The sequence below is a fragment of the Cynocephalus volans genome, chromosome 1 (genome assembly GCF_027409185.1).
Source record: "Cynocephalus volans isolate mCynVol1 chromosome 1, mCynVol1.pri, whole genome shotgun sequence".
NCBI classification, from domain to species: domain Eukaryota; kingdom Metazoa; phylum Chordata; class Mammalia; order Dermoptera; family Cynocephalidae; genus Cynocephalus; species Cynocephalus volans.
The window spans coordinates 122926254-123070432 of record NC_084460.1 but is presented as its reverse complement, the minus strand read 5'-3'; the positions used below and the strand labels follow the sequence as shown (position 1 = coordinate 123070432).

The window sequence follows — 144179 nt, the reverse complement described above, 5'->3', positions numbered from 1 at the left end:
ATATCTAAAATGAAAATTTTTGAAAATCTATACTTGATGGAATTGTGATATTTCAGGAGCTGTATGTGATGCCATTTCTTAAGCTGGACAATATGTGGTTTATCAGTGATAATATTTTATAAATTTATATGTTGTATGAGTGTATAGTAAAAGGTCCAAGAGATTTCAAACCTTGTATTCAGAATTGACAGCCATGAAAGTTTTGTGTTATAGTGTAGTAAATTTATTCTCTAAAGTAGTTTTAAAATTCAAGTGCTAAATTTAGGCAAAGTTTGTTTGGAATATCTGACTATATCTGTTTTGGTTTAGAGAACTTCTTCATTTATAATAAAAGTAGACTTTTAATCAGAAAAAAAAAAAAGTTGCATGACTGATTCCTAAATAAACAAAGGTACCTATATGATTTTGCTATGCATATACACACACACACAAGCAAACATTCATATACATATTAAGCAATACTTTTTCCTTCCCTCTCTTATCCTCTTATATAACATAAGTTGTATTGACTTTACATCACAGTATTTAAGTACTGTTAACTTTACATCATTGTATTTAAGTTACAAGATATCAAGGACAGGAATGAACATCGCCCAGTGACTGTGCATCCTCTTCTGAGGAAAGGCTTAATGCATTTTCAGCTGCATGCAAGAATGTTGTACCATCTTAGGTGGAGGTACAACTTTGTTATTGTCTTTGGGACTAAGTAAGGATATGTGTATGGATGACAAATTGCCAAAAAGTACAGTGTGATGATTGATTTCGTGTGCCAACTTAACTAGGTCATGGTACCCAGGTATTTGGTCAAACACTAGTCTAGATATTTTTTAGATGTGAAGTGTATTTTTTAGATATGATTAATATTTAAATCAGTAGATGTGAGTCAAACAGATTGCCCCCCATAATGTGGGTTGGCATCATACAATCAGCTGAAGGCCCTAAGAGCCTTCAGAGGCTTTCTGAATAAAAAGGAATTCAGCCAAGACAGAAACATCATCTCACACCTGAATTTCCAGCCTGCCAGCTTGCCCTACAGATTTCAGGCTTGCCAGCTCCCAATCACGTGAACCACTTCCTTAAAATAAATCAATCTCTCTCACTCCCTCTCTCTCATTGGGTGTTTTTCTCTGGACAACCCTGATTAATACAGTCTATAAATCACTTCATATTCATTTAACACCCACTTTTTTAAAAATTGGAAACTTTCTGAAGAGGCTAAAAGAATTCACCACAAAATGATAGTGTTTTATAATGGCTATATCTATTCCAAAGGGAATTAACTCCAAAAGAAAACTGGCTCATATAAACTGGAGATCTATAAAGTGAAGTAAAGAAAAAACTATAAAATACCATGTATAATATGCCACCATTTGAAAAAAAAAAAGATGAGAAGAGAACGTTTCTTTAACACACAAAAGTTCTCAAAAAGAATAAATTAGAATCAAGTAACAATAGCTGCCACTGGAAAAAATATTAGTTGACTGAGGTAGAAGGAACATTTTTCTTCTTTAAAAAAATCATATATATAATGTATATGATCTATTTTTAAACTGCATAATTAATTAGACTGGTGCTGTAGATTGGATGCCCTCCCCCAACCTCAATTAAGCTTAAATTCCCACTGTAACTGTTGAGGGTGGGAAATCATATTATGGTAATTCAAAAGTGGGGCCTTGAAGAGGTGATTAGGTTGTAGGACTATGCCACAGTGAATGGATTAAAAATGGTGGTCATAGGTGTGGTTCTGAGAGCTTTATAAGAAGAGCACATGAGAAGTTAGTCTCTTTCCACTCCAGCATTTTCTACTGTGTGAAACCCCTGGGTCACTGTTGCCAAGACCCTCACCAGATGTGTTCCCTGGACTTTAAACATCCCAGCCTCCAAAAATGTAAGTAATAAATTTCATTTTCTTACAAATTATCCAGTTCTGTGTATTTTGTTATAAGCAACAGAAATAGACAAATACAACAGGAAATGCAGACAGGTTGATTGATTTAAATAGAGCATCATTTTTATCTCTTTATGTAACCTCAAAAAAGTTACAAAATGGTTTACGACAGAAAATTCCAGTAGTTCTCGGGCCAAGCCCGTGGCGCACTTGGTAGAGTGCTGCGCTGGCAGCGCTGCGACGCTCCCGCCGCGGGTTCGGATCCTATATAGGACTGACCGGTGTACTCACTGGCTGAGTGCCGGTCACGAAAAAACGACAAAAAAAAAAAAAAAAAGAAAAGAAAATTCCAGTAGTTCTAACAGAGAGTCAATTTTTTTAAAGTCATTTAAACATGCCAATTTTATAACTGAAATGAATAAAAATCATAATTTCCTTTAAAGTATCACTTGTTATTCAACTTCTAAGAAATAATTTTGTTAATTTTGTTTAACTGCACATTATCTGAAAAATAATAAACATTTAATGAACCACAAGATTAAGTATGTGGCTTCTTTTCAAAAATGAAATGCCAAGTACTTTTTGTAGCCATCTAACCTTTTTTTGAACTCAAGAAAAGATCTACATCTCATGTCTTCATGACAAAAACACTATTTTACTTACTGGTGCCATCTCCATATTATTGATCTGGGCCTCATGAAAGCCTCCATCTGACATAACTTCTTCTTCTGTTTCTTCTTGTGCTGTAGCAACATTTCTTCGCTTGAATAACTGAAAAATAAGAGACTGTTAGTAATCTAACAGTAACATGAGAGTTTAACATCCAAACACTAGGAACCCCATTTAAAAAGCAATAGGAATGGAACACTCTGAAAATCATTTTAAAAATTCTAAAGCACATGCTGTCTTTAGCCTTTCCTAATAAGGAACTACTTTGAATTTCCCCATAGTCTTATGATCTAATATGGTGAACTATTACAATATGCTATAACCAATACTTGATAAGGTCAAACTTACTAAGAGAGGCCTGACATTACATGGCATAAAAAAGGTAAGGTTGGAAAAGGGAGCTGGGGCATGTTCAGCCACTTCCCTCATCACTTTATGTGAAGTAGGCAAAAGGACAGTGTTAACAATATAACAGGGAAAATCAAAATAAAAACTATGTCATATATTGGGAAAGACAAAAGATCTAAAATTAGTCACCTAATCAATCACTTTAGGAAACCAGAGAGCCTAGAAATAGTAAAATGATCTTTGACAAAGCAGCAAAGGAAAGACAATGGAACAAAGGTGGTCTTTTTAACAAATGATGCTGGATATCAACAAATAGTAGCAAACCAAATTCAAAACACATTAAAAGAATCATTCACCATGATCAACTGAGATTTATCCCAGAAGGCAAGGATGGTTCAACATATACAAATCTAAAAATGTGACACACCACATTAACAGAATGAAGAACAAAAACCATATAATCATCTTGAAAGATGCAGAAAAAGCATCTGACAAATTTCAACATCTTTTCATTATAAAAATAACTTTCAACAAATTAGTTATAGAAAGAATCTACCTTAACACAATAAAGGCCATATATGACAAGCCCACAGCTAACATCATATTAAAAGTGAAAAGTTGCAAGCTTTTCCTCTAAGATCAGGAACAAGACAAGGATGCCCACTCTTGCCACCCCTTTCAACATAGCACTATAAGTCCTAGCCAGAGCAATTAGGCAAGAAAAAGAAATAAAACGCATCCAAACTAGAAAGGAAGAAGTTAAACTGTCCCTGTTTGCAGAAGACATGATCTTATATATGGAAAACCCTAAAGACTCCACCAAATAATTCTTAGAATAAATGAATTCAGTAAAGTTGCAGGATACAAAAATTTACATGAAAAAATCAGTAGTAGCGCTTCTACATGCTAATGATGAACTATTCAAAACTGAAATTAAGAAAACAATCCCATTTAAAGCACATACAAAAAAATAAAATACTTAGGAATATATTTAACCAAGGAAATGAAAGACATACAGTGAAAACCATAAAACACTGATGAAAGAAATGGAAGACAAAAATAAATGGAACAATCTCCCATGTTCATGCATAGAAAGAAGTAATATTATTAAAATATCCATACTACCTGAAGCAATCTACAAATTCAGTGCAATCCTTATCAAAATTCCAATGACATTTTTCACAGAAATAGAAAAAAAAAAATTCTAAAATTCATATGAAACCACAAAGGATCCCAAATACCCAAAGCAATCTTGACTATTTTAGAACAAAGCTAGAAGAAGCATCACACCACCCAACTTCAAAGCTATAGTAATCAAAACAGCATGTTACTGGCATAAAAAGAGACACACAGACCAAAGGAACATAATAAAGAACCCAGAAACAAATCCACGCATTTGCAATCAATTTACTTTCAACAAAGGTGCTGAAAACACACAGTAGGGAAAGGATAGTCTCTTCAATAAATAGTCTTGGGAAAACTGGATATCCACAAGCAGAAGAATGAAACTGAACCCTTATCTCACACAATATATGAAAAAAAAATCAACTCAATATGGATTGAAGACTTAAACATAAGACCTGAAACTGAAAAACTACCAGAAGAAGACATAGAGAAAAACTTCTTGACACACCGGTCTAGGCAATCATTTTTTGGGTAAGATCCCAAAAGCACAGACAACAAAATCAAAGACAAATTGGATTACATCAAACTAAAAAGCCTCTACACTAAAAGGAATCAAGACAGTGAAGAGACAACCTACAGTAGGGGAGAAAACATTTGCAAACCATACACCCAGTAAGGGGTTAATACCCAAAATATATAAGAAACTCAACTCAATAGTAAGAAAACAAGAAGCCTAATTTTAAAAAAGGACAAAGGCCCTGAAAAGACTTTTCTCAAAAGAAGACATACAAATGGCCAACAGGTATATGAAAAAGTGCTTGACATCACTAATAATCAGTGAAACGCAAATTAAAACAACGAGATATCACCTCACACCTCTCAGAATGGCTATTATCAAAAAGACAAAAGAGATCAAGTGTTGGTGAGAATGTGGAGAAACAGGAACCCTTGCAAACTGTTGGTAGGAATATAAACCACTACAGCCATTATGGAAAACAGTATGAATGTTCCTCAAAAAATTTTAAAAAGAATTACCATATGATCCAGCAATCCCACTACTTGGTATACATCTAAAGGAAATGAAATCAATATGTCAAAGAGATATCCACACACCCAGGTTCATTGCAGCATTACTCACAATAGCCAAGATACTCATCAATGTGTACATGGATAAAGAAAATGTGATATATATACACAATGAAATAATATTCAGCCTTGAAAAAGAAGAAAATCTTGTCATTTGCAATAACATAGATGAACATGGATGACATTACATTAAGTGAAATAAGCCAGGCATGTAAAGACAAATATCCCGTGTTATCACTTATATGTGGAATCTGAAAAAATCAAACACACAATAGCAGAGAGCAGAATGGTGATTACCAAGGGCAAGGAGCTAGACAGGGTTGGGAAGATGTTGGTCAAAAGATACAAAATTCTAGTTAAACAGAAAAAATGAATTCAGGAGATCTACTGTACAACATGGTGACTATAGTTAATAACGATGTACTGCATACTTGAAAATCCCCATGAGAATAGATTTTAAGTGTTCTTACCACAAAAATAAGTATGTGAATTAGTTCAATTTATCCATTCCACAATGTTTACATATTTCAAAACATCATGTTGTATACCATAAATATATACAATTTTTATTTCTCAATTTTTGAAAAATGGCCCAAAGAGGGGTGGAAAATGGTGCTAGAATATATGCAAAAAAATGAATCTAGACACAGAACTTACACCCTTCACCAAATTTAACTCAAATGGATCACAGACCTAAATGTAAAAGGCAAAAGTAAAAACCTCCTAGGAGATAACACAGGAGAAATTCTAGATGACCTTGGGTTGGTGGTAACTTTTTAGCTATGACACTAAAGGCACAATCCATAAAAGAGTTGATAAGTTAGATTTCACTAAAATTAAACATTGTGGGGAGTTCTGGTCAAGAGGGCAGAATGGATGGTCCCCAGAGTCACTCTCTTCCACAAATCAATTTACAACTATAAAAATGTAACAACAGACAAGCTGGGGCCACTGGAACTCAGGGGAAGAGGAGGAGAGACCTACGGAGTTCATGAAGGCAGGAGAAACCACAATGAGAGAAAGAAAAAACTGCTTGGAGCGTTTTGGGCCACAGACACTTTAGGGCTGGAACTGCTGAGTGGACAGAGCAGCAGCTGGTAAAAGACACAGCTGTGCCCTTCAGATGGAATTGCTTGGAGGCAGCAGGGGAGAAGAGGGCCTTGGTGGTCCCCAGGACAGCAAGACCACTGATAGGGTTCCCATGGACCAGCAGGAGTGAGAAGCCAGAACACAGCTGAAAAAGGGGAGCCATTCAGAAGCTGGTGAGTCATTCCAAGGGACCGGCACATGGCACAGGGCCTGTCCCATGGGAAGTGTTTGGAGCACGGGTGGTGGGGGAGATGGGCCCACCAGGAGAACACAGGGACACAAAAAGGACAGCTGATCTGCCCCCAACACAGCGCAGGACCACCAGAGGAGACTGGTCGGGAATGCAGAATTGCATGTGGTGCAATTCGATGAAAATGCTCAGGCCCAGATCAGAGTTTCTACACAACCCAGGTGCACCAGGTCTCTAGAGAGCCAGAAGTACCTATAAGGTCAACCATTAAACCCTCAGCTGTACAAACAGCCTTCCCTAGGGAAACATCAGCAAAGGAACAATTTAGCTCAACCCGACAGCTCAAGTATTGGTTTCCACAGGAAGTTCTCCCATTTTAGAAGCAAGCAAAGGACAAAAATTAGTTCCAGACCAGGCACACCACCAGTGCCTCAGAGCCCATCAGGGGACCTGAGGCATGGAGCCCAGGACTGGACCCCACACCCACAACCAGGCACACCACCAGCACCTCAGGGCCCCGGCCCAGGGGCCCAGGGCTGGAGTCAAGGACTAGACACCTTGGAGCCTGCCAGGGAACCAGAGGCATGGAGCCCAGGACTGGACTGCTCGCCCACAACCAGGCATACTGCCAGCGCCTCAGGGCCCTGCCCAGGGCATGGAGCTTGGGACCAGACCCCCCCATCCATATCCAGGCACAGCGCCAGCACCCCAGGGCCCTGCCTGGGAGCCTGGGGCATGGAGCCGAGGACTGGACCCCCTGAACACCAGGCACACCGCCAGTGCCTTGGGGCCCCACCTGGGGAACTGGGGCATGGAGCCCAGGACTGGACCCCCCACCCACACCCAGGTATACTGCTAGCACCTTGGGGCCTGCCCAGGGTCCTAAGGCATAGAGCCAGGGACTGGACCCCACCCCCCACAACCAGGCACACCTACAGCGCCAAGGAGCATGCCCAAAACATCACCTCCATGTGGGTGGCCCACCACAGCTTCCACAGTAACCACGGCTGCCGCAAAAGTGGCTAGACATCACAACCACCACACAGATGGTCCACCAGCCACTGGAGTGCACTGACACAAGGAGAGTCACCAGCAGAGACCAAAAAAAAGAAGAGGATGTCTCTCTCCACAAAACCCATTCCAGAGTGACAGAAGAAGCACTGCTCTATGATAATATTGGGGGACCTGAACACACCTGTCAGCATTGGACAGAGCATCTAGGCAGCAAATCAAGAGTAACCATTACTGTTCCAGAGAGAGAGAGAAGAAGTCTAGGGTTATAAGTGGTGGGAGGGGGGATGGCGAGGGCGATAGGGAGAGATTGGACAAGGGACATAAAGAATAATTACAATTTGTAACAATATACATACTGGTAATATTGATTTGATTAACATATGTCAACAAAGAATCCCAAAAATATGTACAATCAATTACAATTCAATCAATCAATAAAAAGAAATTAAACATTGTGCTGTGTGAAAGACACTATCAAGAAAATGAAAAGTTAAGCTACAGACTGGGAGAAAATATTTGCAAAATATCTTGATAAAGGACTGGTTTCCAAAATATACAAAGAACTTTTAAAACTCAGTAAGAAACAACCCAATTAAAAATGAGCCAAAGACCTTAACAGACACCTCACCAAGGAAGACATAGAGATGGCAAATAAGCATAGGGAGAGTTGCTTCACATTATATAGGTCATCAAGAAAATGCAAATCGAAAAATGACATATCACCACATACCTAAGTAGAACAGCCAAAATCAGAACACTGATAACACCAAATCCTGGAGCAACAGGAACTTTCATTCCTTGCTAGTGGGAAGGCAAAATGGTACAGCTATTTTGGAAGACAGTTTGGAGGTTTGTTACAAAATTAAACTTCTCTTACCACAAGATCCAGTAATCCCACTCCTTGGTATTTACCCAAAGGAGGTGAGAACTTATGTCCACACAAAAACCTGCATAAGGATTTATACTGCAGGTTTATCCATAACTGCCCAAACTTGGAAGCAATCAAGATATCCTTCAGTAGGTGAATGTATAAATAAACCGCAGTACATCGACAATGAAATATTATTCAGTACAAAAAATGAAATGAGCTATCAAGCCATGAAAAGATGTACAGGAAAATTAAATACATATTACTGAGTGAAAGACCACAATCTGAAAGGCATAGATACTGAATGATTCCAACTATACAGTTGGAATGTTCCCCCAAAACTCACTGAAACTTAATCCCCACTGTGACAGTGATAAGAGGGTGGGAAATCTTACTACAGTAATTGAAAGCTGGGCCTTTTAATAGGTGATTAGATTGCAAGGACTATACCTTTGTGAACAGACTAATCCATTCATGGAGTAATGGGTGTGGTTCTGATGGCTTTAAAAGGAGTTTGAGTGAGAAGTTAGCTCTCACTTGCTCAGCCATTTTGCCATGTGATACCCTGTGTCTGTATGAGGAGACACCACCCACCAACAAGGCCCTCATCAGATGTGTTCCCTGGACTTTGGATCTCCTGGCCTCTGAAACTGTTAAGGAATAACATTTCTTTATAAATTACCTAGTTTTAGGTATTTCTGTTATAAGCAATGGAAATGGACTAATGACATTCTGGAAAAGGCAAAATGGAGATAGTGAAGACATTAGTGGCTGCCAAGGGGTGGTAGGGGTGACTAGGCAGAGCACAGAAAATTTTTAGGACAGGTAAACTACTTTGTATGATACTCTGTATGATAATGGTGAATACATGTCATTATACATTTGTCCAAACTCACAGAATGTATAACACCAGGAGTGAACCCTAATGTATACTATGAACTCTGGGTGATGATGAGGTATCAATAAAGATTCATCAATTGTAACAAACCACCCATGGGGGATGTTACTAATGGGGGAGGCTATAGAGGTGTGGGGGCAGGGGGCATAAGCTAAATCTCTGAACCTCCAGCTCAATTTTGGAGTGAACCAAAAATTGCTCAATAAAAATAATAGGGTGAAAGACTTTTTCCAGACATACAAAAACTAAATGATAATGAACTGTATTGGGTGACTGGGTGTTGATAATTCTATGAAGAATACAGAAAGTGAAGGGAACAGGGCTGTTTCATGTAGGAAAGTTAAAAAAACAAACAAACAAAAATACCCAAAAACTGAATGAATTTATTACCAACCAGCTCTGTAAGAAAATGTTAAAGTATGTTCTTAAGAAAACAATACTAGATGAAATACAGATCTTCAAAAAGGAATGAAGAGCACCAGAAATAGTGTGAAATCTTAAAAAACTTTCCTCATTAAAAAATCTTTAAAAGATGGTCGACCACTTAACACCCAATAGGATAATTATAATAAAAAGGATAATAACAAGTGTTGGCAATGATAAGGAGAAATTGGAATCCTCATACATTGTTGATGGCAGTATAAAATGGTGCATCTTTTTAAAAAACAGGTTGGCAGTCCCACAGAATATTAAATATAAAGTTACCATATGATCCAGCAATTCTACTCCTAGTACATATACATCCATACAAAAACTTGTGCAAGAATGTTCAAAGCAGCATTATTCACGATAGTAAAAAAGTAAAAACAACTCAAATGTTCATCAACAGAACAAATAAAAAGTGATATATCCACACAACAGAATATTATTTGATAGTAAACGGGAATGGAGTACTGACACGTTACAACATAGATGGATCTCGAAAACATTCTGCAAAGTGAAAGAAGCCAGTCACAAAAAACCATACATTATTGTGTGACTCTGTTTATATGAACTGTTCAGAACAGGTAAATCTATAAAGACAAAAAGTAAATTAGGGTTGAGAGACAGAAAGGGGTGGGGGGAGCAGCATTAATGGAGAGTGACTGCTAATTGGCATAAGGCTTCTTTTTGGAGTGATCAAAATGTTCTAAAGATTGGTTGTGGTGATAGTCGTATAGCTCTGTGAATATACTAAAAACCATTAAATTGCACACTTTAAATAAATGAATTGTATAGTATGTGAGTTATATAAGAACAAAGCTGTTTTAAAAATACAATGGACAATTTAAAGAAAAAGTAATATTAGACTAAGGGTTTACTAACACAGACTTAGAAATAAAATCCATGAAACATGATGTGGTATATAACATTAGCAAAAGGTATATGGTGATAAATTAAAAATATGTAGTATAAACACTAAAACAACCATTAAAAAAATACATATACCTAATAAACCATATGCTACCTATGAGAAACATAATTCAAATATAAAGACACAAATATGTTAAAAGTAAAAAAGTGGAAAAAGATAACTATGCCAATGCCAGTTAACAGAAAGCTGGAGTGACTGGATTAAATATCAGACAAAGTTGAATTCAGAGAAACAATATTATCAGAAATAAAGAAGGTAAAATGCCATAATGATAAAGGAATCAATCAAGAAGACATAAGAATCCTAAACATTTACATACCTATTTAACTAGGAACAGAAGGAACTTCCTTGTCCTCATAAAGGGAATATATGAAAAACCTATAACTAACATCATAGGTAATGAAAGACCAATTTTTCATCTAAGGTTAGTAATAAGATAGTTATGTTGACTTTCATTATTTCTATTCAACATTGAACTGTAGGTTCTACTCAATGCTATCGGGCAAGTGAAAGAAGTAAAAGGCATACAGATTGAAAAGGAATAAGGAAAACCAATTTTATCTGTAGATGATATAATTGTCCATGTAGAAAACTCAATGGAATCTACAAAAAGAGCTATTAGAACTATTAGGTGAGTTTAGCAAGCTTCAGGAGAATATCAGTATACAAAAATAAACTGTATTCCTATATACTAACAATGAACAATTAAAAACTGAAATTTAAAAAATATCATTAACAGTAGCATTAAAAAAATGAAATACTTAGGGGAAAATCTGATAAAAGATGTGTAAGACCTATACACTAAAACCCAAAAATTGCTGAGAGAAAGACGTAAATAAATGGAGAGATATACTGTGCTCATGGGTCAGAGGACCGCATAATGTTAAGGTATCAATTCTCCAAGCTGACTTATAGTTTCAACACAATCCCAATTGAATTCCTAACAGGCGTCCATGTACAAATTGAATAGCTGATTCTAAAAAGGACTGACAATAGACAAAGCAATTTTGAAAAAGAAGAATAAAGTTGGAGGGCTAACACTATCTGATTTGAAACTCATTATAAAAACTACAGTTATCAAAACAGTGTGGTATTTAAGATAGATAAACAGACCAACAGAACAAAGTAGAGGTCCAAAAACAGACTCATGCAGATATGGTCAACCATAAATGTTTCCAAAGCAATTCAATGAGGGGGAAATAATCTTTACAATAAATGGCACCTGAACAACTGGACAGTCATATGCAAAAAGTGATTCCTTAACACGTATCTTACATCATGAGCAAAAACTAAATGTAAATGGATTACAAACCGAAACTTAAGCTAAAGCGATACAACTTCCTAAAGAAAACACAGGAGAAAATCTTAGTGACCTTAGATTTGGCAAAGATTCTTCAATATAACACACAAAAGCACATTCAAAAAAAAAAAAACTGAAAAATGAAACTTAAAAATCAAAAACTTTTGCTCTTCAAAAAACACTTCTGTAAATGAAAAGGCTAGCCACCAACTGGGAGAAAATATATCATATTTCCCAGACATATATCCAGAAAAGAACTTCTATACAGAAAACAAATAATAACAAAATGAGGAAAATATTTAAATAGACTTCATTAAAGTAAATACACAGATGGCAAACAAGCACGTGAAAGGATGCTCACTAGTGATCTATGGACCAGCATGGTGACTATAGTTAATAATAATGCATTGTATTATTTCAAAACAATCTAAAAGAGTGTATTCTAAATATTCTCACCACAAAGCAATGATAAATATGTGAGGTGACATACAAGGTTACTTCAAAAAGTTTGTGAAAAAATTGAATTAAAAGATAATAGGGATCTTTCCATGAACTTTTTGAAGACTTGTGCGCACGCTTGTGTTTGAAAAATTGTACACTTTCTTGTAAGTCAATTATACTGTCATGAAGCTGTTTTTAAAGACAGAAAAGAGTAATTAGCTAAAATAAATTAAAACACATCTATTATGTTAAAATCTATGAGTTACTAATGATATTAAAGGATACTCACCCTTTTTTGTCCCTTCAGAGAATATTAAGAAACCAACTTATCATTGTGAAAACAAAAGGATTTCTCTTTCTTATGTGAACAGCAACTCAGGAAAACCAAAAACTTGATGAGGGATAGCACTTCTTTCTAGTGACCACCAAGCTAATAAAAGCAGAAGGAATGATCACTGTAACTTCAATTAGAATGGAGAGGGATTGGGCTGACAATACCAGAATATAAGGATCTGTCTAAATACCACAAAAAGAAACAGAGTGTATGTTCTTCCTGATGTGATGCTATAGGAAGTACACAGTACCACCTATAATCTTCTTGTAAAAAAATAAATCCAGATTGGGAAGCTCCACAGGAGAAATAATCTTCCCTCTCAACACCACCTCTTCCAAAGAAGAAATTACAAAACCGAAAAATGGAGGCAGAAACTATTAATTAAAAATGACTTTAGGGCTCACCAGTTAGCTCACTTGGTTAGAGTGTGGTGCTGATAACACCAAGGTCAAGGGTTCGGATCCCTGTACCAGCTAGCAACCAAAAATAATAAAATTTAATAAAAATTAATAAAATAAAATAGACTTAAGATCCTCAACAAATGGTGCCGGGAAAACTGGATATCCACTTGTAAAAAGAATGAACCCTTACCATACACCATGTATAAAAATTAACTGAAAATGGATTGAAGACCTAAACAGTAGTACCTAAAATAATAAAACTTTTGAAAGAAAACAGGGGAAAATCTTTACGACATTGAATTTGGCAATGATTTCTCAGATATGACAACAAAAGCACAGGCAAAAAAGCAAAAGTAAACAAAAAAAACTATATCAAGCTTTAAAGCTTCTGCATATTAAACAACAAAGTGAAAAAGCAACCTAAAGAATGGAAGAAAATGACTGGAAATCATATATCTGATAAGGAGTTAATAGCCAGAATATATAAAGAACTCCTACAACTCAGCAACAAAAAAAACCAAGTAACCCAATTAAAAAATAGGCAAAAGACCTGAATAAACATTTCTCCAAAAAATAAATACAAATGGCAACAAGCATAGGAAAAGATGATCAACATCACTTATCTTAGACAAATGGAAATCAACAACACAATGAGATTATCACCTCATACAAATTAGAAGGGCCACTATCAAAAAGCAGAAAATAACAAGTGTTGACAAATATGTGGAGAAATTGGAACACATGTGCATTGCTGGTTGAAACAAAATGTGCAACTCCTATGGAAAACAGTATAGAGCCTTCTGAAAAAAATTTAAAATAGAATTACCATTTGATCCAGCAGTCTCCCTTCTGGGTATATGAGGGTACTTCAAAAAACTCATGGAAAGATTCATATTATCTTTCAATTCTATTTTCTATGAACTTTTTGAAGAACGCTTGTATATCCAAAAGAATTCAAAGCAGAATCTCAAAGAGATATTTGTACACTCATGCTCACTGCAACATTATTTATTATATCCAAGAGATGAAAGCAGCCCAAATGTCCATCAACAGACTAATGGATAAAGAAAATGCAGTAATACACACAATGGAATATAATTCAATCTTTAAAAGGTAGCAATCTGTCAAAAGCTATAACTTGGATAAACCGTGAGGACATCATATTAAGTAAAATAAACCAGTCACAAAAGGACAAAGTGCACAATTCTACTTACATGAGATATCTAGAAAAGTCAAAATCATGGAAACAGAAAGTAGAATGATGGTTGTCAGGGGCTGATAAGAGGAGAAAATGGGGAGTGTAACTGTTCAATGTGGTACAGAGTTTCAATTTTGCAAGACAAAAAAGTTCTGTCACACAACAATGTAAATATAGTTTACAGAACTGTACACTTGAAAATGGGTAAAAGGGTAAATTTTACGTACTTTTTTTTTTTTTTTTGCCACAGTTAAAAAAATTTTAAGAGTTAAAAGAGACTGCACCAAATGCAATGTATGAATCCTTGTTTGGACTGTGACTCTAAGAAACCAATCTTAAAAAAGATTATGAGACAATGTAAGAAATTTAAATGTTGATTAGATACTTGACATTAAGAAACTGTTAACTTTTTAGGTATGATACCTCTACTCTGGTTTAAGCTTAAAAGTCTTTATCCTGTAGAGATATATACTGGATTATTTACAAATGAAATAATTTGACGTCTGGGATTTGCTTCAAAGTAATCCAGAGCATTATTTTACTTCTGCCTAAAGATGCCCTTCAACACTGTCTGTAGTGCAGGTCAGGTGATGATAAATTCTTTTAGTTTTTGTATGGCTGAACATATCTTTATTTCACTACCATTTCTCAAAAATACCTTTGCCAGGAACAGAATTCTAAGTCAACAGTTTTTTTCTTTAAAGGTGTTTCTCCACAGTCTTTGGGTTTGCATTATTGCCAACAGAAAATGTGATGTCACCTTTATATTTGTTCCCCTGTATGTAACATGTCTGTTTCCTCTGGGTGTTTTTAAGACTTTCTGTTTATTATTGGTTTTGAGTAATTTGGTTATAATGTGCCATGGTATCCTTTTTTTTTTTTCCCCCATGTTTCTCATGATAGGAATTCACTGAGTTTCTTCGATCAGTGGATTTATACTTTTCATTAATAAATTTTAAAGCCATTATTATTTTTAATATTTTTTTTCTCATCCACCTGTCTCTTCTCCTTTGGCAACTCCAACTGTCCGTATATTAGGTTTCTTGAAGCTGTCCCTAAGTTCACTTATGGCTTTTTTATTTCTTTGTGTATGTGTGTTCTTTTACCTCCCTTTTTCATTTTGGATAGTTTCTACTCCTATGCCTTGAAGTTCACTGATCTTTTCTTCTGAAGTTTCTAATTTGGCATTGATCCCACCTGTGTATTTTTCATCTCAGACATCATAGTTTTCATCCCCAAAGTTCAACTTGAGTCTTTATTTCATCTTCCATGTCTCTAACTTAACTTTTTGAATATATAGAATACAGTTATAATAACCATTCTAATGTCCTTCTCTGATAACTTTAACATCTGTGTCAGTTCTGGATCAGTTTCAACTTATCATTCTCATTATGGGTCATGTCTTCATGCTTCTTCGTATACCTGGTAATCTTTATTTGGATGCCAGACATCATAACTTTTACCTTGTTGGATACTGAATGTTTCTGTATTCCTAAAAAAATTTTGGTGTCTGTTCTGATATACAGCTAGGTTATACGGAAACAGTCTGATCCTTTTGGATCTTGCTTTTGTAATTTGTTAGGTAGGTCTGGAGCAGTGCTAAGTCTACAGCTAAACTTTCATGACTACTTTACCTATTTCCCCATGAATTATGAGTTTTTCCAGGCTGGCTAGTGGGAACAGGCACTACTCCCAGCCCTGTGTAAGTGCTAGGCACTGTTCCTTCTAATTCTTTTAGATGGCATTTTCTCTAACCTTGGGTAGTTTCCTCAGCACCTGCACTGATCAGTACTATGCTTGATATTCAAGGAAACCCTCTGAGGATCTTCAGGCTTCTATCCATATACAGGTCCCTCCTCTCTGATATTCCATCCTATGAATTCTATTTGCCTTGGTTTCCTTAGACTCTAAGCTCTTTCTCAACTCAGGAAGGCTATGGGCTCTGCCTTAGCTCCTCTCCCTGCATTGCAACCTAGAAACTTAAGGCAGTAAGCTGAGGCAAAGAACTTACCACATTTGTTTCCCATTTCTAGAGAGCACTACCCTTCACTGCTTGATGTCTGGTGTCTTAAACTGTCGTTTCATGTAACTTATATGTTTCTTGGTTGTTTCAGGCAGGAATAAATCCAGGCCTGCTTCTCCATTTTGGCCAGCAGCAGAAGTCCATAGTAGTACCCTTTCTGATACTCAAAATACTCCATTCTTCCCTAATGGGAGCACATTAAAGTTAGCTCCTGAGTTTTTTCTTTTCTTTCTTTTTTTTAAAAAGATGACCAGTAAGGGGATCTTAAACCTTGACTTTGTGTTGTCAGTACCACGCTCTCCCAAGTGAGCTAACCAGCCATCCCTATATAGAGGTCCGAACCTGTGGACTTGGTGTTATCAGCAGCACACTCTACCGAGTGAGCCACCGGCCGGCCCAAGAAGCCTGATTTGAGAAAAATTATAAACACCACAATCTCAGGATACTAGAAGTGCTTGCTGCTACAAGTAATTTACTACTTCTAGGTCTTTTCAGGACAAAGCTGGTGTTTTGTTTTGTTTTGTTTTACAGAAAATACATTGTGATTTCCCAGCAATATTGCCAATTCAAATACTTAACTTCTTTGAATTTAAATTTCTGTATTTTTTAAGCTAAAAAATCCAGGTTCCTAATATTAACATAAATATGTATTTGCTTTACCCATATACAAATATAATAATAATATTATATGTAGTTTAATAATAACTCTCAATTTTATGATTACCAAAAGCAGCTGAAGGTTTGTTTACATTTCTTTTTGTCCTTAAGATATATACCAATATAGATAATTAACCAAATTTCCATAGTTTAAAATATATTAAAATAATTCCTCTCTGTGTGGCTTAGCCACAAGCATAACACACAGTTACAGTCATTTATTTCCTTTATTTTTAGGATTTCTTCCCTCGTTTTTAATTTTGTCTTATAATTATTTAAAACATCTACATGATCCTCAAATCATATCTAATCACTAAAATTACATCTACTGGTGTCGTGGATTGAATTATGTCCCCCCAAAACTCGTTGAAGCTTGAATTGTATCCCCCATGTTTTAGGTATTAGAAACTTAGCCCCTACTGTGACTGTTAAGAGGATGGGAAATCCTATTATGGTAATTGCAACATGGAGACTTAAAGAGGTGATTAGATTGTAGGACCATGCAGTAGTGAATGGATTAAAAATGGTGTTCAGGGATGTGGTTCTGAGGGCTTTAAAAGAGGAGAGTCTGTCTTCCTCTCTCTGCTCTCTCTGTATCCACCATCTTGCAATGTGAGATCCCTGGGTCACTGTTGTCACCATTAGATGGACTTTGGACTTCCCAGCCTCAGATACTGTAAGCAATAAATTTCATTTTCTTTATAAATTACCCAGTTCCAAGTATTTTGTTATAAGCAACAGGAACAGACTAATACAACTGGTATTACAATGTTTATAGCCACAGGCAGTGTCTTTACTATAATATGGTACAGAAGGATACTATTAGTGATCTTGAATTACTATAGGTCCTGAAAAATACAATTGCTGGTCTGATAATTGACTCAGAACAGAAAAGCTATGTCAACAATATTCAAAACTGCTGGGAAAAAGTCTAGTTATAGAAAATAAAATATTTTAAAAATATATACAACTACATTCAGGATATGTAAAATGTTATTAATGCAGTGATAAAAACTGAAGCACCAGTTGATTAAATTATAAGTGAAACAAAGTGAAAAGCTGACCAAAATGCAGTTACATTGCCAGCTAAAAGCACAAACAAAAACAGGTTTGATGAAAGTGAAAGAAAAACATTGAATGGGGTACTGAATTTGTCAGTCAATTTATAAAGCAGTAAGAGGCTGAAAACATACAAATTATGCAAGTGCTCAAGTGAAAAAATCCCAGCAGGATGGATAACTGTGAAAATTATTAAAATCACATTTAATGAAATAATTCTAAAATTGTAATTGGGGTCATACAGAATAAGAGATGTACTACCTGTCTCCATTTAATATTTAGTAGTTTTAAGGGGTGGGCAAATCTTTCAAAACAATGCCTTGACCTTCAAATTCTAAATATGCCTTCTTTCTTAGCCTGCACTATAAAATAAAAAAAAAAGATTTGTGTCACAGTGTGCCAGCAAACAACTTTCATCAGGTGGACCTAATGCTCCATGATCCTGTGGGAAGAGCACTAATCCAGATGAAAAAGAATCTTGGTTCTATGAATCTACTACATAATCTTGGATAAATCACTCAAACTCAGTTTTGTTACAGAGTAGATTACATACATCTGCATTGTTTAGCAGAAATATAAGAGCCGCAAATGAAATTTTAAAGATTTCTACTAGCCACATTTAAAAAAAGGAAAAAGGGGGCTGGCCAGTTAGCTCAGTTGGTTAGAGCACGGTCAAGAGTTTGGATCCCTACACCGGCCAGCCAAGCACCCCTCCCCCCAAAAAGGAAAAAGAAATAGATAAAACTGATTTTAATAATATATTTTGTTTAAATCAACATACCCAGAATATTGTTTCAACATGTAGTCAATACAAGTAAATATGAGATATTTCACATTCTTTTTTCATACTAAAATCCAGTGTATGTTTTATACTTTTACAACATCTCTATTTGAACTAGCCATGTATTAAAAGCTCAATCACTATACGTGGCTAGTGGCTACCATATTGAACAGCACAGCTCAACAGTTTTCAAACTTTTCCCAAGAAAATACAAGTAGATGTAGCATGAGACACAACCCAGAACCCCAAAGCTCCAGAGAACAAATTTGAACATTACTGGTCTAGATGATTTCAAAGGTTCCTTCCAGTGACAAAGGCCATTATTCTTTAGCCATTTCCAATGAATAGCTGCAACCATTTAGATCAGCTAAAGGATTAGTAATGCAATGAACAAATCTTTCCTTTTCAGTGTTTTTTTAATATACATATTATACTTTGTCTTGCCCAGGATCGTACAGATACTTAAAGGCATTCACTATTATAGCATAAGTATAATATATCAGAAAACAATAAAACAATAACTTACCTTAGAATTTGGTTGAGAGGATTAGAGAAGTCAGTCATAAAGTGCTTAGAATAGTGCCTGACGTAGCAAATACTCAATAGCTAACAGCTCTCTTTTCACAAAAGAATTGAAATATCTCATATTTTCAGTTTTTCTTCCCAAAGTCAATAAAATTTTCATGCCAGTTGTAAACTAATCACTATAATATTTTATGATGAGACATGGCATAGATTAAAAGCAGCACAGTCAGGCCTTTCCATCCCCTTATCCTTATCCTCAGAAATACCACCCCACAATGATAAAAGGGACAAGAAATAAAAACACACTCATCTCATTGAAATTAGAAGACATATGTAACCCTAACCATATCTATGACAATGGAAAGCAAACTGAGAAATGATATATGAGTTAGAGTGGAGAAAGATTAAACCTAAGAGCCTACAAAGGGAAATATTGTTAAGAAGCAAGCCAATAAACCATACAGAGCCATGGAAAGGTTCAGGAATTTTTAAGAAACTAAAGGCTGTGGGGAGGCACTGGACTGAAAACAAGGATATGGTTTGAAAAATAGAAAAGAGAAAATTAAGAAGATCACCCTAGGAAATTCAACTTTTGTCTTATAGGATGTGAGGTAGGAAGGAGCTTCACAATGAATACAGGAAAATTCCCAAGAACACAATCTCTAGATTGAAAGTGTCCTCTAAAAGCCCATCATAATGAATGAAAAATAATAAAATACCAAGACATATCAACATGAAATTTTAAAACAAGGAATAAACATCCGAAAAGCTTTCCAGAAGGAAAAAATAATGAAGTTATGAAGAACCTGTAGAATCATTTGAAGCTAGATGCAAGAAAACAAGTTTCAAAATTCTGAGGGAAATAATTTCTAGCACAGACTTCCATCACAGACAAACTATCAATCAAGTACCAATGTAGAATAATGGCATTTTCAGCCACACAACATCTCAAAAAATGTGTGTTCTACATGCCCTTTTCCAGAAAGCTACTAAAGGATGGGTTTTAACAAAAAGAAAGAATAAACCTAAAAAGAGAAAAACATGGGATTAGGGAGTAGATGAACACCACAAGAAAAAAAGATGAAAAAATCCCAGCAAAAGAAGTCACAGGACTACAGCTAACCAACAAAGCCAAAGGATAAGCAATACTAATTGGAAGAGGACAGAAAATGCAGGGTGGAGGTCTCCAGAGGAAAAAAATGGAACTGATAAATTATCTGAGAAGTTTAACAGATAGAAATAAGACAAAAAAATAATTTGAAAGAGCTGTATGAGAAAATGAAAGGACAGCCAGAAATTTGAAGAAAGCCAAGCAGATTAAAAAAAGAGAGAAAGAGAGAGACAACTCCAGAAAAAACAATGTACAAGAAAGGAAATATTACTCAGCTCAGCAATGAATATTGCATACATACTATAATAGAGGATAGATTTAAGGAAAGAGTGATATAAGAACTTACATCTTCATCTACCACAACAGAGCATCAATAGAAAATATTTTAAATTGATAAAGATGTACAGTAAAAGACAAATATTACTTAGAAACATAGCAGTATAAACCACATTGAATGCTGAAGAGTTGAAAGTGGTTTACTCAGGAATGAAACCAGGAAAACTGCTGGTTTAGTTTCAAGTATTTTAGCACTATTTGACTTTTCAACTATGTACATGCATTACCGAGATAAAAATAAATTTTTGAAAAGAAAAAACAACTGCCAAGACAATCATGATGTACAGACTATCTTTTTATAGACTCCAGGTTGCCTGGACTTGTCAGCCAACTTAATCCATGGGAAACATTGACTGTCTATAAATTTATCAACTTTGTCACTCCAGAGGGTATTTCTTGCAGCTAACAATATCAAGCAAGCCTCCACTCTTCATCACTATGATTTTTGCAAACTTTTTAGCAACACTATGTTACCTACTCACAATGAGTTAGTAGGAGTACTTAATTTAAAATATTTTAACAGCAAAAAAGTGTTCATCTTTCTATACATGAAAAATTACAAGTACTAGCTCAATCAGAATGACATCAACTAGTAAACTTTTGTCAAAAATAAACTTTAGTTGGGTCTGTCACTATCAACTGAAGAGAAATCATTTATACAGTGCTACCTAGATAATAGATATCAAGTGCTAGTCTGCTAAAAGGATGGCCCTAAAGATGCAGATATCTTTTGTGTATTTGGCATCAACTCCTGTACTACTCTCAAATCCTGCTGGTCAGCTGGCATAAGCCAGTGACTTTTCCAGATAGATGAAACAAGTACTGTTGTGATGTCAGAAAGCCTGATTAGTGTTTCACCAGTTCTCCCAACCCAAGATGGCACATATGAAATGACACAAATTAAGATTTTTAAATAGAGTAATATTCCAAAAGCTTATTAATGCCCTAGCACAATTTCAGATCTCATACAATGAAGCTGGTAAAATTCCAACTACAAATGTTTTTAGTCAGATATGTAAGGCCACACTTTCCTCCTGATATACTAAAGATATAGAGAATCTGCCTTCAGGCAGGTAACTGAATATGAAATATTTGACATAAATTTTACAATAAAGTTTAATTACATGAAATCATCAGTCATCAAGAATATAAAGAATAAAATGAACACTATGATAATGACAGAGTGCCATTACTACATCTTCCAATAGCTTTATGCCAAATATGATCTCCAGGCTGGTGGTTATATTCAGATCTATACCTGTGTTCCCAAGAGTACATACATACACGTATTCACATATTATATGAACATATTATATGTGAATAAAATTATGTAACAATGTTGTTGTAATTTCTGAGAATAAAAGGAAGTAAAATGTACCCCAGAAATAGAAGCTAATGAAAAAGCCCCAAAGGATCCTTTCCAGTGAGACATAGACATGAATAAGGAGGCAACAAGACACTAAGAGAAACTCATCCTTTTATGAATAAAGTGGTTACTTTCAAAGATGATACAGCAGAATGCCAAGAATTCATAACAATTTTCTGCACTCATGATAAAGTCTATTACAATATTACAAACTAAACTTGATAATAATAATAATAATGATAATGATAACATGTCTGATTCAAACACCTACAATCTTAACAAATAAAACACTAAGGTTGTAATGTACTCTTGGACTTCACCTAAACTGTATTACATGGTGCAGTGTTCCTCAAAAGAAAAGTGTAAAAGAAAAATGTTGAGAGTATTTCCCTATAATTGCAAAATATTTATGATGAAGTACACATTATTTTGTAGTACGGGGGTCAATGGTCCTTCCAGACTCAAAAATCTCTCCTTAGCAAAAAAAATAAAAGAAAAGAAAAGCCACAAAAGCCTTACGTCTTTAAATTTCTTTGCCAAAAGTGATGGACCATTTGTCCCAAGTATTTTTAAAGAAAAGTAAAGTGAGAGTAGTCCCAAGTGCTCCTACAGATAGATATTCTCAGGTTAAAATACTTAAAAAAAAAAAACAATGTCCTAAATGTCCTTATGAGTAATGCATAATTATTATTCAAGACTGAAAAGACATATTCTCTGAAATTTTCCTTAAAATGCTTAATAATGAAGAAATGTAGAGATAGACTGAAGGAAGTGTGGCAAATTATTGACAATTACAGAATCTAAAGGATGGGTTTATGAGGTGCATTATCCTTTATTTTTGTATATGTTTACAAATTTCCAAATTAAAGTTTAAAATGAAAAGCAGTGTTTTGTTGGTCATTTGAAAATTCATCAAAAACATGCACAAAAGGAATCTGCAACTTCAGAAAACTAAAATACACTAAAAATAGGGGCTGGCTGGTTAGCTCAGCTTGTTAAGAGCACAGCCTTATACCACCAAGATCACAGGTTCAGATCCTGGTACTGGCTAGCAACCAAAACAAAAAAACAAGACACAAATAGGCCAAAATAGTAAACGGTGCTTATATCAGGAAAATGGGATCCTGAGAGATTTCTCCAATCTTGTATTTCATTTTTCAGTACCTCCTCTCTCCTACCACCAAAAAGTTTGATTTCACAGTGGTGGAAAGGGAATATACATATGTGTGTGTGTATATATATATATTTATATGTAAAATATCATTAAAATAAAATTACTAAAGGAAGGTGGTTTCAGGCTTAAAGCAGAACACTAAGTTCCTTACAAGAAACGAATAAAGAAAAAGAACCTACCTGCTCTTCTCTTTTCTGCTTGCGTAACTGCAGTCCTTCTTCCTCTCTTCTTCTGCGCATCTCATCAGGATTCAGAGATTTGTTCTTATAACTTTTCAGGCGAAAGTTCTCTTTTCCCGGGGTGGTCATGATTTCTATAAGAATAAGAGGGGGGAGCTTACTGAAAAGAGCTCTGTTATTCTAGAAGCTCAGCCTTTTAAACATATAAAATGCCCAGACTCACCCTATAGGAACACCAGAAATAGTTCCTTTATTTTTAACAGCTTTATTAAAATGTACAATTCAACTGTTTTTAGTACATTTTAGTATTCACAGCTATGTGCAACCATCACCACAGTGAATTTTATAGCATTTTCATCACCTCCAAAAGAAATCTTGTATCATTTATCTACCACCCCTATTCTGGACATTTCATATGAACACTCAATATGCAATCTTTTGTGACTGGCTTCTTTCACTGAACATAATGTTTTCAAGGTTCTTTCACATTGTAGTAAATATCAGTACCCTATTTCTTTTTACAGCTGAATAATATTCCATTGTATGTGTATCCCAATTATACTTATCTGTTCATTGGCTGATGGACATTTGGGGTACTTCCACCTTTCGGTTCTATAAACATTATGGACAAGTTTTTGTGTAGACATGTTTTATTTCTCTTGCGTACATACCCAGGAGTGGAATTGCTGGGTCATATGCAAACTCTATATTTAATCACTTGAGGAGCTGCCCAACTATTTTCCCAATGTGTCTCCACCATTTTGTATTTCCATCAGCAGCATACAAGCATTGCCATGTCTCCACATTGTCACCAACACTTTGCTATTACAACTTTTTGATTCGAACCACACTAATGAATGTGAAGTGATGTCATGGTTTTGATTTGCATTCCCCTGATGACTGATGAAGTTCAGCACCTTTTCACATATTTACTTGCTAACTGTACAAGTATATCTCCCATTTAAAAAAAAAAAAAGTCTATTCAAATCCTTTGCCCATTTTTAAATTATTTGCTCTTTTATTATTGAGTTGTAAGAGTTCATACATTCCTGATAAAAGCCTCTTATCAGATATATGATTTGCAAATTCCTATTCTTAATGGTATCCTTTGAAGTACAAGCTTTTAATTCTTGATAAAGTCCAAATTAATCCATTTTTTTTTTCTTGATCATGTTTTTGGTGTCATATTTAAGAGTCCTTAACCCTATGTTTCCTTCTAAGAGTTTTATATAGTTTTACCTCTTACATTTAGGTCTCTGATCCATTTTGACTAAAATTTTGTATATGGTATGAGGTAAGAGTCCATCATCCTTTTGCATGTGGCTATCCAATTATCCCAATCCTACTTGTTGAATGGTCTTGGCCCTTGCTATAGACTGAATGTTTGTGTCTCCCTGCCAAAATTACTATGTTAAATCCTAACTCCCAATATGACGGTGTTTGGAAACGGAGCCTTTGCAGGGTGGGTAAGTCATGAGAGTGGAGCCCTAATAAATGGAATTAGTGCCCTTATGAAAGATACTTCAGAAATCTCCCTTAGCCCCTTCTGCCATGTTAGAACAAGGTGAAAAGACAGCCATCTATGAGCTAGGAAGCAGGCTCTCAACAGGCACCAAATCTGCCATCGCCTTGATCTTGGAATTCCCAGCCTCCAGGACTGTGAGAAATAAATTTCTGTTGTTTATGAACCAGTTGGTTTATGGTATGCTGTTGTAACAGAACAAACTACAACAGCACCCTTGTTGATGACCAGTTGACCTACACACATATGGTCTTATTCTTGACTCTCAATTCTATTTCACTGATGTATATGTGTATCCCTATGCCAATTCCACAGTCTTGATTACCACTGCTTTGTAATAAGCTGTGAAATGAAGAAGTGTGAATCTTTTGGCTTTTGTGATTTTTCAAGATTCTTTTGGCTATACAGACCCTGTGCGATTCCATGTGAATTTTAGAATCAGTTTGTCAATTTCTACAAAAGAATAAGCTGGGATTCTGATAGGGACTGCACTAAATGTATAAGTCAATTTGCAGAGTACTGCCACCTTAACAATGTTAAATCTTCTAATTCATTAAAATTGGGTTTTTTAAATTTAGATCTTTAATTTCTTTCAACAATGTTTTGTAGTTTTTGAAGTATAAATTTTACACTTTTGTTAAATTTATTCCTAAATATTTTCTTTTTTATGCCATTGTAAATAAAAAGCCATTTAATTTACTGAGATATAACTGTTCACAGAACTGCTTCATAATCCATTTCATTTTTGTAAGGTCACAAGTAATGTCCCCTCTTTCATTTCTGATTCCAATAATTTGAGTCCTCTTTTTCTTGGTCAACCGAGCTAAAAGTTTGTTAATGCTATTGATATTTTCAAGGAACTTTTTGCTTTCATTAATTTTCACTATTGTTTTCCTAGTCTCTATCTCACTAATTTCTATTCTAATATTTATTATTTGTTTCCACTTGCGTTAGGTTTATTCTGCTCTTTTTTTTTCAATGAATTAAAATGGAAGGTTAGGTTGACTTGAGATCATTCTTCTTTCTTAATACAGGCATTTACAACTACAAGTTTCCCTTTGAGCACTGCTTTAGCTGTATCTGTAAGCTTTCTTATGTGATATCTTCTTTTTTCATTTATCTCAAGGTATTTTCTGATTTCCCTTTTGGTTTCTTCTTTAACCCATTGGTTATTTAGGAGTATGTTCTTTTACACATATTTGTGAGTTTTCCAATTTCTTTCTGTTATTAATTTCTGATTTTTTTCCATTGGGGTCAAAGAACATGCTTTGTATTGTTTCAATCCTTTAAAATTTATCTAGGTTTGTTTTGTAGCCTAACATATGGTCCATCCTGGAAAATGTTTCATGTGTACTGAAAATAGTACATATTCTGCTAATGCTGGCTGGTGGCATGCTCTATACATATGTTAAACTTAGTTGGTTTACACTGTTATTTCTTTGTTGACCTGCCCAGCTGTTCTGTCTACTATTAAAACAGGGTTAAGTCCCCCAACAATTATTATTGAATTATCATTTCTCCCTTCATTTCTGTCAGTTTTTGCTTCTTCCTTCCTTCTTCACATATTGTATGCCCGAGGACAATTTTCAGAGGCTTTACACAGTTGTTTTTAAGATAATTTTCCCCAGTTTTACTGGGGAGTGGGTCAGAAGAGGCTCCTTATTGTTATGCTGGAAGGTGAAGAAACAATTTTTTGGTGAACAAAGTTAATATATTTTAGTCTGTAATTTTAAAAAATTTCTAATATTTTTATTTTTTCTTTATTGTAACATTAATCTGTGGGGTACATCACTAAATATCAATACCCGTGTACAATACGTGATGCGCAAATCAGTATAATGAGTATATTCAACATTACACAATATAATCATTTTTTGTGACCTTTATCAGTTTCTCATTAAACACCCACCCGTTCCCCACATCTGGTGGCCTCAGAGCTGTTCTCTCCTTTTGAAAATTCAATGAATTATTGTGATTGCTATACGTTTCTTTTTATTTTTTTTTAAGCTCCCACTTATGAGTGAGGACATGTGGTATTTCTCTCTCTGTGCCTGGCTTATTTCACTTACCATAATTTTCTCCCAGTTCATCCACATTGTTGAGAAAGGCAGAATTTCATTCTTTTTTATGGCAGAGTAGTAATCCATTGTGTATATATACCACATTTTCCTTATCCAGTCATCTGATGATGGACATTTAGGTTGGTTCCAAATCCTGGCTATTGTAAACAGAGCTGCAATAAACATGGGAGTGCAGGTATCCCTTCCACATGATGATTTCCATTCCTGTGGGTATATACCCAGCAGTAGGATTTCTCGATTGTATGGCAGTTCTATCTGCAGTTGTCTGAGGAACCTCCACACTATTTTTCATAACAGCTGCACTAGTTTACAGTCCCACCAACAGTGTAGGAGGGCTCCCCATTCTCTGCATCCTCACCAGCATCTGTTATTGTCTTTTTGATAATGACCAGTCTAACTGGTTTTGATTTGGATTTCCTAGATGCTCAGTGATATTGAGCATTTTTTCATGTGTCTGTTGGCTATTTGTTTATCTTCTTCTGAGAAATGCCTATTCAGCTCCTTTGTCCATTTTTTAATTGGTTTACTTGTTTTTTTACTGTTAAATTGTTTGAATTCCTGGTAAAATCTGGATATTAATCCCTTGTTGGATGCATAATTTGCAAATATTTTCACTCATTCAGTAAGTTGTCTTTCACTGTTTCTTTTGCTGTGCAGAAGCTTTATAGTTTGATATAATCCCATTTGTTTTTTTCTTTTGTTGCCTGTGCTTTGCAATCTTACTCATAAAGTCATCACCCAGTCCTACTTCCTGAAGTGTCTCCCTTTGTGTCTTCTATTAGGAGCTTTATAGTTTCAGGTCTTAAATATTTAAGACTTTAACCCATTTTGAGTTGATTTTGGTACTGGTGATAGGTATGGGTCTAGTATCATTCCTCTACATATATTTCATTCTTCTAAATATGGATGCCTAGTCTTCCTAGCACCACTGATTAAAGAGGCAGTCTCTTCCCCAATGTATGTTCTTGGTGCCTTTGTCAAAGTTCAGTTGGCTGTAAGCATGTGGGTTGATTTCTAGGTTCTCTATTCTGTTCCACTGGTCCAAGTGTCTGTTTTTATGCCAGTCCAATGCTGTTATGGTTATTACAGCTTTGTAGCATAATCTGAAGGCAGGTAGTGAAATGCCTCCCGCTTTATTTATTTATTTATTTTTGCTCAGGATTGCTTTGGGTATTCAGTCTTCTGTTGTTCCATATCAATGTTAGAATTGTTTTTTTTTTTTTTCTATTTCTGTGAAGAATATCATTGGTATTTTGATGGGGATTACACTGAATCTGTAGATCACTTTGGGTAGTATGGACATTTTCACAGTGTTAATTCTTCCAATCCAAAAGCATACAATGTCTTTCCATCTTTTCTGTCCACTTTAATTTCTTTCAGCAGTGATCTGTAGTTCTTGTTGTAGAGATCTTTCACCTCCTTGGTTAAATTGGTTCCTGGGAATTTTATTTTTCTAGTGACTATTGTAAATGGGTATGCTTTCTTGATTTCTTTTTCAGCTAGTTCGTCATTGGAGTATAAAAATGCTGATTTGTGTTTGTTGATTTTATATCCTGCAACTTTACTGAAATCATTTATGAGTTCTAAGAGGGTTTTTTTTTTTTTTTTGTAGAATCTACAGGTTTTTCTATATATAGGATCATATCATCTACAAACAGGGACAGTTAGACTTTGTCTTTTCCAGTCTGGATGCCCTTTCTTTCCCTTGCCTGACTGCTCTGACTAGTACTTCTAATATTGTTAAATATAAATAGGATTGGGGAGAGTGGGCATCCTTGTCATGTTCCTAGCTTAAGGGGAAAGGTTTCAGCTTTATCCCATTCAGAATGATACTGTTGGTGGGTTTGTCATATATGGCTTTTACTGTGTTGAGATGCTTTCCTTCCATACTTAATTTGCTGAGGGTCTTTATCACAAAGAGATGCAGAATTTTGTCAACTGCTTTTTCTTCATCTATTAAGATAATCATATGGGTTTTGTCCTTGATTTTGCTGATTGGTGTATCACATTTACTGACTTGCATATGTGGAACCATCCTTGCATTCCTGGGATGAATCCCACTTGATCACAGTGTACAATCTTTTTAATGTGTTACTGTATTGTTTGCTAACATTTTGTTGAGGATTTTTGCATCTACATTCATTGGAGACATTGGCCTACAGTTTTCTTTTTTTGTTAAATCTTTGGTTTGGGTTTCAGGGTAATGATGGCCTCATAGAATGAATATGGGAAAATGGCTTGTTTCAATATTTTAGAATAGTCTGAAATGGATTGGTATTAATTCCTCTTTAAATGTTTGGTAGAATTCAGCAGTAAAACCATCTGGTCCTGGGCTTTCTCTGCTGATTACTGTTTCAATCTCATTGCTTGTTATCAGTCTGTTCAGGTTTTCTATTTCTTCTTGGTTCAGTCTTGGTAGTTTGTATGTGTCCAGAAATTTATCCATTTCCTACAGATTTTCAAATTTGTTGGCATACAGTTATATGTAATGGTCTCTAATTATTCTTTGTATTTCTGTGGTATCAGTTCTAATGTCTCCTTTTTCATTTCTGATTTTTTATTTGGGTATTCTGGGTTTTTTAGTCAGCCTATAAAATGGGTTGTGTATTTTATCTATCTTCTCAAAAAAACAACTTTTTTTCCACTGATCTTTTGTATCGTTTTTTGGGTCTCTATTTTCATTTAGTTCTGCTCTGATCTTAATTCTTTCTTTCCATCTACTAATGCTGGGATTGGATAGTTCTTGTTTTTCTAGTTCTTTGAGATGTAGCATTAAGTTGTTTATTTGAAATCTTTCTATTCTTTTGATGTAAGCACTTAATGCAATAAAATTTCCTCTTAGTACTGCTTTTGCTGTATCCCATGGGTTTTGGCATAATATGTCTTTATTTTCACTAGTTTCAAGAAATTTTTTGATTTCCTGTTTGATTTCTTCTTGGACCCATAGGTTGTTCAGGAGTAAGGTATTTAATTTCAATGTATTTGTATAGTTTCCAGAGTTTTGCTTGTTACTGATTTCTAGTTTTAATTCATTGTGGTCTGAAATGATACCTAAAATAATTTCCATTTTTCTCAATTTGTTGTAACCTAACATGTGCTCTATCCTAGAGAATGTTCCATGTACTGATGAGACGAAATGTATATTCTGTGGTTGTTGGCAAAATGTTCTGTAGATATCTTGCAAGGTCCAACTGGTCTAAAGTATAGTTTAAATCCTGTGTTTTTCTGTTGATTCGTTGCCTAGATGATCTGTCCGATGCTGAGAGGGGTGTTCAGGTCCCCAACTATTAAAGTATTGGGGTCTACCTCTTTCTTTACATCTAATAGTGTTTGCTTTATATATCCTGGTGCTCCAGTGTTGGGTGCATATGTATTTATGGTTGTTATGACTTCTTGCTGGACAGATCCCTTTAACATTATATAATGTCCTTCTTTGTCTGCTTTGATGGTTGCTGGTTTAAAGTCTTTCATCCAATATAAGAATAGCTACTCCTGGTCATTTTGGATTTCCATTTGCATGGTATATCTTTTTCCATCTTTTCATTATTAGTCTGTGTGTGTCTTTATAGGTCAGGTGAGTCTCTTGTAGACAGCACATAGCTGTATGTAGCTTGTTCATCCAGTCAGTCAGTGTCTTCTGAGTGGGGAATTTAATCCACCTACATTTAGGATTGTTATTGAACAATCCTGTCTTATTCCTAGCATTTTACCAATTTTCATTTGGATGTATTAAATATCTTCCATTCCTAAACATTTTATTGTTTGTCTTCAGTGTTTGTTGGTTTTTGATATGGTAAGGTATAGTTTCTCTTTTTTGTTTGCATTTGCACCTACCAGTGGGTTTTGTTCTTTCCCGTGTATTCATGGTAGTAATTATCATTTTTTGGATTCTAGATGCAGGACTCCCTTGAGGATATCTAGTAGGGCTGGTTGCGTTGTGAACTCCTGCAGTTTTGTCTGGAAAACATGCAATTTCTCCTTCATTCCTGAATGACAGCCTTGCTAGGTACAATATTCTTGGCTGGCATGGGTGGTTTTTTTTGGTATTTTGAACATATCATCCCACTGTCTCTGGCTTATAGACTTTCTTTTTTTTTTTTACATTCTATGATGTTGTTGCAGAACATTTGGGAGGCAGAGGGAGAGGGGAAAGGGGGAGATGTAATGGAAGAAGGAGGAAAGAAGAGGGGCAGTATTGAAGCCTGTGGCATCCCCCACATTCCCACAGGGGAGACTGGGGGGGGAGGGTTCCAGCAGTGGCTTGGTCATTGTCTGGCCTCAACTTTCTGTTGAGAAGTCTGCTGTTAGTATGATGGGGACTTCCTATACATGACTTCATGCTTTTCTCTTGCTATTTTTAGGATTCCCTCTTCATCTTTGAGTCTTGCCAGTTTGAGTATGTCTCTGAGAGAATCTTTTTGGGGTGAACCTGTTTGGGGGATCTTTGAGCCTTCTGGATCTGAATGTCCTTGTATCTCCCTATATCTGGGAAGATTTCTGCTATTATTTCATTGAAAAGGTTTTCAACACATTTTCTTCTCCCTTTCTGGAACACCCATGATTCAGACGTTTGTGCGCTTAAGGTCGTCTGCTAGCTCTCTTAGATTTTCTTCACTTTTTAAATTCTTTTTTCCCTTTATTTTTTCTTGGTCCACCTGGGTTATTTCAAACAAGCTGTCTTCAAGATCAGAAATTCCTTGTCTACTTGCTCAAACATGCTCCTTAAGCTCTTAGGTTTTATCTATTTAGTTGAATAAATCCTTCAGTTCCAAGAGTTCTGCTACATTCTTTTTTAAGGTATTAATCTCTTTGTAAATTTCCTCCTACATATCCTGGATAGGTTTTCGCATTTTGTTGTATAGTCTGAGTCTTCTAGTATCTCGATGAGTTTCTTTAAGATTGTTGCCCGGAATTCCTTTTCAGTCATTTCAAGGGTTTTCTCCTCTGTGGGGTCTGGTACTTGAGAATTATTGTATTCCTTTGGTGATGTCATATTTTCTTATTTTTTCATATTTCTAGTATCTCTATGTCTGGTCATGTGGTAGAGCACATGCTTCTTCTATTACTCTGGAGGGGGCTTTGAAGAGAGACTCCCTCCTGCAGATGTAGTCTATATTGATTATTGAGTAGGATGTTTTAGAATTGGTTCCAGGTAGAAAGAGAAGTGTAGTCTGTGTGGATACTTTGGCCGTATTCAATGTCAGAGTTGTGTGTGAGTGCCTCCATGGCCTAGGCACTCAGGTACTTAGTGATTCCTTGCTGAGGTTAGTGACACTGCATTGGGTTGTCGAGGAAATTGGCAAGCTCTGTATGCCTGTAGCTCTCTGGCTAGAATGGGTGACCCTGAACGGGCTTGTTGGCAACCCCCAGCTAGCATCCTGTGTCCTTGATGGGTGCACTGGGGTATACTGGAACTCCTCAGTTTGAATGGGTGATCCTGGACAGGGGGTTTCTCTTTCCTCTTTCCTACAGGCAGAGGCTCCTCCTTGGTCCTTGCTTCCTCCAGTTGAGGGAATGGTTGGTGATGACTGGGAATTTTTTTCCTTACTCTATTTTGGTATTCTGGGTTTCTGCACTCTCTTTGAGAGGAATTTTAAGGAGATGATTTTGATGCAAGCCTAGGATAAAAATCACTGATGTATGATGTGCTGCTATATCCTCTATTTTACTTGGATCTCTTAACAAACCTACAGGGCAAGAATTATTCTCGCTTTTTACAGGTAAGGAATCAAGAGGCTCACAGAGGTTAAGTGCCTTGGCCAGGGTTACACACTTAAGACACAACAGAGACAGGATACGAACCCACATCTCCCGGTTATAAGCTCAGTGCTCTACTGTTATATAGTGATTAGTATTCCCCCCAAAATTCTTATGTTAAAGCCCTAACCCCAATGTGATTGCATTTGAACATAGGGCCTTTAAAAAGGAGATAAAATTAAAGGAAGTCATTAAGGGTAGGGCCCTAACTTGATAGGACAGCTGTTCTTATAAGAAAGAGTATAAGACACCAGAGATTTCTCTCTCCAAAACACACAGAAATACACAGAGAAAGGCCATGTGAGAAGACAGCAAGAACACAGCTGTCTGCAAACCAGAAAGAGAGGCCTCCTCAGAAATCAACCCTGCCAGCACCTTGATCTTGGTTTCTAGCCTATGCAACTGTGAGAAAATGAATTTCTGTTGTTTAAGTCACCCAGTCAGTAGTATTTCGTTATGACAGCCTGAACTGACATACATCTACTCCATGGTATTTTGTCAGACTGAGCTTTACCAGCCTAAAAGTTAGGTGCAATACAAATGAGAATTTGTCAATAATTCTAAAGAAATCATTTAAAGGTGCTGAGAAATGACATACAGAAAAGCACTGGTTTCCTGAAGCAGGCAGCATTTTGGCTGTGAAATATCAAAATATAGCATTAAGATTGGTGTTTCAATGATGATCCAAATTCGAGAACATAAATTTTAGATCAAAGGAGGGGAAAAGCTCACAGTAACCAGGCTTGGATCACAGTAACTGGATCAGGTTTGACAAGACCAAAAACCAATTAGACTAAAGAAAGTAATTGGAAGCCTGTATTTAATGTGGAGCTGGAAAGGCAAGCAATTAAGGAAAAGGCAGTACTGGAAATACACATACATATATAGAAAATAAACAATAGAGTAATGAGGTAAAAGGTAAAATGAACAATTAGGGAATGTAGATGAAGAGGTATCCAGGAGGTCTTGTACATTTCTTGAAACCTTTCTGTAAGTTTTTTAAGGAAAGAAATGTTTACACAAAAATTGACTATTCATTTGCTTTTCGTTCAAATGTCAAAAGAAGCAAGTTCAGAGATGAAGCCTGGCCTAGAAGCCATGTCTTAAAATTTACTTAGCACATAGAGGAAGATACTAGACTTCTATGATTCGTGGTTTCCTCTTTTGTACAATGGAGATGATACCTTATAAAATGAAGAGAAGTGACATGTGAAAGCATACTTCCCACTCTGGCCCATATATAACTTACTCTTGAAGAAACAGCTATAAATAACTCTAAGTGTTCAAAAAAAGAGATCTTTGGGCTGGCTGGTTACCTCAGCTGGTCAGAGCGCAGTGTTAAAACATCGAGGTCAAGGGATCAGATCCCCATACTGGCCAGCCGCATGCATGTATGCATGAATGAATGAATGAATAAATAAATAAAAACAAAAAAAGATCTCTTCTAAGGTGATCAGGGATGGCTTCACAGAGAAGATGGGAGTTTCAGCTAGGCTGTGAAGGATAGACAGGATTTCAGCAGTTGAGGCTGAAAGAGAAAATCCCATGAAACAGTAGTACAAAATAAAAGCACAGAAGTTAGAAAGTGTGATTGATGAAGAACAGCAGTAAGTCCCATTTTATGAGAGTGGTCATTCTTTAAAAGGAGTAGGTAGACAAAAGAAAACTAAGAAATGCCAGGAACCCTTGATTTTCTTTTTCTTTCTTATTTTTTTGTTAAATTGTGGAAGCCAAGAACTCAGAAATGCCTCCAACACTAAGAATTTCTATCATCCATACAGTGCACTTGTGCCCATGAAATTTTCTTCCCTTTTAAATAATAAAAAGGCTCAGAATTTAAAAAAAAAAAAAAAAAAAAATCCAGGCTGACTGGTTAGTTCAGTTGGTCAGAGCATGGTACAGGACCAGGGTCGAAGGTTTCATCCTTGTACCAGCCAGCTGCCAAAAGAAAAAAGAAAAAAAGAACCCCTACCCCCCAAAAAAGAACCAAACAATATGGAATATGGAAGGGAATAAAAAGAAATAGAAAAGTGTTTCTCCTCTGGTTTCCAAAGGTAATTACTATCAAGCTCTGGTTATAAAAACTGGTTATACAAATATACATACATCCTTTTGTTTTTTATCATACTCTGATGGGATAATTATACATGCAGTTCCGCATTTTGCTTTCTTTGGACAACTTTCCATATCAATGCCTATAAAGCTAAATCATCTTTTAACTAATACAGTAACTGATTTTTATATCATAATAATCTATGAATGACTGACAATTGTCTCCAATTTTCTATCACAAATAACACCGCAAATATTCTTTCTCATATATTTATGTATATTTGTGCAATTATATACACGAATAAATTCCAACAATAGATCCTCAAGGGCAAAAGATATCTGCATTTAAAATTTTGATATTGTCCAACTACTCTCTAAAATGTTGCACCATAGAGTGCTGCCTTGTAACACCAAGGTCAAGGGTTTGGATCCCCTTACTCTCCAGCCGCCAGAAAACAAAAAATAAATAAAATGTTGCACCAATGCATCACTGTGTATGAGTGTACCAGTCACTCCCAACACAGGACTTACTCAACTTCTTCCGTATCTGACAACATGACATGTGAGAAAAATGCTTCTCATGACAATTATTTTCATAATACTAAGATGTTACATATGCCTTTTCCACTTTCATTCTCTCCCAAGTTTTTCAGGAACTTCAAGACGTGATGACATCATCTCTCTGATGCCTAAAAAAATGTGTGCTTCTGTATTCCTGTGTTTTAAAATTTTCTGTTTTAATTTCTAATACAGTAAGTATTAACAGATACAACACACAATAACACAAGCAAAAGCTCTTTGGGGTCTTCGGTAAGTTAAGAGTGTTGAAAAGTTCTAAGACCAAAAAATTTGAGAACCACTGGTTCAGATAATCTCTGTCTTGTCAAGGAAAAAAACTGTCCTCTCATATTCAGACAACACTCAACTCATAAATTAAGAAAACATTTTTACAGTATTGTGTCTTCTTGTCAAGAATTAAATACGTATTTCAATTTTTTTATTTCTTTTATCTTTTTTTGTTGTAATGACAAACAAACTTTTTTCCCTTTATATTCTAATTATCTGCTGCCTATATATACACGAAAATTACTCATTACTTTGCATTAACTTTTTAAACCAGCCACAGAATTAAATCAACTACTAAATTGTTTCTGATACTTTCAGTTGACTCTTGATATTATCTTCAAAGAATAACCTTCTTTGCCTTCTCCATCCTAATGTTTATATCCCATTTCCCTCACCTTTTTAAAAATACTAACTCATACTTCCAGAACAATGTTAAGCAACAAAGGTTAAAGTTGGCATTTTTGCCTCATTTCTAATTTTGAGCTGTCTAGTGTTTTGCCACTAAGCATGATACTGACATTCTTTTAAAGGCCTAAAATATTGAGGTATAATTTACATACAGTAAAATGTACCATTTAAGTGAAGAGTTCTTTGACAAACACGTAGTCAAATAAACACTACAATTAAGATATAGAACATTTTTATCACTCCAAAAAGTTCTATCAGACCCTTTTTTAGTAAAAACCCACTTTTCCCCAACCCCAAGCAATCACTGACTTATTTTTTGTCCATCATACTACCTTCAGAGATATCTGGGAGATCTGTCTGTGAAGCCTCCTGCTTGTGAGCAGTGTGAATCAGCTTGTTTCTTACTGACTTCTCCATTTACAGGTGTTTAGGCTGTGCTACTAAAATATTATTTGACCATTTGTTTTACAGCTTCTAAAATGATTTTGACATCATCTGTGTTTCTCTCCTTTCCTGTTCTCTCCATCCAAAAAAGTTTTGCATTTTCCAGAAATGTCACAACACACAGCCTTTTGAGTGTGGATTCTTTGACTTACTATAACACATCTGATATCTATCCATGTTGCTGCATGTATCAGTAATTCATTCCTTTTATTGTTGAATAGTATTGCATTCTATGTTTGCTCCACATTTCATCTACTCAGCAGTTAATGTACATTTGAGTTGTTTGAGAGCTCTAGGTGTGTTGCATCTACTATTCTGAAATACCGTACTTTTTAAAAAAATCACATCTAGGTACCACCCATCCTATCTAGTTTACTAAAGTTTCTAAAATCTGAAATGTGTGTTGAATTGTATTATATGCTTCTTCTCAGGTGGTAGTAGATCCTTTTAAAACATTTTAGTAAAAATTAGGGAAGAAAAATAAAATTATTTTTAACAAAAAGTTACCCATTCTTTTCTTGTAAAACTGTTAAGGGAGTGCCTTTACTTCAGTAACAGCATCCCAGTGTTCAAAGGGAGCAACGTTTGAAAAGCTCTGCAATAAGTCTCTCTTTTCAAAAGTCAATGCCACAGACATAGGTGTTCCTCTATGGTCACATTTTCTAGCTCTAACCCCTTCAATCCAATGAAAGTCCATATTTTCTTTAATGGCTCAGCTTCAGACATTTTTCCTTTAAGAGTTGACTATAACCTTTAACCCTGAATTCTGATCCCATCTTCTAGTATCTATAGATTCCCAAACTGGGAGGTTTCCCAAAGATGTTCTCAATATCAAAACATTTAAAGAAAAATATTTACCAAGAATTTGGGGAATTCAAACCCTCAGATTCAGTAACTGTACTTTTGGAACGTACACAAGGGAAATAAAATCAGCAGTATGTATTAGAATATTCACTGCAATGTGATTATTACAGTGAAAAACTATAAACAACCTAAAAAATCCAAAATGAGGGCTTGATTATAGGAAATGATCACAATATAACTGAGAAATAAGAAAAATGGAACACTGATATATGAAAAATCTGAGTGCTGGGAATAAAAAACCAAGTTACATTATTCTCTATACTTACAAAAAATAGTTCATAACAAATACAAAATTTGTATGTGGAAATTAATATTATTTTTATCTTCCAAATTTTCTATAGTAAGCAGTATACTAATTAAACAATTAGAAAAACTTTCCAAACTTTCAAAAACAGAGCTGAAAGCACTTATTTACTACAATAAAACTTCCCAACCTATCTAAAACACTGAATTTCTTCAACTAGAATTTTATCAACTCAACATGCTGTTATTTCAGCACAGGTTCCAATTGAATACTTTAGGTCTTTATGAAAGAGCAAAAGTATCTCTTACCTAATGGACAGTTTTTGCTTTTTTTTTTTTTTCTTCAGACAAATCTTCTCAAAGATAGCATAAAGGGTTCCTTCACGGTAAAAAAAATTTTAATTGTTTTAGATCGCAAAATCTTGCCTTTGTCCAATTCATATTCATTACTGAATTTAACAAATACTGTAATACACCTGTTTTATGTACTTGTAAGAGCTTTCAAAATTCAAATTAAGAATTAGCACATACAGAATGTACTTTTCCTCCCAAATCAATTCAAAGCCAGAAATTTAATTTTAATCTTCAATACTAAGCACACAGCAGTCATTCAAATGCTGTGGGAAAAATGAACAGACCAGAAAGTAAAAGTTTATGTAAAGAAATAAAATGGTGGACATGGCAGAATACTAACATTATAAGAAACATATTTTTTAAAAGGAATGAACCACAGGATAGAGAACAGGAAAGGAAAGAAACACAGATAATGTCAAAACCTTTTTAGATGCTGTAAAATAGTCAAATGATATTTCACTAGCACAGCAGAGAACTCTGAAGCCTAAACACCTGCAAATGGAGAAGTCAGTAAGAAACAAGATGATTCACACTGCTCACAAGCAGGAGGCTTCACAGACAGAAGACCCCCCCAGAGAGCTCTGAAACTTAAGTGAAAAGGGAGGCTAAAAACCAGAAGGTTAGGTGAAAGTCTACAAAACAGCCATCATACCCAAATCTCCTCCTCCATTCTTCATAGCCAGGCAACCATTCCTTCCCAACCTCTTCAGATGTTGAGAGAATTACTTTGAAGAAACTGAAATAAGAGAGACTCTAAAATGGGTGCTACAGTGCAGGTGAGGGTGGGGGTGAGGTGCCATATTGAAAACAGGATTACATAAACACAATTAACAGTAAGAACCCTAGCTCCTTTCCTAAAATGAGTTCTCAAAACATGGCAGCTAGATGTATATTCTCCAGGCAAAGGACTGAAGGTTCTCTTTCTCAGGGAAACCAACCATCTCTAGAGAAGACCTGTAAGTACATCCCCTCCTCCTTCCAAAAAATGGCCACCAGCTACTGTACCCTGTCCATCCTTCAACAAACCACACCTGCAGAGCTTCCAATTCAGTTTTGAGCACTACACTCTTAAATATGAACAGACACAAAATAAAATTAAATTAATAAATACAAAAAAATAGAAATGAATGGACAGCCATAAGATCATCAGACATCTGGGGAAAGCCTCTATAGAGAAAAGATAACAATGGAAACAAAGAAACTTGGAAAAACCAGAACAACGAAGAGAACAAAACAAAAAAACTATCATTAATGCCTTCGGAAGGATTATAGCATCCATGAAACGATATAAAGTTACTTTTATTTATTTATTTTTTTAAAAGATGACCAGTAAGGGGATCTTAACCCTTGACTTGGTGTTGTCAGCACCACTCTCTCCCAAGTGAGTCATAGGCCGGCTCTTAAAGATACTTTAACATAAGAATGAGCTCTAAGAAATTGAAAATATGGACAGAAATTAAAAATTCAAATGAAGGGCTAGAAGATAACACTGAGGAAATCTCTCAGGAAACAGAACAAAAGACTAAAGGATGGAAAATAGGAGGGGAAAGAAAAAAAATTAAAACAACCTAAGAGTTCCAATACCTAAATAAAATACAAATCCCAAAAAGAGAAAACAAAAAGTTGAGGAGGAAGAGATTATGAAAGAAACAATGCATCAAACGTAGAATATATGTTCAATGAAAAACACCATGGACAAAATTAACAGAAAGATGACAAGCTGAGAGAAGACATTTTCCAAATCTAAAATCAACAGGCCATTTAAATCTCACTTCCACAAGGAACTTCTACAAACCAAAAAAAAAGATTGGAACCCCAAAGGAAAGATAGGCAAAGGAAAAAATAGATGATTATCAAAAACGAAAATCTGAATGGATCCAAGAGATGCTTAAATTCATTAGTCATCAGAGAACTGAAACAATTAGATACTATTTATACCCATCAGATGAACAAAAAATAGAAAGTTAGATGAAACCAAGTATGTACAGGCAAAGATGTGGCCAAACACGAACCCTCCTGCACTTATAGTAGACATATAAACCAATTCTCCCATTCTATGCCCCAAGAATCATATTCGGCATATAAATATCCCAGAAAACTTCTTACACTGGTCCATAAAGATATACAAGTGTCAGAATATTTACCACAGGGTATTTTGTGATGGCAGAAAGGCAAGTCAGGTGTCAATTATTAGGAAATTAAAAGTAATATGTGACAGATGCACATTACGGAATTCTACATTAGATACAACCATATGTACATACAACAAAACAGAGAGGTCCCAAAAAATGTTGAGTAAAAACGTAAGAAACAAGACAAGGTCAATAACACAATACATAAACTAAATACATATGCACACCCCACTACATATTTCAAAATGATCTATATATAATCAAGGAACGTATCAACTACCACACTACTGGAAGGGGTAATGAAAGTAGGGATCAGAAATTTAAAAGAAAAATTTACGGAATCTTGTATAATCTGATGAGTGTGTCAAGAACTGAGAACCATAATTAACTCTAAAACTCTTTTTACCTAAGGCCCCCCCCATAATAATAATAAAAAAAATAATAATAAAAGAAATTTCCCAGTACTAAAGGACATGAATTCCCCGCTTGTAAGATCGGCTTAAACGAAAAAGACCCACACCTAGGCACATTATCATGGAATTTCAAGGGTTAAAAATAATACTCTAAAAGCTTCTAGAGATTGGGGGACAGAAGTGGAAGGTCACATACAAACCAGGAAGAATCAGAATGGCTTTGGACTTCAACAGCAACATTGGAAGGAAGAAAACAATAGAGCTACGACTTCCAAACTTGGAGTAACAATGATTTTCAGCCTAGAAGTTTATACCCAACCAAATCATTGATCAAATGTGAAGTGAGAATAAAGGTTTTTTTCAGTCATGTAAGATCTCAGAACGTGTTTATGTCCCTTGTACCATTTCTCAGGAAGCTACTAGAAGATGTACTCCAAGGAAATGAGTAAACCAAGAAAGAAAATACAGGAAACAGGGGATCTAATGCTAGAGAGAGGTAAAGAGAATTTTAAGTATGATATATAAAGAGAAGTCCCAGGATAACAGCTGTGAAGTAGGCCTAGAAAGTAACCAGTCCAGATCACATTAAGAGGATAGAGGCTTCCAGGATAATAGCTGTCTCAGGAAAGGAAGGACACACACACAAAAAAGTATTAACTCCTGGAAAAACAAAAAAATTAGTTAAAAGAGGAAATGCTATCATAGTACTCTACATGGTTCAGCTGTGAATATTTACATAATTATAATATTGTAAACACTAGGGTTGGCCAGATAGCTCAGCTGGCTAGAGCGCAGTATTGTAATACCAAGGTCAAGAGTTCGGATCCCCATACCCACCAGCTGCCAAAACACACACCCACACCCACACCCCCCACACACACCCCACTGAATATTGACTTAATAAACACCTGTGTTAACTATATTGAGAGGATGAAACAGGCAGTGAATGTACGCGTTGGGTGAGGTGGATATGTACAGAACACTAAAAAACATCTCGCTTAGAGGAAAGTCAACAAAAATTGCTGTATCAGTAAATAGCAAGAACAGTTATAAATATGAAAGTAGACACAAGAGGAAACAGCTAAGAGAAAGAAAATGGTAGTGTCTAAAGTGCATAGGCTGCGAAAGGGGACAGCTGTTTTCAGATATTATTCTAATTTAAAAATGTATTCTTCTTAATAATAAAACAAGGACCTTGAACAATCTTTCAGTTATCAGTAAATTAGATCTTCACAATATCTTCTATGATGTTAAACAAACTAAATCTAGTTTGTTTCACTGGTCAGAATGAACTGCTAATAAAACCAAGCTTTCATGATTGATGTGAACATAGTACAAACAGCCCAATGTTTGATCCCAACTCCACCACTTACTTTGTGAAATAGGGCAAATTACCTAATCACCCTGTACATGGAATCACCTCCTCAAAGTGGTTTTGCAAGGATAATTAAGTGAAAGCACCTGATGCAGAGCTTGACCTATCAATAGATGTTAGTACTTTCTGCTGGTCTTTCTGTTCCCTAGCCACAAACCCCCATTCTGACCCCAAGCTGCCTTGTTGGTCACAGAGTATAGAGACTGATGGACAACTCAGCACAAATCCCTCCTCATGATGGAAAATCAATCATGATGAGTAAGCAGACTTATCTTTGTATATGAAGGGCAGCATTATTCTCATTATATGAAGGAGATTATCCCCATTATCCACATTCTGGATTACTGCCTACTTTCAAGAACTGTCCCAATTAGTCTACAACACTAGGACAGAACCATTTTTTCACTTAGGTCTGTTTCATAGGGTTGCAACATCTTTAAAAAAAAAAACAAAAAACTGTAAATTCCATCAGTCTTCACCCCTGCTCTTTAAATGCACAACCTCAAAATTTTCTAATGCAGGCCCTTTCTGGCCCCCAGTTGGCCTGAGGCCACCTTCTGCTTAATGCAGCAAGAAAAGAGAAATCAGCCCAAATGAGCTAACTGAGTTGTTTATCATTTCCAATGTTTTCTTCCATTCCTATGGCTAAATTCATACTACCCTGCAACATACAAAGATATCTCTGTAAACAAAGAAAGTAATATTATCTTTATCACTGTTAGTCATCTTTACTTACAGGACCAATCAAAGGTTTTAATTGACTTTACACACAGTACTCATACGTACTTCTAAAAACAATCTAACAGACTTAAAATTAAAGGTACAGTCATCGTAAATCATTAAGACTTTATTTTACCTTTAATTCAATAAACACTGCTAAAACATTGGCAATGAAAAGAATTATAATCCTATTCTCAAATGTAAGGGAAAAGAAAAAAGGACAAAATAATAGAGAGCAACAGAGAACAAAGAAAATAGTTCAGGAACAAGTGAGCAATTCCAGACTATCTGGGATAAAATACTTCATAACCTAGTTGAGACAAAAGAAAATTACAAAAATATAACACAGCAGTGAGCCTCCTGAGTCAAAGTGGAAAAAGAAACTCGACGACCTTTAAATCAAAAATAAACTAATAAAAAACAATTATTTGTTTTTTAAAAATAAAAAGGCAAAAGAAGAAGAGAAAAACTCCTAGCTCTAGGGCCTTAAGAAGAATGTCTCTGACATCTGTATTTTATAAGGATCAATAAATAAATTAGAAATGGTGTCTTGGAGAGCAATAAAGAAAAGAGTCTGTTTCATGGCTCCTTTGGTATGTATCAATCCTAGATAAAAGTCAAGGTACATAAAATCAGAGTTCTGTGAAGAAACTTCTATGAGGACCGCCTCCTAAAGTAACAATGCAAGTATACTGATTTCAGGTGATACATTTGTCATTTACTTTATTCTAGGTTTTTATAAATCTATGTTTTGTTTCCCTACAGGACTGTTAGCTCAAGGATTATGTCCTCTGCTTTCATTTGAACTTCCTTTGCTATTTACTAAACTGCATTACAGTTTCTGCTCAATTATAATGACCGATAATATGTCAAGCATATCTGTATTAACTATACATTAGTCTTCCCTGCTACACTATAAATTCCATGACCACTGGGACAATGTGTTTTTATCACAAGTATATCCCCAGTTTCAGGCACATGATCACCCTCAAGTCTTCGCTGAATAAATGGGTTAAATAAAGAAAACACAAACAAGAAGTATGAAAGGGGAGGAGAAATCATTCTTAAAATGGCAGTGACTTTGGGTCCCAACAAGAGCTGGGTGACCTTAGGTAAGTTACTTAACTGTTCTGATCTTCAATGCTTTCATCTGTAAAACAGGAAAAATTAACATATACTTCAGAGTTACTGTAAGCATTAAATGATTTCATAGAGGACAATACCTGGAAAGGGACTCAATAAATGTTAATTACTATACTTTCTTTCGTGTCCTCCATCTTAAAATCACGTATACACATAAAACAGTGACTTCCAATAATAAATCATTAAAGTAAAAATACAACAGAGCTCTTTCTCACTTTCCTTTGAAAAATTAAATTTTCATTTCTTCAATCTTTAAAATGGACGGGAAAATAACTTGTGGATTACTTTCAAAATATTACAAATAGAAGAGCAACCTAAGGAAAAAACAATGTCAAGAACGAGCCTTGAATCAACAACAAGGGGGGGGGACAAAAATCACCTACTCATCCACTGCTAACAGAGGTTTTGAAGGAACCGTTTACTTAAGGAGAAAAGCATGGGAAAACAATATTATTTAACAATATGTTTTAGAAAAAATACTTCGCAATTGTTTACTGAGTTTAAACCTTAAAAATCAATTACTTTGAAACCTTTCAGTTAAAAGTGGAAAATGAAGCACTTCTCTAAACACTAAAACATTCCTTCATGACGACTTCCCTAACTCCAGTCATCTTTCAGTTTTCTCCTCCCATTTGAGCTTAATCTAATACTTCACTGTTTCCCTCGCATCACCACTTACACACGCTGTGTGCAGACGAAGTTCTGTCATTCCTATAATTACCACACCCCTGTCAGCCACTTCAGGCCCATGTTGTTATGACATCTGTAAACTACAGTCGTCCGTCTCCACCCCCCGCTCCCCCTCACCCGCCTCCAAATCACCGGCTCCGGTCCGGGCTGTAACTTGTGAATTCCCAAGAAGGTCCCTTCCTGCCTTGGTTAGGATTTTTACACGCCACCCCTGCTCTTCCCTGCCTGTCGCAGCACTCTGCGCGGCCCACCCCCGCCCGCTCGCGCCCGGCCAGGGAGTCGGCTCCGCGCTCGCCTCCTCTCCGCCCGCTGCCTCGGCGCCCCGCAGTCCCCGGCGCCGCTTCCAGCCCGCCGCCGCGCCGCGCCGCCCCGCCCCGCCTTGACCGGCGGCGTTCCTAATGGCGATCACACTAGCACTCCCCACCCCCACCCTCCCCTCTGCCGGCCGCACGGCCGTTAGGACAGCCGGGCCCGTGACGCACGGACTAGCCGCGAGCGGCCGGGCCCAGGCTCCAGAGCTCGAGCCACAGCAGGCACCCGCCCTCGCCCAGGGGCCTCTCCCGGATCCCGCCGAGGACAGCCCTGATCTGCCGGCGGGAGGGGGAGGGGCCGAGGCCTCGGGGCCCCCGCACTCACCAGGCTCTAGGCAACCGATCCCGGTGCCACTGCTGAGGTGAGCCGCTCGCTCTCTCGTCCGCTCGCCGTCCTCTCCCGCGCACAACACCAAACAGCCGACCCACGCCGCTGCGGTGCTCTCCAGGCCTCGCTCTCCGCCACCGCGCACCAAGCAGCGAGACCCAGCTCAGCCGGCTTTCGCAGTGCGCCTGCGTGCGGGCACCGGCCCTCGCGCCTGCGCGCGCCCCTCCGCCGCCCGCTGCAGAGACTGCCGGGAGACGTAGTCTTCCAAGCGGCTTCACTGCACGCGGCTCGCGTTTCCAGTCCAACCAGGGAACAGTCAGGTTTAGAGAGGGTATCGCTGAGAAGGAGGTTGGCAATCCGTGGCAAAGGCTGGAGAAAGTTACGTCTACGAACCTGTCCTCCCTAAGCTCTTCCAGGGCGGATCGATCCTGACACCTCTTTATATCTAGCCTCTAACATGGTAGGTACCTAATACAGGTATTGAACGAATGATGGAATGATTGAAGGCGTATTACAAAAGTGGTAAGTCAGCCCCCAAAGTGTTCACATGCAGCACGTTAGCAGGAAGCTTCTAGGTATTCCTTTTTAGTTCCCTCCATTTCCCTTTGCCTGATAATGTGTAAGTAGTATCACAAATCATTAAGAAATTAAATGAAACACAAATACTTGTTTTAATCTCAATAAGTGCTCTCAAACGAAAATTTGGGGCAAATGATTGCTACTGTTAAATTTGATGGAATTCTTCTTTGTGGGGAACAACTGGAGGAATGGCTTCAGAAGAAGAAAAACTGAAGCCAGCCAAGCAGAGGTCATGAAATAGAAAAATCTCTCATATGACATGGTTTACCAAATTCATTTAAAACACATCCCAGAAGCAAGATGAAAGAGATGGGATAGAGTAATACATTTATAAGTGTGGGATGGAGGGGGAGAGAGGACCACACTACGTGCATCCTAGGTTATGCAATGTTCATTTGTCCTGGATCTCCCTCTGCTTCATCAGCATTCCCCCACTGAACTTGTGTTTAATTGACTCAGTGTTGAGTTTGATCAAGGGAGCTGGGGAAAGAAAAAGGTGTTCTATGGCAGAGACTTTGGGGCACGTATGCCTGACCACAACTAGGCTGAGGACAGATCACCATATTCCAATCTGTAGCTGGGATTGATTATTCAGAGCTGGACTTTACTCTTCGTGAAAGCAAATTTATTTCCAGTTCACCCTTATTATTCCTACCTAGGGTATAGTCCTTGAGGGTCCCAACCAAAAGTCTGGGGTATTTACTAGAGCCTCTCCTCTTTGGCAGGCCACCTCAGCTTCATGACATAGCCAAAAGCTCTGCTCGGTTTTTCAGCCACTGCTTTCAGAATCAGCAATCACCTCAGGTTTGGAAAAGTTATGGCAAGTGTCAGGCTCCCTTCTCATGGCTTCCCTTTTCTTCCAGATCTTGCACTCACAAATTCTCACTGCCTTGGTACTCTTCAGTGCATTAATGTTTTCTATATTTTGTCCAGTTGTTCTAAGTGGTGGAAGGGTTTTTCCAAAACAACAATAGGCTATTGCTGGAAGCAGAATTCCTATATATGTTACTTTTACAAAAATGTTGTACCAAACTCGGTGTTTTATAAGCCGATGTCTCTCTTACTGTATCTTTTTGTGTTTTGTGAAATTTAAAAATTATAGAACAATATTTTTGCTATCACAAACAATACTGCTATGATTATTTTTATACATCTCTACTATATTCAGAGAAACTGCTAGATCCTAGGATATGCGTCTTTAACATTACTAGACATGGTAGGCAGAATTCTAAGATGGCCCGCATGACCTCTGCCCCTTAGTGTTTGCCCTGTATAATCCCCATCCCGCAAGGGTGGGTGGAACCTTTGACTTACTTCTAGCCAATAGAATACCGCAAAGGTGATGGGATGTCACTCTCATGATTATGTTTCATTATATAAGACTCTGTCTTACCAGACTAGAGCCAGAGACTCTCTTGCTGGGCTTGAGGAAGCAAGCTGTCATGTTGTGAACTGCCTCTGGAGAAGGCTACATGGCAGAGAACATTAGATGGCTTCGAGGACCCAACTGCAGCCTCCAACTGACAACGAATAAGAAACCAGGGCCCTCAGTCATACACCCACAAGGAAATGAATTGTGCCAACAACCTGAGAGAGCTTGGAGATAGATTTTTCCCCACTCAAGCTTCCAGATGAGAAGATAGCCTGACTTATACCTTGGTTGCAGCTTTATGAGACCCTGAACAGCTAAGCTGTGCCTGGACTCCTGGCCCACAGAAACTGTGAGATAATAAATGTGTTTTAAGCCACTAAGTTTATAGTAATTTGTCACACAGCAATAGAAAACTTAATACACTAGATATTGCTAGATTATTTCACAAAGTGGTTGAACCAATTTATACTCAACAGTGTATAAGACTCTCCTTACTACACATCCTTGTTAACATTTAGAAATGTTCATCTTCTTTATTTTTGCCAATCTAATAGGTGTGAAAATAAATAATAATAATGTAAATTATATACATGTTATTACTTGAACATAAAAGCATGAAAAGTAGGTATTTACTTGAAATTATATATTCTGTGATCTTTTTGCTGCACAACTGCTATTACTTAAACAAAATAGCAGTAGGACTAGTTAAAAGTGGCTGCTATTAATAATTAATAGAAGGACTAATGAAGCAAATAATATGTGTGAGAAAAATACAACAATATTTTTATAATATTTCTGTCCTCTGGTAGAGCAATTTATTTTAACCCTTTATTGCATATTTAAACTTTGTCGGCTATATTATTCTATATTCTTAAGATACATAAATGTAAGAATTTTTTAAAGAATCAAAATACAACAGAATTAAAGAGATATTACCTATATTAAATAAAAAATAATGACATTTCTTTCTGTCCCGTGGTACAGTGAGATATTTTTGTTCTTTCTGTTTCCTTTTCTGTTAATAGTTCTCAGAACTGCCTGGAGCATTTTGGACGGTTTCTTTTCTTTATGTAAGGGTAAACTGAATATAGTGAAACATAAAATTAATTTTAACTTGCAACTCTGCTCTTCTGACCGCATTGCACTGATTCCTGTTGTCAGTGCAAAGTAATGACCTCACGCTAAATACCTTCCCAACAAAAGTGTTTGAGCATAGAATACTTAGGATTTTATTTACTAGCACAGAAGGTTTTTTAAATTGTAGGAATTCGTTTCCGGCTCTCCAAAATGTTCATTCACTTTGTATCTACAGGCTTGCTTTGGTAAATCAGCTATTTTTCTGTCAATCAGGTCCTTTGCATCTATTAATTAACCATGTAGGCTCTCCCTGTGTGAAATGACCATCATTTTTAAAATACTCTGAGGCACATTCGATTCATCGTAAGTTAAACATCTGTTCCCCAGGGAAAATGGTCTTAAAGCACAGATGTAATTTGAACTTGTGAAATTGAAGTTAGATTTCAAATAAATTTATAGTTTTAGTAAAGAAATTCAGAAAGTTCTGTTTAACTTGGTTGCCGTTTTCTGGAGACATTTTTTAAGGTTCTGAAACAATGTTGTTTCCAAAAGATTAGTCGTCTTTTTTTTTGTTGGAGTGTTTGTTGCAACCTACATTTTTGGGGATAGGTGGTTGCGGGGGTCGGAGAGGCTGGCCAGTTCAGGGATCCAAATCCTTGACCTTGGCGTTATAACACCATGCTGTAACACAGCTAATCTCACCAGCCAACCTGCAGCCTACATTTAACATTGAACAACTCAAGTTAGTCAATTCATCCTTTTCTAGGCTCCTTATGGCCTCTTCAAGGATTATCAGACAGTTTTGGAGAACCAGCATGTTTAGTTCTGTTTCACTGTAATCTTTCTCTCCATTCTCATCCTCAGTGTATTTCCAAATTGGATCAGGACATTCTCCTTGTTCCACTCTTAAAGATAGATTTTATGGTAGGCCAATATTTTAACATCTTTTCTATGGCCAGCAACAATGATTGCCATCTTGTAGGTACATGTTTACAGAAGCTATCTCCTTCCATTTCTATAAAATCAAAATTTTCATTATGTGCTTCTGCACATTTGGAGGAAACTAAAATGACCACTTTAGTTATGAAAGCCTTCATATCACAGGTAATCAAATCATAGCCCTCTTTTAGTAATGTTTAGCAGATGAGATCTTTTCATTTTCTTTGGTTAGAAGTTTAGAGACTGAATAGAATTTGTCAAAATTAACATTTGCCGGCCAGTTGCCAAAAAACAACATCCCCCCCCAAGAATAATTAATTAATTAACATTTGCACCGAAAGCAGATAAATGAGCCATGTCTAGTTTGTATTTGGACAGAAATAACACCTTTTGTTTTATGTTTTTGTAGTTTCATTAAAATCTTAATAGACAACAAGATGACAATTTGAAACTCCATTTTCAAGTCAAAGTACCTATGAGCTAAAGGGAACATTTTTTTGAATCAGGAAATATAACCTTACATAGTTTCATAGAGCAATCAAAAATACAACAATATAATGCATGTTGATTCGTGTGATATGCCTAAGCTAATTCAGCGGCCTCTATTCTCTTTTTCTTTTTTTTTTTCCCCTTCGACACACTCCTCTCTCTCTCTCATCTCTGGGTCCCTAATCCTCATTGTGATGGTATTTGGGGGTAGGGCCTTTGGGAGATAATTAGGATTGGATTAGGTCATGAGAGTGAGTCACTCATGATGGAATTAATGCCCTTATAAAAAGAAGAAGACACATAAGAGCTCCCACTCTCTGCCATGTGAGGACACATCAAAAAGGCAGCTGTCTGAAAACCAGGAAGAGGGCCTTCACCAAACACAGAATCTACCTGATTTTGGACTTCTCAGTGTCCAGAACTATGAGAAATAAATGCTTGTTGTTTAAGCCACACAGTCTGTGGTATTCCGTTACAGCAGACCAAACTAACAAATTCTTATAATTATGTGAAGGAGCAAGTCTGAATTTGGTGCTAACAGGCCTCTAACACCTTCTAATGTTTGTTAATCTCCTTTTGTAATAAGATAATTCAGACCTTAGGCTCAGAGCCAAAGGCCCCAGATAAAATGAAATAGCTTTATTTTATTTTTGTTAAATTTACTTTTAGTTACTTACTATTTATGGCAGGATGAAACTGATTCTCCATTTGAGGTAATGCTAAATGTTTTCTTTTCTAAAAAACTGTAAGCCGTAAAATTCACCATTTGTGGTGTGCTGTGGATTTTGACAAATGCATAATCATTCAATCACTACCATGATAGCAACCACTATTTTCAACTGAGTATTGATGTCTTTGGGGGAAACAAAAAATTTTTGATTAATTTTGAAGTACTTATCTGTCTCATCTCAGACTTGTAAGATTCAGTCTCTATATGATCTTTCACATCCCCTTCTCTGTCATACCCAATCCCAAATTATTTTCTGCGTATATTGTAATATGCTCTGTTTTGGCTAATTACTTTCCTAACCCAGTTATATTGTCCTTCCATCTGTCATTAACATTATACATTTGTTTAGCTTTCTTTTTTGGTGATGACTGGGTCGTGCTGGTGTTGGTATTATAATTGTTCTCATTTTTATTATCTTCACTCTTACAAAACATGGTCACAGTATTCACAATGCTAAAAATTCAGCTTATATATTCTGGATAATTAGCCCCTTGTCTGATGTGTAGTTGGCATTCACTTTCTCCCATTCTGTAGTTGTCTCTTCAGTTTGTTGACATTGTCCCTAGCTGTGCAGAAGCTTTTTAGTTTGATGTAGTCCCATTTATGTATTTTTGCTTTAGTTGCCTGTGCCTTTGTAGTCTGGCTCAAAAAAGTGCTTCCCACTCCCATTTCGTGTAGTGTTTCCTCTGTTTTCTTCTAGTGCTTTCGGAGTTTTGGGTCTTAAATTTAGGTCTTTGATCCATTTTGAGTTGATGTTTGTGTATGGTGAGATAGGGGTCTAGTTTCAATTTTCTACATGTGGATGTATAAGGAACTTACATGACTCAACAGCAAAAAAACAAACAACCCAATTAAAAAATGGGTGAAGGACCTGAACAGACATTTCTCAAAAGAAGACATACAAATGGCCAACAGGCACATGAAAAAATGCTCAACATCACTAATAGTCAGGGAAATGCAAATTAAAACCACAATGAGATATCATTTCACTGCAATCAGAATGGCTATGATCAACAACTCAGAAAATAACAAATGCTGGCAAGGATGCAGAGAAAAAGGAACTCTTCTACATTGGGAGTGTGGAAACTAGTATGGAGTTTCCTCAGAGAACTAAAAATAGATCTATCCTATGACCCAGCTATCTCACTACTGGGTATATACCCAAAGGAAATTAAATCAATATATCAAAAGACACTTGCACTCCCATGTTCATCACAACACTATTCACAATAGCCAAGAGATGTAATCAACCTAAATGTCCATCAACGGATGAAAGGATAAAAAAACAGTGATGTATATACACAATGGAATTCTACTTATCTGTTAAAAAAAAGTGACATCCTATCATTTGTAGCACCATGGATGGAACTCAAAACCATAATGTTAAGTGAAGTAAGTCAGTCACAAAAAGACAAACACCACATGGTATCACTCACACGTGGTGTCTTAAAAACAAGAAAAGAAAAAAAGGGGTTCTCATAGTAGAGAGTAGAATAATGGTTACTGTCAGTGGGGTAAGGGGGAGGAAAAATGATGGTGGGTACAAAACTATGCTATCTACTGTAAGTGAATCATTGTGCCACATATGTATGTATTGAAACAACACACTGTACCCCACAAATATGTACAAGTAAATGTTAAAATATTTTGAATAAATAATTCAGCTTATACAAGACACAACAGTTAATCCACAAAACCAAAGATGGACTATTGATGCTTATGATTACAATTTATCTAAATTGCACACTCAAGTCATATCCTTCAGAGAGATGCAAAAATGGATGATCAATATTGTGAACTACAAATCATGGTTGCCAACATCAGCAGGCTCAGGAAAAAAACAACGGTGACTACAGAAGGTGAATCATCTATGCTATATCCATTTGACACTAAAAGCAGTGTTGCTTTCAGCCCCTATTTGGGGGGTATCATCTGGATTTTGTACTTTTCCTCCAACCTTCTACACCCACATTGCAGAAAACCAGGACTTTTTTGTGTCCTGGGAATTTCAGTACTAAAATCTGGAAGGTCAGGCAAATGGGGAGAGTTGATCACTCTTCCCCACATCTCGTTCATCTGGCCAGGACACCCATTCCTTTACCTGCCGTGAGTGCTGGCTGGTAACTCTCTGCTGACCCCTTCTCTGAAGAAATGCCTGAGGCCTAACAGGAACCACCTTGCTAGAAGGCTTCCACTTTCACCCCGCAGCGGGCAGGCCTAGACTAATAACTGACAGCAGGGTTCAAAAGGCCAACCTTTGTTGCAGGGTCGTGCTCTAGAGCTTCCCATTGGAATCAGACTTAAGCTAATCTTCCGCTGAGACTACGTTCTTACTAGCTATGCCCCCTGCCTTGTGTTGTCTCCCTTATTCCCATATTCCTGAGAGCACTCCCCCAATAAGTCACTTGGACCTGAATCCCCATCTCAAGCTCTGCTTCTAGGGAATCCCACCTATGACAAGATATAAATTTATCATTTTTCCTTTCCCTTAACCAGTCATTCAAGACCATTTATTGAGAGTGGTTCATTGTTTACCCAGTGATCTGCAATTTTACCTCTGTCATTCAAATACACATACACATACACGAAGAGACACACACACTCGCATTTTCTTAGAGCTCTACATTAAGAAAAGTATGCACATAGTCTCATGATACTCAGAAAATAAAAAGAAGAACCAGTGAACAAAAACGCAAGCATCAAATGGCAGGGATTTTTGGTTTTGTCGTTTTTTCGTGACTGGCACTCAGCCAGTGAGTGCACCGGTCATTCCTACATAGGATCCGAACCCGCGGCGGGAGCGTCGCCGCGCTCCCAGCGCCGCACTCTCCCGAGTGCGCCATGGGTTTGGCCCCAAATGGCAGTTTTTGACTTGAGCATGGAAACCTGAGTAAGAAATATGTTGTATTCTTTATCATATAAATTTGACTTTTAAATGGTACTTAGCTTCTAATTGAAAATATTTGCTGGCAAATTTTAAGTGTACCATAAAAATATTGGTACCATTAAACCTGCAATGTGAAAAGGTGTATCATAAATATTGCAGAATATTTATATACATTTATATAATTTATATATTATATATAATATAAACTTAAGCAATACATGTATCTCAAATATATATAAATACATATAGATAGATACATATACATATGTGAGATATTTATTTGGTATATATTGTTAAAAGAAAAACTTTAGACAAATTAAATTTAGCAGAGTTCATTTGAACAAAGAATGATTCATAAATCAGGCAGCACTCAGAACCAGTAGAAGTTCAGAGAGCTCCACCCAGCAACCATGGGGAGACAGTATTTATAGACAGAAAAAGGAAGTGACATATAAATGCTTGATTGGTTACAGCCCCGGCATATGCCTTATTTGGGGATGGTGTAATAAGGCATTTGCCTTATGTGGACATGGTCTGATCAATTGGCAGCCTTTGATAGGCTGGAGCTTGGCTGTTATGATTGGCTAAGACTCAGCTACTCATTACAAGAATATATACTCTTAAATGAGGTTGCAGTTTGTTTACATACAAAGTTAGGTTGCAGTTTGCTACCTGCAGAGGCAGCTTTAGGTCATATTTAATTTGATTTAACAATATGTATATTCCAGATACATATATTGCTCAAGCTTCCATATCAGCACAGATCTGTTTTGGAGCTTTCTATTGTATTCAATTGGTCTGCTCTCTATCTATTCAGTTGTCTGTCTCTGCACCAATAATACATTATTGTATTTGTATAATGTCATGATATGTTGTAAGTCAATCAAGTCACTTCCACTTTTTTTTTCTTCTTTAAAATTGCCTTGGATATTCTGGGGCCTTTTTCTTTCATATAAATTTTATAATTACTCCATTAATTTCTGTGAAGAAAATCTGTTATTATTTTGATTGAAATTGCATTGAATTAATAGATTAATTTTTGGAGAATAGACTCATTTATTATATTGAGTCTTCTCAAGGAGGATATGGTATATCTCCATTTATTTAGGTCTTTAATGCCTTAATGGTGTTTTGTACTTTTTTTCATTTTGTTTTTGTACATCTTTTGTTAAACTTATTTCTCATTACTTTATTTTTGGCTGTTGCTATTGTAAATGGTGAAAAATAAAAGTCATCATTTACTCTTTCCCATGTATAGGAATGCAATTGATTTATGTATAACTTCTATTTAGAATCTTGCAGAATGCTCTTGTTCATTTTAATTATCTGTATCCAGGTTTTATTGGATTTTCTATGCCCCTGATAATGTCTATGATTAATGACATTTTTATTTTTCCGTTTTTTGTCTTTTTGTCAACCGTGTTGGTCAGGACCTCTAATTGAGTGCTGAAGATAAGTGGTGATAAGAAGCATCCATTGTCTCATTTCTGATTTTATAAGGAATCATTCTGTTTAACCATGAAATATAATGCTTGCTCTAGGTTTATGGTAAATATCCTTTTATGAATTATCAAGTGATTTTTTCTATATATTGAGATGAGCATACCATTTAATATATTTATATGGTGAGTTACATTAATAGATTCTCTAAAGTTAAATTATCCTTGCATTTCTGAGGTTAACCCAACTTGATCATGATTTATTTATTTATACAGAGCCAAGTTACTTTTGTTAATATTTTGTTTAGGATTTGTATCTCTATATATAAATGAATTCATCTTTAATTTTCCTACTTACACTGTTCTCTCTTTTTTTTTTTTTGTCTTTTTTCGTGACCGTGCACCGGCCATTCCTATATAGGATCCGAACCCGCGGCGGGAGCGTCGCCGCGCACCCAGCGCCGCACCCTACCAAGTGCACCATGGGCTCGGCCCTCTATTTTTCATTTCAAGTTTATACTAGCCCTGAAAATTTTGCGGGGGAGAGTTCTCCATATTTCTGCTCTCTAGAAGATTTTATATAAGATTGAATATGTAGTAGAACTCATTAGTAAAATCAAAATCATCTTAGCCTGTTGTATTTAGTTGTTTGCTTGGTAGGTAAATTTTTAATTACTGATTCAGTTTATTTAATAGGTATTAGAAAATCCAGGATTTCTAGTTATTCTTCAATTTTAGTAAGTTATATTTTTCTAAGAAAATGTATGTTTTGTCTAAATTTTCAACTTATTAGCACAAAATTGTTTCTAGTATTATCATACTACTTTTAGATCTCTTATACATCTCAGTTACGTCCTCTTTTTATTCCTAAAATTCTTTATTTGTACATGTTCTCATCTATCTTGAACAATCTTACCAAAGGTTTGTCTATTTCTTTAACCTTTACAAAAAAACTATCGACTTTATTACCCTCTTTATTGGATGTTTTTGTTTCTATTTCATTATTTTCTATTTTTATTCTTTCTTTCAAGTTTATTCTTATTTTTTCATACCTTAAGTTGAATGCCTAACTCAATTTCTGTTATTACTTTTTCTTAATATAAGCTTTAAGGTTATGAATAATTTAAGCACTATTTTAGCTTTATGTTGTAAGCTGTATTTGTAATATTTTTATTATTTAGCTCTAAATATTTTCTAATTTATGTTACACTTTCATGACCCATGAGATATTATTTTGAAGACGATATCTAATTTCCAAATATATTTATTTTTAAGCTATCTTTTTTTTTTTTTTTTATTTCTGAGTTAATTACATAATGGATGATGGGCAGAGAACATGGCCCAACTGAGAATGTGGTTAAAATTGTTGAATTTAGAATATGGTCACTATACATAATTGTTAGGTGTATACTTGAAAAGAATATGTGTTCTCTAATTGTTGGGTGGAAGGTTCTATACGTGTACATTAGATAAAATCTGTGTTGTTCAAATCTTCTATATTCCTACAATTTTTTTACTGTCATCTACTCATTACTGAGAAAGCTACTTTAAAAAACTTTAGTGATTAGATTGGGCCCACCTGGATAATCTTTCCATCTGAAGGTAATCTTAATTACACCTGCAGAGTCCCTTTTGCCCAGTAAGGTTACATATTCACAGGTTCAGGGGATTAAGGTGTGGACATATTTGCAGGCTGGTGAGGAGGACATTATTCTGCCTACCACAAAAAGTATGCTGTCAGTCTAATTGTCTTTCCTTTGTAGATGATTTGGCTGTTCTCTCTCTGGCTGCTTTTAAGGTCACCTCTTTGGTGGTATACAGTTTCACTATGTTTCTTGATTTATTTTTACTTATCCTTGTGAACATTGCCTCTCCTCCATTCTCTTTTAAAATTCCTACTAAACATAAGCTAGGTCTTTCAATCTCAGCTCTGCACGCCAGGCCTCATGTGCACGTGTGTGAACACCTCAGCCCCCATGTTCAAACCCCATCCCTGCAAATGGTCCTCCCTTGGCCTTTCCTGATGCAGACTATGGCATAATTCACCCTCAGGAAGATGGACCCAAGAATGAGACAAAATCAGGCCCGGGGAGTGGTCTCAGAGCTGCTTGAGCTGTTTGGGGGTTCCAGGTAACTGGGTCTTAGAAGTGAGGAGTGCAGGCTCCAGATGTATCCATTTTTTTGGCCCTGTGGTCTCCTCACTATGTGAAGATAGGCATAGCTGGAGGAGGGCTAGAATGGAACCTTCTCAAGCAAGGGGCCCAAGGCAGGAGAACTCTCAAGACAGGGGTAAAGGCAGGGCCCTTCTTGCCCAGACCCAAGGGCAGTACCATAGGAAGCAATAATCATGCTTCTTTCAAGAGTGAGAATGCTGGTTAAGGTAAGAGGAGGAAGAGGAAGTGTCTGTGCAAGAGGCTGAGGATGTGAGGTCAGGAGTTTGGAAATACACAGAAACATGGATTTGAAAGTAGGCAAGAGATGCATGGTGAGATTAGCAGGTCTTTACATTGCAAGTAGAACTCTGAAGTCGAATTTGGGCACAGTCACAGTGGATTCAGCCTTTTAAATAGCTATTCTCTCTGCATAAAGTACACTACTCGCTCCCTGGTTTGCTACATCCCTATGGTCTCAGCTTGAATTCCACTTTCTTGAGGAGGCCTTTCCCCAACCCCTGATTAATTTATCCCTCTCTCTCTTACAACTTTCCAAAGGTTCTTTAATTCCTCCTTTATTATACCTGATCACACTTGTTAAGTTGTCCATAGCTGCCTTTTTAATTATTCAAGCTAAAAGGTTTGTGAGAACATTTGTCCAGCATCATATCTGTAGCACTGAAACACATCTGGTGGTCAATAAATATTTGGTGAATTAATAATTTGGCCTCATGGTGTTTGAGTGGTACTGTTTGAGATGGCCAAATCCAAATAGAATATCAGCCTTCTGAAGTCCTTCCACTTCAAATTATTTCATTTTAGACATAATTTTTCAGAACCGGTTACTCAGACAAAAGTGACTTATTTCAATATCTAAAGCACTTTATAAGATTCTCTGGAAAATCTAAAATCGTTCTGCTGTCCTAATATTTTATACTATAATCCTTTTATAAAATAAAAGGCTTGGGTTATATAATAGAAAAATTTCTTTATTACATGTAAAACATTTTTGCTGTTACCTATGGTAAAGGAGATAAAAGAACAACTGCAAGGAAAAGGAACAGTCCTGAGAGTGCTTTAGTTGATATCTACCCACCCAACCCCAAGAGAAAAAGATAAAGATGAAGGCACTAAGATGCTAGTATGTGGCTAGTCTCTTCACTAACCCAATCAGTCCAAACAGATAACCCATTTGACATATTCAAACAACTCTTTGAGTCACTGATAATCATTATTTGATTAGTTCCCCCAAAGCAAGACCATGCCAATTGTTAAAATGATGTGGAGATTAATCAACAGAGCTGCCACTTGACAATTTCCCCCAAGGTGGCTGTGAAGAGGACATTATTGGTTGTGATGAGTAATCCTGTGTCTTTACATAATCCCAGGTGCAAGTCCACAAATACTGAGGCATAGCCTGTATGCCACTAAAAATAGCAAAGGTTTCAGGGCTGGAGACATTGTCAACCACGCTGTCATGACCATCTATGGCTCCAGGACTCAGTGGTGGGGGAACAATATTTAACTGATGACCCTGGCAGAAGGAGCCTGTGAGTACTTCAGCCTCAAACACATAGATCAGCTTATGTGTTGTGGACGTTTTCTTGACCTCGTCTGCTAGGTTTTTGAGGTTCTTGGTAAAGTATATGCCAGCTCCATATTTTGGGTCTGATAAAAGAAAGAAATAAAAAAGATTATTATGATCTAGTAAATGATATTGCCTATTTGGGTACTAATATGTATCTCTTTCTAGTCCTCCAAATAATCACCTTCACCTGGTCCCGAGTTCCTATGTCTGTAGCAAAGGCACTCAAAGTTGTTCCCTCGAGACAAATTATCACTGATATCATCAACATGATAATAGTTTACATTCGAATATAACATTAGAGTTTATAGATACGTCAGTAGTTTTCAAAGCATTTTTATATTGATTAGATTCAATTAATCTGTGGTTTGGGTAAGATGAAAAATCTGAGATTCAGAGAGGTTAATATTCAAGTCAACATTATCAACTAAGCAGCCGACAGAGAAAGTATAATGGAAGGAAGGTTGTTTCTCTTAGAACATTGACCAACTTCTGCAAGTTACAAACAGGGATAAAACTCTAGTACTCTTAAGAACACAGCTTGAAGGGCTGGCCAGTTAGCTCAGTTGTTTAGAACACGGTCCTATAACACCAAGGTCAGGGGTTCGGATCCCCATGCTGGCCAGCCACCAAAAACCAAACAAACAAAAGAATACAGCTTGAAAATAGCATCTAATAAGAAAAGGCAGAGTATCTCCTAAACTCATGAACAGAATTATAAGAAAAATATGTCAAAATAAGGGGAATTTGAGCATATAAAATGTCATTGTGCCTGCTTCATTATTTGGAAAGAGCAACCATGGATTTGGAGAAATATACATTTTGGTCACTAGGGGAGTATTCTGTATGTGGGGCAGGAATAGGTTGTCAGTTCTCACCATGGTCCGCCACAATACCTCACAAAGAATCTCCACATACTTTTAATCTAGGTCCATGCTCACCAGGCAATTTTTCACCCGTCAGGCATTCTGGGGACTGTGATACTAAGGAGGATGTGCCCTATTCCAACCACTGGAAATGAATATTCTCCATTCTGGCATATTGTTTATGATCTGTATTATCTTCTTTAGAGTATTAAAAACATTCAGGAGGCTGAGGGCCAAATTCTGGACCTGAAGGAATCCCTGTTCAATGTCCTTTCTAATCTAACTTAGAGGGGAAAAAAAATGAAAACTTATTTGAGATCATATGCTCCATTCTTTTCTTCCTTTCTTTCTTCTTTCCTTCCCTCCCTCTTTCTTTACATTTACGTGGTACTTAACCAACACTGTTTTAGGCTCTAGAGTAGCACTAAATAGTAGAAATGCAACATGAGCCACATTGGTAATTTTAAATTTTCTAGTGGTCATATTTAAAAAGGTACAAAGAAACAGGTGAGATTAATATATTTATTTAACCCATTAGATTCAAAATGTCACTTCAACATGTAATAAATATAAAAATTATTAGAGATTTTACATTTTTTCCTTTTACAGTAGGTCTTTGAAATCCAGTGTGTATTTTATACTTAACAGCACATCTCAATTCAGATTAGCTGCACTTCAAGCACTCAGAAGCCACATGTGGCTTGTGGCTACTGTGTCGAATGGTGCAGCTCTAAAGATTCAAAAATGACTAAGATATGATCCCTGTTCTCAAAAGTTCACAAAAGGAACTCCCCAGATGGAAACAGAGAAGATATAGTACAATTTTATGTGGCAAGGTAATATTTTGAGATAAAAATCAAAAATTTTCTTTCCCAGGAATTTCTTCTTGCTCTTTGTTCCTCCACCCCTTCAGTTCTTGCTACTTTATTACCTCAAGGGCAAAAAAGATAAAGATTAGAACAAATCCAATTGAATATACATACATACACATATCTATAATATATGTATGTATAATATATATGTGAATATGTATACGTGTGTGAATATACACTAGGGTACTTCAAAAAGTTCATGGAAAAATTTGTGTTATCACTCAATTCTGTTTTCTCACAAACTTTTGAAGTATCCTTGTATATATGATATATATGATGTATATTATTATCTAATATATGATATATAATTATTAAATTCAGAAAAAGAGAATATGGTCTTGAAATTCTAGCTTTTAGAGTAAGGTTTTATGAGAGGTAAAGGGCTTTTTGAACTTAAAGCTAAAAGCCTGAAGGATTCAGAGTATGGAGTTTTTACCATAAATGATAGAGGAGAAAATAAGATATTGTAAGAGAAAATAAGATATCTAGCACAGGGCCTAATCATAGAATGCGCTTAATAAATACTTGTTGAATGAATGAATGAACCCAATAAGAAACTGCAAGTATGTAGGCTCCTTCCTGCTGCATTCAACCAAGTCCTACAAGCAAGAAATTAAGTCAGAGCTGGCTAGAATGCAAACTTAGATAGAAAATAGAAGATAAAGTTTTGTTAACGGAAGCCTGCTCTTCCTGTGAGTGGCCATCTAAATTGACTTAGAAAACTTCTTAAAGAAAACACAGGAGAAACACTTCAGGAAATAGGACTGGGCACAGACTTCATGAATACGACCCCAAAAGCACGGGCAACCAAAGGAAAAATAAACAAATGGGATTATATCAAACTAAAAAGCTTCTGCACAGCAAAAGAAACAATTAAAAGAGTTAAAAGACAACCAACAGAGTGGGAGAAAATATTTGCAAAATATACATCTGACAAAGGATTAATATCCAGAATATATAAGGAACTCAAACAACTTTACAAGAAGAAAACAAGCAACCCAATTAAAAAATGGGCAAAAGAGCTAAGTAGGCATTTCTCTAAGGAAGATATACAAATGGCCAACAGACATATGAAAAAATGCTCAACATCACTCAGCATCCGGGAAATGCAAATCAAAACCACATTGAGATACCATCTAACCCCAGTTAGGATGGCTAAAATCCAAAAGACTATGAACGATAAATGCTGGCGAGGCTGCGGAGAAAAAGGAACTCTCATACATTGTTGGTGGGACTGCAAAATGGTGCAGCCTCTATGGAAAATGGTATGGAGGTTCCTTAAACAATTGCAAATAGATCTACCATACGACCCAGCCATCCCACTGTTGGGAATATACCCAGAGGAATGGAAATCATCAAGTCGAAGGTATACCTGTTCCCCAATGTTCATCGCAGCACTCTTTACAATAGCCAAGAGTTGGAACCAGCCCAAATGCCCATCATCAGATGAGTGGATACGGAAAATGTGGTACATCTACACAATGGAATACTACTCAGCTATAAAAACGAATGAAATACTGCCATTTGCAACAACATGGATGGACCTTGAGAGAATTATATTAAGTGAAACAAGTCAGGCACAGAAAGAGAAATACCACATGTTCTCACTTATTGGAGGGAGCTAAAAATTAATATATAAATTCACACACACACACACATACACACACACACACACACAAACCGGGGGGGGGGGGAGAAGATATAACAACCACAATTATTTGAAGTTGATACGACAAGCAAACAGAAAGGACATTGTTGGGGGGGAGGGGGGGAGGGAGAAGGGAGGGAGGTTTTGGTGATGGGGAGCAATAATCAGCTACAATGTATATCGACAAAATAAAATTAAAAAAAAATAAATAAATCCATATAAAAAAAAATAAAAATAAAAAAATTTAAAAAAAAAAAAAAAAAAAAGAAGACTTAGATTCCTAAGATTTGGGACACTGCAGGGCTGAAAAAGCCAAGAACTTTGATACTCCAAATGAAGAGAGCTTCAATGGTGATGATAGTACTGGTGTCTCCTGGGCTTGTCTAGCACGGTCTGTTGACAGTTCTCACCAGCTCACAGTGTGAGTCCATTGGCAAAGTTCACACTACGGGTAGTGTTCCCCACTGAGTCTATTGTCTGAACTGCCTCAAGGCAGTGGCTGTTAAGCTAAGGATAGGGAGATGGGCAGAGCCCAGAGGCCAGTAGGTAAAAGACCAAAATCTTGAGGCTTAAAAACTTTATGGAGACAAGACCTTTGACTGGGTTATAAAGACACAAACTTGACCAGATGCAAATAGGCCTCATGCCTGGTGAGTTTTTTATGAAACTGTATTACTACAGAAACCACAAATTTGGCTACAACGGCCCAAGTGCATGCTAGCCTGTAAGGCAATCCATGGCACCCTGGTAAGGCAGTGGGCCTAGAAATGGCCAAGGGCCTCAGTACATGTAGAAGATTTTCCCAGAGCGCAAAGCAAGTGTTACTCCACTCGCAGAATAGGGAGTTCTCATTATCCAGCAGCATGTGATGAGTGGTGTGGACCAATGACTATTGTGTGTTTTCCTTTTCCCCTTTCAAAACCGGAATCTGGATTGCAGTTTTCCTGCTCCTTCTCATATCACTATTTAATGAGTATGTTGGGGCCATGCCTTGCCTTTAAGCTTTAAGAGAAAACTGTCTGAACTTGAGGCTGATGATGAGACTGGATAAGACTTTGAGGCTGTCTTCCTTGGGAGGATGGTGTGTGAATAGATGTTTTGGGAAGAAAGATGTTTATAGATGTTGGGTAGGCAATTAGTAGTGTCTGCCCCAAGACTGAAAAGAAGGTAATTGCTAGATTTGGAAAATAGTAGGATAGTAATGCTCTTAGTGAGAGTAGTTTAAGTGGGTGTGGATTACAGAGAAGCCAGTTTAGGAGCAAATGAAAGTTGTAGATTTTTAAGACTTTGCTAAGGAAGGGACCATACTGATCATCACTTTACTGGTGATGCACCCTTGGGAATTCATTTATCTATTTTTACCCCTAGAAATTGTATATGTTCAATTTTTACAAGTATTACCTATGTTCTCACTGGGACAAAGAAAAGATGATTTCCAGACCCTTTGCTTTCTAGAAACCAAGAGTACTGGAGCTGGCTCCACAGCAAGGATCATTCTACATATTTTGAAACATAAAGATCAAGAGCCACATAGTTAATGGATTAGGTCAAATCAAGCTGCACTGCTAGGAACCCCTCCATGATTGTTACTTAACTCCTTAGCATCCTTTGGAGAGATCTACAGCCAGAATTTTTCATCGGTGATTGAAGAGGAAAGGGGACAATATAGCAATTAAGTATGCAATATTTTTGTACAACCGAAAAGAGACATGAAAGCTACACTTAGCACTCCTATGGCTGAGAAGAATCTTAAGACGTTATACACTTTACCTGCCAGATCATACCTAATTCATTCACTAACAGACTACAGGAAATAAAGAAGATGGAAGAGGAAAAAACTTTCTTAAATTTAGGAAAATGCTGTTTTAATTAAGGGATGAGGATGGTTTGGTGGTATTGGTGATAATTTTGTTGAAATAAGGGGGGAGGGGGAAGCCCCAAGGTGCACTCTGCAGATAAGACACAGAAACACAGAAATGAGAAAAACAGTGAACTGTATATCTTACTGCTCACACTTTCATCAACATAAAACACAACATCAACAAAATATATGGGGTTGGCCAGTTCACGCAATCAGTTAGAGTGCAGGTCAAGGGTTCAGATTCCCTTTTTTTTCAGCTGCCACCCCCCTTCCCACCAAAAAAGAAAAAGAAAAAATGCAACCCTTTCCAAAAGACTTTACCTCTAAATCCTGGTCACAAATAATCTTCTCCCCATAGCAGCAACAAATGCTATTCATGAGCCATTTGCTGATATCTAGTCACCAATTCCCACATAGAGCCCCAGATGATGAGGGGCTGACACCTACCACAGGGCACTGAGTACATTCTTTGAAAGCCAACTCTGCATACCACGTTGCAGAACTGGTGTGGGACTTGTTGAAACAACCTGCGGCTCACAGGTTCCCTACACGATCTCCCTTCCATCATTTTCTTCTTTCTTTGGAAGGCAGCCAAGAGAATCGCATTGTCTATCTTCTCCACCTATAACCAAGGAAGAGAAAACTGAAAAAGAGACTGGAGAACTGCTTCATAAATTTTTTGTTACACTGTTTCAAAACTAAAAGTGCTTATCTGCACATTACTTTGCATACAACTTGTTTTTCATAAAAAGTTGCATAAGAGTCTCTCATGCCCTTAATACTCCCCTAGTTTGACTTCCATCTCTTCAAAATTCCCTGCCCCTCCTTTGATAAATTCATTTAATAAAAATTCACTGAGAAATCACTATGTGCCAGGCACTGGTAACACAGATGTAGTCTTAACCCATTTAAAGCTCAGTTTAGTGAAAGATAAAAATAGGTAAACAATTGCAATACAGTGTGACAAATGCTATTCCATTTCTTTTCTTTTGCTCTGAGATGGGCAGATAGCTCTTTCCTGGATCTTGAATCTGTGCCTCTGTACATCCTGACATCATTTCTACCTCCTGATTCCAAATGTGCCCCTTGTGCCTACCCTTCCCTGCCCTCCTTGCAGTCTTACTCCTCGGATTCCAGGTCAATGCGCAGTTGGCTTCGAGTCATCAGGAAGTGAGCCTTTTCTTTTTTTTTTAGCTGTAAAACTAAATTAATAGTAAGATGAGCCTCCCCTTAATTCAGTATACCTTTATAACCCGCAAACCACATTTCGCAAATTGTTTCTCTTGATCCTGAAGTTCTTGACTTAAAGGCACTGTACATTTCAGAAATGTGATATTTTGTTTCATTTCATCCTGGTTTTTTGGTTGCTGATAAGTCCATTGTCCTAAAAATGAGAAACACAAAACTTTGCCTCAATGCCCTGTAAGAGGGGGAAAGTTTGTAAAGAAATTTAATGAAGCAAATTCTAGAAATTTGGAGGAAGAGATTAGCCAGTTTAAATTGTATGCTTCATATTGTTTAGGACATGCAAGTAGCGCTCTAATACTATGAGAAGTCATGGGATAAAATAGAGGGGTAATAAATTTGTCTCCAAATGATTTGGATCATGACACTGAGGGCATGTGAGAAAAAAAGATACACACACACACACACACACACACACGCCCTCCCCTACAATCAATAGTGTAATGATGATATACAATTGTGTTGCGCATAGGAAATGTTTGTATTTTTAGCCAGGATATGCCTATCAACAAAAAGAGATTGGCACAGAAAACATTAAGGGATGCTGGAAAACAATATGTCATTTATACAACATTTAAGAATTTCCAAAGAGATTTGTCATCTCTATCTCATTTGATCATTACAGCACCACCACCGAAATAATATAATTTTACAAATAAAGAAATTGAAGTTCAGAGAAGTTAAGTAACTTTCCCAATATCACATAGCTAGTAAGTAAAGATCTAAGATTATAAATCTGGCTTTTACCAGTGCTTTCTGTAAGGGGACAAGGCAAATACTGGAACAACTATCACTCATATAACACCCAACCGAGAAGAACAAAATTTGGAGATTAAGAGTCCATGGTGTCTTGTCTTTCCTCCATCCCTCCTTTCCTTTCCTTCCTTCTTTCCTTCTCTCCTTCCTCCCTTCCTTTTTTAAATTCAGGGGGCAACCTGTTTTTGTCCAAGGGATCTCCTTATTGGACTAAATATACAGATGGACAAGTGGAAACCCAAAATAGGCTTGTTTTCTCTTGGTTTCTTCTCAGTTTGACTTAAGACCAAGTAAGTATATTAAAATGACTTAACCTCCAGTACATTATATAATTAAGTGGGCTCAATTTAACCACAAAAAGCAGATTATAACTGTTGGTGGAAATGTAAACTACTGAAAACAGTGTGGAGATTCCTCAAAAACTTAAAAACAGAATTCCCATATGATCCACCAACCCTACTACTGGGTATATATTCAAAGGAAATGAAATCAGTATGTCAAAGAGATATCTGTGCACCCATGTTTACTGCAGCACTATTCACTGTAGCCAACATGTGGAATCAACCTAAGTATCCATCAACAGATGAATGGATAAAGAAAATGTGGTATATTTATACAATGGAATACTATTTACCCATAAAAATGAATTAAATCCTTTCATTTGCAGCAACATGGATGGAACTGGAAGTCATGTGTTAAGTGAAATAAGCCAGGAACAGAAAGATAAACACTGCATGATCTCACTCATTTGTGGAATCTAAAAAAGTTGATTTTACTGAAGTAGAGAGTAGAATAATGGCTACCAGAGACTGGGAAGGGTAGGAGGGGAGAGGAGGATGGGGAGAGGTTGGTCAGTGGGTACAAAATTACAGTTAGGTACGAGGAATAAGTTATAGTGTTCCATTACACCATAGGGTGACTATAGTTCACAATAATTACTGTACATTTCAAAATAGCAAGAAGATTGTGAATGTTCTTAACACAAAGAAATGACAAATATCTGAGGTTATGAATATGCCAATTACCTTAATTTCATTATTATACACTGTATACCACGTATTAAAACATCACACTGTACCCCATAAGTATGAACAATATTATGTGTCAATTAAAAATAAATGAATTTTTTTTTTTTTTTTTGTCTTTTTCGTGACCGATACTCAGCCAGTGAGTGCACCGGCCATTCCTATATAGGATCCGAACCCGCGGCGGGAGCGTCGCTGCGCTCCCAGCGCCGCACTCTCCCGAGTACGCCATGGGGTCGGCCCCAAAAAATAAATGAATTTTTTAAAAAAAGAAATGAGAGTAGAATAGGTTACCAGAGACTGGGAAAGGAGAGGGGGTTGAGGAGAGGTTGATAAAAAGATACAAAATCACAAAGTTACAGTTAGATAGGAAGAATAAGTTCTGGTGCTCTAGGTTGACTACAGCTAATAATATTGTGTTTTATATTTCAACATAGCCAGAAAAGAGGATCTTGAATGTTATAACCATGAAGAAATGCATTAGATAGGCTAACTATTCTGATTGGATCATTATACAATATATGCATGTATTGAACAACAAACTGTACCCCATAAAAATGTACAATTTAAAAAATAAATAAATTCATTAAAAAAAAAAGGGCAGGTGATAAATCCAGAGAAACTCACTAGAGGACCCAGTAAATCTGAGAAAGCAGGAAGGACAAAATTCCATAGCAGATGAGCTCCAAAGTCAGGAAACTTCAAAGGAAGAGACTAAATTAAATTTGGAGAGCAATAGCTCACATTTATAAGGTATAATATTAGAGTTCAGTTCACATGAGTTCAACAAACATTTACTGAGCTCCTACTATATGCCAGCACTGGGCTGGGCAATGGAGACCCAAAAGTCCACCAACTTCTGCTGTCAGAAGTACTCACCAGGAAGGATAAAAGAGCAGCATAAAAGGGAGATATGCCTAACTTCTATATTTTTTAAATTTTATTGTTCTGATGGATATTTGATGTTCCCTATAATAATGCATTTCAAAATTATCCATTTTGTTGTTAATAAAGATAGTAACCGATTAAGAGAGGGTGAGTTTGCGTGAAACTCTGAAACACTGCTGTGGAATAATATGCTTAGTCATCAACTACCAAAAATGCCATCTTTCAGTGGTACAAGGGACCTACGAGACTATAAATTTCCAATAGCTGGGAGAATGGGTCAACCTTATGAATGCAGTTAAAGTCACAAACTCTATAGGAGATCAATGTTTCTTTGTCTCCTGTTCTCCTCCTGAGCTGACTCTGGTGTGTTTAAATATCCACATTCATGACAGTTCAAAAACTAAGTAGAAATCGTAATCTTGGTTCTCATGTTTATGTATTATTTTTACCCAGGTTTTTTGACACTGGGTTTTCTGTGGAATGTGGCTACAACATTTGTTGCAAACTCCCACTCACTTTGACTATTTCTTCCTGAATTATTTTTGTAAACACATGATGAAAATAAGTTGTCCTTGAAAATTTGCATTCGAATTTTTGGACCTCTTAATAAACCCATTCTCCACATTACAACCAGGGATCTTTCTAAAACACAAGTCTGATCTTATCTTTGCTTAAAATCCTTCAAGGTTCCCTATTTGTTTTAATAAAAATTCTGACGTCTTGCATAATTATGAAAATCTCTTTCTATGACTGGCTAACTTCCACTTGTTAGTCAGTTCTCCATTTATGACACCTCCTGTGAGAAGCCTTCCCTGACCTTGCAAGTCTAGGTCAGGGGTCTCTCCTAGGTGCTCCCACAGTACTTTTACTCTCCTCTATCATAACTAACCTGCTTGCTTGTCAGTATTCCCAATTAGACTTTGAGCAGGAACAATGTCCATCTTGTTTATCACTGTATCCCCTGGACCTAGCACAATGCTTGACACATATCACGGGTGCAATATGCATTAGTTGAACAAATGAATGACATAATACTCTGTCTCCCATGGTAGCATTTTGAATGGTGTAATTTCCTAGTTAGCTCTAGGGCTCTGTTAAAGGGATCTCTCCAGACCCAGATTTCCAGTTATCCTGATGAGTTTAGCCCCACTGAATGGGAGACACTTGAGTGTACCTCAGGGTACCAGTGAATAATTTCTTTGGTGAGAGGCTCATAGTAATTGTAGGGTTCCTAATGCTGTCAGCAGCAAATAAATGCACTGAGCAAATAAAACTCAGTAAAAGAAATAAATCAGGTGGAAAGTGTCTACATTTGAATGCTCCATCTGTAGAATTAAAGATGTACTTTTGTGTTTTTTCCCCAGGGCCTGGGCTTGGGTTTTACCCTAAGTTTTCCATGTAATTGCCTTTTTTAAGCAATCTATATCATCATAAGTAAATCCAATCAAGTGTGTGTGTGTGCGTATGTATTTTCACTTACTGATAAATAACCCTGATGGCAGAAAGAGAGCCAAAAATAGTTCATAAAAGTGTATGACAACACAGAACGAGAATGGTTTGCCCTCTCCTCTCCCATTTTATCTCTTACCAACATACATGCGTGCATGCTCATACCCAAAAGAAGGAAGAGTTGGGAGAGCTGGTTTTTTAACTTAACAGAAAGTTACTCACCTGACAAGATCCAAAGGGCTCGCTCCCTTTTTCCTGCCACTTCCTCCTGAACTTCACACAGCATATATTCAATGTTCATAACCACCTCAAGGAGGTCAGCACGGGCTCCTTTAATCTCTAAATTTGCCTTTCCCGGACTGATATTCTCTGAGATCAAGACACTTGAGGTTTCCTGAAGCTGAGACAAAATGTCATGTTCCTTTTTCCCAAGGTAGAGAATATGATTATTCTCAATGATGTGGTGGTCCTGGAGGGTCAGTATCCTTTGGATCCATGCACTGGCCTCACACATCTCTTCTTTGTTGAGTCCTATCAGGTTGATGGCAGGTGATCCATCTTCAAGCCCATTTTCCCTTTTCTCCTCTTTTATCCACTGGGGGACTGAAACAACTATCATAAGCAACCACAGAAGGCTGGTGGGTTTTAAAACAGTGCAGAACAAAACACCATGACCAGTTTACTCCAAGGATATTGTCACTGTTATCAGTAGTAGCAGCTCCAATTAAGTACCTATCTCTGAGAAGTGTGCTGGGTATAAATGCACGGTTTACATTCTCCTTGGGCACGTACAGTTTAGCTTAAAAGGGGTTGGCTTTATTATATCTTGCCTCTGCTGTGTTGCCTTTGTCAATTCACAGATGAGTTCACCTTGTGATCTCACCCTGGATGTTAACCGTTATTTCCTGCTGAAAGGGATTTTCCTTAACCTCTTGTTACTACTAGCAACAAACATCCCTGAAAGCCATAGAGCTTAAAGAGTGAAAATTCTTTTTACAAAAAAACAAACATATATTTCTAATTACAAAGATAATACATGTTTACTATTGAAAAATTGGAAAATTATCAAAGTAAACAAAAGGAAGAAATACCCATAATTCTACTACCTGGGATTCCTTATTATATCTTGTCTGTGTGTGACAGGACATTATGGATCTCTTACTGTTTAAAGGATAGATCTGGGCATCACCCCTCCCCATCTTCACAACAAGCATTTTGGAGCTTAGTTGATGCTGCTGCTGCTGCTGTTGCTGCTGGGACACAGTATATCCTAGCAGAAAAGAAAATGGGACCCAGTTCCAACCTACCCACATGTGCCCCACTCCACAAGAGGTAAAGATGTTATATAAATATATAAAATAAAAGAAGAAAACTCCCTGATGAATTAGGGTGACTCTGAACCCAAACTGCAAAACAAGGGGCAGTGGACCAGGTAAGAAAGAATTCATAGGTGAAGTAATATCTAAAATATATAAAGAATTCCCTCAAATAATTAAGAAAAAAAAAAAGCCAACCCAGTTGGGAAAAAAAATTCACAGAAAAGGAAACAAATGACCCATATATCTGTGAAAAGATGTTTATCTTCATTGGTAATCAGGGAAATGAAAAATCACCCACCAGATTGGCAAAAATTCTTAAGTCTGACAATATCAAGTGTTGGAAAGGATGCAGAGCAACTGGAAACCCTATATATTCATGACAGATATAAAACTAGAACAACCACTTGTATAATTCAAAGAAGCTTTCGCACTTGTACATCAGGAGATGTGTACAAGAATGTTCAAATTCTTGTTGGTGACAGCAAAAAACTGGAAATAACCCAAATATCCTTCAACAATGGACAATTATTGTAGCAATGAAAAGGAATAAACTTGGACTCATGAATGAGTCTCAGAAACATATTTTGAGGGGAAAAAGTAAGTTGAGAACTTGTGTTCTAGGCAGTGTTCCAAGTGCTTTACATGTATTATTTTATTCAATCCTCACAACCCTAAGAGATAGGTACTGATAGTACTCCCATCTTATACATGAGGAAATTGATTCAGAGAATCATGGTTATAGGACTAGTAAGTGGTGGCTGTGAAGCTAACAGGTGTGGGTGTCTAACTGCATCCAGTGCTCACACAGTCTGCCTCTCAGTAGTGATCCCAGGACAATAGTGGTAATTAGCATCTTTCTCCTGATATTGTAGTTGGGTGGTACCAGGAGCTATGAAACAGTACAAGGACACACCTAGTAATAAGAGGGGAAGGATGGTCTCCCTTTGAGTAAAACTAAAAGCCAATGTTTTGGGCAACAGTAAGAAGTGACAGGGGGTTTTTAACTGGAGCATACTTTTTTTTTTCCCCTTTAACTCTTGTTCTGCCTAGAAGCTTAGATTACTTTTTAGGAGAAAATAAAAACAACACATGGTGATATTTCATTTATCCATCATTACCAGGAGAGAATAACTGTTCTTCTTGATAACTCAATTGTTCAAATCACTAAAGGATACTCTTCTAGCACCAAAACACACTTAATTTGAGCTAGTTATTAGCTAAATATTTCTAGTGGGAATACACTTCTCTGCCTTCCTAAATAGTTTAACCTTTCCTCAATAATCTGAGATGATCATCATTAATCATTATTAATGTCAATTATTGTCCTGTGCTATATAATTCCTTTACAAAGGTACTCAAGAATTACTAAAGTAAATAGTGACACTTGCCCCTAATATTTCAGATTAATGACATATAGACCTTTGTATGCTCCTTTTCTATATTATCCTCACCTAAAACTCTTACCTAGCTTACCTTATCTAGCTACCTGTACTCCTTGCAGTTCCCCAAACACACACTGCATTTGTTTGCTCCTATGGGTTTTCTTCACCGTGGGTGCCCCTCACACACACATACCAGCTCTGACTATTGAAGATCTTGCCATCCTCAAAGTCCAGCTTGGAACCATTTTCATCCATGAAGCCATTCTTGACCCCTTCCAGTCAGAAGGAATCTCTCCCTCCTCTGGGCCACCTGGGGAGTTTGTTCATCCTCATTCACTATTTATCTCCTAGCATTTGATTAATGCTTTGCAATTACAGAACATCTTTACATATAAAATCTCCAATTATCCTCACAATGGACTGTTATTATCATTTTTACAAATAAATAAACAGGCTCATAAGAAACACAGTCCCAGACCAGAACTTTTAAAGTTCCCCGTTCTTCATTTCCAGCACTTCTGTGCCACTGGACATTCCATCTCAGTCCACTCAAACCCTACTAAAAGGAATGGATTATAGAACAAACTCAATCCTTCTCCAACCCCCAACAACCAGAACTGGTTTAGTCCAGTGATCCCAAACCTGGCTCAGTAGCAAAAGTGACTAGGTAGCATTAAAAATAGCCAAACCCAGAGTTCCTTTATCACAATCCGTAGAGTTGTGGCCTATGCACATCTGTGTATTTGTGTTTGTTTTTTAAAATTTCCATCATGATCAAGTGATTACTCAGGCTTGAGTAGCATTGGGTTAACCCATTTATCTAGGATTACTGACATGTGTTTTCTATAATTACTAATGAGTAACCCCAGTTATATTTTCAGAGCAGAAAGGGTGCTTGGCTTAGCCATCTTATGGAGGGCAGAGCTTTAAAAAAAAAAATGTATAGACATGTATTTGTGAATGAACTACCCATACTGTGGATTATCTACTGCAACTTAGTCTCCCTCTGTTATATCACCAAACTGGACTGAGCAAGAATAATATCAGGGTCAGGTATAGAGCAGGTTGGTATCCAAACAGGGGCACAATGAACTATATTTGGCTTATTTATTCCGTTAATTCAGATGATCGAGAACAGAATGAACCTATGCTGGAAGCCTCTACATGTAGGCCTGTGAATTTCTTACTTACAACTCTTATTGTTGAGATTCAGCATCTTGGACTTCTTTACCATTTCAGCACTGAAAGCCTACCAGAAGCAAAAACATAGCAGAGAGTTATAAGCAAGGCTTATAGCCATTATCAAAATCTCTCTATCTGCACACACAGCACTTGACCTCAGCCATCCACTCTGTCAGTCCCCATTCCCACTGCCACAAATATAAAGCAACCTTTAGGAAAGTCCTAGGGTAGAGTATCACAATCTATTAGACTATGTAGGGGAAACAAGTATAGGAAAAAAGAAAAAAAATCTGATATTTACAAAAAGAACACTATATTTCAAGGCAAAATATAATCTTCATTCATTCAACAAATATTAATGCCCTGACTATTGCATGTTAGGCACTGAACTAAACCTGTGGATATGTCACTAAAGAAGACAAATATAGGCAGATGCTCTTGTAATTAATAAAACACAAATTCATTTTAAAAAGATATACACACACCAAACTTTGGAGATTGAATAAATTATCTGTTTTTATGAGTTAAAGTGCTTAAAATTGTACCTGGCACATAGTAAGCATTCTGTATATGTTAGCCATTGTAATTACTATACGAAAGTCTATAGACAAAGATTGTGCATATGGCCATTCAAATCCTTTAACATAGTGTCTATTGGAAATAACACATCTCTCCTAGGGTTTGGAACCAACACATGCATTTCTCTTCTTTGTTCACAGTTGATACAACTGGCAGTACAAACAGTCCCTGACTGATACATTCAATAGAAACTTGCAATTGGAATTTTGAATTTCAGTCTTTCCCCATTCTGTTGATATGCAGTACTGTCCTCTCTCCTGATGTGGGGCAGTGGAAGCAAGCCACACCTCCCAGTCAGCCGTGCAATCATGAGGGTAAACAACTGATACTGTACACTACAGTATACTGTATTCAATAAATCACATAAGAACATGAGATATTCGATACTTTATTGTAAAATAGGCTTTGTAGTAGATGATTTTCCCCCAATTGTAGGCTAATGTAAGGTTCTGAGCACATTTAAGTTAGGCTAGGCTAAGCTATGATATTTAGTAGGTTAGGTGTACTGAATGTATATTCAGCTTAGGATATTTTCAACTTATGATGAGGTTATTGGGACATAACCCCATCGTAAGTTAAGGAGCATCTATAATTACTTCGTTGAAAAGACAGTAATTAATGAGGTAAAGACTAGATTTTGCTTTGCACTTGAACTTTAACAACAGGATATTTTCTTCACAAATTGCATTTGCAGCTGATATTTCCAGAGCAAAAAGTGCTCGATCTTACTACCATATTTAGTACGTGGAGAGATCATGACAGGATAATTCCCTACCCTGCATATCCAAGAACTTGGAAATAAAACAAATGAGATAACATTATCTGCTGATAAATAAACTAATAAGAACTGTCATATCTAATGCATAAAAATCAGCTGTCTCCAGAAGTCACTTTAAAAGACAAGATGTGTTACAAGGTTAGAAATCATTAGGCAGGCATTTGAGTTAAATGTGGAAAAAAACTAAACCAGTAGCAATAACACTGAAGACAAAACGTGTGGATAACAAGCAGGTAGTCTCCAAGGAGTTTGAAAAAGTGGACCCAAATGGTAAGAATTTGGCAGTGTTTTTCCATCTCTGTCCATGAGTGACCAACATCTCATCTGAGAGATGTCAGTAATGTGTCCTAGAGAAGGTGTTCCTTATTCTGAGACATAAAGCCTGGCACAAGGTAGATATATAACAAATATTTGTTAAATAGCAATCCATCCCCTTTTATAGATACTCAACTCCACCCAGGACCCTTATCATCATGAAATACTGGTGAACACAAGTACTCCAGTCAGCTGGAGAATCATTTACTCACTGTCAATTCTGAATTGGAAAATATGAGTATGAATATAAATATCACTTTACTATATATTTAATGTAAGTTGGTCTTCTGGAGTCAGGTCAACTCTGGATGTCTGACAAATCCATTTCGTGAGGACTTATGTAAGCTGCCCTTTGACCTTTCTGTACCCACCTCTCTCATTGCAAGACTTATTTAGGAAGAAAAGATGTGCTTGTTAGAACAGAGGGGTGTTCATATGCATGCACACACATCATACCTTCATGTGGATATAATACAGTATTAATGTTGAAAAAGCCTGAAGGAATGGTCAATGTTCACCATGTAATGTAAGTTACTATGTGAGATAATTCTCTCCTTTGAGTTACAGAACTGAAAGATGTATCATTTCTCAAGTTATTTTGGGTTGGCTGGTTAGCTCAGTTGCTTAGAGCACAGCCTTGTAACACTAAGGTCAAGGTTCGGATCCCTGTACCAGCCAACCAGAAAAAAAGGAAATATTTTTTCTGTGTTTTGTTTAATGGTTCAGAACACAGGCTTTAGGGGCACAGACAGACCCAGGTTAGAATCTTGGTCTGGCCACTTGACTGGCTGTGTGCATATTAACCTCTGGGTTATATTTTCGCATTTCTGAAATGGAAATGACAACAGTGGCTTCATCACAGGATGAAGGGAGAATGAAATGAGACAGCTTCTTGTAAGTACAGTGCCCAGCAGATGCAATCAATACATGACAGCTATTTCTATTATTAGCCCCTAAGGGAGCCCTCAGACTGTGGTTGATCTTTCCACTTTTCTAGAACTGCTGTGTACTTTTTGTTTCTATGATGGAGAGAATGAACCTTCTTTTCTAGACATGGTTGATTCCTCTTGTAAGGATATGGTGCTTCATAACCATATGAAGGGGCTGGCGGGTTAGCTCAGCTGGTTAGAGCACAGCCTTGTTACACCAAGGTCAAGGGTTAAGATCCCCATACCAGCCAGCCACCAAAAAAAAGCAAACAAGCATAAAATGATATTAAAAACAACAACAATAACAACAAATAGCCAGTTCAGGGATATGCTTTGGTCATGGCACCTATCTGGGTCCAGTGACTGTCGTTTGCTTGGGGAAAACTGGTGAACTTTATTCAAAAGACAGGATGATTCATTTTCTCAAGAAGGTGAGCTCCTTCATTGGGTCATTCACCATCCTCTTGCCAGTTAGTTGTGGATGACACACAGTGGTGTACTGGAGTTGGCTTATGTTGGATCACGAGAGCCCACTGTGAACATCTCTTCCAACTCCGCCTTCAGTGATGTCACACTGACATCTTGAAAGCAGCCATGGAAATGAGCAAACGCTACAAATCTCCCTTTCTAGTCGGGTAGCAGAATAAGGATTTTTAAACTTGTTCCAGGAAAGAGCAAGCTGGAACAAGTATAAATTCATTTCCTTGTGGGGAGAGATGAAATGGTAACCACGTACATGGAGTAGGCCACGAGGTAGGAGGACGAGCAGCAGAGAGCTAATGTTTGCAGCCACTCTGCCAGGCACTGAGCAAGTATCACTAGCAGCTGGATGTTGCTGTCGGCAGAATCAGAAACCTATGTCTTGAAAACCTATCTTAAGGTGCTGTATCTTATTTCATTTTCTTTTTATTCTTCCTTAACATCATTATTGTCTTTTTTGAAAATGCCAGCTAAGCAAGGATAAAGCAAAGAGATGGTTGGCACTTTAAGGGCAGAAAAGCACAGCAACATATACTAATTCTGCTGAATATATCAGAGACTTATTAACATATTAGGAACTCAGCTTGATCTGTCCACTCTAAAACAAAAAGCTGAGATGAAGTGAAAACTAAAGAAGCTGGACACGCAGATTTCTGCACCCAGACACAGTACCCTATACACATGTCCCTCCATTTTGTTAGAACACCACTGATTTCCCTCTGAGGTCACCTACAGATGAGTTAATAAAGAACGGACTGAATTTGAGGATGGTAGTACAGGGGTATGGCAAAAGTAGCCAGACACACCCCTGCTGTCAAAGACCTTATCATTGGAAAGAAAAGAGGAACAATTCACTTGATTTAGTAATAACTCAGCACGCAGTGAACTACAGCTCATTGCAGTTGATATAATAACAGCTAACCTTCATGGAGGGCTTACTGTGTACCAGGTATTGTTCTAAGTGTTTTAAACATATATTACCTAATTTAATCTTCACAACAGCTCCATCAGATGATAGTTACTGTTCCCATTTTAAAGATGAGAAAAGTGAAGCACAGATAAGTAAACCAACCTGCCCAAAGTCACACAGCCAGTAAAAGGCAAAGCTGAGATTGATGGAGATTTTAGAGGGGAAATTGATTGACTGACTGATTGATTGACTGAAGAGAAGACAGAGAATTTGTTTTAAATACATTGGATTTGAGATGACAGGTATCCAAGTGGTAATGAGAGGATTAGAGATGCAGGTCTGAAGTTGGTTCAGAAGACAGGAATTTACAAAAGTTATGGCAGAAGTCCTAAGAATGGTTGTGTTTTTGGAGAAAGAGAGGAGAGAGAGGAGCGGAGGACCCAACGTGGAAACTAGGAGGTTGCTTACTTTTTAGGAGCAGAGGGAAAAATAAATGCCAGCAAATGAAAAGAGAGAAGCTAGGCAGTGGAGTAAATATGGCTTCTATAATGAAATTCTTTACTAGGGCAGAGGTGGGCAAATTATAAAAATTAAATTTCACTAAGTTAGAATACCACCACAATGTAAAGCACCTAGCCCCGTGTCTTACATTGGAGATAATAAACAGATGTTGAATGAATGAATGAACAAACTGTATTTCTAAGATACTAACTTACCTTATATATTTCCGGTTCTTGTGGGAAAATCACAAACTTTATGACTAAGTGTTTTTTCGAATGGGCTTTGGCAAATGTTAAAACTTCATCAAACATAATATCTGCTGCTGTATCCTTCGCTATGTTAATGCATCCAGTCCCAAGGGCAGGAAAGGATATGGAAGTTACGTTTAGCTCAATACATTTTTCCAAACACTTCTTCACTGCATCTCTCAATATCTGTAGGAGAAATACAAATTTAAGATCAGACTTTGAGTTAAAAGTAAGACTTCACTTTCCCCTTGAGCCTGTCTATATTTTACAATGCCAACTTCCACTCTCCCTCAGTCATGTCCATGCTTCCTCAGCAGGCAGAGAGGTTTCATTCCATAGGGAACCCACTAGAGCTATCAGGTAGATGATGAAGAATGAAAGGGCTAAGGAACTGAAGTAACTGAGTGGCCCATTTTGTGCTATTCAGGACAGTGGGATTGTGATTCCTACCAGTTTATGTGGCCTTGCTCATCTCCCAAGTTCAGAGAGTCAACCATCAGTTTATCCCTACTCACCTGCCACTTCCAGGTCAACATACAGAGCTCTTGAAAGCTTAGAAAGGGGACAGAGATTAAAATAAGAAAGCATCTATTCAAGGTCATTAAGATCTATCATGTAAGTTCTCCTGGAGAAGTTCTAATATTTCTGGCAGACTTAAACTTCCATCAACTTTTCAACATCAAATTGAATACGAATATAGGAAGGATTTTTCTGTGGAAGGACCTTGGAAAACTGAGGGATAGAGAGTGACTGGAGGGCCAATTTGGGATTAGAGAGCTCTCTAGACAAGAGAAGACAAGAAATGGTGAAGAAAAAAGACAAGGGCAGAGAAGGGGACTGACTTTCCTCTTTCCACATCTGAGTGGGTTCCCCCTGTTCTTTAATGCTTATATTTTATGTGCCTCAGGTGAAGAGTCAGCTAGAGAGCCAATCTCCACTGCAGGCACGAGTGGGAAGAGACAACAGGTAACAGATTTGACTGGAATGGTGCTGGAAGGGAAATGCCAACTCATCCTGGGATTTGACACATGGAAAGAAATATGGAGAAGCTGAATCCCCCGCCTTAGGAAAAGGCTTACAGGGTCACTGGTGTAATGAGATGAACAGGTGTACAGACTGAGGGCGCTCTGATGTTTCGGTGCCCATTTGCAGTATACCCACTTGAAATAGACATACTGTATTAGTTCATTTCTGTTGCTTATCACAAAATGCATGGAACTGGGTAATTTATAAAGAAAACAAAGTTTATCGCTCACAGTTTTGGAGGCTGGGAAATCCAAAGTTCAGGGAACACATGTGGTGAGGGTCTTGGTGGTGGCGACAGTGACCCAGGGTTCTCACATTGCAAGACAGTGGAAGCAGAGAGAGCAAACTTCTCATGTGGTATTCTCTTTTTAAATCCCTTAGAAACATGCCCGTGACCACCATTTTTAATCCATTCACAAGGGCATGGTCCTACAATCTAATCTTCACTTCAAGGCCCCACTTTTCGATTACCATAATAGGACTTCCCACCCTCTTTATACTGTCACAGTGAGGACTAAGTTTTGGGGGGACATTCAACCCAAGGCACAGGGGTTAGGTAACATTTTAAATTAAACTTCGTAAGATAAATTGTGGCAACTATACTTGTTCAGTGTTTCAGGTATTTACAGGGGTAAATATTCCATAAATGTAATGAAACAATGCAAATTTAACAAAGACTGGATAGATTACGGAGCTACATAAAGATAAATTTATTTTGAACTTACCAGATGTTTAGAGTAGCTTGATTGCCACAATACATGGTATATATATTTACAGGGCAATTTAAATCCTTTCGTGACCAGTACCAACTGGGAACCTAGAAACAGCTTACAACTTTTGTCAAATTCTCTTTCCAATTCATCTCCTGCATGTTGTAGAATTGATTTTGACACAGGTCCAACTTTAAGACCAGATGGGCTTACAGAATTAACAATTACATCTGTCTGAAAAGGGAAGAAAAGAAAAAATTCACTGTTAAATTCCTTCTTCTTAAGTGACGAATTTAAATCTTTATTTTCCTGATGAGCTTTGAAAAAATCTTTTTGAAGATCCTAAATCCAAAAAAGTTCACTTAATAATGGGTAGAAATTTCCAAAGTGATCATTTGATTGCCATGAGCTATTTGTTCTATTCAGAAATTATATAAAGAAATGATGATATCATTTTTATTGCAAATATCTGCTAGCCCTGTGCTGAATTATACCACGCATATTTCTAGAATCTCAGCATTCCCTGTGATTTGTTTTAAGCTGTAGCAATATATGGTTTCATTCTCCACCATCACTTTTTGCTATTTCTGTGTGGGTTCTTTGTTTTGTTTTAAATAGACAGGAAATAAAATTTCTCAGGAAATTTCTACCTCATAATGTTTTAAGGTAAGTAGTACATGGTTAAAGAAAGTCCAAATGAGACAAAAATGTCTTCAATGAAAATAGGCCTCCTCTTGGTGGGGTCCCAGATCCCCTATTTACCCACCCATCCTACAGGCAACCACTTTTACCAGTTCTTCATCTATCTTTTCAGAAACAGACTGTACATATACATGGGTTGTATTTTAAGTAATATCATCTCCTAATTAGCCCTTAGAACTGTGCTAAAGGAGGTTGTGTCCTTCCTTCCCTCATGCCCAAATACCCCTGATCATCCTATGGCTTTGGCTTCCTTTGGGGGTAACTTAAGTACTTCTCATGGATGTTCATGAATGCTTCACTTTGAAAGTGCAATCAAAAATTGCAATTTTGGGGCACTGGCACCCTTTAAAAATTTTAACGCTTCTAATGTTGTTGGCATAAATACTATAAAATATTTTGTATTAGGTATAAATACAATAAAATTTCAGTTAAAGGGATAAGTTATTCAATTAGGATGTTTCCACTGTAATTTTAAATTGGTATATTAACAACTTCTCAAATAAATATTTCATTTCATGGGGTCCCCTCAATTTTCTCTCTAATTGTCTTATGGCAATAAGTGGTATTTTTACAGATGATTAAATCTATTTTTTTGGCCACAGGAGAGTCAGAAGTATGACATCACTGATCCAGAAAAAAAAGAATATAGCTTTATATTCTTTCTCTCTCTCTGCTGCAGTTCCAGCTCCCTGCAGCCCCATCTTCTTATTTATCATTAATTTGCTGAACACCTAGATGCATCCCCAGACCAGGCCCTGGAGCTACAGAGATGAACAAGCCATGATCCTCCAACACCATGATCCTCAAGGTGTTCTCTGCCTAGCAGGGGAGCTGCACCAACTCAGAAACATCTAGGGTCACTGTTACCCTGATTCCCGGCCCTCCCTGCCAGGACACTCGCCTTTGTGCCCAATGAACCCCAGCTAAGTGCTAAGTCACACGCTGCACTCTCCACAGCCCCTGGCACAGAGCTATACTCACAGAATGTGACTTACAGCTCCACCTGGGTCTCCTGACTCTACTCAAGCCCATTATTATCTGTCTGTCAGTTCCTCTGTGTCTCTCTGATCAAGTTACTCTAACTACCCAGAAAGCTTCCCCTCCTGCCAATTCATACCACCATAACTTGAGATCAGATTCAAAACTCACATCTTCTGAAGTAATCTTTCTTGGTCTACTACATTCCACTCATCACAAATTTACATACTCTTAAATAAAGTTTTGTTTACTATTAATAAGTTGCTTCAGAAATGTTGAGATGGTTTGTCTCCCCAGTGAGATTTTTCAAATAAAGAATCTTTTTTACATAAAAAGAATATAATGGATTTTAAGTTCCTTGGGATCAAAGATTGTTCTATTTCCTCATAAAGCCTAAGAATAGCAATAGTAATAATAATTACATTTATAATGTGCCAAGCACTATTCTAAGCATTTTATGTGTATCAATTCCAGCTCTATAAAGTACTATTATTATCCTTATTTTACAGATGAGGAAACTGAAGACCAAAAGACAAAGTTAACATACTTCAGGTCACCCAGTTAGCACACGGCAAATCTGGTATTCAAATTCAGATGGGCTAGCTCTGGAGACTATACTCTTAACCCTAACAAGATGCTTTCTACAGAGTGTTGCATAGTATATAGTCAAAACACTTAATAGGAAATTAACAATTCAGGGATCCTCTTTGGCAGTGCAAGAGAACAGAAACGAAGACTTACCTTCTGCATTTCAATGTGGCCCTGGACAATCTGGAGCATGAGGTTGTTCGTGACCCTAATACTGAAAGGATGGGTGGTGGCTTCTTGATTCATCCAGGATCCTAATTTATTCTTCCCAAGGATGAGTTCTGAAGTGGTTTTAAAGGCAGCAACAGTAGGGTCCTCATTGCTCACCAGGTGAATTTCTTTCAAATTACTGGCCACTTGCTTCTCTTGGAAATAAGTCTTGATAGTTTTTACAATGGTCTGTGTACACAAATCCAGAGGGAATTGGAAAATCCCTGAGCTCACAGCTGGAATCGCTACTGTCTTAATGTCATGGTTATGACCAACATAATTCAGAATACTTACAATGGCCTTTTGCAGCTTATGGATACATCCCTGTCTATCCCTCTCCACCCACCGAGGCCCAACAGCATGGATAATCAGTTTGCAGGGAAGCTTCCCTGCTCGCGTGATAGCTATCTCACCAACTGGTATTTTACCAAATTTGGCAACAAATCTTCCACTCTCCTCTTGGATTTCAAGGCCACCAGCCTTCACCAGGGCCAGAGCCAGGCCTCCCCCATGTAGAAGTTCTTCATTGGCTGCATTCACCACAGCATCAACAGCATGTCTGGTGAGGTCATCCTTCCAGACAGATAACTCTAACTCAGGAGTCAGCATTGTACTGAAGACTTGCAGGGACTTGGTGTTACTTTCCAGGACTGGAGAGACCAGCGTAGAGATACAGCCAAACTTATTCTGGAGGACTTCACACAGCAGACTCTCATTATTTTTTAAAATTCTGAAGTCACTGTGATTAATGGGAATTTTCCAACTATAGTTTTCTCCAAGAGCATCAGTCCCTGGAAAAGGAGAGAAGATTAAAAAATAAAGAAATGAGCCGGGGTTACTTTGAGAAGGCTGTAATTCCACCTCATGCCAGGAGACTGCATTTTCTATGTGCAAAAGAGAGATGAACTTCCTCTAGCCCCCTTCCTGATTCTCCTTCTCACCTATCCATGTAACTACACCAAGGATATCCAAGAGTTTTCAACGTAGGTCACCTATAAAGTGCCTGGCATATAATAAATACTCCATAAGTGATAGTTACTGTGATACAGATGATGAGAAAACTGTGTATAGGGGTTCATGAATATTTCTAATTTATGTAAAAATGGTCAGTTTGGGAAGACTCATGCTTTAGGCACACGTTTGGAAAGGACTAAATTATGAGTCAAAAATATGTGGAGGCTTTATTCATAACTTTTTTGCTTTTGTCAGTGTCTTAGTTTGGGGTCTCTTAGAAGTGACCTTGAGATAAAAATTTGTGTGTAAGTAGTTTATTTCGGAGGTGATCCTAGAAAACAGCAGGGACTCGGGGTGGGGAGAGTAGGATGGCAAAGTAAGACACAGGAAAGGAATAAAGGGTGTGTTCCTAAGCAAATGAAGCTCAACTCCACTGGTGGCCATGTGCCTCAGAGTTATACCACTGGAGGGGTCATTATAGGAGCTAGGATATTTATCCAACTTCTATTGGTCACTGGTCAAAGCTGCTTCTTGGTGGGAAGGGGTGGGGAGAACATTGGACCAGCAAATGGGAGAGAGAGCACTGACAGTGTCTGCTACAGTAAATAATTCTTTATGATACTCTAGTTTCACGGCACAGTTTTGGTGGAATTAAACCTAATTAAAAATTTACTATATGTGGCAGTCAAGAAGATTGCTGCTCAGTTCCCCTTCAATTTGGTTATGAAATGAGTAATATGGTTAGCCGACAGCCTCTGGCTATTAGCCCCTCAGCCAACATAATGCTATTCTCAGGGTGGTCTCCATCAAAGGCTGAGCAAGGCCATTTATGGCCAATGTGGGACTCCTCTAGAGGGCAATCTCAGGCTGGCAGAGGCTCAGGTTTTCATTACAGTCTGACGGCTCCACCTGCCCAATCTGGTCTCCTCTCTTCACAGTGAACCTTTTGCACTCCTACGACATCTCAGCTTCTGCTTCCTGGAGAACCTAACCTGTGACACTGTATTTCATGGAATCTAAGACATTGTAATTGTATACCTCTGAGAAAATAAAAATGATGACAATTAAACTGTGGCACACCATCAACTGATGAAAGGTAGCCTTATTTTGGAGATGGTAAAATGTTAACAGAATGTGTGTATGCTAAAATAAACAAAATGTTGTGATTATTTATATTTTACTTCAACTTCCATTTCTAATCTGAGCCCCCTAGAAAGAAGACCTCTGGTGGCCTCAATTACCAAAAAGAAGCAGCAAAAGAGTAGTCATGCCTGAGCTTTGGTTGAAAATCTCAAATGGGCCACTCCTAGGATTAAACAGGTACCATTTGGCTCTTACAGCTCTTGTTGAGCAAGGGGCAATGAGTTGGTCACCCCTTCCAGCCAATTTCAGCTGTAGGGTTGTGGTCAGAAGGGTTTCACATCTTGTGGACAAAGGAACCATCAATGGATACAGTAAGAGAACACACTGCTGGTGTCACAGGCCTCTGATGCATGTTCTGGGTCTCCGCGGTCACGCATCTGAGCACTCAAGGGAAAGATAATCTTCTGTATTCCCCTTTCTCCACTGTGGAAAGATCTGACCAAAGATTTTCTGAAACAAGAATGAGAACGAGGTGATCCTACCTGATTTTTCATTGTAAGCTGCTGCTCCAGCACCCTGTAAAAAGTGAGAATGGCGTTTTAAAAAATTGAAGCTGAATGACTATAGATTACTGGTAACAAATACATCCTAATAAACCCAAAGCAACAGAAACCTTGCTCAAAATACTGGGTTTGGGGGAGGGGGGAGCACATGTGTTGTGGTCGTTTTTTATCTGCATGCCTGAAACACTTAAAATACCAAATGTTCTAGCAAACATTGACCCTACTCCACTTCCCTAGAGGCCAGTGCACTTCTAATTCAGGATGAGATGAAGGACTGGAGATAAACAGTTGAAAAGGCCCAAAGGTCACAGACCAAAATGACCCAAAACTCTGGGCAGGACTGGGCAGGCTCCAATCCCCAAAGGCTTGTGGGGTTTCTCTCAACAGAATAGAAGGGATGGGGACATAAGCCTCATCAGCTGCATCTCCCATTCACCAGTAAGAACCCCTCTCAATTACCTATTTCATGACACAAGCCTTTATGTGGAATTTTTAGGTTTAGCAGATGAGGTGCCGTTCCCTATTCCCTTGTTTTCATTCCTTCCCCATCACCCTCCTTCCCCTATCCTGAGAAAGCAGAATTGCTGAATGAGTGGAGAGAATCAAAATGATACTGAAATGACATTAAAAAAAAAAAAAAATCATCCATCCTCAAGTTGACTCTTGATTAGATTAGCATATTCTTGATTCCCCATTTACCACATGGTGCAAGGAGAAAACTTTTATTGAGCTATTAAAACCAAATGAGAATGTCAGGCATAACTGAAGACCCCGGATTTCTTGCTGTTATAGGGAGAACTATTCAAGGTGTTCAAGGTTCATGATGTATATAAATTTATGCTTTTTACCATAGAAAAGGCCATCCTCCAGGTCTCCGGAAGGTCTTTAAATGTTTATACTCTCTTTTGCATTTCCAAGCATAAACTGTAATTCCCAGATGTGGTGGCCTACTTCTAGAAATGAAGAAAGAATTCAATAAGAAGTGACCACAATCTTAGAGAATTTGGTATGAATATTTTGAAGGAGGACTAAACATAGGTTCTGACTTTGAGTAGTTTTTAATTTCAGTGATGAAGACGTACACATTGTTTTGCTATTGTTACCATTTACCTTCTATTCTTTCCAGGAGAGGTTCCAGTTGAAACCATAATGGCAGTCCAGAGAAGGGAAAGAGCTCTATGAGCTGGAACAAGGAAAGCTTTCCAGAGAGGGTGGGACTTGAGCCAGGCCTTAAGGACAGGACAGGCATTTACATATTTAGAAGAGGAAGATGAAAACAAAGTGGTGAGACAGAGCGCAGCATGTCAAACTGTCAAGCGACAGTGAGGAAAAGCCAGCCTGAGTGAGTGAAGACTCTTGCAGAGTGAAGAATGAGGAAAGTCTGTCTGCACCTGGGAGGGGTGGGCATGAATAAGTTTGTGATAAATATCTTGGACCTAATTAGATGGGAATATCTGTATAAAAATCAGAAACTGGGAAAAATTACATTTTGATGATTTTCCATCTAATAGGAATTAAAGACTGAATTTTTAGAAGAATGATGATAAAAATGCTTAAAGATACAGTTGCCCACACTTGTTGCTATCTTTAGGCCTCTGAAATGATTTCTAATGTCTTGCAATAGAAAAATTTTGCACAACCTCTACAGCATCAGAGCACTAGTATTCTTATGCATCCAGGAAAGCAGCAAGTCCAGTACAATCCAAAAATGCAAGGACAAGATGAATTTTGCCTCCACGAGGGCACTGCTGTTTTCACAAAAGAAGGGAGAGTCCTGGGCCTGCTTTGGCCTCTCGTGGGCTTTTGCTTAAGATGTTGTTGCACTTATTTCTGTCTTCAGACCAGGCTATAAAGGCCTAGGAACAGATGTGGCAGAGGGGCAGCATTCATTTAACCCCAGGGAAATTAGAAACAAGGAGCATATTCCCAAAACATTAAATTTCTTCCATTTTATAAACAACAGTAACAACAAAAGCCTTACCAACTTTCCATCACTGGTTCCTACTGTTTTTCCCGCTTTTCATGGACAAACCAGACTTCTAGAAAGAATAGTTGATTCTCCTCCTGTCCACCTGCCCACTCAGCCCACTACAGCCTGGCTCCCCACCTCCTCCCGGCACACCTCTAAAACTGCTCATCAGTGTGTGTTCTCCACGTGGTCAATCCAATGGACTATCTTCTTCCTAGTCTTTACTTGATTCCTAATCTTTTACCCTTTTCTATAGTATTTCACTCTTTGATTCCTGAAACTTTGCTTTCTTGGCTTCTCTTGGTTCTTTTGTTACCTCTCACTTTGCTTTTATAGGGTTTTCCCCTGGATTCACTTCCACCATCCACCCCTTACTTGTTCACCCCTTAATCATTTGCCCCTGGGTTCTTACAGCCACTTCTTATCTCATTTTACATACTCTCCAAGGGTCATCTCATCCACTCTCGTGGCTTCAACTCACCAACTGCAAATATGACTCCCATATTTGTATTTCCATGCTATGGCTCTCCTGAACCTTATTTTTCAACTCTACCTGGATGTCCCATAGTCCCATCAAACAGAGCCTCTGCAAAATTGGACTCCTTATCTCCTCATCCCCATTCCTGCTAAAATCCATGCTTTATCTCTTGGTTTCCACAGCTCAGTAAATGATACACCATTTATCCACTTGAATCAGAAATCTAGCAATTATCTTTGAATTTTCTCTTTTGTCCCATATCCAGTCCATCTCTGGGTCCTGACCACCCAAACCACTTTCAAATATGCCCCTATTCTCCTTGCCTAGTGATGCTGCCTCACTTCAGGGTCTCAGCACCTTTTGCCTGAGCTATGGCAATACATTCTTTTCAAAGATTTAAATGTATCTAATTTTACATTTCATTGTGTGAATAGGTGTTATATTTGCATGGTTCAAATTTAGAAAGTATAAAAGGCTCTCTCTGGTCCCCCTCACTAAATTCCCCTCCCAGAGGCAGTCAGTGCTTCTTCTGTATTCTTCGGAGACATTTTTACACAAAAGGTAACATCTCCTACAAACTCTTCTACATCTTACCCTTCCCACTTTATACATCCTGGAGATCTTTCCATATTAGCACATACAGAGCTTCCTTGTGTTTTTGTTTTGTTCTGTTTACTGCTCACTGTATTACACTAAATAGACATTGTATAGACACACTAAAGTTATTTAACTGCTAGTTCCTTATTTATGGACATTTAAGGAGTTTTTAATCATTTGTTATAAACAAGGCTGTAAAGAACAACTTTGTACATAGGTCACTTCGCATAGGGGCTAATATATCAGTGGGACAAATGCTTAAAAGTGGATCTGCAGAACTGTAAAGTATATGCAGTAATAATTCCAATAGTACTGCCAAATTGCTCTCCATAAAGACTGACACATTTCCAGTTGGATCTTACCACCAAGTGCAAGAACCTTATCTCTGGACTTTCTGCCTCCATTCATCCCTGCTTGGACCTGTGCCCTCCACATCCTTGTCAGTACCATCTTTCCAAAATGCAAGTCTGGCATTTCACTCTCCTGCCTCCCCTGATTACAACCCTTCAGTTTCTCCCCACTTGTCCTCAAGACCTTTCACCATCTAGACTTGTGCTGTCCGAGGTGGATCATGAGCTACATGCAGCTATTGAGCGCTTGCACGTGGCCAATCTAAATTGAGATGTGATGTTAAGGGGAATGAAAACACTGGATCACAAAGACTTAGTATGACAAAAAGAATGTAAGATATCTCATTACATACTTAAATGATTAAATTTTGGATATACTGAGTTAAATAACATATCACTAAAATTAATTTCACCTGCTCCCTTATACTAGGAATTTTAGAACTAACATATGACTCCCATTCTATTTCTATTGGACAGCACTGATCCAGGTCGGCCCTTCCTCCCTCATCTCCCTCACCCATCTCATCTCCTCCCAGGCCTTGGGTGCCCTCTGTGCTTCAGACCACAGTGGTCACTGCCTCAGAGGCTCCCACCCCTCCCGGAGCCCCCCCCCCCACACACACTCATTAAGATTCTGCCTGACACTTACTTCCTCTTGGAAGGCTTCAAGAGATTTTGCTCCTGCGTTCACAGGTCCGCCTCCTGAGGTCAGGGACTGACCCTGTCTTCATTCCCCAGCAGGCAGGGCAGCAGGCGGTCGGTGCCCCGGGCCAGATCAAGCAGTGAAGGCAGAAAAGCCCCAAGAGTCAGTGTAAAGGGTCGAGTTGGAGGGAGGAAACATGAAATAAGTCACAATACAGGTGAACAAATTCAATTTTCTTATAAAAAGTAGGTAAGTTTAACAAGAATTCAGAATGTGAATTACATTTTAGCGGCAAACAATAGTAATAACAAAAATAACAGTTACAAAGAGTCACAAACGCAGGAGAAACTTACTTTCTTTGCCTAGTCTATCTCCTCACGTGGGGAGGTCTGGCCCTGGGACCCCGGTCCCCGCCGCCCCGCCCTAGTCTGCAGGAGAGGGACCCCGAGACCCCAGAGTAGCCGCCTTCTCCAACGCCCACCGCCCGGGACACCGACCTGCTCACTCGGCGGAAGACGACAGCGCGGACGGCCGAGAGAGGCGGAGGGAGCGCTCTGCCGGGAACAGGGAGGGACCTCCGGGGAAGCGAAACTGAAACTTTGCGCCCCAGGCTGCGGGGCGGACCGCGCCTTCACCACGGTCCCGGCCCAGCTGCGTCCCGGAGCCCCGGCGCCAGCCCGACGCGGACAGCCATGGCCTGCAGCCTCCCGCCGCCGTCCCCGCTCCTCGTGCGGGTGTCCGAGCCCGGCCCCCGGCTGCACAGGAAGCTGGAAAGCTACTTCCAGAGCCCTCGGCTCTCGGGCGGCGGAGAGTGCACCGTCCGGCCCCTCGGCCTCGGCGCCCCGAACACCTTCCGGGTGGAATTTAGAGAAAGAGCAGGTGAGCGGCAGGCAGCAGGTGCGGGTTTCCAGGCAGACGCAGTTCAGGCTGACAGAGAGCAAGAGAAAGCGTGGCACTGGCGGGGTGGGGGAGGGGACAGGAACCGAGGGCCCCTGCTGCCGAGAGACCCACTCACACCGACAGTGAGGACAGAGCCCGCGATCTGGTATGACGGCACCTTAATGCCGATTCTTTTCCTGACTGAGTCTCAGCGGTCATCTTCCAGCAGACGCCTGTCAGCGGCTGTCCTTGACATTTAGGCATTCTGTTTTTAGGCTTTTTTTTTTTTTTTTTTTTGTCTTTTTCGTGACGGGCACTCAGCCAGTGAGTGCACCGGCCATTCCTATATAGGATCCGAACCCGCTGCGGGAGCGTTAGCGTCGCTGCGCTCCCAGCGCCGCACTCTCCCGAGTGCGCCACGGGCTCGGCCCCGTTTTTATGTTTTAAATAACGATTCCGTTGATTTATTTTTGAGGATTACAAAAGTAATGTATGCTATAGAAAAGAGAAGAGAAGAAAGAAAAAAACCGAAGGAAACTACCTGGAGATAAACAACGTGAGCATTTTGGTAGATTTCCTTCCAGCCTTTTTCTATGATTGTCAACAAACGTGTATTTACAGATTTCTGAGTCTGCACTTTTGATTTCTGCTTTTTTTCATTTAACTGGGTAATGAGTATTATTCCATATTATTGAAATAGGAGACTGGGGACAGTTTCAGAAACATGACTTTTAATGACTGGACAATGTTTCACTACCGTTAAGCTTTGATTCCTACAGTAAAACTTAAACTGCTCACTTTAGAGTTCTGAATAGCTCCCCTGTACCCTCTACCCCCATCACGGACCCACCTTCTAGGACACAGGGAGCAGCCTTACTGGGAAGGTGCTGGGGCTGGGTATAAATACGTGAATAAGAGAATTATTTGAAATCTGTCTCATTTCTGTGTGTGTATGTGTGTGTTTAATGTCTCCACTGAAGCTAAGGAGGGAGTGTTGAAAAAAGAAGAGCATCAAATTTTTGTTGACGAAAAACCCGTGACCATTTTTTTGCTGGAACCCACTGAAAATCCAATAGAGAAGAAAACGAGACCCAGAATTTCTTCATTGACACAGTCACAAACAGGGGCACAGTCTGATGAGAAGCATCCAAATGAAGGACATGTTCCTGACGATGTGGATTCCTGTGTCCAAAAGGCAAGTATTCGTTTTGTAATGTTGAACGTGTTAATTATCCTGATTTGATCATCACACATTGTACACAGGTATGGATATTCAACTCTACCCCACAAATATGTATAATCCATTATTTTCAATAAAAGCAAATATCTTAAATAAAAAAACCACAAAAAGCAAAAACAAGAAAACAAAAGGTGAGTATTGAAAGGAGGAGGTGGCTGTGTTCCTACAACTTCCTCTCTGATCACCACACCTCGTGCATTATTGATGCACAAACCATGTGCTCCCCAGGTATGGGCCAGGCACTGTTTTAGGCACTGGGACCTAGGTGAACGTAGTGGACAAGGCTCCTGTTCTCATGCAGCTTGTATTGGGGGTGGGGAGGTGCACAGAAAAACAATAAGCAAGTAAACAAAATAAATAAAACCATTTCCAAAAGTGAAGTGCATTTCAGAGAGAGTGATACTAAGAAGAAAGTAAAATGAGGTTTTGCCTCCCAGAATGACAGGCCATGGTGAGCCAGAGGAAGATGGAGGTGGTGCTACTTCTGGCCAGAAGACAAAAACAACTTCTCTGAGGATGATACATTTGGCTTGAGACTTAAATGATGAGAAGGAGCCAGCCATGTAAAGATTCATTCAAATAGATTTCCACTGCCTCTGTGTGCCAGGCACTGTTACAGGAGCTGGGGACACAGCCAGGAACATGGCAGACTCTGCCCTCAGGGACCTTACCTTCTAGTGAGGGAAACAGACAATAAGAGTAAACAGATATGTAATAAAATGTCTACCAATGATAAGTGCTGGGAAGAAAAATAATTCATGGTAAATGATAGTGACAGAGCCACCATTTTAAATAGGATGTCAAGAACAACCTCTCAAATGAAGTGACCTCTGAGTAGAGAAATGAATGAAGTAAGGAAGCTACCCAACGGATTCCTGGGGGAAGAACGTTCTCGGCAATGAGAAGCACAAGTGCAAAGTCCACAGACAGGCACTTATATCTTGAGCCCCAGAAGGTTCAAGGAAGCCAGTGTGGGAGGAAGGCAGTGAGCAATGGAGAGAGTGATAGGAAGTTGGAGAGGTGCTCAGAAGTCAGGTCTTTGGGGATATAGGTAGGGACTTTAGATTTCCACTTAAATGTTAGGGATTCGTTAGATGGTTTTGAGCCAGGGGAGTGAGGCGCTCTGATTTATATTTCTAAAAGATCGCTCTGCCTGCTGTGTGAAAAACCAAATGTTGGAAAGGGCTAGAGTGGAAGGTTAGAGCCCAGTTAGGAGGGGTCGCAGTGGGCCAGGTGGAAGATGAGATTGGCTTGAACTCTGGGTAGTCCTGATGGAGGTATGAGAAGTGGCTGGCTTCAGGAAACATTTTGAAGATCTAGAGGAAAGATGTTACATGCAGAGAAAAGAACGTATGCAAAGACCTTGAGGGGGAACAAAACATTAGAAATTTTGCTTTTATATCACATTAAATTTGCCTCTGTCCTTTTTATCCTAATCTGCTGTGTCTGTCTTATATTTGAGCTTCTAAAAGCCAGGGTTTAGAAGGGCCCAGCAACTTTGCATGCAGTCAAGTATTTAGTTTAAAAGAGAGAGAGAGAGAGAGAGAAGAGAAAAAACAGTAATAGGAAAAAAACATCCTTATATTCCTATATTTATGACTCCCTTCCAGGCTCACAGACTCCTGTAAGGACCACAGCACCGAGAAAGCGGAAGTGCCTTCCTTCCACCCTAGTTCCCCAAGGTCAAACAGATTGTAGCAGCATGAGAACACAGATCTCTTGGCTTTTAACAAATGTTCATGCCCAGGCTGTACTGCAGACCAGTTACATCAGCATCTCTGAGGATGTGCCTGGGCCTCAGTTTCTTTTTTTTCCACTTAACTCCCCGGGTGATTCTAATATGCAGACAGGACTGAGAACCTCTGGGCTGTAGCATCTAGGATTTGAGAGGAGTCACTCACTGCTAAGGGGAGACATAGTGGTTGTTTCTCTAGTCATTCTCCTGAAAAGATGACTGTAGCCCTCCCTGCATGTATGAGAGATTTTATTTGTTCCTGTTCCTTTTAAAATTTCAGATCTTTCTTACTGTAACAGCTGACCTGAACTGTAACCTGTTCTCCAAAGAGCAGAGGGCACACATAACTACTCTGTGCCCCAACGTCAAAAAAATGGAGGGTCACAATGGGATTGAGATGGTGTGTGGTGACTTCAAAGATATTGAAAAAATACATTGCTTCTTGAGTGAGCAGCTCCTGGAAAATGAGCAGAGGCGTGAATCTTCTCCTCCAACAACAGAGAGGAAGCCACTCAGTCTGCAGGACCAGATCGGCTACATTTCTCCTTCCAAACCAAAAACCAGGCCAGAAGAGGAAAACAACCATTTTGAAGTCCCCTTGCCTTTCTTTGAATACTTCAGCCATACCTGTCCTGATAAAATAGACTCAATAGAGAAAAGATTTGATATAAATATCAAAATCCAAAAGAGTTCTCCACATACAGTCAGTTTAGACTTCATCGCGAGTCAATCAGGTGACGTAGAAACAGCTGGTGAGTATTTTGTCAGTGAATTTCAGAAGAACACAGAACCTCTGAAGCAAGAATGTGTCCTTTTACGAGACAGTAAGCAGACAAATAAAATCAAAGAGGAATTGAATCGCCAATTTACAAAGCTCCTTATAAAGGAGAAAGGAAGAGAATTGATTCTTCTTGGGACCCAAGATGACATTTCAGCTGCCAAGCAAAAAATCTCTGAAAGTCTTGTCAAGGCACCTGTGAAAATATTGGCTTCTAGTCACATGAATGGAATTGATATTGACACTGCTTGCTATAAGCTTTTAGAAGCTGAATTACTCCAGGAAGCATCAGAGATAGACAAAAAGTACGACACTCGCAGTAAGGTTTTGGAGAAAAATCAGAAAACCCACATTCTGTTCGAACCTAAGGACAAGAATGTAGATCTGTCTGTGCATGCTTGTGCGTGTTTCATTGATGCCTTTCAGCATTTCTCATGTCAGCTGACGAGAGAAGTTCTTTTACTGAAAACTTTGCGCAAGGAGAGAAAGCACTTACATGGGACCAAGTTTGCCGATGACTTTAGAAAAAAACATCCATATATACACTTTGTAGTAAATAAAGAGTCAGTGACTTTGACTGGTTTGCCAAATCACCTTGCAGAGGCAAAACAGTATATCTTAAAAAGAGGGGAACTGTCTCTGCTGGCTGGAGAGAAATTGAATGAGGATCCTGAAATACCTGTGGACATTGATGGTAATGATTCAAAAGTGGCTTCCCCTCCATTCAAGGGCTCTGCCAGTTTTGAGAACTCAGAAGTGGACAAGAAGAAAGAGGTCATCTGTGTCATCTGTATGGACACCATTAGTAATAAACAAGTTTTACCAAAATGCAAGCACGAATTCTGTAGCCCTTGTATCAAAGTCGCCATGTCGTACAAGCCAATCTGTCCTGTCTGTCAGACTTCCTACGGTGCCCAAAAAGGGAATCAGCCAGATGGAACCATGAATTATAGTTTTTTATCACTTCCAGGTTATGAAACCTGTGGCTCCATTGTGATTACATATTTTATGAAAGGAGGCATACAAACGGTAAGTGTTTCTGAGGTTCATGGGTTTCTTTCCACTATGCTAGGATTACCAGAGCAAAAGAGACTGTTTGATACCTATTAGACTGTATTTCCCAGGTAGTTATTTCCATGGTCATTTGCAAGAGATTGAAATAGTGATAAAGTCACAGCATTTGCTTATAACTTAGGTATCTTTTGTATTTATTCTTAAGGCAGAGAAAGGGTAGGTGGAGATTATGTGTTAGGGTGGAGAGAGTCAGGAAGGTGGATAGTGTTCCCAGCATGAATTTGAAAAAAGAGGAGAAATGTGAATTGTTGACACTTTTCTTGCTTTTAATTTGCTCTATCTACAAATGAACACACCTATATATACAGTAAACTTTAGACAGGGGACTGTTTTCACATAACATTTTCTTATCTTCATGCAGGAAGAGCACCCAAACCCAGGAAAGAGTTATTCTGGAACTCATCGAACTGCATACTTGCCTGATAATGACGAAGGAAGGGAGATTTTGAGACTTCTTTGTAAGGCCTTTAAGCAAAGGCTGATTTTCACAGTGGGGGAATCTCGAGTATTAGGAATCTCAGATGTCATTACGTGGAATGATATCCACCACAAAACATCCCAATATGGAGGACCAGAAAAGTGAGAGCCTTTTGAAATGTAATGGTTGCTAAACAGAGTGTAGAGATTATAAAATATGGCAATTTGAGGATGTGGATATAAGGAGACTTTATAACAGTGGTATTGGGTATAGTAAAGTATTTTGAGAGATGCTAATTGGCGATGATGACCTCAAAGACAGAAAGATTGGTCCCCATAACCTTCTACCCTGCCAACCACAGAATGGTTATTAAATTTTGCATCAAAGGGCAAGGGGTTTCAGAATCCAAGGTGAATGATATTCTAAGTTGATTTAATTTGGACCATCATATCTATTTGAAGGGTATATCCTAGGAATCTTATTTACTTTGCTTTCTCTTAAGGTCACCTTTCTTTCTCACCTCTACCCCCATCAGTCTACAGAGAACCTGAACTCATTTGACCAATAGCCCTCTAGAAAACGTCTAAGTTGTAAGGGCACTAATGGTGGTTGAAGCTGAGTTACAGGAAATCCAGTTGTTCTTTATGAAACTCAAATAGAATACCTCAGACCCTTGGTATTCAAACAGAGAAGCACTCTGAGACCTTTTCACATCCCCAAATTTGAAAATCCTACTAGCATGTGATTACAAGTCCCTTCCCCATAAAATACAGCATATGATTATAACTTTATGATAGTCACTACTTACAATATACTGAGAATTTAAAAAGCCTGGTTGTAAGGCAGATATGCTGGTCAGACAGCGAGGCTCACTCACTAGCTGAATGACTCACATTGCACATTTAATAGTGATTATAAGTTATCCACCTTCAAGATTACCTGTGAATGTTTGCTACACTGAATATTAAATCCTCAGATGCCAAATATCTATTGTACAGATTGGAACCGTTTGTGGTGAAGCTAAAGGAATTTTTTTTTCTGCAGATATGGCTACCCTGATCCTGATTACCTGAAACGTGTCAAAGAGGAGCTGAAAGCTAAAGGAATTGAGTAAGAAAACTGCTGGAAGGCTATCTCAACCCAAGCTTTCAAAAGATGTATTTTAGGAGGCTGAGTTAATGCCAATCCTTATGTAGAAACACCTTTTAAATTTTTTCATCTCAAGAAGTGGTTTGTATACAAGTAAGAATTGGCTGGCCTCATTTCTGGAGTAATACTTTTTTATGGAAGACAAAAACCCCAAAGATCTGTGTGCAGAGTTGTGCAAGAGGTGCAAGATTTTGCTGCAGAGGTGTCATGTCTCATTCTTGTGTCATCGTTGGAGTTAGGGGTGGGTCTGAAGTCATCTGTGTTTTTCAGTTGGACCACCAGTTGCCAATTGATCTTTTCAGTGCCATCTCTGGGGTGGTCCTTTAGTTTTTTGTTTGTTTATTTGTCCCTTTAATTCCTACCTGTGAAAGTGAAATCCTAGCGTAAATATATATTTTTTAAAAGGTTTGGATATGGAAAATTAGGGACGCATATTCCCCCTCCCTTTCCCATGGCAAGAAAGTGGCCAGGAGCAGAGACTGGGCAATTTTTGGTAATAAATGGAATAAGGCTATTATTTCTAATGACAACTGGTATACAGTTGATGCGTAATAGATTTTTGTTGCCTGACTCAGGGATATATGCTGCCTAAATCTTTGGCAGAGGCAGGATATGGAAGCCATTTCTGGAATCCTCACCACTGATTTACAAAACTCAGTTTCCAACTCCAGAACACTTGGTGTCTGAACTCTGACCAGGCCCGTAACCTGAGCCTTGCTGCCCCCCTGCTCCAGGTTACAACCTTTCCCATGAGGTATACTTGCCCTGCTACATGTTTCTGAACATTTTTTCCCCTGGATATTATTGTACTTTTGAATATACCCCACTTCCAGTTTTAACAGATAAGTTACTTTACTTTCCATCTATCATTTTATGGTAACTGTTGTTTCCACTATGGAAGTTTTTCATTCCTTTATTAAGTCCCACCAATTCATGTTTTCTCCCTTAAACTCTTTCTCCCTGATACTCTCTCTGGACAGAAATAAGGAAAGAGTTGAACCTACTGTAAGGAATATATGACATGTCAAATTTTTCTTTTATTTTGGTGGCTGGCCCTTACAAGGATCCTAACCCTCAACCTGGGTGTTATAAGACCACACTCTGACCAACTGAGCTAACCAGCCAGTTCCAAATTTTACTTTGAAATGGTTCTTCAAGTCAGAAGAATGCTATAATAACAAATTATCTGGTTATCCATGTCCCATCCTCTCCAAAAACGGTGAATGATATATCTTCTTCTTTTCCTAAAGAGATATATACATTCACATATAAATTTTTTTTTTTGGTCAGATGATAATAGCTAAAATTTAATGAGTACTTATTTTGCCCCCTTTGTAGAAGCTTTACATCTATGTGATTGATACAATTAGTATCCCCATTTTATAAATGAGAAAACTGATGTACAGAGAGGATAAGTAAGTTGCCAAAGGTCACCACATTGGTAAGTAGAAGTGCTGGGATTTAAACCTGGTAGTTGGGATCTAGGGCTTCTGCACCCCCAAGTCATACTGTCTCCTACAGGGGCACTTCTCCATGGAGCAGGCTAAGGAGTTCCCTTTATTCTAGGCTTCTCTCAGAAATAGATTCCTGCACAGTGCACAAAGCAAATTTCATTTCAGGAAGTCCTATTTGAAGAACTTAAAAACCCAGAATCTTTTCCTTTGTCTAGAGAGCTGAGGAAGCTTAAGCAACATGATATGTCTCTTTCTTTAAAAACTCAGATTATACATTTAGTTTTTAGTGATTCATTAAATTCTCTATAATATGATTAATTGATTGTCTTCTATCTAATAATCTTTTAGCTAAATTTGCTCCAAAGAAGCAAAAGTTTTATTTCTACTAAGTTCTGGATCCTAGATTGCAATGTGTGCATATGCAAGTTTCATGATATGAGTGTTGGTGAGCATTTAGATTACTGCCTTTGCTCTTTGGAAGGTGTTATCATATGTATCTGCTTTAAATAAAGTTAAATCCATATTTGGAACAGACTGTGTTCTTTCCTTCACTCCTTTTTTCTTTTTCCTTAAAAAAGAAAATGGGTAATTAAACAGAATTTAGTAAAGGAATTACCTACACAGGTGTGGGCAAAGGGTTAAGGGAAACCAGTAAGAGCCGATGAAGTAGCCCCACCCTCCCCTTACCATCTAGGCTGGAGGGGCAAGGGAGAGGGCATCTACTGAACCTGATAAGGGCTTCGCATTTTATGTTTCGTACAACACATAAAGTACAACACATAAAGTATACAATGGTATGTCGATTTTGTGTGTAGCTGTTTGCTAAAGCTTTTCACAATAGAATTCAACTACTATTGACTTCACTTCTGCCACTTTGGACTATGAAAATCACACTTCTCAATATTTTTCCTTCTTAACGCAAAGAAAGATAAAAGCAGCCTGCAGGTTTCATCTCTTCTCTCCTAGAGAAAGCATATGCAATACCCTATCAAACTATACTTGCCCCATCCTTCCTGGTAGAATTTCTGCTTCACCTCTCCAGCATCAGTGCTGAATTACCCAGATAGCTCATTGAGCACCAGCAGCAAATCAGGGGCACCCTCCTCTCCAAAGAAAAAAGAAAATTAAAAAATAATACTGAGTAGTTGATGTTTCCCTAGAAATAGAATTAAAGAAGTCATTAGGAGAAAACTCGGACCTTTGTTGGACTTCCTTACACTGATCTTAATAGTTTAGTACTGTTCTTGCTTTGATTTCCATGTAGGAGTTAGCTATTTCCTTTTCTATTGGTTGGGTCTAAAACGCAGAGCCTGAGGCATAGATTAAGATACTAAGAATTTGTTTGGGGTGCAAGCGCAAGACAAACAAGGGAGTGAGGTAAAGTAACGTGATGCAATGCCATGGGTTAGCAACCTGCTCCTGCTTCACAGGAGCCTGCTGCTGCTGGTCTGGGAACCTCAATTTTTAAGAACTCCTGGCCTAGAAAATAAAGTGTAAACTCTGCAGCATGGCCATCAGGTATTTCTCATTCTACTTTGCTTACTTCAATCCTCACAGCCAAGTCCAGAGGGCTCAGTCACACCAGAGTACCAGTGTTTCCAAAGCAGCCTATGCCTTCAAGCCTCTGGCCTTCGCTCTGTATTCTCTATCTCTCTCTCTCTGGAATGCTCCTCACCTCATTCTCCTCTTAGAAATTCCCTACTCATCATTCAAGTTCTCACTCAAATGCCACTACTGTAGGAACTTCTGTCCAATCTTGTCTTCAAATTACGATGAATCACTTATTTCCGCATTATCCTAATATTCTTACATATCTCTTAATACAGATGCACTATCAAAATCCACTTACCCTCCTCTCTGCCTTGGGGGTGGTACTGGGGGCTGACCTCTAATTACTGCATGGACTACGTTCTCTGATTGCTGATTGGGTTCAGCAATGGGAGGTACCAACAAGCGATTGAAGGGTAGTGGGGCAGAGGGGTGGGGCAGTGCTTAGGGCATTCATTTCCCTGGCTGTCTCCAGAAAGCAGGCATGGCTCCTGCCAGGTGGCTCTCTCCTATAGGTAAAGCTCTTACCAGTTTCAGTAGGTGCCCTCTCCCTTGCTCCTTCAGCCTAGATGGTAAGGAGAGGGTGGGGTGTAAAGCTACAAGACTATGCTAGTTGTCGAATTGGGGAAATCCTAACTAAAGCCAAAATGTTTCATTATTTTAGTTATATTAAGTTTCTATTTGTATTGTCAGGGCTAGGGTTCAGACCCTTCAAACCCATTGTACAGACTGGGTCCCCTCACATGCCAAGCTGGGTCACCAGACCCCTCACACGCAGGTCCACACTAGGTAATTGGGGAAAGATCCCGCGAGCCGTTGGCAGAGGACACTAGCTCAGTCCTCAGCAGTTGCAGCTGCTGCTCACAGCAGCAGCCAGCAGCAGCAGCGGCCCCCCCGGGGGCATCCCGGGGCGTGGGGGGCCCCCGTGGATCCGAGCCATGCGTCCTTTATGCTTAAGTACATAACCCAGGATACCTGGGTGCACATGCCCAAATATGTTAACAATAACCATGGAACACCTGGGCGCGTGTGCATATTTACATCCAATGCTCGGCAAGATTCTGATCATCTGAGGGGCCTGACCATTTTCCTATATCTTCCCGACGACGTGGGGCTACTTCATCAGCTCTTACTGGTTTCCCTTAACCCTTTGCCCACACCTGTGTAGGTAGGTCTTTTCTTAAGTTATGTTCGATTACTCATTTTGAGTATACCATCCTATCCTGCCAGGACATTTCATGATGCAGCAGGAAAGTGTGTATTAATCTGGTTTTTGTTTCTCCTTCCCCTTTCTTCCACCGTCATCCCAGAGAGAAGGGATCTGTGTCTAATTAATCTTTATAATCTTAAAATAATGTGAGACATATCAAGGGTCTTCAATACATGCTGGTTGAATTAAATGAAATAATGCCTTGTCAGGCCAGAGAAAAAACTGATTCCAGCCCTGTATTAGTTAACACAGAAAAGGACCCAGTGTATTCTTTTGAAGGTGGGTATGCAGGGAATGGGGGGGGGGGGGGGGGTGAAAGAATGGGATGCCCTGAAGAAAAGAGAACTTAATAATCGATCTTTGTTTTTTAATGTACCAGGCACACTACAGACTTTACCTCATTTAATCCTCATGATAATACCATGAAATTGTTATGGCTGTGCCCATTTTACAGATGCGATTGACTGAGGTTACCCAAATAATGAATTACAGAGCCTGGGATTTTGACCCAGAATTTGTCAGACAGCAACGTCTGTCCCCAAAGTGTGACACAATTCTCAGGCAGCTGCTTGCAACCTGAAGCAGAATTGGTCTTCACAGAAAAGAAAGCGAAAGAAGTTCAAGGGACAAGTCTGTCGGGTGGGGCAGGCCCTGCCGTCCGGGCGAACCAGCGGAGCTGAGGATAAGTGCGCCCCAGCTCCCTCCCCTCGCTGGTGGTCTGAGTCCTGGGGCCTCGCCTCTCGAAAACTTGCACACCGAGCGCGTCCGGCTTCCCGGCCCTCTTCCTCGGGAGGATGGTGAGGCAGGGAAGGGGCGGGGAGGCGGCGGCGGGGGGGGGGGGGAAGGGGGCGGCGGTGGGGGGGAGGCGGCGGCGGTGGGGGGAGGCGGCGGCGGTGGGGGGGAGGCGGCGGCGGTGGGGGGGAGGCGGCGGCGGGGCTAACCCGCGGGCCCGGGGCGGGGCGCTTACCCCTCGGACCTGTGGCTGCCACAAGGGAAGGGAACACAGCACGAGGCATCTTTTTCCGTTTTTGGTCTTTTTTTCCTCTCAAATTTTAAAAGTTCTTTATAAATCAGGGATATTATTTCTTTATTTGTGATACGTGTCATAAGTATTTCCTCCCAGTGTGTCATTTGTCTTTCAAGTTTGCTTATGGTGGCTTTTCTTTTCTTTTCTTTTTTTTCTTTTTTTGGGCCACGCAAACGTTTTTTATGACATTCGGATTTTTAGTTATATTTTAATTTTACACTTAGATCTTAATTTTACATTTAGATCTTGATATACATTTGGGGTTTATTCTTGTGTACGGTTTGGGGAATGGATCTGATTTTATCTTTTTTCCAAATGGGTATCAAATTGTCTCAACACCATTTATTGAAAAGGCTATTGCTTCCCCAGTAACTTGAGATACCACCCTTATCATGTACAAGATTTTTATATGTAGTTTGGCTGTTTCTGGAACTTCTATTTTGTTCCACTGACCTATTTATTCATCTGTTTTAGAGAGGCTTTATCGTATGTTTTAACGTCAGGGCTAGTCCCCCTACAGAGCTCTTCCTTCTTACTGTCTTCCTAGCTATTCGTGTGTGTGTGTGTGTGTGTGTGTGTGTGTGTGTGTGTGTGTGTGTGTGTGTGTGTGTGTGTGTGTGTGTGTGTGTGTGTGTGTGTGTGTGTGTGTGTGTGTGTTACAGAGCTGACATCTTAAGGTGGTATTGAGATGTTCTAACCAAAACAAAGAATGCCTTTTAATTGTTCAAGTCTACTTTTGTGTTTTTAAGGTTTATAGTTATCTTCAGATAGAAGGTTTCTTGTTAAATTTGTTTTCTTTTTTCTTGCTATTGTAAATTAGTTTGTTTCATCCACTATATCTTCTGATTATTTACGTATATGAATGCTTTGACTTATCCTTTCATTTTTTAAATTAAGGTATAATTTACATACAGAAAATTTATACTTTTTAGTGTACAGTTCAGCAAGTTTTGACAAATGTATATAATTGTATAACAGTCACCACAGTGGAGATATGAAAGAGTTTCATAACCCTCCAAAATTCTTACCAGTCCTTTTGTAATCAAACTCTTGTCACTCAAGGTGAGCCCCTGGTAACCACTAATCAGATTTTGGTTCTTACAACAGAATGTCATATAAATGGAACCATACAGCACATAGTCTTAAGAGCCTTGCTTTTTTCACTTAAGCATAATACAATTGAGATTATCCATGTAGTTGTAGGTGTCAATTGTTTGCTATTGCTTTCTAATTATATTCCATTGTGGTCTGAGAACATACTTGTATTATCTGAATTCTTTTAAAATTATATATTGAGATTTGTTTTATGGACACAATATGGGCTATCTGGGTAAATTCCCATGCACACTTTAAAACAAAGCACATTCTGTTTTTATTGGGTTGAATGTTCTACAAATGTCAATTAGGTCAAGTTGGTTGATAGAGTCAAGTCCTCATATCTTTGCTGATTTCATATCTACTTGTTCTATCAATTATTGAGAGAGGATGCTGAAATCTCCAATTATAATTGTGGGTTTGTTTATGTCTCCTTTGGGTTCTATCAGTTTTGGCTTCATACATTTTGAAGCTCTATTAGGTATATAAATGTTTAGGATTGTTACTTCCTCTTGTTGAATTGATCCATTTGTCAGTATGAAATGAAACTTTTACCCTTGGTAATATTCGCACTGAAATCTACGAGGTTTCTTTCTTTTAATTTTTTTAAATTGTGGTATAATACACATAACATCACATTTACCATCTTAACCATTTTTAAGTGTACAGTTCAGTAGTGTTAAGTATATTTACATTGTTGTACAGCCAATCTCCACAACTTTTTCGTCTTGCAACACTGAAACAATACATATTTCTCTTTTTTGTGACTGGCTTATTTCACTTAGCATAATGTCTTCAAGGTTCATCCATGTTGTGGCATGTGTCAGAAAGTCCTTCCTTTTTAAGACTGGGTAATGTTCCATTGTACGCATGTAATACATTTTGTTTGTCCATCTACCTGTCGATGGACATTTGGGTTGCTTCCGTCTTTGGGCTATTGTGAATAATGCTGCAATGAACATGGGTATACAGATGTCTTTTCAAGATTCTGTTTTCAATTCTTTTGGATATAGATCCAGAACTGGGATTGATGTGCTATATGGTAATCCTATTTTTAATTTTTTGAAGAATTGTCATGCTGTTTCCCATAGTAGCTGAACCATTTTACATTACCACCAAGAGTGTACAAGGGTTCCAATTTCTCCACATAGTCCACATACTTGCCAAAACTTATTTATTTTCTTCATTCCTTTCTTCCTTTTCCTTCCTTTCCATCCCTTTCCATTCTTTCCCTTTCTTTTTATGGCAGTTATCCTAATGGGTGTAAGATGATATTTTATTGAGGTTTTGATTTTCATTTCCCTGATAATAAGTGATGTTGAGCATCTTTTCATATGTTTGCTGGCATTTGTAAGCCTTTCAAGAAATGTCTATTCAAATCCTTTGCCCATTTTTTAATAGGGTTGCTTTGTTGTTGTTGAGTTGTAGGAGTTCTTTATATATTCTGGTATATATACAGTATCACACAGAATAGTTTCACTGCCCTGAAAATCCTCTGCTATTCATCCCTCCCTCCCCTTTAATCCTTGGCAACCGCTGATCTTTTTACTATCTCTATAGTTTTGCCTTTGAATATCATATACTTGGAATCATACTGTATGTAGCATTTTCAACTTGGCTTCTTTCACTTAGCAATATGCATGTAAGGTTCCTCCATGTCTTTTCCTGCCTTGATAGCTCATTTCGTTTTAGCACTGACTAATACTTTCTCATATGGATATGCCACAGTCTATTTACCCTTTCATGTACTGAAGGACACCTTGGTTGCTTCCAAGTTTTGGCAATTATGAATAAAGCTGTCATAAACATCCGTGTTCAGGTTTTGTGTGTACGTAAGTTTTCAGCTTATTTGGGTAAATACCAAGGAGCATGATTGCTGGAATGATATAGGAAGAGTATATTGAGTTTGGTAAGAAACTGCCAGAATGTCTTACTGCCAGTAGCTATACCATTTTGCATTCCCACCAGCAATGAATGAGTGTTCCTGTTCTTCCACATCCATGCCAGCATTTGGTGTTGTCAAAGTTCTGGATTTTTGTCATTGTAGTAGGTATGGTGCTATCTTACTGTTCTAATTTGCAACTCCCTAATAACATACGATGTTGAGCATCTTTTCATATGCTTATTGCCTGCTGTGTATCTTCTTTGGTGAAGTGTCTATTTAGATCTTTTGCTATTTTTAAATCAGGTTGGTTGTTTTCTTACTGTTGAGTTTTAAGAGCTTTTTGTATATTTTGGATAACAGTCCTTTATCAGATATGTCTTTTGCAAATATTTTCTCCCAGACTGTGGAAAGATGCATTTTAAAGCATAACATGCCAATTTCCTTATCATTTTTTTCGGTATTGTCTTTTTATTTCATTTTATCAAATTTTCTTAACAACTAATGATGTTGAGTATCTATTTTTGCCTTTACAGGCCATTTGTGTAACTTCTTTTGTGAAATTTCTATTCAAATCCTTTCCTGATTTTTAAGTTGGGTTGTTTTTTTTATGTTGAGTTGTAAGAGTTCTTTATATATTCTACATACAAGTCCCTTATCAGGTATATGATTTGAAAATATTTTCTCCCATTCTGTGGATTGTCTTTTTGCTTTCTTGATGGCATTATTTTTCTTTATTTTCACAATAAGTGGCTATATTATTTGTAAAGAATGACTTTTTTCTATCTTTTCCATTTTTATATTTCTTCCCATTTTTCCCCATCTCTTTTGATGACCAGGAAGAGTTCCAAATAATATGTTGAATAGAAATAGTGACAGGATACATATCTGATTTTTGTTTTATTTTGGTTTTTACTACTTCTAAGGAGAGTAACTCTCATATTTCTTTACTTGAGAATACTATTGACTTCTGAGTTCAGAATAATCCTCTTTATCATGTTAAGGGAAAGTAACTTTATTTCTCTTTCAAGGATTAAAAGCAATGAAAAATGGAGGTTAGAGTCTCTATTCTCCCCTTTCTTTGTGATAAATGCCTGCCCATACCCAATTTTCTCTGTGAATATGCAGCATTTTGTTTTTTGGTTATCTCAGTGGATTGCCTTTTCATTATGCAGTAATAGAAGCTTCTTTCTTTTCAGTAGCAAGTTGTAGCTCTTTGAATTTAGATCAGTGGATGAGCACCATCATTCATGGTCATGTTTGTTACTTTTGCCCCCATGATTTGGTGAGTAAATCTGACTTTTACAAAGTGTAATGTTTAACTTTACACAATAATTTAGCCAGAGTTACTATTTTCCTTGTTATTAAAAAATGATAAGGCAACGAGTGAGATCTGTTTTCTTCCAAAGTATTTTAAATGTCAGAAAGTAATATAAAGGCCAAAGCCTTTCAAGTCTCAAATCAGATATCAAAACTAACATCTTAAGTGTTTCTGTCTCCCTAAAAATTGATAAGTTGGAAGATCTGGGTTCAAAAGGAATACTTTTCCGGAAGGTTTCAAGATGGCGGCGGCTGCGGCGGCTGGCGCAGAGTAGCTGAGGTGGAAAAGGCGGCCACTGGGCCTCAGGCAGCCAGGAAACTTGTGGACCTTCCTCTTGCCGTCTCTTAAGGGAGGACCGCTGCTGGTGGTCGGTCGTGGGGGCTGACCGCCACTTTGCCCTCGGCAGGAGAGGCTGCCTCATTTACAGGCAACAGCTTTGAAGTGTGGAGCAGGAAAAGAACTGTTTCTTAGCTGCAAAAGCGAGTCTCGAAACAGGGAACACGGCGCCAGGGCTGCTGTGGATGCAGCCAGGATCCCGGAGGCTGGGGCCGCACTGAAGGCGGCCAGCTGCCCTATTCATAATTCGAGGTTTCAGGCCGGCATTAAAGATTCCTGGGAGCGCCCAAGCCACTCCACAGGACTGAGCAAGCAGCCCGAGGCGGCGGGAACCGAGAATGGGGAAGGCGACAAACCAGAGGCAGAGAGTGAGTGCCCAACCTGGCACAGCCCTGTGAGTGACCCCTGGCCCAGCCCTGCTGGGGGGCTGACGCCCACCCGGCTTCTGCCTGCATCACCGGCCCACTCACCGCCCCGGGGCTGCCTCCATTTTCTCAGGTGGTGGCAGCTCCGGCCTGGCTCGGCTCCTCACTGAGCCTTCCCACTTGCTTGCCCCGGTGTGGGGCTTCCCGGGGCCTGTGGGCCGGCCTCCCCTCCCATTCCCTCCGCGGTTCTCTGGCAGGGCTGGTGGCGTGGGGCGTCCCCGGCCAGTGTTGGGAGGGCAAGGAAGTATGGGCGGGGCTGACTGTCACTCCACCACACCCTGGACTCAGGTCCCTGGTAAACTTCCTGTTACTGGGAGGCAGATACCATCTCAGCGGCCACCAGTTCGGAAAAATGCCTTGCCAATTTCTGGTTGGGAATAGTGTGGTAGGAGAGTTCCCAAGTCCACTTAAACCTCCAAGAGAGCTGTCTGCAGGCGGGCACTGGACTCGTCCGGGCCGGGGGGATACAAAGGTGAACCGTGTACTGCGGGCTCCTCCCCCGAGGAGCTCACGCTCTGCTGTGGGAGATAGGACAAGTACACAAATAACCGTGATACCAGGAGGAAGGTGATAAGTCCTGAGAAAGATCTACACAGTGCTACAAAGGCACCCAGAGCGACCGGTCGTCTGCGCCTAGCAGAAACCTGGTAGACTTCCTGGGAGAGGCAGTGCTGAGCAGGGTCTTGAAGGCCCAGCTGATAGACGAGGGTTGCAGAAGACATGTCCCAGCCCAGCCCAGTGCGCACAGAGCAGGGAGACGTGCGGCCAGGGAGGTGGAGACTTGACAGAAACCACACACCCTGTGGGGTTGCCACTGCACGATCCAACAGCCAGGGCCAGAGCACACGGAACAGGGAGAAGTCCTGCACGGGAAGTGAAAGCTCAGCAGAGATCACACACCCTGTGGTACGTGATCCACCAGCCCAGCAGAGTCAAAGCTGACCAGAAAAGTGGCTCCCCGGAGAGGCCCAAGACCCGAGGCAACCATACACACAAGGTACTAAAGGCCAACTGAGTAGTCACGGAGGTAGCCATACGAAATTGGCAACCACAGCAACATCTTAGTTAGTCAATAGTCTCAAACCGGTGGACTGTGAAACCCCCTGCCACAATGAATAAACATCAAAAAAAAGATACCAGAAATACAAAAAATCAAGAAAGTACACCACCAAAAGTTAATAAATCTCAAACTCTAGATCCTATAGAACAAGAAGCCCTTGAAATGACTGACAAGGAATTTCGAATGATAATTCTAAGGAAACTGAATGAGATACAAGAAAACTCAGCTAAACATCATGATGAATGAGGAAAAGTATACAGGATCTGAAAGAGGAAATGTACAAGGAAATCGATGTCCTGAAAAAAAATGTAGCAGAACTTGCTGAACTGAAGAAGTTATTCAGTGAAATAAAAAACACAACGGAGAGTTTAACCAGCAGGCTTGTCGAAGTTGAAGAGAGAACCTCTGAACTTGAAGATGGGCTGTTTGAAATAACACAAGCAGACAAAAAGAAAGAAAAAAGAATCAAAGACATTGAAGAAAATCTGAGAGAGTTATCAGACAACCTTAAGTGCTCAAATATCCGAGTCATGGGTTTTCCAGAAGGGGAGGAAAATGGAGATTCCATTGAAAACATATTCAACAAGATAGTGGCAGAAAACTTCCCAGGTATAGGAAAAATCACAGATCTTCAGATCCAGGAAGCTCAACGATCTCCAAACGTATTCAACCCAAAAAGGCCTTCTCCAAGACATGTTATAGTCAAACTGGCAAAACTCAGAGACAAAGTGAGAATCTTAAAAGCTGCAAGAGAGAAGCGTCCAATCACCTATAAGGGAGCCCCAATCAGGCTAACATCAGACTTTTCATCACAAACCCTAAAAGCTAGAAAGGAATGGGATGATATATTCAAAATACTAAAAGACAAAGATTGCCAGCCAAGAATACTTTACCCTGCAAGGCTATCCTTCCAAAATAAAGGGCAAATAGTATATTTCTCAGACAAACAAAAACTGCGGGAGTTCACTACCACAAGACCACCCTTACAAGAAATCCTCAAGGGAGTACTGGGTTTAGTTCCTGAAAAATAACTACCACTGCCATAAAAACCCAAGAAAAATCAATACCCACTAGTATAATAAAAATGGCATTCATGAAGAGAAAACAATCAAACAAAAATGCTATCTACAACCTAAGCAACCAACAAACACAGAAACCAAACAGTAAATCAGAAAGCAAGGAACAAAAGACACCTAAGACAACCAAACAACCAATAAAATGCTAGGAATACATCAACACCTTTCAATAACAACTCTTAATGTAAAAGGCTTAAATTCCCCAATCAAAAGACACAGACTGGCTGACTGGATCAAAAAGGAGGACCCAACTATATGCTGCCTACAAGAGACCCACCTCACCCATAAAGATTCACACAGACTAAGAGTGAAAGGATGGAAAAAGATTTACCATGCAAACAGAAAAGAAAAATGAGCTGGAGTAGCTATTCTTATTTCTGACAAAATAGACTTTAAACTAAAAACCATAAAAAGAGACAATGAGGGACACTACTTAATGATAAAAGGACTGATCCATCAAGAAGACATAACAATCATAAATATGTACGCACCCAATGTTGGAGCAGCCAGATTTATAAAACAAACTCTATTAGACCTAAAGAAGGAAATAGACACTAATACCGTAATAGCAGGGGACCTGAACACCCCACTGTCAATACTGGACAGATGATCTAGGCAAAGAATCAGCAGAGAAACACAAGATCTAAACAATATGCTAGACCAATTGGAATTGGCAGATATCTACATAACATTCCATCCAACAACCTGAGAATATTCATTCTTCCCATCAGCACATGGATCATTCTCCAGGATAGATCACATATTAGGTCACAAATCAAGTCTCAATAAATTCAAAAAAATTGGAATTATCCCATGTATTTTCTCAGACCACAATGGATTAAAACTAGAAATTAATAACAAACGAAACTCTGGAAACTATACAAACACATGGAAATTAAACAGCATTCTACTTAATGACATATGGGTCCAGGAAGAAATCAAGCAGGAAATCAAAAAATTCATTGAAACTAATGAAAATAATGATACATCATACCAAAACCTGTGGGATACTGCAAAAGAAGTATTAAGGGGGAAATTTATTGCATTAAATGCTCACCTCAGAAGAATGGAAAGATGGCAAGTGAACAACCTAACACTTCACCTTAAAGAACTAGAAAAACAAGAACAATCCAAATGTAAAGTTAGCAGACTGAAAGAAATCATTAAGATCAGAGCAGAACTGAATGAAATTGAAAACCAAAAAACAATTCAAAAGATCAACGAATCAAAAAGTTGGTTTTTTGAAAAGATAAATAAAATTGACAAACCATTAGCATGGCTAACAAAAAAAAGAAGAGAGAAGACTCAAATAACAAAAATTAGAAATGAAAAAGGCGATATTACAACTGATTCATCTGAAATACAAGGAATCATTCGAGACTACTATAAACAACTATACGCCAATAAATTTGAAAATCTGGAGGAAATGGATAAATTTCTGGACACACACAAGCTCCCAAAACTGAACCATGAAGATGTAGAAAATTTGAACAGACCAATAACAATAAAGGAGATTGAAGCTGTTATCAGAAGGCTCCCAACAAAGAAAAGCCCAGGACCAGATGGATTCACAGCAGAATTTTACCAAACATTCAAAGAGGAATTGACACCGATTCTTTACAAACTATTCCAAAAGATTGAAACAGACGCAAATCTCCCAAACTCATTCTATCAAGCAAACATCATCCTGATACCAAAACCAGGTAAAGATATAACCAAAAAAGAAAACTACAGGCCAATATCCTTGATGAATATAGATGCAAAAATCCTCACTAAAATACTAGCAAACAGAATACAGCAACACATACATAAAATTATTCACCACGATCAAGTGGGATTCATCCCAGGGATGCAAGGTTGGTTCAACATACGCAAATCAATAAATGTGATGCACCATATTAATAAAGTCCAACACAAGGACCATATGATCATCTCTATAGATGCTGAAAAAGCATTTGATAAAGTTCAGCACTCATTCATGACAAAGACCCTCTATAAGTTAGGTATAGAGGGAAAGTATCTCAACATAATTAAAGCCATATATGCCAAACCCACTGCCAATATCATCCTGAATGGGGAAAAGCTGAAAGCTTTTCCTTTAAGAAGAGGAACTAGACAAGGATGCCCACTCTCACCACTCCTATTCAACATAGTGTTGGAAGTACTAGCCAGAGCAATCAGAGAAGAGAAGGAAATAAAGGGCATCCAGATTGGAAAAGAGGAAGTCAAACTGTCCCTGTTTGCAGATGACATGATCCTATATATCGAACAGCCTAAAACCTCTACAAAAAAACTGTTGGAATTGATAAATGATTTCAGCACAGTAGCAGGATACAAAATCAACACACAAAAATCAGTAGCATTTCTTTTCTCCAGTAGTGAACATGCAGAATGAGAAATCAAGAAAGCCTGCCCGTTTAGAATAGCCACCAGAAAAATAAAATACTTAGGAATTGAGTTAGCCAAGGAGGTGAAAAATCTCTATAATGAGAACTACAAACCACTGCTGAGAGAAATTAGAGAGGATACAAGAAGATGGAAAGATTTCCCATGCTCTTGGATTGGAAGAATCAACATAGTGAAAATGTCCATACAACCCAAAATGATATACAAATTCAATGCAATCCCCATCAAAATTCCAAAGACATTTTTCTCAGAATTGGAAAAAACTATCCAGACATTTATATGGAATAATAAAAGATCACACATAGCCAAAGCAATGCTGAGCAAAAAAAATAAAGCTGGAGGCATAACACTACCTGATTTTAAGCTATACTACAAAGCTATAATAACCAAAACAGTATGGTACTGGCATAAAAACAGACACACTGACCAATGGAATAGAATAGAGAATCCAGAAATCAACCCACACACTTACTGCCATCTGATCTTTGACAAAGGCACCAAGCCTATTCACTGGGGAAGGGACTGCCTCTTCAGCAAATGGTGCTGGGATAACTGGATATCCATATGCAGGAGAATGAAACTAGATCCATACCTCTCACCGTATACTAAAATCAACTCAAAATGGATTAAGGATTTAAATATACACCCTAAAACAATTAAACTTCTTAAAGAAAACATAGGAGAAACACTTCATGAAATAGGACTGGGCACAGACTTCATGAATACGACCCCAAAAGCACGGGCAACCAAAGGAAAAATGAACAAGTGGGATTATATCAAACTAAAAAGCTTCTGCACAGCAAAAGAAACAATTAAAAGAGTTAAAAGACAACCAACAGAGTGGGAGAAAATATTTGCAAAATATACATCTGACAAAGGATTAATATCCAGAATATATAAGGAACTCAAACAACTTTACAAGAAGAAAACAAGCAACCCAGTTAAAAAATGGGCAAAAGAGCTAAGTAGGCATTTCTCTAAGGAAGATATACAAATGGCCAACAGACATATGAAAAAATGCTCAACATCACTCAGCATCCGGGAAATGCAAATCAAAACCACACTGAGATACCATCTAACCCCAGTTAGGATGGCTAAAATCCAAAAGACTCTGAACGATAAATGCTGGCGAGGTTGCGGAGAAAAAGGAACTCTCATACATTGTTGGTGGGACTGCAAAATGGTGCAGCCTCTATGGAAAATGGTATAGAGGTTCCTCAAACAATTGCAGATAGATCTACCATACGACCCAGCTATCCCCCTGCTGGGAATATACCCAGAGGAATGGAAATCATCAAGTCGAAGGTATACCTGTTCCCCAATGTTCATCGCAGCACTCTTTACAATAGCCAAGAGTTGGAACTAGCCCAAATGTCCATCATCAGATGAGTGGATACGGAAAATGTGGTACATCTACACAATGGAATACTACTCAGCTATAAAAACGAATGAAATACTGCCATTTGCAACAACATGGATGGACCTTGAGAGAATTATATTAAGTGAAACAAGTCAGGCACAGAAAGAGAAATACCACATGTATACTCACTTATTGGTGGGAGCTAAAAATTAATATATAATTCATACACACACACACACACACACACACACACACACAAAAAAAAAACGGGGGTCGGGGGGAAGAAGATATAACAAGCACAACTACTTGAAGTTGATACAACAAGCAAACAGAAAGGACATTGTTGGGGAGGGGGAGGGAGGAGGGAGGGAGGTTTTGGTGATGGGGAGCAATAATCAGCCACAATGTATATCGACACAATAAAATTAAAAAAAAAAAAAAGAATTTAGGTTTATATAGATGTACAAATTCATTCAGATGTGTACTTAAGATTAGTACACTTTACAACACTGAAGCCCACAGATATGTATAATCAATTATGTTTCAGTTTTTTAAAAAGGCAACAGCAACAACAACAGCAAAAAACTACATAATCCTTTTAAAAATTTATAAATTAAAGAGTTTTTTTAAAAGTACAACAACAACAACAAAAAAAAAAGTAATACTTTTCCGAAGAGTGGATAAAATGGAAAATGGAAATGAATGGAATAGATAAATTTGCAGAAGATGCTTCACAAGCCTCGCTTTTGGTTGAATTTCACAATATCCAAGACACCATGACTGAGAACGTGCTATTCTTGCTCGTGGAGTCTATCAGTGGCCTGTGAGAAGTCAGTGGTGACTTCAGGTGGAAATAATGCTCACTATTAAAGTTGATGTCATTGCTTTTCTCAAAAATATTGGTAAGACAGACAATAGCTCTTAACCTTTCATTTGCAAATTGTGGTTGCATCTTACTTTGAGATTCCACACATCCCACAATGGGTCTTCTTTAAAAGTTGTGCTCTTCCTAACTCCCATTAAGGGAAAACTGTAAGGAAATATGTATCATTACTTCTGCTACTACGAGTGGCTACCATTTATCAAGTGCTTGCTCTATGCCTATCACTGTGCTGAGCTTTTTACTTACCTTACCATATAACCTATAGCTCTGTGAGATAGGTGTCATTATTATGCCCATTTTACAGATGAAGAAGTTGGGGCTGAGAAAGAATTAAATGACTTGCTCACAGTCACACAACTACTGAGTATTTGAATCAAAATTCTAAATTACACATTCTGACTTCTGAGGGTATTTTCTTAACCACTATGTAGGTGCCCTCAAATTTCCAGTGAGTTTTAATAGAGATGGGACTTTATTTTCATGATAATGACATGTCCAAATAGAGATCAAGGTGTGGCGAAGTTTGTAGGGAGGGCAGAGAGAAATCAGATTTAGGAAACAATATTATATTATAATCATTATTACTAGTAACAGATTACAAAGTGGCTGTACATATTTGATTACATTTGAGAAATAACTGTTGATCTTTGTTCTCCAAATGGTCTCAAACTGGAGGTCATTTTAAAGATACCTATGCATTCAGGGTCAGCAATGTAGGGTAGGTTGAAGTTGACACTGAAATATAACTTTATGTAGATATTTAGCACCTAAATTTTAATTCTTAGTTATAACCTATAAATCAAATTACTTTTTAAAGTCTATTTATTCTAATAGGGAATGAAATTACAGTACCAATAAACTGATTTTTATTTGTAGATATCAGTGCATTTTTTAATGTTGTGATGGACACCATAGAGTTCATCAACTTCAGATTTTCCCAAGACTTCTGGAACTGACAAGGACCATTAGTATTGAACATAAACCACCTGTTGTTGAAAATAATCACATAACAATTTTCTTTGAAAAATACCAAAAATGGAGAAGAAGGAATAACCAGTGTCCAGTATTTCCCAGAGGAGAGTTCAGCCTTGGTTGTTTTCTGACTATGACGGTAACATCAATTTCTTTTCCTTCTTGATGTTCAAGGTGATTATTAACCATTTGATGCATGAATGAAGTCAGATTAGGAGCCACAGAGGTGATTAGGAAACCCATTAAAGCCACCACATTCTTACCAGGATATGCTATGAATTAACTCAAGCTTCGAACAGGTCTCTGTGGAGATCTAGCTAAAAGAATTGTAAGGGTTTTTTTGTTTTTCATTTTTGCAGTAGCAAAAAATCAAACAACAGAAAACCTCCCTTGACCCCCATTTTCCTGTAGTTCCTGCTTCATTTCTTTGCTTCCCTTTGCAGCAAAAGTTCTCAATCAAGTTTGTCTATACTCATCCCCATTTCTTCTCCTCTCATTCCTTCTTAAATTCATTCCAGACAGGCTTTCACCCCCAGCATGCCACCAAAACTGCCTTATCAAGATGATGAATGACCTCACATAGCTAAACCTAACAGCTGCTCTTCATTCCTCATTTTGCTGATCTCTTAGCAACATTCCACAGAAATGGTGGGTCCATCCTCCTAGATACACTTTCTTCACTGCTGCCAGCATACCACACTTTAGGGTTTTTTCCCTAACTCAGTGGCTACTTGTTCTCAGTCTTCTTTCCTCGTACATCTTCTTTCCCCCTTTTTAATGTAGGGCTCAGTCCTTGGTTCTTTTCTCCTCTTTGCCTACACTCGGTCCCTTGGGGATCTAATGGATTTAAATACAGTCCGTGTGCCCATGACTCCCAGTTTATATCTCCAGTCAAGACTCTGTCCTGAATTCCATTGTCTACACTCACTGCCTAGTAGACTTCTTTACTTGGTTGTTTAAAAGCATATGACATAAACATCACATGGCCAGAATCAAACTTCTCACCCTCTGCACCTACCCCACCAACCTGCATTACCCACAGTCTTTCCCATCTCAGTTGATAGCAACTCCAGCCTCCTGGTTGCTTGGGCCAAAACCTGGAAGTCATCTCAACTCCTTTCTCTTATACCACATGTCTAGTCCTTTAGGAAATCCTGTTCATCTTCAAGTTATATTCAGAATCTGATCATTTCTCAAAGAACATATTAAACATTTGGAAAATTGAGTGAACCATTTTAAAAACAGTAACATTTTTTGAAGGACTTATTGTGCCATGTAGTAGCTTATATATTGGGTAATATAACCAAATAAATACCATTTTTAATTGTCATACCTCACCTGCGCATCCCCTGGCAACTGTGATCCTGATGAAGAGGTGGTGAAGCCAAAAAGTATCCCTAAAACTATAGGTGGGAATTGAAGACTGGGGGGAAGTGAGTGAGGTCAACAGGAGAGAAGCAGATATGAGGGTACTTCCAAAAGGTCATGGAAAAATTCATATTATCTTTTAATTATTTCCATGAACTTTTTGAAGTACCCTCATATTAGGATCTTCCTCACATGGCTTCACTGGAAACCAGTCAGGCAGAAGAATAAAAAATTGAAAGGCTATCTAGAAAGAAAAAGAGCTTAACTTTTTTTTTTTTTTTTTTTGTCTTTTTCGTGACTAGCACTCAGCCAGTGAGCACACCGGCCATTCCTATATAGGATCCGAACCCGCGGCGGGAGCGTCGCTGCGCTCCCAGCACCGCACTCTCCTGAGTGCACCACGGGGTCAGCCCAAGAGCTTAACTTTTAATTGGTGTCTTAGTCTGTTCAGGCTGCTATAGCAAAATACCTTAGACTGGTAGTTTATAAACAACAAATTTATTGCTCACAGTTCTGAAAGCTGAGAAGTCCAAGATCAAGGCATCAGCAGATTCAGTGTCTGGTGAGGACTTGTTCTCTTCTTCGTAGATGGCACCTGCTATGCATCCTCACATGGAAGAAGGGGCGGAAGGTTCCCTCAAGATTCTTTTATAAGGGCATTAATCCAATTCATGAGGACAAAGCTAATCACCTCTTTAAAATCCTACCTCTTAATAGAACTACAATGCAGATTAGGTTTCAACATGAATTTTGGAGGGATGCAAACATTCAGACCATTAGCACTAAGGCAAACTCCATCCTGGTATTCATCACTGAAATATCTGATTCTTAGTACAGCAATGAATTAATACCACTGAGAATTTATAATTGGTAGTTTGCAAGACAAATGTTTAGGGCTGGTCTCCCTCACTTAGCGGACTTCCACTTTAAACCTGTAGAATATTCTATTGGTCACACAGCCAACTCTGACATGACATGGAAGGAGACTATACAAAAGCTCAATGATCAGGAGGTAGGAATCACTGGGCACTCCCAATAATTTCTTACTCACACAATCCAAAAATATAAGCTTCAAGACAAGCTCCCTTCATCACCCTCTACTTTTATCCAGATTGTCACACCTAAGCCTTCTATATGGAAATTCTAGAGCACCACTGCTCTTTAAATCTCAAAGGTATAGATTTAAATCCTTGTAGAATTTACTAGCTGGATGGCAATGGCAAAGTTTCTTTCTTTCTTTCTTTCTTTTTTTTTTTCAAGATGACTGGTAAGGGGATCTTAACCCTTGACTTGGTGTTGTCAGCACCACGCTCACCCAGTGAGCAAACCGGCCATCCCTATATGGGATCCAAACCTGTGGCCTCGGTGTTATCAGCACCGCACTCTCCCGAGTGAGCCATGGGCCGGCCTTCAAAGTTACTTTCTGACATTTCCTCATTTAAAAAATAGAGATAAAATTTATTTTACAGGCTTATTGTGAAGATTAAATTAAGTGGGATAATATTTATAAAATATGTAACACATAACAGGTATTCAATAAATAAAGTTATTACAATTATCAAATCAAGAACAAATGGGAAATGCAAGTTACAAATTTGATGAGAAGTGACAGATGTGAATTATGTTTTGGATAGTCATGTGTCTCAGCATATATAGGCATAAAGTGCCATTATTAAATGATGTTTAAATATCTGTGTCCTTCATTTTGATGTTGGTATCATCTCTGACATAAAAGTACTGTAATAAACTATTTTTACTAGTGAAATGTATTTGAAAACAGGCTAGTGAATTCAATTAAGAAAAATATGGGGATGTTGAGGGGAGGCAAAACAGTTAACCAAGATGTAAAATCAGACACTAATTGACCCGCCTCCATCTTAGGGCAATTATAGTTATTTTAAATTTTAGCTTTAAACTTAAAAAAAAAATAGCTTTATATTAAGCATAAATATGTTTTACTATAGTTCTCCCCAATAGTCATTGTTCTTCCTTGTAGAGTTGTAGAAATAAATCCTTTAAAAGGTAGCCCTTCAAATGTTTAAGAACAACTATTATGTCCTGCCCCTGCATCCCACCCTACTTATGCAAATTAAATACACTCAATTCCTCTTATATATTTTCATGTGACATGGTTTTGAGTCCATTCACAGCATCAGTTTCCTTATTCTGAACAAATCTAGTTTTCATAATCCCTTGCAAAGTTCGGCACCTTGAACTAAATACAATCCCCCAGGTGTTGCCTGTTTTTACCAGTGCAAGGTGAAATAAGATGATTATGGACTAAACATTCTTGTTATGATGTTTCTATTAATATAACCCCAAAATTCATTATTACAATTTAAAAAAATAAATGGACTTTGGTTTTAGAACAGTTTTAGGTTTACAGAAAAATATAGCAGAAAGTAGAGAATTCCCAAATACCACCCCCTGTCCCCCAGTTTCTGCTGTTATTAACATCTTGCATTCATGGGATACATTTGTTACCATTGATAAACCAATATTGATACATTAACTGAAGTCCATAGTTTATATTAGAGTTCATTCTTTGTGTTGTACAGTTCTACGGGTTCTGACAAATGCGTAATGTTATGGGTCCACCATTATAGTATCATGCAGAATAGTTTTACCGCCCTAAAAATCCTTTGTGTTTCACCTGTTCATCCCTTCTCGCCTCTTACTGAGCCCCTGGAAACCACTGGTCTTTTTACTGCTGCTAGAGTTTTGTCTTTTCCAGAATGTCATATAGTGGAAATCATACAGTATGTAGCCTTTTCAGACTCACTTTTTTCACTCTGCAATATGCATTTAAGATTCCTCCGTGGGTTTTTTTTTTGGTTTTTGGTTTTTTTGTGGCTTGATAGCTCATTTCTTTTTATCTCTGAATAATATTCTATTGTATGGAAATTTACCACAGTTTATTTATCCATTCACCTACTGAAGGACATTTTGGTTGCTTCCAAGTTTTGGCAATTATGAATAAAGCTATATTTGCTGTTACAAACATTCATGCACAGATTTTGTACATGTAAGTTTTCAACTCATTTGGGTAAATGCCCAGGAGCAGGATAGCTGGATCGTATGGGAATAGTATGTTTAGTTTTGTAAGAAACTGCTAGACTGTCTTCCAAAGTGGCTATACCATTTCGCATTCCCACCAGCAATGAATGAGCGTTCCTGTTGCTCCACCTCCTTGCCATTATTTGGTGAGTTTTTTTTCTTTCTTAAATACAGCTACATCACTGTTGATTTGTGCTGAGTATACTATCAACCAAAATCCCTCAGATGTTTTTACAGGATTTAGCTACTACGCCACATTCTTTTTCTCCCAAATTTGTGCAGTTAGTTATTCTTTGGACTTTTCTTCGTGCTCTTCCTTTCCTTTGGTGCCTCTCCCAGATGCCCTGGGGTTGGGGTCCCTTTCACTTATTAGGCACTCGCCTGATCTCACTGCTCTATGTATTGCCATTAAGGACTAACACTTGCAGCCTTCTCCAGAGGATTGCCTTTGGGAGACTGAAGGTGCCTCTCCTGGAGTTGCTGGGAGTTTGCGTTCATCTCCCAACCAGGATGACCCACAGACATGGAGGTACAAGAACTCAGCTCTCTTGCCTCTAGGTGGGACAAACACTGATGCAAATTGTGTACTGTAGAGCTCCTTAGGGGATCAGGCAGAAGCCAGGCTTAACTTAAAACCACATTTTAGCTTAGCTTCTTTCCCTTCCCCTTCTCTCTCTCTCTCTTTTTTTTTTTTTTGGCAGCTGGCTGATACAGGGATGGAACCCTGGACCTTGGTGTCATCAACTGAGCTAACCAGACAGCCCCTCTTCTTTATCTTCATCTCTCACTTCAGGCTGGTTTCTCATGAGGGCACAACCTTAACAAATTACTTGCACAAGAATCCCCATCTCAAGCTTTGTGAGGGACTCCGACCTAATTTTATTACTTTTTTTTATTATAACCCACAACTGTTTGACTATTATAGCTATTTCTTTTTAAAATGGTAATGACTTTATTTCTAATAGGTTATTTTGAATTGCTCATGCATTATTTTTTGAATTATTGAATCTCTAAGGCCAGACTTTTTTAGGAAAAAATTCACCTCTCCAATCCTATAATGAATATCAATGGGAACCAGAGTAATTTGACAAACAAAAATCACTGCAAAGTAGACATAAATGGGTCTATTCCATTAGGTAAGGATTACCTCCCTTGCATTCATGAATGTCACATCTTTCATTGAGCTGTTGACAGTGGTGCCAGTTTAGGAAGATAATCTGTATTTCAGAGTCTCATTAGTATCAGGATTTCTTTTTGTGCCAAGGGCGCCTTTTACTCTTTAAAATATCACAGTTTGACTTTGTGGGGATGATGCCTACCCTCTATTTTTTATTTTTTAGTGGTGGACACCTACGTGACCCAAAAGCTTGTCTTCAATGAAAAGCCCATTCCTGTGTTCCCATGTCATGTGTCTTTGGGCACAGCCTTGTATGGAAAGAGAAGCCCCCAAGAAAGTTGCTCGCACCATTCATGGTGGCCCTGGACCAGCACATATGGAAATTTGTGTGAAAAAGCATCACCTGATTAAAACGATAAATTATAAAATGGGAACATGTCACTATGAGGTAACATGGCCTCAAGTCAGTTGGAAGGGGTTAGAGGAAACACTCAGGTCTGCAGCCACCTAACTCACTGAAGAAGACTGAAAATCCATGTTATCAAGACCTGGAGAGAAGATGTTTCTAAAAAGTTCTCCCACATCATGTCTAAATAGCAAGTCAGCAAACTGGATATGAAGCCTCTGGAATGGGAGGACATCAAAAATAGCATAGAGGATGATAGGATTTTGACTGAGTCTGATATGTTCAAAGAGATGATCATATTAATAATTGGTTGTTTGAAGGATGCGAAAAGAAATGTAACATAATGAAAGACATTAAAAAAACAGCAACTAAAATATTAAAAAGAAAAAACAAAATTTGACAGAGAATGTGGCTGGTTCTTCTGGAAGGTTTTCTAGTACTCATATCAGTGCTTTGAAAGACTTACCCAAGGAATTCTCAGGGTGGGAGATCATTGATAATGTTTTCATCAAACATACCAGACTGCATGCAGGAGAGTGTGAAGTGAAGAATGAAATTCCTGAGCAAGTGAAAAGGACTGCTCAGAAGCCCATTCCCACAGTAGAGAGGGAAACATTCTCTAAGACAATTTTAAGCAAAGAAAATTCATATCCCCTTTGAGTTAGATCAGGCATGGAAAATAGGTTTGGTTTCATGGGTTACTTCTGATCAAATGATAGTTGTTGCTTGGAGCTCTATGTTGAAGAAGATTCTGAGACTGTATCTGGGTTAATTGAAAAAGAGTGCTGATACCAATTAGTAATGTCTGTCACAGGAGAAGGAGGGGTGACCTATGCTGTGTTTCTACCATTCATAGGTGTGAGGAGTACCATGAGGTAGATTGGCTCAGATTCTGTGAAGAGTGGAACTGAATCGTGAGTGAGGATACCAGACTCAAGTTGTGTCCTCCATTAGCTAATCATTTGACTCTGAGCACCTGACTTCATCCCTTTGCACACTGGTTTCCTTTTCAGGATAACAAAGTTTCTATACTGGATGATCTGTGATGACCTTTTAAATTCTAAAATTCTGCGACTAATTAATAGTCAAACTACAAGTGCATTATTGTGGAGGGTTCAAGGATGAGTCTTAGTTTAGCTTCCCCAAGAAGAGGACCTTGAGACAGGATTAAAGTACAAGTGATTTAATAGGGAAGTAAAAGACACTGATAGGGTGTGTTATCAAATCAGTTACTACTTAATCCTACTGGGGAAACTCATAGTGAATCCTATCTGGGAGGCAGGGTTGCTAGGATATTTTTACACCAACTCCTGTCAATCATTGGATGAGGGCCTGGGGGCGGGGTGTTAGTGTGGTTCAATTTACCTGCCCTTCCTCTCTGCTGTGCCAACAAGCAAAGTGGGCTTTGGCACTAAAGTCCCCAGGCAAGAAATACAGTTGGAAATATGTCCAGGGTGCACTTAAATAGTAAGGGTCGGGGATATGGACAGGGTATGCTACACTAAGATTCTTGGGGGAATAAGTGAAAGAGCTCCCTGGCATCTGGGCTATTAAAATACTATTGATACTCAGACTTTGTGATAATAAAGTATCTGCTTTCGAAGCTCAGAGCTGTTATGAGTTGACTTAGAGAAGTCTGTGAAATCTCATACTTATTTTCTGTTTGGACACCTATAAGGAAAATCTTCAGATAGGCATTGCTTAGTAATGCTTTACTGTTTTCTCCACAGTCAAGCGACGAGTTCAGCAAGAATGATTATCTTTCAAACAGAAATGTTCTAGCCTCAATCCAAACGAAAGAAGGTCTGAGCCTGGAGCTGATAAGTGGAGATGTTCTGTATTTCTGGGTAGGTAGTACAATGGGATCTTATTAATTGGTTCTGTGATTTAGCATCAAAGATTAAGATAATATAAATTTGAGAAGTTAAACCCACCTAAGGTTCTTGCAGAGATATACTTCTCATCCCTTATATTCTTTAACGTACATTCATGTGGATAGCTGCACGTTTAACCACAAACGAGGGTATGCAAATCCACTTCTTTTATTTCTCTATAATGGATCTTGATGTACTCTTAATCCACTTCTGTTTTTCTGTCCTGCTCCAATCAGCATTAATGGGGAAGACATATGTATACCACACTATAAAATCACCCTTCACAAACACACCCTATTGTTTCTGCCTGAGCACTTTCCAGAGACACAGGCAGAATGAGAGGAAGAAAGTTACCAGGATGGATGCTAAATGCTCAGCTTGGCTCCTACCTACTCCTCTCTTATCACTTCCTTTTCCTTGGAATCACCAATTTGCAGGAGATAAAGGCCCTATATTCCATCTACAGTTGACATCCATGATACCCAATCCTGGCTGCAGATCAGAATCATCTGGGGATCCCAGGCCTCAACCCTAGAAATCCTAATTTCAACTGGTCAGGTATATGATGCAGGCGACAGTTTTTGAAAGCATTCCAGGTGATTCCGTTATGCAGTGATGGCTGAGAATCCCGGGTCTGGACGCTTCTTCAGAATTCTATCGCCCCACCATTGTGACACTTGACTTTACCTTCAGATGGCACATATTCAGGACTAATGAAAGAGAATCCTACTGAGAAATTTGGAGATTCTTCTGGATTATGAGCCACTGAAGGTATTCTTTGCTATTGCTGCAGCTAATGAGATGGCAGAGGAGAGGCAGCCTTTCTTCCTGTTCTCTGGAGTAGAGTCCTTAGATTCCTTTGTCACATGGGTTCAGGACCCTGTCCTCAGATCAGCAGGTGGAATCTTATCATTTTGCCCAGAGTTTATCTGACTCACACTAATCAAACTCAAGAGATTTACTTATAAAACTGGAATTTTAATTATTTAATTTGCCATGAGAAAGATAATTGTCATGGCTATTGGTAATAGTGAGCTCTGCAACTATTATGAGAATACTTGGTGAGTATAATCAGAGCAGAAAAGAACTGGATGATATAAAAGTACAGCAAATTGTTTTTTCACGCTAGGAGTAGGCATAGTGTAGTGGTTAAGCAGACCAACTATAAAACCAGTTCTGACAGGGTTCAAATACCACTCCACTACTGACCAGCCATTGATCTTGGTCAGTGTCCCTCTTAGACTTCAGGGTTCTTATCTGTAAATATGGATGGATGATGATGATATCAGGGTTGTTGTGAAGTTTAGATAAAATAATTCTTATAAACATATTAGCCCCTACCTGGCATGGCACATAAGCCAATCTCAGGTCCTGAGATTATGCTAACTAACCTCATGTAAGACCTCATATAACCTCATATAAGACCTCATATGCTAATTAATATTATGTAAGTGGACCCAACAATGCCAATTATTAGAATGAGGAATGTAAGTATTATGTGGCCTAGAGACATAGACACCTTTTAATTTACAATGAAGAAGAGCTCCCCAAGGAACCAGAATATTCAAAATTCACATGATCAGAGCATTCTTCCCTTCCACCCCTCAGCCCCAGTCAAATTACCAGGGAATCAGAAGGTCACTGGTGAACACAAAATCTGAGTAAGAGGAGTTAGATGATTTGAATATATAACACTTATGACATCAGGCTATGACCCACATCTCACCAAAGGGACAGCCTCAACACAGACATTGGAGAACTCAATGCAACTGGACAGGCTAGAATAGACACTGGCTACCTTCACCTCATTGTCTGTCCTTTGTCTAGGCCTTCTTGGCTGATCAGGATTCCATTCAGACTGACCCATTCTTTCTTTAGGAATGTTATTGAATTCTAAACAATTGCTCTCAGTTCCTACCAGCCTAAAAGCAATTCTCTACTCTGTCTCTCTCAGTCTTTCCATGTTTTTGTCTCAGTCTGTCTCTGTCTCTTTATGTGTGTCTCTTTCACTCTCACTTCCCCTCTTTCTCCATCTCTCTTTATCATTCTTTGTCTCTGCCTCTCTCTCTGTCTCTGGTCTCTGTTTCATTCATTTTCATAGCTCTACTTGGACTCATTAGATGCTGATTTGACAGCATTTAATTAATTATATTACCTTAATTTCTAGGTTTTGGGAGTCACCTCATGACGTTGTCTAAGTACTAACAACAGATTGTAAACTCCTTTGACATATTAGCGTGAATGGCAAAACTTATCTTATGTACTACCCCGCAGTTAGCAAAGTCATAGGTGCTCAATTATTATTGATTGATTCAGTCTCTAACCAACTGTTGCTGTTTTCATTAAGGCTGATGTCATTGTCAACACTGTTCCCATGAATCTTCAGCTTGGAGGAGGACCACTATCTCAGGCTCTTTTGCAGAAAGCTGGTCCAATGCTCCAGAAAGAGTTAAATGCCGCCCAGCAGAGAAGAAAGGAGAAAGTGGGTAGCATATTCATGACAAGTGGCTGCCACCTGGACTGCAAAGCTGTGCTCCATGTTGTGGCTCCAGGCTGGGATAATGGAGCAGGGACTTCCTGGCAGGTAGAGAAAGCCCTTAGTTTCTCGCCTCATTTGATGGCTTTGGAAATCTCTTTCTGGTGTGGTGTAGATCTGTGGTTCTCAACTCATGAGATTTTGCCCCCAGGGGACATTTGGCTTGTTATAGCTGTTACTGGCATCTAGTGGGTGGAGACCAAGGATGCTGCTAAATATCCTACAATGCACACATCAGCCCCTACAACAAACAATTATATGGCCCAGTTTGAGAAACCCTGGTATTGATTGAACCCTGTCTATTTATTGAAATCTTTATTATATTCCATGGAAAGTCCATCACAACTACCAGTTATTTCAGAGTAATTGACCCTCAGAAGTAGTAACAATCATTGGGATTCTCAGGAGTGGTGTCTGAAGAGTAATGTAGTAACTTTCAATATAACAAAGACGTGCGGCTGGAGCTATGGCGAAGAGCCACAGAGAGCCAGTGCTCTTCTTTTGATAACTTAGTTCTCACCTCCACTCCCAGATTAACCTCCCAACTTTATTTTTTTCAGAATATAAAAAAGTAATACATGTTCATTGTAGAAAACACAGAAGAGTACAAAAAAGAAAATAAAAATCATCATTCAACCATATAGAGATAACTTTGGTTAACATTTTACTGTATTTCCTTCAAGTCAATTTTATGCATATTTATTTCTTAGTTGCGATTCTTTTCCAAACATTTTTTAATCTTGCTTTTTCTGTTTTTACTTAATGTAAACATTTCCCCATGTTGTTAAAAACTCTTCATAAACGTCACTTTTTGTTGCATTGAGGTACAATTGTTTATGCAACCATTCCCATACTGTTGGACCCTCCTCTCCTGAATGAGCTGGACTGTCTCTGGGAAGTCCTCTCCTCTCTTCTTCTTTTCCCTTCCTCACTCCCCAGGTGCTGACAAAGCCAACAATAACAGAGGAATCCTAGTCAGAATTGCTGGAACCACAGCTCTTTCTGTGTTCCATCAACTTGAGCCTCAACTTATGTAAATATACTTTGTGCATTTCAGATCATGGCAAATATAATCAAGACATGTTTGACAACTGTAGAACAGCTATCTTTCTCATCAATTACATTTCCCATGATTGGAACAGGAAATCTGCGGTTTCCCAAAGCTATTTTTGCTGAACTAATCCTTTCAGAAGTGTTCAAATTTAGTAGCAGTACATGGCTGAAAACCTTACAGGAAGTTCACTTTCTGGTACATACAGATGATGATGAAGGCCGTCAGGTATGGTACATATTTCTTGTGCCTATTGTGGCAAGTGAACCTAAGGGCCATCAGATGTCTTGGTAGATCTATAAATAACAGTGTTTTCTGTTTGCCAGTCCATAATTATTGGTTGGTGTTGGGGGATTGTCATATGACTTAACTGTAAGCTAACACTGATAACTCATACAATCCTTTCTATACAGTCAAGAGATAAGATAGTCTATAATAAATGAATTCTTAAAAAGAAATTAAAAGTTATTGGCATAAAAAATGGCCCCGACATTTTAACACTGACTGTATGAAAGCTAAGTCATGGCTCTATCTATAAGGGAAAGGTAGCATAAGAGAAGCCTCAAGAATTCCCTTTTTGAGATAGAATATACCAGTCTACACAAGTCTATGATGGTCTACAACTAGAAATACCAGTACCATATTCAGCAGTGGAGAAGCAGTCAAAGCACATTTACTAAGTACTTGACACTGGCATTATAATAACAATAAATCTAGGGTTGAATCTCGTTTTTGCCATTTAAAAGTTGGGTGGTAACCTCTCTTAATCTCAGTTTTATTGTCTAAAAAGAGCATGGTAACAATACCTTTCAGAGTTCTTATGAGGATTGCAAAAGAGAGGATATATTTGAAGTGTTTGGCATAGTGTCTAGCACATAGAAGCCTCAAAGCTGGTTGCAGTAGTTCTTATTACCTTATTAAGCTGACTTGAAGGGCTAATAGGCAATTGCTACAACTTACTAACATTAGCACTTAAAAAAAGACATCAAAGATAATTTTGTTTTCTAAGTTATCCTTAGCCATTTGGGATGGAAGTGTGGTCTTCCCAGAGATCCCCAGAAACAACTCAAAGTGTTGCATGTTGTACAACTGTCCCTCAGCACCCTGAGGGAACTGGTTCCAGGACCCCTAAGGATACCAAAATCCGCAAGTGCTCAAGTCCCTTATATAAAATGGCATAGTATTTGCATGTAACCTGTGCACATCTTCCCATACACTTTAGATCATCTCTAAGATTATTTATAATACCTAATACAATGAAAATGCAACAGAAATACTTATACTGTATTTTTAAATTTTTATTTTTTTTCCAAATATTTTTGATTGGTGGTTGGTTGAACCCATGGGTGTGAAACCCATGGATATGGAGGTCTGGCTGTAGTTTGTTAATGTATTTGCCCACAAATGCAAGAAAAAATAATAATAGTTAAAGGAATAACATTTACCCCAGAACTTTTCCTGTTTCTCCCCTCCCCCAGTGAATATAAAATATCCAGAGATATTATTTTTGCTCAAAGATAGACTGGGAAAAATTATTATTAGCAAAATTTTTATGATATCTAAAGCAGATAATCCAAGTGAAACCTATGACTCACTCTGTTAACCATTGCTCAGTTTTATTACTCACATGGCCAAAAAGCTTTTTCTCATTTCTAAACAAAATTTCAGCACATGAGGGTTTCTCATGTGGATTTTAATGATTTCATTCAGGAGGCTTTGACTAGACCTGGAAACGAAATGTATGTATTTGTTGTTAGTCAGGCCCAGGGTGCACTACCGGCTAATTGTGCTGAGGAATGCGGCTGCCCTGTCCTCCTCCCCCACTCTCCTGCACATTCTGCACTCCTCAACACATCAGACATAGGAGACCAGAAGTGTGGGGGTTCAAAAGATGAGGAATCATGTGACAGGGGTCACAAAAAAGGCATGTAACTTCCTGCAGAGCCAATATGATACCATTGTTTTTTTGTGATTCTTAAAACAGAAAAACAGATTCTTCTGTTTGCACAGGACTTTGTGGTCCCTAAATTAGTTGTTCACTAGGAGGGCTTCATAAAGGAGCCCTTACAAAACCTAACTCCCCCTCCATCAGGCTCCCTAACCCGGTTACAGCATTAGTTATACTAACTAAATAAAGTAAATCAACACTGATATTTATTGAGAAAATGTCTAGGTTGAACTGCAGTCCTTTAATTAAGAAGTCTCTGAGATAAAAGGAAACCTATGCATCGTTACTACTTGATGTCTGATGATCAATGCTCCAAAGAATTGGACTAATATTTCTAAAGAACATTGTTGTGGTCAGTAACTGTGTTTCTTTTTATTTCCAGGCATTTTTAGATGAATTCACTAGGTGGTCAAGAGGAAATCCCAACAAGGACAGGATTCTCCTGGCTGGAGATACCCAAGGTCTGGTAAAGCTGTTCTGCTAAGGAAATATTTTTCTTTGCTTAGTAGCTCTTCAGTGGTAGTTGAAGACCAATAGAAGGAGGCAAAGCTAATTGACCTGAAGAACAAATCAGTGATGGAAGAGGTGTTAGAGCATGTCCCCATTGTCTGGGCACACAAAGAACTAGTCACATTGATGTAAACCAAAGTATTGGTAATAAGGCCGGAGCTTCTAAGAAATGATCATCAAAAAATAACTATGATATGTATGGCACACTACACTTCACTGATTGCTTTCATATATGTTCTACTATTTAACCTATACGAGGGCCCCATGGCAGGTGGTTCTATGGCCACTGTATACATGTGAAGAGGGAGATCTGAAGAGTTTAAGGGATGAGTCAAAGTGGCACATCTTGGTTATAAAGCCTCAGAGTGTAGAGTGGACAGTAATAAGCCAACATGTTAGAGGTAATTTCCTCTGAGCAGCCTTTATATTGCTATCCCAGGGTTAAAAACAGCATCTCCCAAGATGTTGTCAGCATGAAATGAGAATTTGCTTTGCACTTTCCCCTTCTGCCTCTTTCCTTTTTCATGACACCACAGCAGCTTTTGCCACTAGACAGATTGGTCCAGTCAGATGTTTCTGCCTCTTCCTATTTAACTGAGAAAACATAGATACTCCTACTGCCACAGAGCATTACTTTCTAATTTTCTTTAAAAAGAAATCCCAGTGGTTTAACAGGCTAGGAGACATGATAATGCTTGGATTTATGTAGGGAAAAGAAAGAGGACTGGGAAGAGAATAGGGCCCCATGATGTTTGCTTTTCCTCCAGGAGCCAACTGTTCTTTACCCATTTTCTTTCTTTTCAGGTATCTCCGGGGCTGTCTCTAAGCCTTCGTTTACAACATATGAAATGAAAATTGGTGCCATTACTTTCCAGGTTGCTGCTGGAGATATCACCAAAGAAAAGGCAGATGTTATTGTAAACTCAACAACAAGGACATTTAACCTGAAATCAGGTACTTTTTTAAGCAATATACTCGTACTTGATTGTAACTATTAACATGTCTAATGTGTGGGAGGCTAATAGTGCCCTGAGTAGACAAAGAGTGTTGTAGAAAATATGTGGGTCCTGGACTTAGGAAGACCTGAATTTGAATCCCAGCTTTGTCACTCACTGTTGTGTGGCCTTGGACAAGTCACTTAACCTCTCTGAGCCTCAGTTTCTTTGCCTGCCAAATGCCTATTTCCCAGAGGAGGATGAGGGGAGGTTAGCTGACATAAAGGTGGGGTGTAACTGATGTGTTCTACTTAATCAGCATCAGCTCTCATCCCCTTTTTAACTCTGGACTATCAAAATTCCACACAGATAATTTAATAAGCTTTACATTCCTCTATTTTTACTTCCCCTTTTACGTAACTAAGTTGGCACTCAAATCTTACTTCCTGTAACTCTTCTCTTCTCTACATTATACTGACCCAGAAAAGAAACTCAACTACTTTGTCCTGAGTTTCCCTGAAATGTTCGGCCACACCTATTGCAGTAACACTTTTGAGCATGCCCTCCCCACATATGTCTATTTGTTTAGAACTTATATACATATACTCTTATACCAATATGTTTTGTATATTATTAAACAATGAATTTTAAATTAAAAGGATACGATAAAATGTAAATAGAAATGGAGGTTTAAATATTTTCTAAATTGCAAATTATGGAATTTACTATTCAGAAGTGAATCTAGAGAATATCCATTCAATTTATTGGTCATTCAGTTTTTTTAAATGAATGTCATTCAAAATGTAGACACAAAGAGCATTTGGTTATTTGAAACATGGTAAATGGAACATATGCATTTATCCCTGCCCCCTTTTGAAATTCCATGAAAGCAATAGTATAGTAAAAAGAAAGTTGGAGGGAAAACAATGAACAAGAGATAACATATTTTTATTTATTTTTTTATTATTTTTGTTGTTGTTGTTGTTGGTTTTTCGTGACAGGCACTCAGCCAGTGAGTGCACCCGTCATTCCTATATAGGATCCGAACCCGCGGCGGGAGTGTCGCGGCACTCCCAGCGCCGCACTCTACCGAGTGCGCCACAGGCTCGGCCCGAGATAACATATTTTTAGAAGATGGGGGACAGCTGGCTAGTGGTGGTAGCTGACATGGAATAAAGAAAACTTAGTATCTGTGGTAGAGAACAGCAGCCCCTAGAGACACGGGAATTGGAGGCGGCAGGTACCTGGGAAGGCAGGGACAAGTATAGAGATGAATACAGATTGGATGAAATTCTGTATCAGCAGCAATTAGACCTCTTGATTCTATCCCCCATCCTATGCAGAAGTAACTTTCCTTGCTCTTCCCTGTCCAGAGATGGGAGGTTTCTTATGTAGAGAAATGAAACAGAGAGATTCTGGACTTAGGGCACCAGGCACAGGTGAGATGAGGAGCTAGATGGAAAATAGTGTCTCAATGGAACAGTGAGTGTCCAGCCCCTGTCCTGGCATGGCTCCCGGAACAGCAGTAGCAGATACTGCCTGCTCCCCTTATGCTGAAGCCCCTCACTCACAATCCTCCTCACATAGAACTTCTAAGCTCACTCTTAAGTATGAATGGACTAGCGAAGGTCACTTGACATCTGTGAAAAGTTTCCACCACAACAAAGGCAGAGACCAGAACAACAAACTGAAAAAAGGAATTTTGTAAAAAGAGATGATTCACAACACACACACATAATCAAAGATACATAGATATAGTTATATGTCTCCTCATATTGATAAAATAACTAATCTAAATTCAATATATTTCTGTGTGCCAGGTTCTATGCTAAGCATTTTTCATCCATTATCTCTTTTAATGTTCAGATAACCCTGTGAGGGAAATACTGTGTTAGCCTCTGTGTAACATATTAAGTACTAAATCGTGGAGTCATTTCCAACCCAGTCTGTCCAAATGCAAAGTCCATGTTTTTAATAGCCATTCAACCCAGCTGTCAATAGATGTGACCAAAGTGGTGCAACTACAACATTGATTGGAAAAGCCGTTGGACTGAAGCCAGCTAGCTCTCTAATTGTAGGGGGGAATCAAAGAACTTAAGGAAAATGCTTGATTTTATTATGGTTTTGCGATCCATGTCTCTCATTAGTATTAGAACTTTTATTTTCATATTTTTTCATTCATTTTTATCAAATAATAAGTGTAGAATGCAAAATATTTCAAATAACTGCAAAAGTATCCCTATACAAATAGAGAAGATAAAGCTGCAGGCACTGGACTTTCAGCTATTGGCAGCACCATCGTGCTGCAGATCAGCTTGTTTATCCATCAGCCACTGGATGAAGGTTGCTATGGAAAAAGCAGTTTGCAAGGGAAGGGGGGCCAATGGATTTTGTACGAATGGGTGAGTTGAACAAAAGTCTAATATGTAAAAGCTACAATGGCTTATCGAATTTTAACTGATGCTTTTTTGCCATTAACATGTCTTATTTAGGTGTGTCAAAAGCAATTTTAGAAGGTGCTGGACCAGCTGTGGAAAATGAATGTGCCGTACTAGGTATGGTCACATTACTTAGTTTACAAACTGTTGAAAATTAGAGGGCTGAGAATACTGTGAGAAGGCCTGTGGGAGGACTTGGGGTGGGGTAAGTACGAGCACTTTGGAAGACGGTTGGTTCACTAGGAGAGCAGGCACAGGTGGTGGGATTTGGTGGCTGTTGGGGAGAGGTCCTTTACTCACCAGCTCATCTGTCCCTTCCTTCCTAAGTAGTAAAAAGAACCCAGGCCTGGGTCCTAATAATCCAGGCTCCAGCATTTACTGAACAATCCCAGGCAAGTCATCTGTCTTCTAAGAGCCTTACATCTCTTACGGATGTAAGATGTTTCTGCTGATAAGGAGAATGGTAATGGCCATCCCACCGGTGGTTGGGAGGATCAGAAGGAACAGTGAATATGAAAAGTTTTGTCAAGTGCTGTACAAGTATCTTTCACTTTCCCCAATCTTGTTCCACTTCTTATAGCATATCTTCATATAGCTGACTTCTATTCATTTTATGAATGAATGTGGAGCCTGAGTGGGGAACCTAAGAAGTGATTATAAACTATCTGTCCTTCAAAACTAGAACTCATCCCACAGAGAGAAGGGTAGACAATCAGCTATGAGTCTGCCTTGAAAAAGTCATAGTGCATCACATTTGATAATATTCCCACCACTGGCTTGGCACAGTGCCTGAAACTCCCACCTTAAGAGCTGTCCTCTGATTAAGACATTTTCTGTGGAGTGAATAAATTTCCAGAGGGAGGACAGAGGAATGTAATACTTGCCCACCAACATGAGAACATTAGCAGGGATTTGTGCTCTGGAAGAGCTAGCTGTACCTTGGAAGGCAGAAGCAGAGAATGAAGCTCAGGCTGGGCAAACTGGAAAAGCCTTAAGAGGCTGCCTGGAGGGGAGATTGGGTGGAACACCAAGGTCCCCAGGGAGTGCCTGGGCCCTGGGTGCTCCCAAGGAGGGCAGGGAGGGGTGGGCAGGGAGCCACTCTCCTCCTCCTCCTCCACTTTGCTGGACTCAGCCTTACTCAGAGCAGTCTGAACCGAAAGGGCAGTGCCTCAAAATGACCCTGGTAATTTCCATGTGCTCAAGACCTCTCAGGGTCCTGAGGGAGGGAGAAGTTTTCATCCTCTCATTCCTCCACACCACAGAGAACATTGCTTTTATCTCCTTGAAGAATTGATCTAGCTGAATGGGCATATAAATTGCCCTCTTGGGACAGTGGAGTGGGGGTTAAGCTCTCTGGAGACTGGCTGCTTGGGTTCAAGTCCTGGCCAATCTTGGGCTACTGACCTTTCCTCTCTGTGGCTCTGTTTAATCTGTGAAATGGAGAAAACAGTACCTACCTCATAGGCTTATTTTGAGGATTGGGTGGAATAATGCAGATAGAGTGCTTTTGAATAGCACCCAAAATATTCAACAATGTATTTGTTGAGTTAAAGAATTCTGATTGTGGAGAAAATGAGCCTGTCACAGTCCCAGTGAATGAAACCAGGAGGAGCAGGGGAGGCTGGACTTCACGGCTCTCTCTGGTGTCAGCGATTTTCATTTCTCGGTAATCCAAGTGTTGCTTCCCATGTCTAATGTGCTATGTGTTTGTCTTTCTTCCTTTTTCAGCTGCACAGCCTCACAGAGATTTTATAATTACACAAGGTGGATACTTAATGTGCAAAATAATAATTCATGTTCTTGGGGGAAACGATGTCAGGGAAACAGTCTCCAGTGTTCTAGAAGAGTGTGAACAGAGGAAGTACTCATCTGTTTCCCTTCCAGCCATTGGAACAGGTTTGCAGCCTCTCATCACTATGAAACTCTGAGTGCTCCAGATTCATTTAGACTCACTCTCACTCTGAATGTAATCAGTGCTAAGTCCATCTAGAGGCAGCACCCGTGATGTAAATCAGAGAGAGCAACCATCTGGGGGGCCCAAGCCTCTTTCGTCTTTCTTTATTTTATGTTCCCTAAGTAACTTTCCATGTTTGGTCCTTAACTTCATCACTTTCTCACTCTTCATTTTTTTTTTTTTTTCCTTTAGTGGGGATTCATCTGCTCTCATTGTACCCATTACCATTTCTACACTGACTCCCAAATCAGCATTTCTCACCCTCCCCAGGATCTGCTCTAGGAGAGTTCTTTGTTACCAGAAACCTCATTACATCAAAATGCAAAGTCATCATCCTGCCTTGCAAACAGACACCCCTCTTGAGTTCTCCAGTTTTCTGGTTTCCTCCTTCTGTAGTGCCATGATGCACCCAGCTGCCGTGGCCTGCCACCCCTGCATCTTTGTGTCCCCAGACCCCTACGGTTTCCAAACCCTTTATATCTCCGCCATCTGGTTTACTGCAGTGTCACCCAGACAGCCCTTCATTCATGCATTTATAAAACAGAAATGCTGTTACCCAGGCCCTGCATGAGGCACTAGGGATAAAATCTTGAGTAAGATGCAGTCATCACCCTTCAGCAACAAACTCGGGTTTATCCTGCTTGCAGTTTCTAGGAACACTTTCCTCCTATCTCTATCATATCATACAATAATTTGCTCTTCTTAGTTGAAGATGAAGCTCTGACCCGCTCCCTGTTTCATTCATACCCATGTGACCTGTCACTGTCATGGAAGTGAGGGCTTCTCATTTAGGAAGTCAGGGGCTGGGCAGTAGCCTGCAGCCACAGGTTACTATTAATCTAAGAGGTTCTTTTAGCAATTAAAGTCCTGAACTTAGAGCCACTGTTATGATCTTAGCTCGACTTGCAGACTTTCTTTTACTCCCCAGATTAAAACTGAATGCTTCTGCCAGATATCCCAGGCTCTTCTTGCATGAGGCCCAGGCCACCCATTCAACATTTGCAGCACAGCCTTCCTGGCTTCCCTATTGCCCTCATTACCATATGCATTAGTCTATTTTCTGTTACTTATAACACAATACCTGAAACTGGGTAATTTATAAAGAAACAGAATTTATTGCTTACGGTTTTGGAGTCTGAGAAGTCCAAGGCCCAAGGGGCACATCTGATGAGGGCCTTCTTGGTAGGGACTTTCTAGAGTCCCGAGGCAATTTACAGTATCACACGGCGAGGAGGGAAAGAGTCCTATTGAGCTTCGTCCTCTCCTCCTTACAAAGCCACCAGTCTGCTCCTATGATAACCCTTTCATTCATTAAATCATTAATCCATGAATGGATTAATCCATTCATGAGGGCATAACCCTCATGATTCAATCACCCTCTTAAAGGCTCCACCTTTCAAATACCACAGTAGGATTTCCCACCCTCTTAATACTTTTACAATGGGGACATGAGATTTGGAGGGGACATTCTAACCACAGAATCACCTATAAACTTTTTGTCACACTTCTTGCTGCTTTTGTTCATGTTATTCTTCCCATCAGGATTCTCTCCTACCACCACCATCTGCCAAATTACAGTCCTCACAGACCCTAGTTGATTTGTTCCCATCACCCAGAGCAAGCACTCTGCTACTTGGCACTGGGAAAATACAGTGGAGTAAGCCCTGGCCCCTCAAAGAGCTTATGATTTAGTAACAGATGCAAGGCTGGTAACCAAGAGGGACACACAAAGTGAAGCCACAGATGTAGGTGTGATAATCAGCCACATAGTGGGAAGGGTTGCAAGTGGGTGGTGGAATGAGCTCATCAGGGGACCATACAGGAAGGGAGAGAAGAGCACTAAGGCCAGAACAGTGAAAAGTGCCTACAGGTAGACAGTGGGTGAAAAAGGGTGGAAACATCGGCAAAAGAACCATCAGATTCTCACAGGCATTGGAGAAGGAGTGTAAGTCCAAAGTCCCAGAGGAGGAAGTAGGAGGCCATGAAATACTCGTGTCTTGCCTCATCCATTATGAATGCACTGTGAGATGCTCAAAAGAGAAGGATCAGATCTCCTGCATCTCTTCTCTGCTCCATGTTGAGTGCAGAATCATTGCCCATTAAATGTTGTTGAATGAATGATTCAACAGGTGATTTTGATGAGGCCTACAGAGCTGCTTATGTACATTCTCTTCCCCATTGATTTCAATGGATGACATTTGTGTGGCAATTTATATTCTCAAAGTATTTCCCATATAGTATCTATTTTGAGCATCACAAAACTCCCATGAAGTTGCTGGAACAGTTACATTAGCTGTAGTAGTAATGTTAATAATTGCTAAGATTTATTGAGTGCTTATTATGTGTTCTAAGTGCTTCGTGAGGAAAATCCCATTTATTCCTCACGGCAACCTCATGTAGGATGATCAACTCAGTCAAATTTTCCCGGGACTTGCTTCGTTTTCACGTTGAAAGTCCTGTGTCTTGGGCACCTCTCTGTCCCAGGCAAGCTCAGAGGGTTGGTCACTGTAACTATGACACAGACACTACTAGCAAAGGCAAGTTTATTGTGAAGATAATGAGGCTTGAGTGACTGGGCTTCACTTGCATAGGCTTCTTCAAAGGCCCCGAGAGGAGGCTGAATAACATCCTCTCACGGTTATATGATTTGGTAAAACTTCAGAAGTAAGATACGTTATCCACCAGGGGTGAAGACCACTTCGTGTTCCCATTTTGACTTCTCAGACTTCTCAGACTTCCCCTTACACAGGGTGATGTTGGAGTAGCTGCAAACATTTTTGGGAAACAACTAAGGAAAGTTGCCTTGGGAATATAATTTTCAGCATTTTAAAACATATACTTTGTTGTGATTTATGATTCCAAATACTCATTTTGTACATAATTTTATATGTATAATTTTGTATTCTTTTTCTGAGATGGATAGATTTCAAGCCCTACAAAACCTGGGCCCATCCCTGACTATTAGTTTCCCCATTTTGCATATGAAGAACTTGAGGAATTAAAGTAGTTGTCCATATTAATCAGAATAGAGGAATGTTTGTGGCTTGGACAATATTCATGATTTTGTCTGTGATTAGACATGATTATGAAGTGGTCTTGCTTCTGTCTTAATTCATCATGGTCACAGGTTACATTGATGATGTCCTATGAAATTGTTTGTGTTCAGCCAGAGAACACCAAGACCTAGCTGTGGTGCCAGGTCAGTTCCTGGCTGTCAGGGGCTTTCCTGTTCCTCAGCACCAAAAACTGCATTTGCCATACCTCATCACATTATTAACACCAGCTGAAACTTCTTTTTGTCACTTAAAAAAAAATTTTTTTTTTCAGGAAATGCCAGAAAAAACCCAGTCATAGTTGCTGATAACATAATCGATGCTATTGTAGACTTCGCATGGAAACATTCCACCCCATCATTAAAAACCATTAAAGTTGTCATCTTTCTATCTGAGCTGCTAAATGTGTTCTATGACAGCATGAGAAAAAGAGACACCTCCGTATCACCTACCATTCAGTCCACATTCTCCGAGACTGCATGTAAGATGTTCATTTTTTAAAATCACGTGGCTGTCTCTGATATCATTTACAAAATGTTTAGATGTGAGCTCACTGGGTTTATAATTTTCCATCCGTTTTAGGCTTTCCAGACTACTTCCTATGATACATGGGGAAAGTACAAGAATTAGGGAACACGGCCTCCTGTCAACTGAATATTTTTCTGAGAGGCAAAATCATGCCTGGGATATGGGAATAGCAAATGAACAGGAAGAGAATAGAAAAAGTAAGGAAGCAGAAAGAGGGTAGTGGGCTTTGAAAATTCTAGCCAGTGGTCTCATTATTTACTTATAGATTGGTGTCAATCCTCGGTGCCCCTTGTTGCTATGAACTAGCTGATCAATACTGGTTTATTGATTACCCACCTACGGACAGTTTAGCTTGGGAATAGAAGCGGATGCAGGAAGGGAGTGGCCAGGGCCATCTGGTTGTACTGTGTCACAAGCAGAAAGATAGAGTCCCGCTGTGTTTGAGCATCTGTGTTGACCTGTTCCTCTGGTCTAGCTTTCCCCCATCTTGTGGCTTCTGCACTGCTGAGAAAATATCTAGAAATGTAACTCCACTTGCAATCACTGTTTTCACCTGCTTTCACTGCCCTGTGAAGCACGGTGAGTTTCGCTAGTGATGAGACATACATGTCATCAGCTACTCCCTAAACTCCCTAAATTTGTCAACAGACAAATTGTTGTCTGCTGCTGTCAGTAGGACTTCCAGTTCTATGTTTATTTCCTGACAACTGTTTTCCTCAGTGTGCATACAACACAGTACATGTAAGTGCTACACACACATAAGATGAATAAAAGTGAAAATAATAGTTGGATCTGTTAAGGCTCCCGCAGTAGCAAGTAACAGAAAATTTAATTTAAACTGGCTTAAGTGAAAAATGAAATTCATTGACTCATTTTACTATACACTCCAGGCATTCCTGGCTTCAGATAGAGTTCGATCCAGGTGCTCATATGATATCCTCTGGACCCTGACTGTTCATCTCTCACTCTCTTCTCGGCTGTGTTTTCTTTTTCCTCAGGGTTCACATGATGGAAGATGGTTCCTAGCAGCTTCAGACCCATATCTTTCCATGGTCAGGTCGAACAGAAAAGAGAGTATCCAGTATCATCAGGAAATAATGCCTGGAAACAGAGTGCTCATATGAGCCCTGAAATTCCTTGTGATTGGACCAGCTTAGCTCATCATGGCAGGAGGGACCTAGAATTACACAAGTTTGCCAAGCCAGAGTCACATGCTCCATGCCTGGATTAGAGGAAGCCACTATATGAAGCAATAGGGGACAACCGTTCTGAAAGGAAATTCAGAATGCTTTTTCCAAAAGAAGGAGTAAAGGATGCCAGGCAGTTAAAATAATACATACCCACTATAATATCTAGGGATAAAGTTTGTTTGCCCACTTAAACAAATTTTAGTAAGAATTTATCCTATGGACTTCTTTTAAATAGAACTTAAAGAGGATAGCTTTGAGTTTCATTTGGGCAAATGATACACAATTACTTTTCAAATTTATGTTAAAGCTATTTATTGAGTCATAGAGCATTTACTGAGCACCAACTGTATATCAGAGACTAGAGATATAGATTTGGGAAGTCATGTGAGTGGGTGGGAGTTGAAGCCATTATGTGTGAATTGGCTTATCCAAGGAGAGTGTAAAGGGTGAGGAGAGGGAAGACTAAGGGCAGAGCAGGGTTCTTGGTTTTTGATCCCTCCTCCTCAGGTGGAGAGGAGCCTGGCAGAGTGCACAAGGAGAGGTGAAGGAGAGCATTTATGCTGAGCACCAGGAATGGGAAATTGAAATGACACTTACCTTTTAAAAGAGATATATGGGAAAATGGCTCAAGAAAGGTAGCTATCATGTTATCTTCCACGAACCTCTGAGCTGCAAGTCAAGATTCTGTTCCTTACTTTGATGTGACCTTCCATGTGATATTGGATGAGTGAGTGTTCACCTTCCCCGGGACTCAGTTTTCTCATCTCTAAATTGTCTAGCCAGGGTCACCTTTTGTACACAGGCAGACCAGGTAGCACAGTCTGATGTGGCTTTAGGGTGTGATTTAAAAGTCTTTCCTTCCTCTCAAGAAAATACCTTTGGCTTTATGCTTTACTCCCTTTTGAAACACAAATACCTCTATAGAAAATATCAAACAATCGGTTTTTAAGAATAATACCCATGTGTGTATAAAGGACTTGGCATTCCCTACAGTGCTTTCAGACCCTTTATTGTATTTTAACCTTGTAACAATTCCATGAGGTGGTATATAGAGAAATCTTATAATTACCATTTCACGGAAGAGAAAATGAAAACTACTCACTCAGAGGTGATATGACTTGTCAATGTCATGTGGCTGGTCACAGGTTGAGGTCGATTGGGTCTGTGATTCCAAGTCCTGATAGCTTTCTGTTCTCCAACTCATGGCATGAAAAGAACAGAGGACCGGAAGAAAAATTTCACTTCCTTCCTTCCCAGACTTGGCTGCTATATGCAGAGGAAAGGAAGTAGCCAACCCAAAAGGACCCTAAGGACCAGGAAGGATCAGGCGAAAAGATCCTGAAGGAGAAGGACAATGAGGGGAAGGAAAGAACATAATTTGCAGAAACGACACACCCTTCCTTTTGGTGGGAGACTTATCCAGAAAAACTCTTTTAAAATGGAATTTGAAAAGAGCTTACTGATGAAGGTTACATGCCTCCCTGTGTCACCAGAACTTACCAGGGACAGACTTGCTAAATGGGAAGACAGTGCTCAGGATCCCTCTCTCAGGCCTGGTAGATCTTTCACTGAAAATTAGAAAATGGTGGCTTTGTCTGTAAGGAAGAAATCCTGTGGTACGTGGCATTTTCTTCTCAATGCAATCTGTCCATATTTCTACTACTCATGCTATTTTACAAGTGGATGTCTAGCTTCAGTGTTTTAGTGGTTCCTGGAAGTCATGGGAAAGCAAAGGAAAACTGGGTGTGATCACGTTACGTGTAAGCATTCTCTTAGCATGTCTGCTATTTTCTTTATATGGTGCTTTCTCTACTTAGTATAGACGATGAGGTACAGAACAATGTGCTTTAAATATCTTTAGCAGGGTAATTAATCAAGTTTTAAAGAAAAAATAACCACATTAAATAAAACCGATGAAAGGCAAACATCAATAAATCGGTATTCACGTTTACATATCAGTTTCTTATGGAAAATTATAATTTCAAGCTACAGCGAATCTACGTTTATTTAAATATTTTAGCGAGACCAGTAATATCCAAGGGTACTTCGAAAAGTTCATGGGAAGATTCGAAGTATCTTTTAATTCTATTTTTCCACAAACTTTTTGAAGTACCTCATATTATGTGTCACATTGGGTCAGACTGTTCATTTCATCTTACTCAGTTGAGGATAATAAAAGAAGCAACTGTGAAACGTGTAGCTTCTATTATTTCAAAGCCCAGGACTAGGTGAATGAGAAACAAGAGCATAGAAATTGTCCTGATTTTCAGAGGTCCCTGAAAATGGATATTGTGTTTTCACCAGATTCTCACTTTCCAGATAATATTCCTGAATACTGGACTGACATGAATCATCAGCTGTCTTGCGTGGTCCAACTACAACCTGGACAATCAGAATATGACACTGTAAAGGACAAGTTCAATCAGACTTGTTCTTTCTACACAATAGAGAAGGTAATACTGTGTTAAAATTTTACTGTTTTAAAATGTTGAGGAAAAACATGGGCCGGCCCGTGGCTCACTTGGGAGAGTGTGGTGCTGATAACACCAAGGCCATGGGTTCAGATCGCTATATAGGGATGGCTGGTTTGCTCACTAGGGAGAGCGTGGTGCTGACAACACCAAGTCAAGGGTTAAGATCCCCTTACCGGTCATCTTTTAAAAAGAAAAAAGAAAAACATGAAAGCCATCGTTTTTTTTTATAACACTCTCCCTTTCTTTGTCACTTACTATGTTTATGTTAACTGGAATTAGACTTAAGCTCCATAGACTTCAGATCCCATGGTTCCTTCATTAGCAGTAAGGAAGGAGAGTCCCAAAAGTCACATGGATATGTTAGGACATTTTAAGTTACAATTCACAAACATACTCACTCAGACTGGTTAAACAAGATTAAATGTATTGGAAATTAATGGGAAGTCCAGAAGTAGGATGGGCCTGGGAGCAGTTTGATCCAGTGGTTTGATGATGTCATGATCCAGTTTCTCTGGCTTTGCTGTCCATAATGTCAGGTTCATCTTGAGGCCTGGACTCCCCTCGTGGTGTGGAATGGCCACTGGCGGCAATCAGGGGGTCCCTGCTTCTTCATTCACATTCCCCAGGAGAGAAACCGTTCTGGCCTACAGCTACTAAGAGTCCTGAGCTTTGTGTTGAATAGAACACTTCAACTATCTCTGTGTCTAAGGAATGCCATGCGCTGATTAGCTTGGGCCTGGATAGTCAGATCCCTCATTTTGTGGTCTCATATTGAGATCCTGATCGATTTAACCCAATTAAGCTTCACCCTATAACTGTAAGCAGTTCCATTGAAACCAGAAGTTGCTGCACAATGGGGATGGTGGAATGCATGTTCAGGAGATTTGCACGATGGCCACTGTGCTGCATAAAATTATTAGTCAAGTATAGGAGTTTATCAGAAGGTCATTATCATAGCGTGTACATCAGAGCAGGGTGTGGCATCTTCTGTAGGTCTGTGTGCTTACAGTATAGCACATACAGAGTTGTACTTTGATAACCTTTCACATGCCCAACTCCCCCACAGACAGCTTCTTAAGGCAGGAGTCGTATCTTCTGAATCTCTGCATTCCTAGTACCTAGCACAGTGAGAACCAGAGGAGAGAGACATCCTGCAGAAAGAGAGGGGGAGATGCTTCTTGGTGTGAGAAGCTGTGGAGAGAACGAGGACAGCAAGAACCTGGCTGTAATGGTGTCTGCCCCATATCTGCAACTTCCTTGGCTCTTCGCCTTCTATCCCACCCATTTTGAAAAACCCCCAACTTTGGATTAACCCCATAAGTTACTTCCTGTCCTGCTGCTCCTGGATGAAACCCTCTCTGATGCGTGCTCCTCGGCTGCAGCTGGACCCTCCAGGCTGCCTGGAACCCTTCACCGCTTCCTCCGGCCGCCTCCCTCACTCATTCCCCATGCCAAACCTTCCTCACGTTCCTTGGCACGCCATCACTCTCAGCAAACCATCTTCCCTCCCGCTTTCATCACGTGGCTTCTCCTCCACACCTGCGCCAGGTACCCACTGCATTCCTCTTGAACCTCCCTTCTTCCTGTGTCTCTAGGACAGCATTCCGTCACATTTCCTCCTCCCTGCCCAGACACAGATTACCTGGAGCCCTTTCTTACGCTTCCGCAGCTCCGCGTGTGTTCTCCTAACCCGTTGTCACCACTCTGAGGGGTCGTCACGTGGCTCCTTATCTCTCTCCCGCGTTAGACAGAAAGTTTCATGAGGGCAGAGACCCGACACAGCACTTGATTCACAGTGGACGTTCAATAGATGATTACTGAGTGCGTGTTAACTTCATTCCCTAGAAGGAAGGAGAACCAGTAGAGAGTCATATCTTGAAAAGAAGTTAAAGAAGGACGGAGTTTCAAGGGGAGGATGATTCACAATTTGAAATGCTATTGAGAGGTCTAGAAAGAAATCGTCATCAGATCAGGCCCTTATGAGGTGATTTGTGACCCAAATTGGAGCAATGCAGAAAGCGTGGTTACTGGGAGAAGCCACATGGAATGGGTTTGGAGATGGGAAGGAGCTACGGAAATCGCTATGGGATGATGCCAATCTCTGAGGAGGAGTGTGCCTGTCGGTGAATTGCCAGGAATTCCAGGGAATATATACAAGTGAACATCTTGATATAAACTGTAAGTTCTGTATATAAAATGGATACTGACAAACATTATTACGAAGTATAGATACTTATAGACACTTTTAGGCTTTTCCTAAAGGCAGAAAGCTACCCAATCTCTGAATTTGCTGTTCACGTGTATTTTCTTCTCCTTTTCCTTCTCCTCTCCCCACCTTCTCCTCCTCTTCACATTATTTATTTATTTTTATTTTTTATTCTTTTAAAAGATGACTGGTAAGGGTATCCTAACCCTTGACTTGGTGTTGTCAGCACCGGCCATCCCTATATGGGATCCGAACCCGTGGCCTTGGTGTCATCAGCACCACACTCTCTCGAGTGAGCCACGGGCCAGCCCTTCATAATATTTATTTAAAAATCCACAACAGGTAAGATATACTGAGCTCTAAGGTCATTTCCAGAATATTCTGCCTTTTGTCATTTGCAGATTGAAAGGATACAGAACGTATTTCTCTGGCAGAGCTACCAGATAAAGAAAAAACACATGGACATCAAGAATGGCCATACAAATAATGAGAGACTCCTCTTCCACGGGACAGATGCAGACTCAGTGCCACACGTCAATCAGCATGGCTTTAACCGCAGTTATGCTGGGAAGAACGGTAAGGAAGCCGGTAATCTGGCTGATCACAGTGAGGTGAACGGCAGTTCTAGTGCTGACCGTTCACACCCAGGCAGTGCAGAACCATAGATGGCAGCCACAGTGTCATCGTCAGGATAGGGCTCACTGTGTTTCACCCTAAAGGAGACTGACAGCCTTCTGAGGGAAAATGAAGTGAATTTTAGAAATGATGAAAAGTGGCTTTGGTGGGCAGGAACTGCATTTTTATAAAAGATTTGTCAGAGTAGGCATGGTTCTACATACTGTGTGCTTTTATATACTTAAGGCTTTTGTGTTTCACTTTACAGCCGTATCTTTTGGAAAAGGAACGTATTTTGCTGTTGATCCCAGTTATTCTGCTAGCGATGCATACTCCAAACCAGATGGCAGTGGGAGAAAGCATATGTATGTTGCGCGAGTACTTACTGGAGTCTACGCACAAGGACATGCAGAGTTAGTTACCCCTCCACCAAAGAATCCTCAGAACCCCACAGATCTGTTTGACTCTGTCACAGACAATACACAATATCCAAGGCTATTTGTGGTATTCTTTGATAATCAGGCTTACCCAGAATATATCATAACTTTCAGATATTGACTTTTTTTTAATATCAGAGATGATTTAGTCATCTGTTTATAAGAACAATTTATAGTTTTTATCTTTGCCTTTGTCTTGTTATGCAGATAAAAGTTTCCCTTTTTGGTGCTCAAATGCTGACAGTCACCTTCTAGAAATGCTCTACTGCTGCAATTTGTAGCATACCTCTATTCTGAGCAAATTGATGGGTGGAAGCTGAGAAATGTAAATACCACAGTTATAGCTACATCTGTCTACAGATGCCACATCTATAGTAGGATAAAAGCACATTCTTTTCTATCAGAAAAAAATAAGGTGCATCACGTTACAACCAAGATGACATTGTTCTTACTGGACCATGTTAACACATCAAACTGTGGTGGGTTAAACTATGCTATCAAGTGGAGACGCTACTGTTTTGCAACTGCAACAGCTGGGGATTTTGCTTCCTTAAGAAACACTTACTTGCCAAGAGCTAAGCCGGAATGACCGAATCACAGAATATTACCTCAAATCTGTTGTGTTACAAATCAGGTAAAAATGTTCTGTATTGTTATCTAGTCCTACATTAAAAAATTACCCCAGCATATAATGGCTTAATCTTACACAGTCTTTGTGGACCA

At 38.7% G+C, this 144179-nt stretch overlaps 4 protein-coding genes across 6 annotated transcripts in view; 2 read left to right on the top strand and 2 right to left on the bottom strand.

The window, feature by feature from the left end:
• KPNA1 (karyopherin subunit alpha 1) overlaps positions 1 to 45269 on the bottom strand; it is an 80009-nt gene extending 34740 nt beyond the window's left edge. The window contains exons 1-3 of the mRNA XM_063092320.1: positions 45095 to 45269; positions 23415 to 23548; positions 2552 to 2659 (exon numbers count right to left, since the gene is read on the bottom strand). Of these exons, the coding sequence (XP_062948390.1) occupies positions 2552 to 2659; positions 23415 to 23543 (237 nt within the window). The 5' untranslated portion in view covers positions 23544 to 23548; positions 45095 to 45269. The remainder of the gene's footprint in view (positions 1 to 2551; positions 2660 to 23414; positions 23549 to 45094) is intronic.
• Positions 45270 to 57765: 12496 nt separating this feature from the next.
• On the bottom strand, positions 57766 to 88715 carry PARP9 (poly(ADP-ribose) polymerase family member 9). 3 transcript variants are annotated; one of them, XM_063098219.1, is made up of 12 exons: positions 88438 to 88715; positions 85243 to 85347; positions 84374 to 84407; positions 81738 to 82585; positions 79332 to 79550; positions 77548 to 77766; positions 72850 to 72907; positions 71852 to 71968; positions 69180 to 69560; positions 64839 to 64978; positions 64042 to 64216; positions 57766 to 58430 (listed from the first exon to the last, which is right to left on the bottom strand). In XM_063098219.1, exons 2-12 carry the CDS (start codon positions 85255 to 85257, stop codon positions 58051 to 58053), a joined length of 2586 nt encoding a protein of 861 aa, XP_062954289.1. In that variant the 5' UTR covers positions 85258 to 85347; positions 88438 to 88715; the 3' UTR covers positions 57766 to 58050. The 3 variants fall into 3 exon arrangements, with proteins under 3 accessions (XP_062954289.1, XP_062954295.1, XP_062954298.1); XM_063098225.1 differs by lacking the exon at positions 71852 to 71968 and having other exon boundaries at positions 69180 to 69569; positions 88438 to 88714; XM_063098228.1 differs by lacking the exon at positions 71852 to 71968 and having other exon boundaries at positions 88438 to 88714.
• A 367-nt stretch (positions 88716 to 89082) lies between these two features.
• Positions 89083 to 97646, top strand: DTX3L (deltex E3 ubiquitin ligase 3L). Its single transcript, XM_063101735.1, has 5 exons — positions 89083 to 89310; positions 90291 to 90505; positions 92566 to 94092; positions 94499 to 94716; positions 95600 to 97646. Exons 1-5 carry the CDS (start codon positions 89124 to 89126, stop codon positions 95667 to 95669), a joined length of 2217 nt encoding a protein of 738 aa, XP_062957805.1. The 5' UTR covers positions 89083 to 89123; the 3' UTR covers positions 95670 to 97646.
• Positions 97647 to 100656: 3010 nt separating this feature from the next.
• On the top strand, positions 100657 to 143577 carry PARP15 (poly(ADP-ribose) polymerase family member 15). Its single transcript, XM_063109316.1, has 12 exons — positions 100657 to 100713; positions 121438 to 121554; positions 123929 to 124165; positions 125175 to 125396; positions 127499 to 127577; positions 128431 to 128580; positions 131054 to 131116; positions 132728 to 132895; positions 136281 to 136487; positions 140044 to 140177; positions 142806 to 142980; positions 143288 to 143577. Exons 1-12 carry the CDS (start codon positions 100711 to 100713, stop codon positions 143575 to 143577), a joined length of 1845 nt encoding a protein of 614 aa, XP_062965386.1. The 5' UTR covers positions 100657 to 100710.
• The last annotated feature ends 602 nt before the right edge of the window (positions 143578 to 144179 follow it).

What these genes read in the sequence shown, in the direction of transcription:
- PARP9 (XM_063098219.1), bottom strand. An exon ending in GCCACATTGAAATGCAGAAG is followed by an intron (nt 79,551 to 81,737) that starts GTAAGTCTTCGT and finishes TTCCCTTTTCAG; the next exon opens with ACAGATGTAATTGTTAATTC. An exon ending in AATGTACTCAGTGCCCTGTG is followed by an intron (nt 58,431 to 64,041) that starts GTAGGTGTCAGC and finishes TTCTTTTATCAG; the next exon opens with ACCCAAAATATGGAGCTGGC.
- DTX3L (XM_063101735.1), top strand. Translation starts at nt 89,124, where the DNA reads ATGGCCTGCAGCCTCCCGCCGCCGTCCCCGCTCCTCGTGCGGGTGTCC. An exon ending in TGAAAGGAGGCATACAAACG is followed by an intron (nt 94,093 to 94,498) that starts GTAAGTGTTTCT and finishes ATCTTCATGCAG; the next exon opens with GAAGAGCACCCAAACCCAGG. An exon ending in CAATATGGAGGACCAGAAAA is followed by an intron (nt 94,717 to 95,599) that starts GTGAGAGCCTTT and finishes TTTTTTCTGCAG; the next exon opens with ATATGGCTACCCTGATCCTG.
- PARP15 (XM_063109316.1), top strand. An exon ending in GACATTTAACCTGAAATCAG is followed by an intron (nt 128,581 to 131,053) that starts GTACTTTTTTAA and finishes TGTCTTATTTAG; the next exon opens with GTGTGTCAAAAGCAATTTTA. An exon ending in CTTTCTACACAATAGAGAAG is followed by an intron (nt 140,178 to 142,805) that starts GTAATACTGTGT and finishes TGTCATTTGCAG; the next exon opens with ATTGAAAGGATACAGAACGT.